The sequence below is a fragment of the Hirundo rustica genome, chromosome 5 (genome assembly GCF_015227805.2).
Source record: "Hirundo rustica isolate bHirRus1 chromosome 5, bHirRus1.pri.v3, whole genome shotgun sequence".
Lineage (NCBI taxonomy): Eukaryota > Metazoa > Chordata > Aves > Passeriformes > Hirundinidae > Hirundo > Hirundo rustica.
In genome coordinates this window covers 25,134,031-25,278,209 of record NC_053454.1, presented here as the reverse complement: position 1 = coordinate 25,278,209, position 144,179 = coordinate 25,134,031, and the positions used below count along the sequence as shown (strand labels likewise).

Below are 144,179 nucleotides of genomic sequence, written 5' to 3'. Positions count from 1 at the left end.
GGCTTCTTCTCGCGAGTGAATAAGCGGAAAATGCTTTCAGTTTGGTGCAGGGTGTAGGAGGCTTCTGCACAGCCCAGTCTCAGCCCCGGGTCACGGCGTGTGCGGATTCAGAGCCTCGGAGATGGGGAGAGAAGGGAGAAGGGCCTCTGGAGCTTTGCCAGAATGAATTTCACAGTGAATGACAATGAGAGTTAAAAGAACTGATACAGAGATCACAATACTTGTAAAGCAATAATTGTTAGACAGTTTGGAAGAGTGACAATCCCTTTGCAGGGCTGTACAAAAGGCAGAGGCCCACGGAGGCTGACCCAGAGAGAGCCAAGAGGAGGGCGCACAGGAGCAGTGACGCTGCGCGGGACTCGGTGACGGGAGCATCTCCCGATGGCATGTGGCCCCGGGGGCTGTGTAAGGTTCACTGACCACGGACAGTCCCCAGGGGGGCTCTGGAAACTGCCGGGGAAGCACAGGACCGGAGTTCTTCAATGCTGGATATTCTTACCAGTGGGTGGGGAAACTGAGTCAAAAGACTCAGAATGCCCGAGTTGTGGAAGTTTGTGTTTTGCTTTTTGTGCGAACACCTTTGTGGTAGTGTTACCCTGGTTCTTCTGAGCCTTTTGATTTTCTTAAATGGAGTCAGATCTTTTTAGTTATTGTACAATATTAAGAGCAGTTTTCTACCTTTTCCCACAGATGTAACATAAACAAATCCTTTGTTTTTCATTCTCTGTCCGTTGTTTGCATATTTCTAACCTGAAAACAATTGTAACTGACAGTTGGTTTAGCCACTTGGCTGAGGGGTGAAAAACCCCAGAAGCCAAACTTCTGCTAGACCCACAAATGTATAAAAGGTAAGAAATAAAACAAAGAGGCTCTCTCTCCGCCCTGTCTCAGCTTTGAGGTGGACGGAGAAACCTCTGCTCTGCAAAAGCTCCTGTCTGCGTGTAGCTGCTTTGTGTGTCTCGGTGACAGTGGTAGTTGGTGTTTAATTCCCTGAATTGATCTCAGTTTTGTTTCCTCATGGCTTTTGTTTCATACAACGACTTTCATACACAGGGAGATTCTGCTTGCAGGAGGTTTTTCCATACATTTTCCCCTACATTTCAGGGAACGGCTACGAGCTGTTTCTCTTATGAGTAGAAGGAATCAAGAGATATTTTATCCTTATTCTCTTTGCTCACAAACACCTACTAAGAGTAAAGTGCCACCAAACTAAATAAGAAGACGTTGTACAGACATTATATGTGAGCTGCTTGCTGTTAACTTACTACTCATAAAAAAATTCTAAAATTAGAAAGATAATATGGAATAGATGAAAGGAAAATCTTTACCTTTAAAAATTAACCCCAAACCAACACACTGAGGTGTACTTGAGCCAAGTGTGGTGTCTTGTCCTACAGAGGTTTTTAATATTTTTTTTCCTGCTGTTTGTGTAATCAAAGATAATTAAAAGATCCTCAGCAACTGCAGTCTACATCTGGAAAGGTAGCATATTAATGCCATTTTCATTTTTTCACAGGTCATAGGGGAAAAGCAGTATTGGATATTGCACAGATTATCTTTGTGTTGGGTTTTCTATCAAAATGGAATGCATGTAGGAAAAAAGGGTCCCTCTCAGATATAACCCAGGCTTTATTTCTAGTAAAATATAAATAATAGATAAGACTAAGAGTATTATTGTCTGTTTATTAGGGTCATTTGATTCCTCAAAGGCTGTGATTTTCCCCTCAGGACACTCGTAACTGCTCCATTGAACCAAGCCGGGTGCTGAAGATAACACTTGGCCAAGACATAGCTGCTGATACTCACGATGCATAGCCTGGTCTGTGTCTGCCTGATCTCACAGGGGACCAGTGTCAGAAACATCGGCCACCACAACAAACACAGCCTCTGAGTCAGTGCTGCTGCTCTCACACAAATGTGTGAGTGCTCCTTGGTAAAGGTGGGAGGGTGCAGTTTGCACGGGCTCAGAGATGGCCAGGCTTTGTGGCCACTCTGCAAAATGCCTCAGATCCTCGTTTGCTGGCTGTCCTCACACTTGCACGCTCCCCATGCCAACTCATTCTCCCCATGACCCATGCTGGGGCCTGGCCCAATCTCCTGTTCCAAGCGTGTTGAGCAGGCATGGTGTGTCCTCTTTACTGGGAAACACCTAGGCTGCCTCTGTCCTGGTGAAATGAGCAAGGTTCTTCTGAGGTATCTACTTTCTTGCTGGCATTCCAAGCCTAGCAGGAATAAATTACTCTTTATGATCTCCCTCTCACTGTCCCCTCCCAGTGTCACCTTTACCATCTGCCTCCCCAGTTTCATAGCTCCTTGTTCAAGTGAATTAACCCACAAAGCATTTCACTTGGGTCCATTTGATTCAAATCAGGGAGAGCAAGCATCTACTCTACAGTAATTAAGAGAAATCAAAATTTTAAAGCTGGTTTTTCATCAGTCTTTTCACTTAAACTCTGCTAAGCTGCTTCCCAAAGGTGAACCTTTGCTGGAAAGCAGGGAGAAAGAATGAAAGAATTAAAAAGAGCATATGTTTTTCAAAAAATATGCTCTAGGGGATGTCAGTGACAATCTTAAGGGCTGGAAACCATTTTGAGGAGAACAACAGAAAGGGAAGGTTGTGCTGAGAGAGACCTATGGAGAGGCTTTGCAAAATAAATATCATAGGGAGAGTGTCAAATTGGTTTTTCCATGATGCATTTTTCTGCTGAGAATCTATACATGAGGTTAAGGAACAATGTCAAGACAGTAATGTTCAATGCTGGAATAGTATGTTCTTGCTAATCTCTGTATTCTATTTTATGTTGATGACATTACTTAAAGAATGTTACATTCAATTCTGAAGTGTATAATTTACAAAAAAAAAAAAAAAAAAAAAAGAAGTATTGAAGAAGATTCAGAAAAGGAAAAAAAAAAAAAAAAAGAGTGGGGGAACAAATAGAAAAGAAACCTTTAAATAGTTCCTAAAGACTTTCAGTCTGTTTAACTTATCAAGAAGAAATTTAACTGCTGAAAAATCTATTTATAACAGTGAGAACAAACTCTGATAAGAGATGTTCAGTATCTGACTTGTGAAAGAAGAAATATTTAAACTTGAAATAAATGAAACTTCTTATTAAAAAGCAAACATTCATTGCAGTGGCTTGTCAGAGTGGAGCAGATTCCTCAGCTCTAGAAAGTTTCTGTTGCTGTTTGGACACTTATGTGTTTGTTTAGTTTGGCTTTTGTTTTTGTTTTTTGCTATTAACATTACCTATCAGCATTTTACTGTCAATCTTAAACATTGAGCAAATTTTATCAAAATGTAGTATTATTTCAAGATATCAGAAGGTGGTACTGCCCTCCTACTATGTGTTCTGTGCTGAATTTTCAGAAACTTCTGACAGCTTTTGGTGGCCCTTGTTTAGTTTTTGTCAGACCAGGCACCATACTGCCTGACCATACAAGCATCATAGATCCACAACATCGGAATCTCGGAGAGCTACAGGATTAGGAATTTTATCTATGAACTAATTGGAGGTGCCTTAGATGAGAGAAGTCACACATTTGACATTCTATGTGTGTATCTGTATTCATGCTTTTCATTTGATCCTCATTAATCGCTACAGTTTCCATGTAGCTCACACTCACACACGGGTTATTTCATCTTCCCCAAATCCCTGAGATATGAAGGGGGTGGTCACTGCTGTGTAACAGGCCATCCCAGATAAGAACTACTTTGTACCAGATGAATTTTATCTGAAGTCAATGCAGAGAGCTAGCAGAGGACAGGTCATAAAAATATATATTCAGTGTCACTAAGGCAGTGGAGGTGTAACTGCTTTCACCTCAGGAGTAGGAAAGCTTTTGGGACATTTTTGAATGTTAATTCTTATACCGTCTTTGTTAGGGATCTATTTTACCTATTTACCAGGGTGAAGAGGTATCTTTATTTTCCTCTCTGCAGTTGCCACAGCATGAAGCAGGAGCAGGCAAACATAATTCAAATTTTTCAGAACAGAATTTTGCAAGAATGAGAGAATAAAATATTTCCTGTATGACAAACTTTTGAAATCTAACCAGAAATACTCCATTTTGATTATTTAACATTTTTAATTCTTCTTCAACTTTTTCAATTACATGTTCTTAAAAAAAATATTTTCAAGTGTGAATGTATCCCAAACTTAGAGATGGCCTTCACTCACTGTATATAATTCCAGTTTTACTTCTGATCTATTTTTTAAAAAAATATACATTTGTCAGACTATCTACTTTTCAAAACATAGATGAGTCTTAAGCAGCCTTTAACTCCAATCAAGAGCAACCTTTCAATAAGTTATGGCTTATTACACCACCATATACAGCATTTTAGCCGCATATAGCCAAAGTTTTGTGCAATTGTATGAAAGCTTGAGGGCTTGTTTTTTAGAGTAAACATATCTACAGGTAAAGTTATAAAATAAGTGAAGTCATTTGATGTTACAGAAACAAGAAAAAATTTCCTATTTTGGTAACACACAAATTACACTATTTTTATCTGTATCACAAGTTTATTTTTGTGGTTAATACTTGCATTTTTTGTCTCCTTTTCAGACAAAAAGATAGATATGAGAAACTTCTATGAGCTTTCAGGTCATACGACATACCACTGTCATCACTTCTGTTTTTGTGGCTGCTGTCTGCTCAGTATACTTCTTTTATACAACATACTTCCTTTATACAACATACTTCCCTTATACATGCAGATCCCCTTCTAAGCACAAGCATGGTGCAATTTTTTGACATGTTATCTCTGTAAGTTGCTGCTGCCTTTACAGGAGTGATGCGATAGCAAGAAGACGCTCTTGTATTGTTTGTGTTTTGACCAAAGAGTTTTAAATTTGTAGCCCTTTCTATAATGGTTAAAATCAAACTTCTACAAAATGTTCCATACTTCATATGATTCATAGTGCTATATTGTATACATTCTGGTGTTTATTTAAAAACCTTGTTTAAAAAAAGCACAGGATGTGAAACAATACGAAATTTACAAAACTTCCTTCTGTCATTACTTGCATTCCTTTAGATTGAGTACACTTGCGTTCAGAGCTCAGAGGATGGCTTTCTTTTGGCTTCTGTTATTAAGAAACAGATTGCATATTGATTTCCTTAACCCATTTAAGTATTTTGTGTCACCAAGAAAGAAATCAAAATATAAACACATAAGATGTTGCTCTTTGAATGTTAAGGGCATGAAATTCACTGGAAAGTTTCTCATGACGGAACACTGGGGCAAAATCAGGATCAAAATAATGGGAATTATATGAACAAAACAATCAGTTTTGGTATCAATGTTGAAGGCTGTTGATTGATACTTCCAGAAAATAAAACTTTTTTTGTTTGATAGTGACTCCTTGATTGCTATTTGTCACCTATACAGAATATGAAAAACGCAATAAATACTGTCACCTATAACAAAGGCAAAAATTTACCTCAGGAAAATACAATGTCCTTATTTAAGCAAGAAATTCTGATTCATGTGTCTTTTTCCTCAGAGTTTTTTCCTATTCTGTGTGTGTGCATGACCCCTGCAGCAAATCAAAAACCATAAGATTAAGAGTGTGGTATGTCTCAGAGAGGCCATCTGAATTATATTATGATTATTATGCATCTGTTCAAAATCCACAGACAATGGAGAAGCTATTCATGAACAGGTTGTAAAATTATGTTTATGATCATAAAAACAGATATACTTTTGATTGCTGGTTTCATTGCTTGTGAATACCTGAAAATTGATTTAAAAGCATTGAAATGTTACCTGAATTATTATTATGCTACTCTGATGTAATTTTAACAGAACTATTAAGTGTGACTTCTGAATCAAGTGGTTTGCCCCCTGGATTTCATTGTTCATAAAATGCACAATTTTTTGCAGTGTTCCCAAAGTTGCTTTCTACTCAGCTTAGAGTTTGGATGTTTTTTGCCTTCTCCAAACACCAATGCTTAGTGTTAAGATCAATATCTTTACATGCCAGGTAAGTATCTCTCCAAAAACAGATGCCTTCCATGGAAAGGCAATGCCAGGAAGATACGGAGGTACTGGAGCCCTGTGGGAGCTATAACCATTAGCTGCAGGCAAATGTGATACATGCACTTGCAGTTACCTGATGAGATTTTAGCAGGCAACAGCGCCAAACAACCTGTTTTCAAGTTGCTATGTCTTCGTAACACTCGTGCCACAAAATGAGGTACTTTGTCACCTACTTTAATCTGAGATGTTTCTCTACGTGGTAATAGTTCTGTTTACTGCATCTGGTGGGCTAATAAAATGTTCATTCCTCAAAAACCACTCTACTATGGAACTGCACAATGCTTATTCTGTAGGAAGAACTGGAAAGCAACCATCCCAGTTGTGCCAGCTTTTACCAATTCACCAGGCAGTAAGGGATGACTTTGGGGTCATTGACTACCAAGGATCACCAAAGAGTCTCCTAGGACAGAAGACTGAATGTATAAAGGGGAGGGAAAAAAGGTTAATTATTTTGGGGAAATAATTGTCATCTATATGTTTATTCTGGGAGGATCAATGAACATATATATAATATGCAGTACGTGAACAGCACCTTTTTCTCTGCTAAGAATGTGTTATTTTTGGAGCAGATACTCCCTTGTGCACCTGGCTGAATAAAGAATGCCTGCTTCTTAATATTACATTGGTGTTAAGGAGTCTTTTTATTTTTGTTCATTTTTGGTAACATTTCCTTTCATTGCTTCAGTTAGAAAATCTAAGTAAGGTAACAGAAGAGATTGAACATGGCAATTTTAAATGGCCAAATAATCCACTACTGGAGTTAATGTGAAAGGTTTTTTCTACCAGTGCAGCTATTTACGCTAACAGATTTCCTTTGGTAGAGTATTATCCTCTTATACACAAGAGTCAGATTTGTCCCAGTGATTTCAAAGCAAGTATGTCTGTCAGACAGTAGCTGCTAAGTGCACCAGAAGTCTGAGAGCAAATTAAGACAAAGATTTTTATATCCTCTCTGATTATAAGGATTAATTGTATGTATCCTTTCCTTTATCTCTAAGAGTCACCTTATCCTGATGAGTGTGATATGGATTAGCAAAACAGCAGAGTGTCAGAGGAGCTGTGCTTTGTTGGTAAGTTTTAAGTGAAAGGCGTACTGTGGTTTTTGCTGTTCTTATGCTTTCTCTCATTTGTGTTGAGGTGAAATTAAGCACCCAAGAGGGCTTAGAATTCTCTGATTGCCTGATGCTGGAACAGGCCACTACTGCTTCATGCCAGGTGACACCAACACTTTTGGATTGTGTGTGTGGGTTTTTTGGTCTGTCTTTGGGAAAAATGGGGAAACCCTAAGTTATGATACTGCATGAAGCTTCCTTACAGAGACTAATCCAAAGCACCAGGAAAACACCACTCTGAGACACTTTTAAACTCCTGGAAAGAGTTGCAGAATGGGATGTTACACTAGGTAATAATCCATTCTACTTAAAGGAGAGGTAATTATTTATATTGCGTAAATGCAATCAAACATATTGTAAATGCTAATCATAGACATGGCTGATGAAATTGTGTAAAGGAATATCTATGACTACTTTGGCTAAAAATCATGCAAACATTCTTCGATGTATCTGGGGAATAAAAGACCTTCATTTAGAGACTCAGCTATTATTAAATGTTGATTATAAATAATAATACAGATGCAAGTGGTTGAAGAGCTAGTCCTGTTCTGAAGCAGAGTAATAGCTCCATCACATAGGGCGTGGTAGATAGGTTGCCAGTTGTAACAAAGGGGATTGTGAGACATTTATCTATGAAAATTAAACATCTCAAATATACATGTTTTGACAGCATATACTTGGACCTTTAAAGGCAGTCAGATTATATTTTTACTCCAAACTATGTTTCTTCACGCATGAACCCATGAGGATATTGAAACAAAACATCTGGGTGATCTTAAAAAAACCCCCACCAAACAAAAACCCATCTCCCTCCCAAACCCAACATTCAATAATACCTGTGACCTGACCAAGAGGAAAGCAAAACATACAATGGCTGAGAATATTATACCAATCTTCACCAGAGGCACCAAACCAGAAAGCATTTCCTGGTCCACTCCTATGTCCATCAAAACCCAGGAGATGAAAGCTGAAGTTGGAAACCTCCAGTTTCAAAGCATCAGGCAGCTTCATAGGAGGGTAATTCAGTATTTCAAAAGAGAGGCACTGGAGATATGACACTTACCAATTTCTGATACCTTAAAATGGAGGCAAAATATTTCCTACAATGGTTTTGTATGTTGTATTTCTCTTTCTCTCTTTCTATTTTAAGGATGCACAACTACAATGTATATTTTACTTAGGATGATTTTAACATTTGCAGTTACATAAAAGAGAGCTGGATATGAGCTGGCAATTGCACACTTGCAGCCTAGAAAAATCAGCCATGACCTGGGCTGCATCAAAAGCAGCGTGGTGAGCAGGTCAAGAAAAGTGATTCTGCCCCTCTGTTCTGCTGTAATGAGACCCCACCTGCAGTGCTGCATCCAGCTCCGGGGTCCTCAGCACCAGAAGGACACAGACCTGCTGGAACAAGCCCAGAGGAGGCCACCAAGATGGTGAGAGGAATTCTTATTTCCTCTCCTATAAGGAAATGTTGAGAGAATTGGGATTGTTCAGTCTGGAGAAGGGAAGGCTTTGGAGTCACCTAATTGCAGCCTTCGAGTACCTGAAAGGAGCCTACAAGAAAGATGGAGGGGGATTTTTAAAAGGGCATGTAGTGACAGGACAAGAGGGAATGGCTTTAAACCAAAATAGAGTAGGTTTATATTAGATATTAGGAAAATATACTTTACCCAGAGCATAGCAAGGGACTCAAAGAGATTTCCTGGGAAAGTTGTGGATGCCACATCCCCAGATGTGTACAGACATCTGGGATGCTACCTTCCCTAGGTTTGGCTGGCAGGGACTTTCTCTTGACACTGAAGGTAGTTGTGGGGCTTCTGCAAAATAGTTTGGATGTTTCATTATTTCCTTGTCTTGGACATTGTTTTTTTGTTTGTTGTCGGTAAAAAATCAGTTTATTTATTCATCTAAGAGGTGTAAAAATTCTGTAAAAATCAACTGATGGGGCTCTGTCTAGGTGTGCCTGCAGGAAATTACAATGATCCATGACAGTGGTTACCCAGTTTTTAAACCCTCATACATCATTGTGAAGCATTAGATTTACTTGTATCCTACATGCAAGTCATAAAGAAATGAAGGATGTGTGCATTTTGTTCTTTAGTAAGCTGTAGATCAGCAGTGATAGGAAGGCCAGACAGATGAATGCAGGTAATACAGTGCCTTTCTCTTTGTTTAAGCTGTGTAAACATGGCATGAAATCAGAGCTTGCTTTCTTTCCTTTGTTTAGTCAATTATATTTTTGTTAGCTGGCTGCTTTCTACCCCCATTTCATTCTTCTTTATTACCCTCCTCACCATTACAAGAGATTGCTTCATAGATAGCTAGATCAAAATTGCTGTTGGTAAGAAAGGGCATTCTTTCAAATACACCTGTTATTAATTTTAGAGAGCAAAGAAAAGTGACTCCTGTAAACAAATTTCTTTTTTACATTTTGTAGAAAAAACCAGTATTGAGTCATCTTTGATCTTAAGGGCTTAGTCTTTAACTTAGCTGTAGTGTGTATAAGGAAAGACATCTGGAAATATTTATTGCCTGAGAGACAAGAAAAAATAGGAAAAGTGGTGATCTAGTCAAGAGTAGAAAACATGAATCATAGTGGTTTGGTTTTTCTTTTTCTCAATCTAGTATGAAAAAAGAGCAACCAGACAGTCTTATTGTTAGTCTTTGGATAAACTACTTCTGAGTGACAGTATTCTAGGTAGTTCTGTAAAGATTACTATGGCTTGAAAAATGTGTGGAAACACTCCATGAGTGTCTGTGCATCTCATTTGACACAGAACAGAAAGTTATCCCGGAATGGCTTCACATTAATTACTGCTATTGTTCCAGTTAAGAAAAGTGCATAAAAATGGGCTTGTCATTGTAACAAAATATTGCCCATTCTTATCACTTTCAATACTTGATGAAGTATGTTGAATTTATGATATCTTTTTGTTGCTGAAGGTAGTATTTGTCATATTAAATTATGGAACTGATCTTTGAGGGGTGTGTTAAAGTGTTTTGTAAAAATAAGTCTGCCAATTGTATACAAGCTACTTTACCTTTCATGCCTGTTCAGATAATTTTAATTTAGGTACGGCTAAAGATAAAAGCTTGAAGACATAAACTTCAACTTATTGATGCATGTATTTATATTCCTGGATCACTGATCAAGGGCAGTTTGTTATGAAACCCAAAAGTCCTCCCTAATTTGAGTCTGAAAATCTAAAACATGTTGTGACTGCAAGTTCTACCCTCTGCTGTGCCTCAGCATGTGGCTGGAGCTGTCAGGTGTACAGACTGTGCAGGGGGCTGGAGACCCTTCATAAAGATGTATACTTTACCTAGGAGACAACAAAAGAAATTTTTCATTAATTTTGGAAGAAACCTAAGAAAGGAGGGAAGGTAGGACTTTTTTGTGAAAGCATACTCGATTCTCCAGTGACTTGAGGAATAAACAGTATTTTGCTTTAACTATTTACTTATCTATTTATTTTTAAATACATAAGTAAATCCTTATGTATACTTAACATATAGGATTAATATATATATTAAGGATATGCTTATGTATTTATTTTTAAGTATTACACATAGTCATCCACCGATATTACTGGTGGTAATTTAACTAGTAGTACAGCTTGTGAGGTTGATGGGAAGGATACCATCAGGATAGGATATAGTACAAGGTCAGAATGATTGACTCAGAAATCTGTATGACTGAAGTCTTGATGCAATGACATTAGTGGTATGAATTTGGTTTTGGTGCTCCTAGACACATGGAGCCCATTCTGAAAAGTGAATATTTTCATGAGGAGACCTCACGTTAGGAAAAATGGTTTCACTCCTGTGAAATTCTGCTGCACTTTGGGGAAAATTGGAGCTTTCCTGTACTGAGCTCCATCAGTAGCCTGTCTGGTTCTTTTCACCAGCACACTTAATTTTAAATAAAATGTCTGTTATAAATGTTTATTCAATTTCTTTTAAATACTAAAAAAGAATCCAGAGAAAAATATGCTAAACTAACATCAGGCATCTGATTAAACTGGGAAAATGCAGAGGTAGGACAAAACAATTATTTTTGTGCTGAGTTATTTTACACTGTTTAGTTTGCAATGTTCCTTTCCTGATGGACTGTAACAGCTGCTAAAGCATAACTTTAATGAGGTAAGGACTAGTTTAGCCTTGAGTAAAAATGGCTCCTACATTATGCTCCCCTGCATTAGCTGTATTCTTGAGACTCATCCTTTCATGTAAAAGAGGTTCAGAGAGTAGAATGAGAGAGAACAGACTATAAAATGAACATGCTAAAAGGAATTTGCATTTTAACCGCTGCTGTTGTGCTGGTATTCTGGTTGATGGAAAGTTACAATTGAGCATACTCACACCAGAAGTATTTTTTCTGACTAAACAGGACTTTTGTATGAAAATAGGTGCTTTCCCCAGGAGGAGAGACTGACCTACAAAGGACAGCTAAAGAATGAAGCACTCAAATTTTCCTGGAAAAGCTACTTCAGTGATTCCAAACTTTGACCAAAATAATTAGATTATTATATTCTCTTTATCCTTGTGTAAAATCCAACATATTGGTTATGGCGACAGGTACACACTGAATTCATAGATTCATGGGAGAGCTTAGGAATGAAATATAAGAATGCATATACATCATCAGAAACTAGGTGGCAATGAATTGAGTCAGAAGGGACTGCTGTGCACAGTATTTTGTACATTACTCAGAGAGGGAGTTGGACGGCAGATCAGACTTGGTAGTGAAAGGCTGGAAATGCTCTGAGTGATGAAGTTATTCATCATGAGGATAAAGTCCTGGGTATGTTGTATCCGTACTGACGTATTAAATGTCTCCATACTATGACATTTGCTTCTGCAGAAGCTTGATTCAGTACAAATGTATAGAGAAGTTAGCTAAACTTTTCCAGCTATCACACGGCTTGTTCATCTTGTTAGATGAGTAAGAAAATTTAGCACTTCCTTGAAGCTGAATGGGCTCTGACCCAGCAAATTATCTTGGATCCAAAAGCCATTTGAGTACTGAATCTGGGCTATGCTTAAATTCATAGTCTTTTTGCCTTATCTGCTTTCTCATCAGAGATTTTTCTGAGAGTTTGTTTTACTGTTCTCAAAGTCAGCCCTGTCCATGGTGCACTCTTTTGCAGGAAAGGCAGCAAAAATTTGTGCGTGTCTTTACAAATAGCAAGAATTTGTCATTGTGAAGAATTGTGGTAATGACTTTAAAGAAAACAAAACTGGAAGCTGGAATTATGCCAAATGTTATTCAGGAATCATGGAACGACACTGTTGATATTGTAAAGATAAGTGAAATTGGCTATTTTCTGTAGTGGCCTGCTTTTGCAATTTAAACTTAATAGGCTATATTTAATCCTTACTGAATATAACAAAAGAATTCAATTTGTTTTAAGAAAAAAAAAAAAATTATCAGGTGAGGTTTGTCATCATATACAACTTAAAACTGACTAGTCACAGAGTAGAGCCTCCTTCTAGTTGACAGTAAGTGGTATTTATGTTCCTCTGAGAGGAGATTAATCTAGATTATTTCCTGGGGTCTCTTTTAGTCCTTCATGTTCACAATTCCTAGATGCTGACAGCAGGGGAACATTCAATCAGTTCAACATGGAGCTAAGTAAAAAATACTTAAGATTTTTTTTGCAATGCATAAACTCTATCATGCACTGCCCCAAGATATCATTGCAGACAGATGGCAAACAGGAACCCAAAAAGTCTTAAAATTTTATATATATTTTCACAGTATTTACAGTTGCACTAGTAGTGGGAATTATAGAAGGGATACAGACATTCATACTTCTGCTGTTTATCAGATGGGAAGATGAAAGAAAATTGGTTTGTGTCAAATGTTCTTATTTTAGAAAATGATACATTGTTGTTTATAAGTCAAATGGTCAAGGTCTACGTGCTAAATTTTGTGCTCTTTAATTGAGTAATGGTTTTTGCCTAGTAAAAGCCTATGGAATTCAGCTCTTCCTATGTGAGTCTTTTTTCATGCAGTGCTATGTGCTGCAAGTTGGGAGGTGTTAATAATGACAGTGCAAGTCCTAAAAAATTCACTGTTTTCATGGGTAGGAAATTATACCTCTTTCCCATCATTAAACAGCAAACAGTGGCACCTGTTCAGTATTCTATTCAACATGAAATAGTTTGACACATCTTTAAGCAGACATTTTAGTGTTTTAGGTTTAAAAGATTCTGTGTTGCTGAACAGAGCTGGCTGACTGGCTGTACTTTGAGCAGTAGTGTAGCTAGAGCACAGCTTTAGTAAAGTAAATAATGAAAAAATACTAACTTTTAAGGTTAGTCTTGTTTGTGATAGAATGAAGAGCTTGTTACCATTAGTTTAGGAAAAGAGATTTGTATTGCTGTGATACTAAAGCAGATCTAGCATTCATAGAAGATCTAATTTTTTTTTTCTGTGATGAATGCTTTGAAAAATCTGTTCAGAATGTTGCTAATTTACACTACTGGAATGAACAAATTTAGAGGTGATTTGTATGTACACTATTCATAGCACATGAGTGCTGCATATGCTGAGCACCAAATTCCACCAAAGACATCAGTGCATTGCTTCTCAGTGAGACTCTGCATTAAGGAAAACACACGCTGCTGAGAGCAGGATTATTGTCGAGAGAGAATGTGCAGACAAACCGGATGGGCAAAGAATAGATTTTCAACCCAGGGCTTCTTGGAAAGAAAAAAAAGTCAGCTCTTTCTTAATCTACTACGTAGTAAAAGAACATACAACCTATATTCTACTGAAACAAATCTATATTTTCTGAAGTGTGTAATAATTTCGATGAATTTAATGTGCTGCTGGTGTTTAAGCTAAGTTAATTGGTATAATCTATTTAAATCCTTTAGAGCTATTCCATCAACTTAGTGACTATTCCAAGAATCACCCAGGGAATGTATGAAAATGCACCGAGGTTTTGAAAGAGAAAACCTCCACTGTAATTTCAGAAATTCTCTTCAGATCTTGGGAACTGTTTCTGACTCTAAACAAAGTATTTTTTTGTTTTTGTTTGTTTGTTTGGTTGGTTGGTTTTGGTTTTGTTTTTTGTTGGTTTGTTTTTTTTTTTTCCAGTATCATATTTTATTTGAATTCATTTTTTTAATTATTATTTTCTTGTAGGTAACCTAAAAGAAGTAGAAATGCAATGAGAGCTGTTGCAAGGATGACATATCCCTCCCTCATTGTGTATGTGATGAATATGACCAAAATCTGGTTGGGAAGAAGAAAAGTGCTCTGGAGTGCTCTAAACAGGTAATAATATAGGTATTTTTAAAGTGGAGAAAAATTAGAAGTTTGTGTTGCTCTTTTAACTTCTGTAGGAGTATTTCAGCTATAGAAAAAAATGACTCATCTTCAGTGGTTATTTGCCCAGAGAGAGCTGTCAGTCACCTTGACTCCCTTGAACAACCCACTGCAGAATCAGTAATAGTAGTTTCCAGTGTACTTGCCTATCAATTGGGGACCCAAATGCCTTTGGTTTGAAATTAATTTATAGAGTTTTGCATTTTTTTTTTTTTTTTCAGAAACATTCTCTTCTTCTGCTTTGAAGTTGGTTGAGAGGAAAGAGGAAAACACTGTGCACATACACATACTGAAGTGCACAGGTCTCCACGAAAGCACGGCCTGTAAAACCTTCTATAGCTTTCTGTCTATGGCATGATCTCTCCTAGATGTACCAACACAGCATGAAATTATCTTTCACAAATGGAGCAACTGGTTACTGTGAGAACTAGTGAAAGCAGAGTGAGACAAACAGCAGAAAAGAAAGGGAAGTTCCAGGATGGTCCGGAAAAGCAAAGTAAGTTGGAGAAATCAAAGTGTACCTTCAGGGCTGGAAAATATTTTAGCTATTCTAGAAAACACTTTGGCTTCCTGCTGCTTGATTTCTCACCAATAAGCAAAATCCCACACTGTCATTGAGTACTGGAGAGTCAACAAGAGCCCATTTTCCTTGGCTTGTTCAGGCACCCACACTTCTGTCCATAGCTCCTGAGCACAGTAGGATTAGACATGCTCCTCTTCCCATATGGGTGCTGAACTTGCGGCTATGGATCCTGCTTTTGAAACCTGCTTAAAGAGAAATGCAACAGAAAGGAGACTTGTTTTAGTAGCTGGCAATACAGAAGGAATGAAGGAATTGTCATTTATTATTAGCTAGCTTAATTATAAAAATTGCCTAAAGCAATCACCAGTTTTCTGGCTAGAATAATCCCTGTGTCATGGGTTTAGTTAATTTCTCTACAAATTCATGCACTAACACAGTGCTGTGCTGTGATCAGCAGTGTCCACAAAGCACTGGGATTCTGGGATGAATGTACCCAGAAAAATAATGTAGGTATTTCTGAAAGAACCAGGCATTTCCTTTTGAAATTGATATGTTCATTGCTTTGAAGTCCCTGGAGAACACAACTAGGAAAATTTTATCATCATTAGGTTGTGAGACACCCTTGATAACTGCAGCAAGGAGCCACACCAAACTTAAACTGAGATTTTCTGAGCGCACATGGCAAAGTTTATGTCTGGTGTAGCCAGGGTCTGTGTTTACATTCAAATACAAATATTTTGGCTTTGTATGTCTTACTTGCTGGTGCTTACTCAAAAAAAATGTGTATCTTTAAAGAACTTGGTCCATCACTTGTTTTTATTGATCATCTCTAGGCAAGTAAGGGTTTTTTTGTAGACATATGAAGTTAAAAATTGTAAGATACACAGCATTGCACAGTACCTGATATCAGAGTTTCATTGTTGGAATTATATGGGTATATTAGTCGTGCTATTAGATCCACTTGCATAAAGAGCCATTAGTAGTAAGGAGTAATAATTAAAGTATTCACCAAGTGAATTTTTTTTTTTTTGGAGAGGAGAAAGAAAATGTATCATTGCTGTAGATGCTAAGAGGTTAGTACTTGTAGTAGGGCAGCTCTGCACAGCTTTCTGAAAAGATATGGAAAAATATTCCCTAGAGGGAACAGGAAAACTCTCTAATAATTCTATTCTTTAAATTTTCTGATGGTTATGCATAGTTAATTAAGTTAAATCAGTAAGAATTTTCTTTCTATTCAGATGAAATAAAGCTCATATTATAATAAGTGCGTGACATAGTGCAGGCTGAAAAATGTCCAAGAAATTTAGAGCCATCTTCCCACATGTAGTAGGATTTAATATCTTGTTCTTAAGCATCTTTTCTAGTTCATTATTTCAGAAATATGCTCTTTTTAACAACAACAAAAAAAATTGTATTTGATCTTAAAATTATAAGGAGTATTTGTTTTGCATAGAGACATAAAGTCAGAAGAGCCATTTTCCATATGGAATTTAATAATTATTCCAGGAATGTAGGAAATTTTACAAAAAAATGCTTACAATTCTTAGTTAATTATATACTCCTGTATTTTATAATATAACTGGCTAACATCCTGATTTTCAGTAACGGCAAGAAAGAGGACCCCAGAAACTACAGGCCTGTCAGTCTCAATTCAGTGCCTGGTAAAACTGTGAAAAAGGTTATTCAGGGAGGTATCGAAAAAATCTCTAGGACAGCGCAGTCATTTGTCACAGCCTACAGTTTCAGCCTAGTGCTTCATGAAGGGAAAGCTCTGCTTGTCCAACTCAATTTCCTCCTATGACAGGGTAATGCACCTAGCTGATCTAGGAGCTCCAGTAGACACAACCTTTTTTGGATTTCAGAAAAGCTTTTGTGTCTCACAGTGCCCCTGTAGACAAAGCATCCAGCTCACAGCAGAATAACTGTGTTAGGCACTGAGTGAGCAGCTGGCTCACGGGTCTGGCACAGACAGTTACAGGGAATGGGGTGACATCAGCCTGGCATCTGGTCACTAGTGGGGTTCCACAGGGTTCCATCCTCAGCCCAGTGCTCCTCAACATCTTCATGAACAACTTGTACATAGGACTCGAAAGAATACTATGTAAGTTTGCTGATGACACTACATTGGGAAGCACTGTTGACTCCCTCGAGGGCAGAGGCCCTGCAGAGAGACCTGGACAAATTAGAGAGATGGGCAATCACCAACCCTGTGAAGTTTAACAAGGTTGGGTGCCAGATTCTGCACCTGGGATGGGGTAACCCTGGTTGTATGTATGTATAGATGGGGGAATGAGATGCTGGAAAGCAGTGACACAGAATGGGACCTGGGGGTCCTGGTCCATGGTGAGTTGAACATGAGTCAGCAGCGCCCTGACAGCCAGGAGGGACAACCCTGTCCTGGGGTGTATCAGGCACAGCATTACCAGCTGGGCAAGGGAGGGGATTGTCCTGATCTGTTCTGCACTGGGGTTGCCTCATATTGAATATTGTGTGCAGTTTTGGGTGCCAAAATGTAAGAAGGACGTTAAGCTATTGGGGGGCAACCAAAGGGGGGCAACAAGGATGGTGAAAGGTCTGGAGAGAAAGCCTTATGAAGAATGGCTGAGGTCACTTGGTTTGTTCAGCCTGAAGAAGAGAAGACTTGAGGAGAGATCTCATTGCAGTTACAACTTCCTTACAAAGGGAAAATGAGGGGCAGGAATTGATCTCTTCACCACTGATAGGTGACAGAACTCAAGGAAATAGCATGAAGCTGAGTCAAGGGAGGTTTAGGTTGAATGTCAGGAAAATGTTCTTCATTCAGAAGGTGGTTGGGCACTAGAACAAACTCTGTCAGGCTTGGTGCTGTGGCCACCCAAAGAAGTGGTCATAACGCCAGAGTTCAAGAACGGTTTGGACAATGCTCTCAGGCACATGGTGTGACTCCTGCGGATGGTTCTATACAGGGCCAGGAGCTGGACTTGATGGTGCTTGTGTGTCCCTTCCAACACAAATTCTGTGATTCTGTGTCCATAAATTATATATCATCTGCTTTTTTCCAGTTTGAAATTCAACAATGTATCTAAGTTGTTATCTATTTTAAATTAAGGCAACTTGTGCTTTCATACTTTCAGAAACCTTGCTAGTTGACTATGTCAAACTATTGAAAGAATTGGCAGAATAAGTGGAGATCATGATCCCTGTAAATGACCTTGAATTGTGAAGCCATAAATGCCAATTTCAAAATATGACATGAAATTTTATTCTCATTATACAGCATGCATGTAACTCCCAGAAGTGATTAAAGCAGAGGTGATACATTCCAGGACTATATTAGCTTTACCATAAGAACAGAATGGGAAGCAAATTATAGTTTCTTCAGTTACAATATCTTAATAAGATACATGTGATAAACTGATTTAGGTGTGGAAAACTCAAAACACTGACTTGTTCCACTTACCACTTTAATTGCCACACTTTATATTTTCACATTTAATGTTTTCACATAAACTGGTAACATTTTCAGTAATCCCTACTGAATCTCTTTAATTGCTTTATGGAACAAAATTAAAAATGTTACTTCAGAAAGAACTGGTGTAGCACTGCACTTTGATTCAAGTTCAAATCTTTCCATTTAGCAACAATGAAATTTATTTAATTACCATGTAATTGGCATTTGTTCTGGTAACAAGAATACCTGTCAGGAAAATGCTGTCAGTATCCTAGTGATGTCTGGTGCACAAGAACATCCCTTCCTGGCTGCTTTTGAAGGCCTGAGAAGAGCTGTAAGGAGTAAATATTTTCTTTCACTTTTTCTGCTAGCTCTATACAACCAGTGAAAATTTCAATATTTCTTTTCTTGCTTGTCCTAAAATGTAAGAAGTAGTGGTGCTGAATTGCTCGGAGCAACTGCACAAAACGTGAAGGGATTGCAACAGAGAGGTACGAGGAAGGCTGCATGTGAATATAACATGAGCAAGAATAGGAGAAAGGGAAATTATAGTTGTTTTCTTTCTGGACAGCAACTGTGGGAAGGCAGGTAATTCAGGTGCAGTCTACAAGAGTAATTTAACAGAAATGAACAAAAAAATGCTGGGTTTTGATTTGTTGGTTCCTCAAAAATTACTGAAAGCTGTGGAAAGAAAGCTATTGCAATTTTATGTGCTTGATTTTTGTGCAGGAATGGCCACAGTTTCTTTAGAAATTTATTTCTTGTATCTTTGCTTGTGTTCAGCAGTACTGGTATAAGTAATTCTCCTTCAAATATATTAACTCAATGGCTTCCTGCTCTAAATATATACAAATAAAAACTCACTGACAATTATAAGTATGAATTGACTCAAATTCTAATATAATTTTAATTTGAAATGTGAGTTTCAGCACCCAGTAACTTGTTTCCTTGCCAACAGTAACTATGATCTCTCCCTTACATATTGTATGTCTGTGTATAGAAATACAGTGTCTTCAGTAACAAAGTAATAAAGAAATCAAAATGGATAGACAGATCAAATTATACTTCACTCTGAACATAGCTGAAGCAATCTGCTCTTATGCAGAAGGCTTTGATTATAACTCTAATTCCTTCTTCACATAGTCTGCCTCCTAGATTAACGTGTCAATTCAAGTACTCTTTACTCTTGTCCTACATTTGATTAAAAAAGAAAAAAAAATCACATCTGGGCTATATAATTTTAGAATAGGCTCCATTAGTAATGGTGACCTTGATTGACCTTATTTTTAGGCTTAGAATGTGCATATCACATAGTCAATTGAGTTAAAGACCCATTTTCTAAGAGAACTTAGAAATGAGAATGTAATGTTAGTGAAGAGAGTGAGCCTGATCTGAAATTAGTGTGTGACATTCAGTCATAGAAGAGGGTTGGAACAACAGGAGGCATGCATAATCCAGAAGATGTGGTTAGTGGCATGCAATATTCAAAAATGTCTCTGCCAGTAGTATGAATACAGCATCCTCACTCCTCGCACTTCCTCTTACCTTGCAGTGTACAGGAAAGAATGTGCAGCTCAGTGTAGTGGTCAGACTGTCTATAGGGGAGAATGTATGCATGGAAATTGTGAGCCAAACCTGCATAACTGTGCTGCTTCAACACAGTGAAAGTTGCACTGGGACATAGTCTGCTATGCCTTTAGACTTCATGATTTAGACACCTGAAACTGTGACCTTCCCATTCCAGGATGCTAATGATCATAAAAGGTTTTTTTGTATACAAATTCAAATAATTGCTTTCATGATCCTCAGCAGATAAATACTATCCACACATGTGAAGGTGGGGAGGCACAACTTCAAAAGCTGTGAAGATTTTGTCTGTGGATGTTTATAGGAGAATGGTTGAGGGATTTGCTTTTGTTTTCCTCCTCTAAAGAGTCTAAACAGACTTAAATGGCTTACAAAAAAAAAGTGCAAACAATTCCAAAACAGATGTCAGGTCCCAGTTTCCCCAAGCATTCAGCTTCTGTTATTCACTGCTGTAGTGTGGGGATTCCTATGGGATTTAGGCCTCCAAAACATGTTTCTTTACTGATTAGCCCTTCATGCTCTGAAAAAGTTCTGTCTTTTTTCGTTTTTGAATAACTTTAACCTTAGCAAGAAATTAGTTCATTAATAAGTGAAGAGGATTGAATTAATTATGAATTGAAAATGGCAAAGATTGAGATTCTCTGCAAAGTTTCTTTGTCGTATGTTCACACGCAAACTAGAAATAAGAAAAGGTCATACAGAAATAATTTCAGGAGAGGACAAGGGAGCAAGTGAGGAAACACTTGAAGAAGTAGTGCCTGGGAGACTTGCTGCTCTGGAGAATTTATGGCACTCTGTTGTGTTCAGGGTGAACTCTTAACCTGTCACTTGCTTGAAAATGGGAGAAAAACAGACCTGTTTGTACGGATTAGTAAATTGGGAGTAGAGAGGAAAGGGATCCAGCCAGCAAGATAATCATGATAGTTTCATACATTTAACTTCTACTTCTAGAAGCGTAACAGAATTGTAGCAATAACCACCTCTAAACATATAAAACAATTTTGAGCAGGAAGTGTTATGATTCTTATTAAAGTTGTTTTTTTATTAGGCATGTTTTGAATTGTTCTTTTGAAAGTACAGTAGAAAATCAGTGGCTGTACATATCGCAGCAGATGAAATTAAATATCTTTAGGTTTAATTTCAGAGTTTTATCTCATTTTATGAAACCAGATGACAAAAACTAATTCGCATTCACTTGAAAAGAGTAATACCACATGTTCCAACAAAAAGAGCCGAAGGAATACGAGATGTATTAAAAATAACAATATGCCAAACAATATAATTATTTAATGACATGTTTTAGGGACTAGCAATTTAATAGCATAAGTAACATATTTATTATGGAAATGATAAAACATATCCATGAGTTGCAAACATTCAAAGTAAATGGTAGGGAAAACATTGATTTAGAGTCAAAAGACTGGATATACAGGCAAAAAAAAAAAAAAAAAAAAAGACAATAGGGAAAGATGTCTGTTAACATGGGTGAAATAATTTTTTACTATAGACGCAGTAAAACGTAACTTATCACTCTCAAGAGTGTCTTTAAAAAGGAAAAAAAAAAAAAATCACAAAAGAATGAAAAAAAACCCTGTCCAGAAACAGCCTTCTCTATTTTGCAATTTTGGCCTTAGGATTTGTATTATTTATTATGTTAATTCCACAGGCTTCTGAGAGTTTTTTTTTCTCAGAAGTGGAATGCCTTGGAAAAATATCTTTGGAGGAAACTGTGAAGTTTCCCTCCTCCGAACCATCTCACTTAAAGATTTCATCATGGAATCTGTCGTTACCTGGTTACAGATGAATCAGGCTTTGCTGGAGAGTGAGTTACCAGAGACATAATCAGTTTAAGGTGAAGGAGAGCAACAGAAATAGATGGAGTGACATATGGGAAAAGATAAAATGGCGTTAAAAAATGCATAGCTTGCCTTGAGAAATGACTTCATCTGTGATGGGCTTTGACGATAGTTTGCAGCTATTGGGAAAAGTGTGAAATAAAAAGAAGTAAAAATAATTGTGTTAAACTTAGAGTATTTTTGTTTACACCAAGATTGAATTCAGCCATATGTTTTCTGTTGAGGTGGCTGTACATTCCTTTCAGCTTATATCCACTAGATTTTTCAACAGTTTGTGCTCTGTGAATAAAGAGGGTATACAGACCTAATATTTCACTAGCTCTTTGCCATCCATATCTCTGCCCAGATCACATTTTTATGGGATGTGGAACATGGTTACTTTCAACAGATAGGAAGGCTTCCAGTGTGACTGCAGGAGGTATTCCAATGCAATCTTGTGCATCACCTGCAAAGCCCAGTGGAAAGCCATGCCAAGACTATGAACCATGGTGGACTGGTAGGACCTGAATTGCCTAAATTGGCTTGTAAAACTTTACACCAGAAGGGCGTGGCATGGCAGGGAACTGAATCTGCTTGACTCCTGACTTCCTATGTTGATGTTACTGCGTTACACTTCCTCCCTCTCTTAAGTTAGACATGCGGTTTTATTTGGGGCTTGGCATGATGGGAAATACTTCTGTGGTATGGAAGCAATCCTATCCTATGAACAGAAATATTACTCAATTCAGCTCTCCTTTACAAACAGGAATAGGTAAGCAGTTAGTCTGAGGTGGTAAGTAATAGTTAGCCCAATGATGACATCTCATTTACTCCAGAAGGAGCACAGAATTTTTTTTGTACCTGTAAATCTGTTCATTTCATTGTGAGTGCTACACTTAACCACACAAAGCTGTGGTCAAAACTGAATAAGTTTCAAATAATGTCTGCAATGTAGCCAAGACCTTCCTGCAGCTTTACCTTCAGGCTTCCCTTCTTCCTGCTTCTTCCTCTAAATTCCTCTTATAATTTTGTTGGTATGCGAAGCTGGTTGTTGTTTTCTTCTCAGTCATGCCAGGTGGTCACCTTTCCGTTGTGGCAGTTTTAGTTAAGAGTTGGCTTCCTGGCAGCTGGATGTCTTTTCCCATTAGTTGGCTGTTACTTGTTAATGATTGAGCTGCTGCTTCATGTTTACCGCTTTCTTGTTTCTCCAGTTGACATGTCAGCAGACTCCCTGACACCATCAAGTATCCCCTTGTGTTACCTCTCCTCCTCTTGATGCTTCTGCTCTTTCCTGTGCCTGGCATTCTGGTTCTTGTTCATCTTGTTTACTGTTTGAAACAAAAGTCTGCATATCCTTGCTGCTTAGATTTCTGAGTTTTTTATTGAGCTGTTTATGTTCTGTTGTATTTCTGGCCTTAAGATCTAGAATTTTACTAAAGATAAGTGGGCTGTTCGGGATTTTTTATTGCATATTTATTGTACATAATGAGGTAATGGATAATTCTGGGTACACCATGGTGATAAAATTACGTATGTTTTATTTGTGCAAATGTTTTGGACATTTTTAGGGTTTCTGTTCCTATCCAGCTGTCTGAATTTTTTTGTTAATGGTGTCAACAAATACTTGAGACGGGACTTTATCATCTATTTCAGAAATGCAATATAAGAAACATAATTAGGCTTCCTGATAAGGAAGCAAGGTCTGTTTTCAATTGAAATATATAGGTTAATTAGCATGGAATGTAGATCAGAGACACTGCACAGCAAGACTTTGGTTTTCAAATTCTGATCTTCAGATGTCAATATGTATTTTTCTATTGACTGTGCCAATAGATGCGTGTTTTACAAAATCAGATTTTAAAGTAGGCTGCTCCTAATGTCAAATCTTTTAGAAAAAGAATTGAAAACAGAGTATTTATCTCAGTAGAGAGCACTACTCATGCATTAATGGGCTCCTCTAAAATTTAGTATCTGTGTCACACAGTTCCATTTTTGTCAAAAAAGGCTCTCTGCCTGCCCTCTGTTTGCAAGGAAAGTGTCCTAAAACTATGACTGCTTCATGTATGCTTATAATTACTTCTGTTCTGAGGAAAAGAATAACTCTTATGTGACTAATTAGCTTGTACCTTTACGTGCATTGACCACGTCTGTGAGATGAAATGGTAGCAGCATGAGAAAAAATCCTGGGATATAGTGATTTTTTTTTTAACTTATTTGAATTTCATTAATATTGTATGTGTGCTTTATTGTATTGCCACTATGTATAGTAATAATATAGCAGCAAGAGCTTATACTAAATTATTACAAAACCCTGGGTTACAAGGGGTCTGCAGTAACACTGTCTCTGTTGCTTTCCTGACCACCAGCACATGACTAAAAGGTTAAAATCATGTGACATCCAAAACTGGTGCAGCTGGTGGGACTAGGATGATAAAGCCATCCTTGATTGTCTGAACCTCAGTTTTGAATTAGGCAGTAAGCCTGATGGAACCTCCTATGCTAGAAGCCAGGGTGTTTTTTATCTTAAGTCGGTGGGTATCAGCCTGTGACTTGGATATTGGATAGTTGTGTCCCTCTTAACTTTTTGTGTTCCTTTTCATGATTCAGACTGTTTGGCTCTTCCCATAGTATGCAGACGAAAATGTCAGCTATTCTTTTGTGCTGTTCCAGAGCTTTACCAAGACTCAGGCACTGTCAGAGCTGTCTGTAGTCATTTGTGTGGGAGGTGTGTGAAGGGACTTACGCATTAACTGTGCTGAAATAATTACTGAATTTGGCTTGACTAATAAGTGGTATTTTTTGCCAAAAAAAAAAAAAAAAAAATTCTGGACAGGGGATAGAGGAGTATTTTACTCATTATATTCCATACTCAGTAATTCCATGAAGAAGAAAATATAAAATGCTTTGATATAAAGAAGCAATTACTTCTAAAAGATGTAGGAAGCACTGTTTATGAAATAGGCACCATTTGTTATTATTTTTTTGTGCAAAGTTTAAACTCAGAATACTGAAGTCTTTGGTGAATAAAATGTTAAGTAATTCTGCAGTCTTATTTTTTTTAGATGCTGCAGTTTCCCTGTGTTGCCATGGTAACATACTTTCTGTATAATTGCCAGGCTGCCTTCCAGTGATGCAAATAAGTAAAGAAGTTGTCACATGGCATGACCTAGGCTTATATTTGAGTGGAGATTTACTGCCCACAGAACAGCAATAACACCAAAGATATCTGTCACCTGTAGGATAAGGAATTACATGTCACTGAAATGCTGCAGAGACAAATGGCAGTGAACATGAAGTGCTGGGACTTGCTGTTACGCAGAAGGACTAGCAGCCCTTCCCCAAGCCTGCTCCTGCTGAGGCTATTTTTTTCTTATCCTTTACATGAGCAGAAGATCAGAACTTTTATGGCTAACACCAGCCCCAAGCATGTTATTTTGGAATTTAATTTGTCTTGGAGATAAAAGAAGTCTGGGGCAAAGAAGGAGTTATAGTTCTTAAGAGCAAAATCTGGCCTCTTCTCTGAGATGCATTAGTCCTGGGATCCAAAGAATTCTTCTCAAAAAGGGATGAAAAAAAGGGAAGAATTTTGGAAGGGGGAGGAGAAAGAGGAAACCAAAAGGGACAAGCAGTCTGAGAGTGCTTATCACCACATTCAGCTCAGGCTAAAAATACGTTTCTTAAAGTACAAATTTTGAAACACAAAAGTCAGAAAAGAAATAAAAATCCCTAAACCAATAAGCCACCACTAAGTGGAGTTCTGCCTCAGTCCTGGCACTGCAAGAATTCCCTAGTTGCTCCAAATTACCCATTGTTAGGACACAGTAACTAGGTCAGATGTTCTGTAAACCATTTGCTCAGAGGTTTTCCTCTCTTATTGGACCTTTTTGTTCTTTTGTTAAAGATGGATTGTGCTAGAGCTCTCTTTTTCACTGCCTCAGCATTTCTGCTAGGATAGGGTTCTGGGGGTAACTCTTTTGTTGGGGGTTTTAGCAGTCCTTTCTGTAAGACATTCTTTTGATCTTTGTTAAAACCATATTCTCCCTAGAGTGAGTTTCTCTCATTGTAAACAGTAAACTTTCTTCTTGTTTTTTTTTATGCATGGCTGTGAACTTACTTCCTCTGCCATGAGGCTGCTTGAACACTAGTAGTAAGAATAATGATTTCTCATCCTTTTCTACAAGGGGTTAGGTTTATTTTCTCTTTTCCTCCAAATTTGCTCCTAATTAATTAGAAATGTAGCAACCTCACACAGATATTTCCACCATGTTCCTTAATTAGGCTTCCTGGCTTCTGGCTCTTTCTTCAAATTATTTTAAGGCCGTAAGAAAACTTCATCTTCCTAGACTAGGAGGAGGATTCATTGTTTATGCACAACAGAGTTTGTGACTTCCATCTCTGCATTAGCTTCTTTCTCAGAGACCATATCTGGTAAAATAGTAAAAATAAAAAATCTGACGTCTTCTGCTTTCTGGCAAAAGGTCATGTCATTGCAATATGTATCATTGTAATTGTGAGGTATTATGGATACATCATGACTGTTTTCTCCCTATGAGAGCAGACGCAGAATAAAAAAATAGAAGTGCAAACTAGGAGAGCTACTATACATAAACAAATAGCATGTACCCTACAGCCTTATGGGAAGCATAATAATATTTTTCTCCTCTTCCTTCACCCCCTCCCTTTTCAAGTTTTTGTCTTTTTTTTTTTTTTTTTTTTTTTTTTTTTTTTTTTTTTTTTTTCTTTGAGGAGAAAGGTATGGTAATTGAAGAGCTGTATTTCAAATCATTAATGGATTTCAAGAGTCACTTTTTGCTTTCATAGTATGCTTGGTCTTTGTCCTTTTTGCAGGAATGGATTATGGATCCAGCTGGAATGGCAGAATGCAAAAAACAACATCTGAGCATATCTGACAGAATATTACCTAAGAAAAACTGTTACATATCCCTCCTGTGCAGGAACTGTGAAAACATCACAATAAACATTCTGGGCATGCAAAATGAAGTCTACAGACTTATCACTGACACTCATGACAGGACAATTCAATTTCAATCATTCAGGACACACAGCTATAGCAATACCAGATTCTTCTTTTTTACTTGTTTTAGAACATGTAAACATCAGAGTTTTAGAACTGTGATGTTTTAAAAAAGTATTAATTGTCAGAATAAAAATGACCATGTCAATATTAATTCTGTCTTAGGCTTGCTTTAAAACCCTGGTTATTCTAAATGTAAGAGTTAAAGGAAGAAAAATCATCTTTGAAGTTTCTGTACATGTCACCATTTAATCAGGAAAATCACTGCAATTCAGAATTGTTCTCATTATAATATTTTACACATTCCATTAAAAAGAACACGTAAGCTGTTTGAAGGAGGAATGATATTGTTGTTGTCTTTATAATGGCAGGTTGGCCTACTACTTGTACCCAATGCTAATAAAGATAATAGTCTATAATTGCTATGTTCAATAAAATTCTTGTAAATGGGAACACATAAAATTGTGTGAACCTCAGTAAGGTAGATGAAGACTTGCTTATATGAGTCTATTGGGGAAAAAAGAAAGTATTTCAATTATAACACAGGAATTTTAAATTGCAGGCTAAGTTTCTTTCCTTCCCTTTCTGATTATATTGTTTTGCTTTTTTTTACAGACTTTCTTTTCCATTGTTCATCCTCTGTTATTCAGATGAGCCACTGATACTTCAAATCTCAAGGGAAAATATGAAATGTTTTTAACTTAAACCAGCTCCTGTTTCATCCTCAAAACACCAAAGAAATACTCTTCTCTCCCTGCTATTTCTGAAATTCAAAAAAACCAAAACCACGCAATTTTTATTTCTTTTTTTTACGATGTTAAATCAGCTTAATTTTTTATTAGTCATGGCACTAAAATAATGAAGGAAAGCGATGGATTTCCACCCTGAAAATTACATCAATTTTTTTTTAGATATCTTTCTATGGGACTTCAGGGTATGAGATTAACTCTTAGGACTAGAGTGCGCAGACACACACACAAAATAATTGTGTGTGTTTATCTCCCACATCACTCCGGTTCTGCCACTTTTATGACAAGAATGCAGGATAGAAACCCAGAACCTCAGGAGTTCTTGCCCTGCTGCTCCTATCAAAGTGCTATTTAGTCCTGGGCATATTACAATGACAGCTTGTTTCCATGCTTGTAACCCCTTCTGCAAGCTGAGCAGGAAACTATTTCTTACAAAGTCGTCCCCCTGGGGTGTCCTAAGGATTAATTCCTGTAAGTGCAGTTCCTGGAACACATAAAGTTCCCTATAAGTATCCATTATTAAATGTTCTATTGCTTCAAGTACTTAACCATATTAGCTTTTCTTACTTAAGTAGCCCCAGTGATATCTGTTTCTATTAATTATTTTTGCTATTTTCCATTTTTCTTAAGCACAAGATAAATAGTTTTTCCTGTGGGAAAGCAAATTCACCAGACAGCTGCTTTCTTCTGTATTTAAAGTATACATACCTCTGTCTTTTTTTTGTTATTTTATTCACTTACATCTATCTTTCTCAATAAACCTAATCCAGTGATTTTCTGACTCTTATTTGTATTAGGGGAAGTAGTTTAAAATATTGCAAGTAGAAGAATTGCACAACCCAGTAGCAGAGAAATTAAGAAGAGAATCAAAAAGCATCACACATGCTTGCAACTTGCAGAGGTTTCTGTATCAGTTTGAAGAATGAGAAAAGAAGATGTGGCAATTAAGATTTCAGGAAGCTATGACTTGAGCTGGCATGCAAAAAAAGGTATGTCTTTTAAACCAATTTCATTAACTTCTAATTAATTTTACACCCAGTTAAAATTTTACTTAGAAAGCGGTTCTTAAAACTCACTCCTTTTTCTGTTCCTTTTATTCATTAGAGCTGCCTCTTCTCTTCATATGTAGTCTTACATATGCAAACAGAAATTTTCTGTCCTGAAGTCCTATTGACAGAGAGATTTTTTTCAATTTCCTATTAGCATTCCTAGTGTATGTACAAAGGTGCCTAAACATAATCAATGCATTTTCCAAAACCAAGTCAACCCATCCTCGTCTCCACTCTTTGCACTAAAAAAGTGCAGTGACTTCCTCCATTAAGTAAACAGAGTTTAAACAACCCATTTGGTTTAATCTGCAAGAGTAGGTATAGTAATGTAATGATCTAAATTAGTACTTCACCAACAACGAAGGTAGTTCATTCTTTCTGCTTATGTGGTTGCATTCCTATTGTCAGGATTTTTTTTGTTCCACTCTCATTAGCCATTTATTTAGTAGTATTAGTAGTGTCAGAATAACTCTGAATTTAGGAGTCATCTCTCTCCTTATTTAAAATAAATAAATACATTGGTAAGTGTCATCATGAAGCTGGTTAATTACTTAGGACATTCATGGCTAGATCAAGATAACCTTGGTTCCTGCTGTATATGAAATGTTCCAGCCAAGATGTACTACATATCTTCCTTGTTTTAAGAAGCATTTACTAGGGCTAGAAACTAATTAAGGTGGACTTCCACATATGTCTAACCATGTTCCTTAGCAGGGGGACACATGCAGTTCTATTGACTCCACATTCTTATCTGTAGCCTTAAATTTGAGTATCTTGCTGAATCAGGACAAATTATGAAGATGCTAAGAGGGAAAAAAAAGTTAATTTCTCTAAATGAAAGAATATAAAGGATACACTTTGATTTTGAGAAATATATGCAGCCCTTTTCCACTCCTCAGAAAAAAAAGCTCAACGTATTGCACTTGCCAAGTACCAAATGGATATTAAGGACTTATCTGCCTTTGATTTGTCTTACTTCAAAGCCTTGGAGCTGTAATAAGTTTCTGAATGACCTTATCTGGCTTCTGATATGTCCTTGGCAAGGACACATATTTGAGGCAAATTAAAATCTAAGACATTCTATAGGAGAACTCTTATCCTGGGATTCTGTAAATAAATATCTTGCTTATGAATCTAAACTAGCCTATATTCATATAGTATAGGTATCTACCTATTCATGTCTCAGAATATGACAAAATATTGAGCACATGAAGCTGCCCAGAAACTGAAATCAGAGGTGTTTGTTACACCAAAGATCACAACATACGTTTTTCTGTAAAAACAGTGATACATTACTATTCAGCCAATGCTCAAGATTCAACAGGAGAACTTCCACACTCCCAAAAAATCATACTAAATAATTAGATGATTTCAGCACTTTTCCGCACCCTCTGGAGGGGAAGCATAACACTGGGGGGTTTTGTGCATTCTCTCATTTTTGTTTTCCATCCAAGAGCATCCTGCATTGTAACAAGGGCAGTCATCATCTGGGCTCCCCACAGTAAAAAATGGAAAGCTGATCAAATCTGGCAAGAATTGACCTGGCTGAAAATAGCCAGTGTCTCATTTACTGTATTCTAGGATGGTTGCAACAGGAAAGTACTAATTACAGGTGTGCAAGAGCAAAACACCTACGTCCCTCAAGCTTCTTGGAAATCTCGTGCTTTGCCTGGATCTGACCATTCTCCTCCCACACCAAGAGTCTTAATTGTTCAGAAAAGAGCCTGAAATTAATATTTCAAATTCATCTGTAATTATTCCTCAGCACCCTAAAAGTTGCATGATATGGATAATTTTACTACTCTCAGATCACCTTCTAAGAGTGTGGATATGGCTTTCTTGTGGCAAGCTAGAGGTTGATTACAAGAGCATGCAATTCACTGTTCTTTGACTAGATGTTAAGGTACAGTTTTAGTGGCAATTCTCAGATCTCTGGCTAAATTTGGTTTTCCAATAGGAACCTCTATGGATACCAAATGTTCATAAATATTAGCAGGAGTTAAATATGTGAGATAAAGATTTTAGCATCACTAATTAGAATTGATACGTTATTTTTGACTTTAGTTTGAGCTTGTGCCCTTATACAAATTTATTAAAGAATATTCCACTGATTTTGAAGGGCACTGTAATAGAGTGATCTGTTTTCTGTATACCCAATGCATCTGGGAGCAGCCAAATCTGTTAAGGACCGGCTCTTTCTAAGAAATCAAATTCTGTGCAGCATCACCATCCTTGGCTGGGATGGTGGAAGAAAGGGAATACAGGTTTCCTAATGTGATTATCTGCCCATTGAAAAGCATGTTTTTATAACAGAAGGAAGTTTAAGATCAGGACAAAATCTGTGATGACTTACCTTATAAGGTACTTTATGCCTAACTTGGGGTCAAGACAATGAATTATTTGTATTCTATCTAATGTAGCTCTTGTTTTTTGAGTATTACAAGTTTTGATGTTAGAAACTTCTTTTCCTCTCATGACTTCCTCATCATAGTTGTTCTCTAAGTGATGACAATTATCTTATATCATCCAGTAGGCACTGAGTCACTCTGGAAATGTGGATTTCCTAACTTCTTCTTGAGAGAGCAATGTATTGAAAAGGCCAAATAGAGAAGATGGGAGAACAGTTTTTAACAGTATATTTCTTAAGATATCAATAGGAGAGAAACTGTGTTTGTGGAACTTAGGTTTGACTTCTCAAAAAGCTCTGTCCTTACAAAATATGAAGTCTATTTCTGAAACTCTCCCTCTGGGGCAGTAATGACTTGCATTAGGAGTTTGAGACACATCTACCAATAGCCTGATAGCCTTAAAAAGCCTAATGCACTCAATTGTTTGCATTAACAATGAAGTGCAGACAGATTACCTGTGATCACACATTAGGCTAAAAATTCTTGAAAGTAAGCAAAAAACCTCCAGGTGGCTGATGTTTTTCAATAAATATTGTAGAAAGATTTTGAACCATAACTGTTGTTATGCTATGGTCCAACTATTTACTAAGTTTAATAGAAATGGATGTCATGACACCTTTTGGGCACACAATTCATTCTGGAAAACATTTTTCTGATCCTTTTGCTCTTGGGTGCACTGGAAGGCATCCTACCCTGGGGCTTTTCTTGTCACAATAGATGAAAAAATATCTTACTCTTCATGGTTTTTAACCCAGTCTGTTGTCTAAAAATAAGTTTGGTGCTTGTATCTTTATATAAAGCTTTCCTCAATCTTGTACTTGCTTCACAAATGTGGGCCAAATACAGCAAATTCAAGATAAACGAAACCAGAAGTGTACACATTTAGATTAAAAATAAATCCTCTTTCTGCAAAGTATAGAGTCCTTTCCTCAAGCTGACAATTAGTTGAGTCAATGGATACATAGAATCACAGAATATTATGAGTTGGAAGAGACCCACAAGGATCATCGAGTCCAACTCTTGCCCCTGCCCGGACCATCCCTGAGTCACACCGTGTGCCTGACAGTGTTGTCCAAGCACTTCTTAGACTCTGTCCAGCTGCTGCTGCCACTGCTTCCCTGGGGAGCCTGTTCCAGGGCCCAACCACTCTTTGAGTGAAAAGGCTTTTCCTGTTATCTAACCTAAACCTCCCCTGACTCAGCTTCATGCTGTTTCCTTGAGTCCTGTCACTAGTCACAAGAAAGAAGAGATGAGTATCTGCCCCTCCTCTTCCCCTCACAAGGAAGGAGACTGCAATGAGGTCCCCCTCAGTCTCCTCCAGGATGAACAGACCAAGTGACCTCAGCTTCCCCTTAGGATCTTCCTGTGTGAGATTCTGTCCTGACACTGGGCTGAAGAGAAAGTTCTCTGTGGCTAGTCAGTGGTTAATGAGAAACAAATTCTTCAAATAAGAAGTAAAAAATATGACCTGATAGGTAAATTCCTTTATACACCGCAGTTTGTAAACACATAATTAAACACTCATTCAACTGTAGGCTTGATTCATGGCAGATCAACTCAGGAATACACAATCAAGTTCTAGTCCAGCCTATTTAATTGATTGATGAGAAAGTAACTTGTAATTTAATAAAACTGAAAGCAACAAACATTTTCCAAAGTATTATTTGAAAGTGTCTTGGGATATGGAATATAAAATATGCAATATGACCCTCATTTCTTTCTGGATTCCGATACCCAGGCTGCTTTTCATGAATGGCTTCTTTTCTTTCACTCCACAGTAAATCTCAGTCTTTCTTTTTCAATAGAGGCTCAACATATTCAGGCTTGAAATCTCATACATTGTGAGCACTCAAAATGCTTTGTTGTCTATTTTCCCCAAGACTACCATCACTTTCTCCCTTTTCCCAGAAAAAAAATATGGCTACTATTATCATCTCCCTTCACTGTATCTGAATATTTTGCTACTATTCTTTCTTGGAATCTCCATATCCACTGCTTCCCATTTCAACACCTAGAGAAAATTTTAAGTTAAATAAATAGCAAGGAGAAAAATCATTACCATTCTTCATTTCTTAAGTTATTTGTAAATATTAACTGCAAGTATTTTATTATATGTGTATGTGAGCTTATAACCATTGAAGAAATTCTTCAGCCAAAAAAAGCCTCAGAGCAGAAACCATATATCTGCTGGTGACACAAAACTTACTCTGTGTGAGCACAGTATGACTAGGGCTTCATTGCAGAATGTTGCTATATAATGTTCAGTTTCGGATAATAAATACGGTATCTAGAAAGAAGTAGCTGAAGGATATACTGTATTTGCAGAGAAAAGTACGGAGTAATATATTGCCACTGTCATTGCCTTTTGAAAGAGATTTGGTGCTGAGACATTATTTTAACTTTGAAAACTTCTTAGAACAAATTTCATAGTTAAAAAGCCATGTTGGTAGAGCACAGCCCTCATGCTGGCTGTTCTCCTAAATCAGAATGGCTGAGTGTACCTCATATGTCTTGATGGTGAGGATACCTTGCACTACTGCCAGAGAAGCTGTGGATTCCCCATCCCTGCAGGTGTTCAAGGCCAGGCTGGATGGAGCTGTGAGAAACCTGGTCTGGAGGAGGGTGTTTCTCCCCATAGGCATAGGGGTTGGAACTAGATGATCTTTTGATCTCCCTTCCAACCCAAGACATTTCTGGGTTGTACTGTATGCTAAAGCTCAGTGAAAAATTAGCAGCGGAAGGATCTCTGGAGGGAGGTGGGAGAAGTGGAAAGGCACGACTAGGAAAATGCAACAATGCAATTTCAAGACAAAGTTAAAAAGCATTTTTAGGGTAAGAGCCAAACAGGCGGGGCAATAAAATATCCAGCATGATGGTGGAAAGTATTAACATTGCTTGGCAGCTATTCATTTTAGTATTCTATAGGAATTAGAGCCGTGTGGCAATCCATGCACAGGAAGTAATTAGTAAATAAAAACAACATAAATCCAAAAAAGGAGGTTGAAATCCAATCTAACTTCAGAAAGCATTCTTTGTTTAACTAGCTAAATTGAATCAGCTATTGATAATGCAGTGATCTTCTGAGAGATTCCACCCATAGAACTGATTTACTCTCGATCAGCTCAGAAAGCAGTATTCTAAAAGGATAAGCAAAAGTTTCAGACTACAGAGGTTTCTTGCTGCTTGTGTAATTACGGCTTCTTCACTGAAAAGGAAGTAGCAGGTATATATTGGGATCTTACTTTTGACATGAAATTCAAGGTAAGACTGATGGACATCACACCCTAAGTAGAAGAAAGTGTTCCAGTTTCAAGTTTACCCATGTATCTAAATCTATTAATTGTATTTTCAGTTCTTAAGGAATAAATCTTTCTCACGTCAAAATGTATGTACAGAATAGTAAATATTGATAGGTCCAAAAAAACCTCTGCTAAATAAAAATCTTGTCTGACTGTACCTTTGCAAGTATAGCTGAGTCTGTCAAAGAGCTGATGGCTGACACGAAGGCCAGTTCTGCTCCTCCTTCTGCCTCCCAGGTAAGCACCTTCCTTTCTGGATTCCAGTGCAGCCTCCCCATGACGGAGTCCTATTCAATGGTTAATTTATTCAGTGACCTGAGCTTACAGAAATTAATTTAGGGTTGTGTAGTTTAGGGTTTGAAACTGGTTCATTGCAAGTGAGACAAATGCTTAAAGAGAATGTTGGGACCATGTGATTGCAGCTGAGGGTTAGTTTCCTTTAGCTGTAATATGAAATTGCCTCTTACTCGCACATAAAAACATATGCACATAGATGCAAATTAACAGATTATGAAGGAACAATAAAAAACCAGCTGTGTCAGTAGAACTGGATGTGAGATAGACAGAGGTTCTCCGCTTTTATATTTACTGACATCTGTTGTCACCTTCTGTTTGCTATTTTCTTCCTCTCGTCCCCTAGGACTGGCACATTTCCAAGGGGTATGGACCAAACATTAGATCTGTGTCCTAAGCCAATCGCCCTCTGGACAGTCTTGGGAAAGAGGGAGCCCTGTGCATTGACAGAAGTGGTGGCTACTGCAGAAAAGCAGATGCTTGAGGATTGTGACTTTTACCATGGTTTGGTGCAGTGGGTTACTGAGCATTCCTATTATGCCTCTATTTTGTTAACAAAAGGCCTAGAAACTGACATCAAATTCTGGTTTCCTGACTATCTGAATTACTGAATGTATAGCTTGCCACCAGTGCCTGTTTTCAACCATACCGTCTCACTTGCTATGCCAGTGTCCTTAAACATGTGGGCACTTGCCTGCCTGGTTTTATTTAGCGATAGAGACATAGTTTGTGTGATAAATAGAAAAGTCTACAGTGGAAAATGCTCTACACATGCCACAGCAGTAATTTGACAGAGGATGTACAACTGACACCAAAGAAGGCTCCAAGCATCAGCTCCTTATTATCTAAATGTCTCTCATACCTTTTCTACATAGCCTCTCATGGGCAGCTCCACACAGCTCTGACTCTTTCTCTCCTGCAGTTCTGGCTAGCTCCTTCCTGTCCCTAGCATGGCCACCTAAGCCTACCTGTCCCTCATACAACATCTTACCCTTTCTGTCCCCCACACAACCTCCAGTCCCTCCCTCCTCACAGCACAGCCAACAACAGCCAACTCACTCTTTATCACATCCATAGCTGTGAGGGCAAAGCTGTTCCCACTCTTTGGTAATTAACACAGCTGCAATATATCAGGGGCAAGATTGCCTTCAGCACTATTTCTATCTGTCCTCCAACAGTAATTTAATCCCAGTCCTTTTAAGCAATATTCATCTTTCATACTCCCTCTAATGAGTCCAGTACTTTAGTGTGCAGGACTAGGGTGAAGGCTGTTTTCCCCATGACTTGTGATTGATATGAGTAGGTCTTGGTTCTGCAGGCATGAGGTCTCAGTTGTCGATCCATGAAGGGGCTGGCCTCTTGGCTGAGGACTTAAGTAAGAGTCAAACCAAATTTATGTATGCAGAGAAAGAAAACGTTGCTCAGCTACTAGTTAATAAACTCAGTACTGGCATTGAAATTACATTTACTATCACATCTGCAAATCTGGCTGAAGTTTTGGATCAGATCATGGAGTGTGTTTCCACACTTATTTTCCTTCCATCAAAGCAGCTATTGAAAGAATATGGAATTTTATCTGAGTCATTGCATGATAAACACCCAGGTCACATGCTGGCACTCTTGCATTCTAGGTACTTCTAGCATCTAAGATCAACCAGGAATCCTACTCCAGTTAAATTAATGAGGATGTGACCTCAGAAAAAACAAAATCATCTGGAGTCTCATGAATATTTGGAAATGCAATTCTCTGAGCTAAAGGCCCCACTAAAAAGTGAAAGTGCTAAAAACTTTGAAAGAGTGTTAAAGTTAGTATATTGTCACTTGTTCTCCTTGTAAACCTCTTGGACAGGTTTTTGTGGAGAAGCTGACTTTGGTTTAATTGAAACACATTAGAAGACAGTGTTCTGGTGTTTTAATTACAACAGAAGGAAAAACAGCAATAGCAAAAAGTACTTGAGTAGTAATTTCAGCAGGTACATGGGCAGTAATAAGAAATCTCATTCTTGCTTGTCATTGCCAACAGGGGGGACATTTTTCCTTCAGCTCTTTCCAGTGAATCACCAGATTATCACAGATCAGTCCCCAAGTGCTATTTCAATAGCACACATTGGAGACGAGCAATTTTCTGATGTACTCTCTATCTGTTCATTTTAAAATCTGTTCATTTAAAATAGCTTTTTTCAGTGGATAATGTGGGACATTAACTTTGTGTCCTCCTGTTGCCACCATAGACACATTATTTCTGGAGAGCAATATCTTCCAGACATACACACTGCAGAGATTTCCACCACTGCATGTCAGCACAAAGACTACAATGCCAGTTGTACTGATTCCTGTGCAATAGTGAATGGGCAGCAAGAAGCTTGAGATCAATCTAGAAGCTTGAAAGGCTTATTAAGTGTCCATGTAAAAACGAAGTTCATTTGGATCGGAGACTAAATTGAGCTAAGACATATGATAGGACAGGATTTCTATTCATTTTCGTTGAGGTGCCCAAGCACTTATCCCTGATGAGAGTGAGCACAGACTGGTCACCATGGTTGAATGTTAAGCAATGGGGGCGTGTTCCAGTTTGGTGAATGTTTTAATTGCAACTAAGCACAAAGACTCAAAATATTTTAAGTGTCTCTTCAGATTCTTTTAAGAGCTGAAATTAAAATTTCAAAGGGAAAAGGTGATCTTCTTTTCCAAGCTCTTAAAGAAAAAAATATATTTTTGCATAAAGAAAAAAAACCCTTTCCTTGTAAAACTTACTGGGTGTACTCCGCCCATACACTTCTGCATAGCAATCCTTATGTCAGAGCTGTCTCAAATATATTTGAAAAAAACAGTTAGAAAGCCAGTGTCTATAGGATATCAAAATGCTGGGTTCCACAGAACTGAAATGTTTGATTAGGAGTTCCTTTCTTCCTTTTTGAGATAAATAATTTTCAAGGAAAAAAAAAAAAAAGATTGCTAATGCCAATAATTTGACATTCCTATGTTCCCATCTCTTTTCTGATGTTGAAGCTGAAATCTCATTTTACAGTCAAAGTAGTGTCTTTTGAGTAGGACAAGGACAGTGAGCATGCTATGGATGTATTTCAGAGATCAGCTAAAAAACTCAATCAATTCAAATAAAGTCCCTTTCCTTCCTCATTCTGGAATCCAAACATTTAATTGACTCAACTATAGCTGTTGTGAAGTGTCATTCTAAAATGTTGAAATGAAATTATTAGAAATGCTTGTTTAAATCTCTTGACTACAAGCAGGCAAAAATAATCCAGGCTGTAATTTTATAGCACAGTGTTAAAATTTGATTATATTTAACTCAGATTCTTTACCCTGTGTAACTCATGTGATCATGTAATGCCTCTGGGATGGAAGCAAATATTGCATATCAGGGCTGAAATGTCCAGTCCATATCACAATAGTTCGCTGACAAAAATACTTATAATATGGAATAACAGTCATGTCTCTTGAAAGCAGAGGGAAAAGATTTCTGTTGACCAAGGTGACTGAATTTGTTAAATGGCTTTTCAGTCTACTTAAATGAAGTAATACTAGAGGGAATTTTATTATGAAAGGTCCTAAATAAACACAATCTACTAATGTAGTTGGTTTCAAATATATCTGGCATATTTATGTGTCCCTGGCTTGATGAAATTTAAGAATTTTTTTTACTCTTCTTTTCTGTTTAAACCTTTATTTGGACTGAAATACTTATTAAATATGCAATTGCACCATAAAAAAAAAAAAACAAAAAAACTAAGAGGGTAATAGCAGAACTATAGCTATGAATTCAGAGGAAGAAAAACACAGCAATGCCTTAGTTTGTCTCTTCCCACACTTATTTTAAATCATGATTACTTAACACTCTAATTTAACCTTATTAGTCATATTGAAACTTTACATAAAATCGTATGCTCAGCATCTTAATATATTGAAACAACAAGGGATACAATCTCTTTGAAATTGCTGGGGAGACATTTGCTTTATATTCTAAAATGAATTTTTATGAAGCTCCTACATGTGAATGAGAAGTTGGGTTAACAGCTCTTTTAAATACTCTTGTGAAATAGCTTTAAAAAACAGTGCTTGCTTTGCAAAAACTTCTACACAGCACAGTTTGCATTTTCATGCAACGCTTTCCTGTCTCCTGTTGCATAAGCCATTGGATTTTAAACTTTTTCTCCAAAAAATGTTTTGTGTGTCTTGTATATCAGACACCTTTGATAACAGGAAGTATACTTCTTTGCAGCACAGGAAATTCAAACACAAATGACTTTATTTTACAGTGTATATTATCTGAAGTAATATATTGACTAAAAGGATTTTCACCAATGGGGAGTGGAGTCTGTCATCTATAGGCAGAAGCTTGGGCATTAAGTTCAAGTAAGGATTTACAGATTTTGGTGTTTCAACTTTGCTAGCTACTTACATACTTTCTTCTCTCCCAAAAGCAGAATGCATGCTGAGATTTTCTGTACAATTGGAGCAAGTGTCCTTGAAAATACAAAATACCCACCCACCACTCTTCATCCAAATTAGACAAATCTGAAGCATATGGGGAAAAGAAAGAATAACTTAACTTTTCTCTCTATTTTATTTTTCCAGGAAAATTCTTCAGAAATCTCAGTGAGACGTGCAGAGTAATAAAACCCTTGTGTGTATGTATAAACTTTATTTAGAACTCTGGGCCCTTCATTGGAAACATAAATGTATTCAAGTTAAAACAGATCACTGTGCCTTCATAGTATTGGGAGAATTAGTGGTCCAGCTTGCACTTGTCGAATGAAACAGAGAATATGCAGAGAGGGCCAAAGGCTTGCCTGGCAGATAAGGGAGGAAGATGAAGGGAAAGGAATGCTGGATACCAGCTGACCAGTACTTCCAGCCTACAAACAAACAGCCTGGATATTACTGAGATTTTGTTGTGTAGTAGTTGCTGTATATTAATTCATGTAAGCCTGGAGAAATGTCTTTTGTCATTTTAAATCTAAATAAACCCCTTCATCCTTTAGGGCACGATGCAACACATTGAGGTGTGTGTGCATTTTTTGCACACACAAAAAGGCTTGGGCAGTTAACTGAATCTCCAGTTCTTCCTTTCAGGAAAGGGAACAAAATCTTGAAATCAGAGAACAAAGTCTAACAAATGCTCTGGAAAGGAGATAAGATCAAAAACAGTGCAATTGAAAAAACACAGAAAATTTGGAAATGGAGAGATTACAACCAAATGTACTGAGATGAAATCGAGGCAGTGAAAATGACCAAAACTTGCCCAAATTATTCCAATTCAAATCCTGAAATGGAGGAAGAAATGTAAATAAAGAGACATATGAAGAATTTGATGAAATATTAAAAAAAAAAAAAAAAAAAAGAGAGGAAAAATTCCAAAAACAAAGTGAAAACATGAAAAGTGAATGGGATGACAAGAGGTATAGGGAAACGGACTGAAGCTTGCCCAATTAATCCTTATTGAAATCGTAAGATTTCATTCAGTGTCCTGAAAGGAAGAGCTTTCACACTGCAGTTTAGTATCGAAAGCAAACCCCCCTACCTGGCAGCAGCGCTGTCCTGGATATGGCTTTCTGGCATAACTACAGCAGTTTCTGCTGGGCATAGCATGACTCAGACATCAGCAGTCCCTCTCCTGGCCAAGTGTGTGAACAACTATTCCTTGAGCTCCAGGAGATTTCCCGCTCCCCCCCCCCCCCCCCGCCGCTTCTTTCCCGCACCACCCCCCCCACCCCTACTTAATTGCTTTTTGCTGCAGAAAGACATATATTCTAACTTCGAGTTTTATGAACGTCCTACTACATTTATCCATGTATTTTCTTCTTTAAAACAGGAGAATTTTCTTTTATGATTTTTGCAAAATCATAAAATAGCATTTTGCAAAAGCTTTTCTGCATTTCTGGTTCATAATTCTGGATAAGGACCTGGAAGTGAGTTGATAAAAGTTGTAAGCTACTCTGTTACTGTATCCCATAGTGATACAGCCAAAAGAAAAACTTTTTTTTCCTTTGTATTTATACTTACCTATTTATCTTCTTTAACTAGTCAAGGTTAAAAACAAGGCTGTAGACTTCACTGGGGAATACACCCCCTTGTGAAACAAGGAAGAGACAGGGGATTCCTGACCGTTGAGACTGTATTTGACAGATGATCACAATGTAGGAAATACACAAATATTCAATCCAGCTTTAATATAGCAGAACAACAGTATCCAATCTAGCTAGTACAGAAGCTTTTTCCATGGACTAAATACTACTGTCCCTCTTCCAACTGTGTAAAAACTTCCACCTGTGTAAAACTGACCTCTCTACCAAAAAGCATTTTTGTTCTATATTTTCTTGTTTCAATGACATAAATTACATGTCTAGGTATCTCCAAATCTCTGGTTTCTACTTTTAGCCTTAGATATCAACATTCCTAATTTAATTAATGAGATAATTTTTTTCCTTATTATGGTCTTCTATTAACCTTTCTCATTTCTCTGAGATTTATTATCTAATCTTTGCTTGCCAGTGGCTGGAATACATTTGCCATTTGCTCCTGAGAGTTCGGAGTACAATAAGGATATGGATTCTAATCACATTCATTCTTAAATGATTTTCCTAACATTTTTCATTAATTTTTTTTACCTTCCATCCCTTTTGGGAGGAAAATGAACAGTGCATATCTGCTTAATCAAAATCAGGCCTAATCAATCACAGTTTTTAGTGTGTAGATATATATACACATATATGTCATGGCTCATTCTCTCTAATAGAGAAAGAATAAATTTGAGGTAGTGACATATCAAATAAATTATGGTGATGCTGTAGGGCCAGTAATTTTTACTATACAGTAAAATGATAATGAAATGGTATATTATTAAAAATATTTTTAATACATACTTTGACAGTTTTGTTAAAAATACTTTCCTGTTCAGCAGAAAATTTCCAAACTCGATCTTCATCCACACATACATTTTCATGAACCTTGAGACACCTCACTTATTTCTGACTTCTGTCAGCATTATCTTACTCTCCTGAGGTATTCAGAATATATGTTGTTATAAAATGTACATCTGTGATGTCACTGAATCCATATTGAGACTTAAGGGGAAAATCCTAACCTTACAGAACAAGGGAAAGAACTGTAGCTCGTTCTCTATGTCTTTTGGAAGAAAGTAGAGTTTGTCTCAACCAGCTAGGAAATCTCAGGGAAAAAAAAAAAAAAAAAAAAAAAAAAAAAAAAAAAAAAGAAAAAGAAAAAAGAAAAAAAAGAGTAATTTTGTGTTTAAAAGTTCTAGAGCAGGCATGATAACATTTTAATACTGTATCTTTTTCATAACCATAATGAGCTGACATAGTGAGATTGCTTGGAAAAGAGCAGGTTTCGTGTGTAAGGAATCTATATACACATATTCGTTCCAAAATACAATTTTCTGCAAGACAGCTCCATCCAAAAACCGGACAGTGGTGGCATTTAAATATCTGCAATAGATGCTACCAGAGTTTCCAAACTAACACTCATCAACAGTGTCTGTAGGAGCTTATGATAAAGTGTGCTCCTCAGCTTTCTACCATATTTACTATAAAATTATTGCTACCATTAATTTGATTTTTTCTTCTACCACCAAGCAATAGTGCTTAAACATTCAAGATGTATAAACGTAAAATAACTCACTCTGTGCCTGCCTATAGCTTTCCCAGTCAACATGGTCTTTCAGTAGAAAATATCACTGAAGATGATAAAAGAGGGGTTTCCAGTATTTTCAAAGTTTAATCAAAGAATGAGAAAAATATCCCAAAACAACAGGCATCCAGAAAAGCAATGCTCAAACAGCTGGTTTGCTCCCTTTTTCTTACTAACCGTTGTGTTGGTACCTCTTTCGTGGGTACATATATTCATGTGTGCATCTCTTTGAGACCTGTGGTTACCACCTCTTTTGTCCTTCAGCAGCAACCTCTCTTTTTTGCTTCGATGTTTCCTAGACACCTTGTCAGAGCTTCCTACATTTTTTGCCCCTCTTTCTTCAGCCTTCACTGTAGTAGGTGCAAGGAAAAACTCTCGACTTTCTTCTGTAATGCAAGTAATCCTGTCATTTCCATGGCCCTTTTGCACAGATGTTCTAAGTTTCAATTCCTTCTTCTGAAACACCCATTTAAAAGCTGATCATTATTTTTCCTGACAGGTTCACATAAGCATCCTATACTGAGGTACTAAAACTTTTTTTCTCCTACAAAAATCTTCCTGGTGTGTCCCAGGATCACACTTGCTTTACAGAGCCACTTTATGTCAGTGATCCAGAACCACCTCTCTTCTCTGTTTCTGACTAATGAACACTGAATTTAGCAACAGTATAAAAGAAGCTACTTGCAGACATGGGACACACCATGTGCTGAAGATGCTGACACAGCTGGAGCATCCACCAGACACATCACCTACGGGGTACCCAGCATATCTGAACCCTTACACATGATCATTTGACAATCTCTCTGCATCTGTGCCCCTGTTCATAGTGCAGTAGCAGTGGTCACTATCTCCTGAGTAGATTTTGAGGATATTGAGGAATCCTTCCCTTCAGTGAACACAATGAAAGTTCTTCCTTTATTTTTCTGTTCTTTTTGTGCACAGATTTATTTCTGTTCCCCTCGCCTTTGATGTTTCATGCCTTCTGGAAAGAATATAGTCATTCGCAAGGTCTTAACTATTCACAGCCATAAACGCTTCATTTTAAACTGTTACCTTTAAAGTCTTTGAACTCCCCCTAGTCCAGCATTAATTTTCCTGGGTTACTTGCCTTGAGTTAATTAGTTCTCAGTGCTCACTGCCCACATCTTTGATTTGTTTTAGAGGTTTCCTGACTTGCTCAGAAAAAGATTTCCTCTTTCTGCATGTGAGTGAAATGTAAAAATGGTCTTCAGTATTCTGCAAGATTATTAATTCAGGAAGATGAAACTCATATTGCCACTCCCTATGATGAAGCCTATTATTATATCACCATTAAGTACTGATTAAATATACATTGTCCTTGTATAAATATATTATGCTAATAGTCCTTCCATTACCTTATAATGCTTCCGGATTATTCCAAAACCAATACATGTTGAAAATTCCATTTTTTAAGTTGATAATGTACTAATTTTCCTCTACATTCTCAGTCCATCAGATCACAGGTACAGAAAGGAGGCTATAGACCATATGCAAAAACCTTAGATCTTAAATATGTTTCATAAATACTGCATGAAAGTAATTCGGTTTTTAGGGGTACTCATCCTGATACATCCAGAATAGAGCAACCTGTAGACAAATCTGGGTTAATAGCAGTAAAGCCATGGAGTTACCTACCCACCATCTCAAAGGTGCAAATATTATCAAGCAACTTTTGTTACTCCTATTGCGAATTCCACACTGTTAACAGAATCTGAGCTGCTCTGAAGCTTCTTCGTATTTCTTTCTCAAAGAATTGCAGTATACAGATGCTCTCACTCAAACACAGGTATCTGGGTGGAATAATGTGCTAGTTCCTGCCATTCTTCTGTGAAATACATCCAAAGGGCTCACCTTCAAATCAGTCTCTGAAGTGAAAACCCTTGAAAAGGATTATGGGTCTGTAGAAGTCATGGGAATTGGTTGGGGTTTTAGCACTACAGCTTGGCTGACCAGGTGACTGGGATGCAGAAATACATAAAAACTTGAGGAAACACAGCAACAATATGCAACTGGTTGCCTATGATTAATGTTTACAAAGTGCATTTTGACAAAGTTGACATACAAAACATAAAATAATGAAAACTGGAAACAACCAGTCTTTGTTTAAATAATATGTTTGAATAGTATTCTATCATAGTGGAGATGGCCATGCACTCAGAGTGCTTCCATTAAAACTTCAGAAGGCTTCAAGCATTGGCACCTTGTTATCCAGAATTCTTTCATACCATTTCTATATATCCTCCCATGGGCAGCTCCACACGGCTCTGCCTCTTTCTCTCCTTCTTCTCTTCTCTTCTGCGGTTCCAGCTCACCGCTTCCTGTCCCTAGCACAGCCTCATAACCCTGTCTGTCCCTTGCCCGACCAGAATTTTAAGTGCCTATAATAGCTAGTAAGAGAAGCCCTAAAGCCTAGTTTAAAGCTGAAGTAACAATGCCCTTTGCAAAGTTAGTTAAATTCTAGTCATAACAAAAATAATGTACCCTTGCTATATAGAACAGATAGAGTTATATATGTAGAATTTGTGTAAGAATTTGCATTTGCCTTCGTACATCAGTTTTGGCTCAAGATAGGTCCAACACTATTGTAAGAAAACTCATGTAAATACCTAATTGGCTAAAAATAGAATAAAAATGCACTACTTTGAGAATACGCACAGCGGACTCCTGAAAACACCGATGCCGCTGTTGTTGCTACTGCATAGACTGCGACTAAAAAGATGCTCACGGGACACAGACTGCTGACGCCTCTTCTGTGGCTGTGGCTGCTGCTTCTGCTTGGGACCTAGAGACTTTATCTTAGAAGGCTTCTGCGTACTGCTACAGACTGTAATAACTTTGCCTTCTTGGGACTAATTTAACAATGCAATAAAGGACTTGCTTTTACAGCTACCCATCACCATAGTCTTCAATTAAGATGTCCCCAAAACTTGACAGACCTCCTGTCCCTTCCTACTCAGAGCACAGCCAGCAGACTCCAACTAACACCCTACCAGCCAACTCACTCTTTATCACACCCATAGCTGTGAGGGCAAGGCTGTTCCCCCTCTTTAGTAATATATCAGCTACCATATATCAGAGGCAAGATTGCTTTCAGCACTATCTCTGTCTGTCCTCCCACAGTATTCAGGATCAACTTAAATTTATTCTTTCATTTTCAGCCAAATAAAATCATATTGTGTCATGTGAGAAGACTTATATGGCTTTACAAGTACTATTTATAATTTTTGAGACTTGTTCTCAATGTGGCTGCTGTATTAGTGAAGCACAAAGGTCTTCACTGCCAAAATATATTTTTCAGTTTAAGGGATGAAATGCCAAAGACTCATTTTACATTTAAAATAATGTTCACAAAATTAAAAGTATTAATAACAATTAGCTTTGAAATAGTAATTTTCCCAGCATTTTGATGATGTAACACAAGAGCAACTTGAAGCCTGTGATATTTTTCTTAAAAATGGAACAGGGCGGTAAAAAATGCGGGAAGCTGAGAAGAAAATCAACCTGAAAAAGAAAGATGATTGGTTAAATAAATGATATTTAAATAAATTTTCAAAAACCTCACCACCTATAGTCTCTTTGAATAGCTTGATCCATTTGATTATTTTTTTTAAATGCAAGATAAGAATTTATTAGAGAAAACACTCTGTTTATAGTGAATTAAAGATAGATCTGCTGCTGTGTAGAAAGAAAAATAAAATTAATATCCCCCATTTCCTGAATGTACTCATGAGGCACTGGATTGAGTCCCTCATGTGTAAAAACCAGACAAGAAAACCTTCCCTGCAATCCAAACTACTCCAATGAAAGGATGTGAAAGCTACAAGTCTGCCAAATAGAGCTGCAGGTACATCTCTAATATAAACAGTGCACAAACACTACCTTGCATGTTCTCTTCAATTTCTTGAATGTAAGCCGTTGGCAGTTTTTGATAGAATGATCTCTTTTTTTTTTTTTAGCTACATATTTTCACGTAGGCTTTAGGTTGAGAGCAATAGAAAGGTCCTCATGGAAACAGAGCCCCCTGCTAGTCCTTTAAAATTTCAAAAACTAAATAGGACTCCATTCAGCTACATTTTTTTTTTCCTTGAAGAGAAACTGATTGGGAATTGTAACAGCCACATACACTTTTATATATTTTTTTTGGTGGAAATAATCCTGTTGGGCAAATATATAATTCAAAAAATACACAGTCAAGGATATGACAATATGAGGTTCCTGGTGAACTGTTGCCTGTGGTAAATGGGAAGCGAAAGAGAGGAGTGGGAATTTTTTAAGGACTGTAAAGCTGGAAGTTTAAGCTGTGTGACTTGGAAAATTAGATTGAAAAATGACTCTTTTCTTCCATGCCTCTTCAATCTCTTGCATCCCAGATCACTGTCCCTCTGCCTCTGGTGTTTGTGACAACAGATTGAGGTGCTCAGGGAGAGTCAGCAGAGTCAGCACTGGGCAGCGTCTTGCCCCAGCTAACAAGCATGTTTGTGACATCTGGCCACGCTCATGCCTTCTTTTCAATACAGTGGCAATTTGGGGTTAGCTAAAAGCTTCCTTCATCAAATGTGGCCCTGCACTCTCCAGCTAGGGTGTGAAAGGAGTTGTCCCTGTGCACCCTCCACATCCCTTAGGGCTTCCCAGGAAAAAGGGGCTTTTTTTGCACCAAATCAATCAAGGGAAACCCAAACAGGGAAGAAGGGCCTGTTGCCATGTTTGCAAAACGTGGCATGCAACTTGTCCACCCACGCCAGGGACTGGCCAGTCCAAGGTGAGATCCTGTCCAGGTTCTTAAAGAGACAACAGAGACCATCAGAATGAGCTCGGAGCACAAAGCCAGGTACCACAGAAACAATTAAAAAGGACACAACAATCTCTCTTCTCAAATAATCTCGGTGATGTTTAATGAACTCTTACCCTGGGCGCCCCTTTTTGTGTGGCAAACTTAACGGCACCACACAGAGCTTTTGGGTAACACAGCTCTTACTTTGTAGGCAGTAGGATTTTATTTTTATTGCAGATGCTTTCTTGTGTCCAGCAGTTGGTACCCAGACTCTCACAAATACAATTCGTTGTCGACTATCTGCCATGTGCAGCTATTTATACATTCTCACTACATCTGTGAGATATGAAGGCAGCTTTTTTTCCTTGAAAAACCCTTGGCATTCACCAGCAGTTTTGACTCAGCTTTGTGGAAACAAATATTAAAATCCAGCCCAGTTTTCTCCCCCTTTGGAGCATGAATGGCTACTGCAGACTCACATATGAAAGAGAAAGCATGTTTTGGATTCCCCTAGTGAGTCATCACTCTTTCACTGGTGATTCACTGCTTGAAAGGAGAGGAAGGTAAATCAGGACTGTTTATATGAACTGTCATCCATTTATCTGGTTATTTTATTTATTTTAGCCTGGGGCATTCTCAAAGTAATGAAATGCAGCTGTACTGACAGCGGCCAAAGGCTGAAGCTTTTTCTCAGGCTCTGGGCTGTAATTGGCATCTGCATGTTTGGAAGTGAGGAGAGATGAGATAGAGAACCTTCATCCACACAAAGATCTCATGTGCTTAAGCAAGAAAGAATGAAGTAAGAGTTCATACTGCCAGCTTAGGTGCATGCTAGGAGAAATCATTGGGTAATTCAACCTCCTCCAGCAGGGCAGGTTGAGAACCCATCTAACCACCTCCTCAGGTCCTGGAGTGGTTCTCATCTGCCCAGCTCGGAATCTTCCTGATCTCTCTATCTATTGTGAAGCAAGGGGCAGTTTAGGAAACAGCAATACTTAGAGCAGGCACTGAAATCCAGCAGTTTGTTTATGCATGTCTATACTATGATTTAATTGTCATCCTGCATAATATGTCATCTGCAGTGTGCTGAAAAGCTAAATTCTTCTTTTAAAAGCATAAAAATACTGTAATGGCAGTTAATTAACCCAGATATATATAGCTCCATGCTTCTGCAAAATGTGAGCAGACTGTTATAAACTACAGCTACACCCCTAAGCAATTATATGGTTTATGTATTTTTCTAAAAAAATGTAGGACATAGCACAACACTGCTCCTCCTAGACTCCATCAATGAAGAAGCTACATTTGCGTTAATTCAAATATGGAGCAATGTGATTTTTTTTTTTGTTGTAGTTGTTCTTCCTGAAGCTAGGCAAGACATTTCATGTTAGAACTGTCTTTGGATTATTTGTTGTTACTGATAGAAGAACACCTTTGTGTGTGTTTTAGCTAACATTTGTCAAAGACAGGAGGAAACTCTTTGAAGTCCTGGGAGGCAGAATCATTTTTAAAATGCAAACTTTTTGCCACCCAGGATAATATAATCTTGGATCAAGCTTTCCTGACTAGGAGCAGTTATTGGACAGACTGCTAACCGAATTCTGGCTTTTTTTTTTTTTTTTAAAAGGAATTTAGAAAAGCATCCATTTTTTAAAATTTTAAAATTTAAATGCACTCTTAGTAGGAATAAACTGCCCATGATTATTTTCTGCTCAAAACCTGGCACTGTCAGAACAGCCATTTTCAGCAATTTTCAGGCAATCTGAAGGTCTGTACTTCTTGTTCTAGAGAGACTTGTGCTTATTTACAACAGACAGCACTTTTTGAAGCAGTTTGTCTGAAAAGTTCATTCTTCCTTAATCCCTTTGTTTGTCATACTATGCTCCATTTAGCCTTCTGCTTATTTTAACTGATCTTTCATGTTACTGAATCCCCAGAAGCAGAATTTAAGTAATTAAATAGTTATTTAAAAGATAGAAATATCACTGCTCAATTGTGTCATCTGCCCACAGCCTGCATTATGGTGCGGGAAAGAGACATACAGAAGCACGTTTTTTAAGTAGTTGTCTGAGGCGCTGAGGCTTAGGCAGATCCTGTGATAATTGATAAATTTGTGTGCATCAAACATTATTTAGGATGGCCAGTATCAGCTAGTGACAAGTGGAGAGGAGGCCTTTGCAGAAATAAAGATAATCACTGACAAATGATTCCTCATATAACCAGGCTACAAAGTCAGAGCATGGCAATTTTTTAGGCCACACAAAGTGGCAGAAGTCTAGTGTCTTTCTTTCTATTCCTGGAAAAAAGGTTGATTTTAACTTGCCCTACATTTGTAAAATTTTCTCTGAATATCAATCTCATTGTAACAATACGAAGGGATTTGGTTTTGAGCTTTAAAATATATTCAAACAAAGTGAAACTCAAACTGGTTCAATGCTGTAACACTAATTTTTAGAAATTAAGTATATTTCTATCCTTCTAATAAGCAAATTCTACTTGCCCCAAACTGGACACCTGAAACACGAAACACCATAAATCTGTGTTGCTTTACCTTAAAAACATCTTTAGACTCCAAGAAAAATTTAAGTGAAGATCTGAAAGATAAACTGTAATTATATAAGTAACACAAAAATAATTATATTTATAGAACAATTTAATATGTATTTTCATTTTCAGCATTCTATCTTGTCTGCTCAAGCAAAGGTCTCATTCTGCTGTAAACTCAGTTTTAGCCATGGCTATAAAGCAGAAAACAGGGATTTGCAGATGAAGAAAAGTGTTGCATCTACAAAAGTGGGTCCCCTTACTCTCAATTCAGACCAAGAGTGATCCAAGAGTGAGTAGCCAGTTTTATTTATCTGAACTTTCCTGTCCCAGCTGGTAAATGTGTTACATTGCCCTCTCTCGCTTGTCTTACATTTCCCCCATCCAAGGAAGATCTACTCTAAAAGGATGATGGAAGTTTCACTACTCGTGATAGACAGCAAAGACTCTCTGCTCACCCTTTCTGTAGATACCTTTGCATTTGGAGGAAATTAAAAATCCTCATGTGGTATTTAAGGTTCAAATCTGGGAGAAGTATAATCTTGGGAAAGAAGAAACATTCATCAATATTTAAGGTGGGAAAGCTCATTTCAATTTCCTGTTCTGCTGAACTTCTCAGTACACATTGGAAAGCAACTTAAAGCTGATTACACACGGCTAAAATAAAGCTGCCACTGGCCCTTTGCTTTTGCTCTTCAGTCAGGAAGACTGTATGATATCTAGAGCTTTGGAACAGGCACAAAAACTCTTCCCAATTTGTAAGTGACACAGTCAAATTGAAAACTCTGTGTTGCTCAGACCCTTATGATGGTGGGTATTGCATAAGATTTTTTGTGCTTCCTTGTCACACTAGCATCTGGTGTTGGATGGTGTGTCTCAAAATTTCAACTCTGAGAAATTTGGGCTGCAATTTTTCATAAGGAGGAGGAGTTTTGGACACCTGAGTCTTCTTACAGAAATCTGATTTCCTTCATCATTTTATGGGGTTCCTGAAAAAATCCAGCTTCTTCCGACTTTTTTACCAGACTAGCAGTCATATACCTTTATGACAAGCTGGCCTAGGGATTGACTAGATCAAAAACTAACTGCTCTCCTCAACATTTTATTTCATCATTATTTACAGAAATAAGATATGTTTAAAATTACATAGAAATTATGTCTTGGATATATATCTCAAAGACTTGAACTTATATTTAACTATTTAATTAATATAAATAGAAATTTTAAAAAGATGAAACAGTCTATCAAAATTAATATCATATTGAAATATGTTTTATGCCTTTTGAGATAAAAATATTTATTAAATGCATAATTTATACAAAAAAAAAAAAAATCCACTTCTTACCACATACAAAAATTTCTGATATATCACTTCAATTTTCACACATATGCATAACTTCATTTACTCCAGTGATTATTGTTTATATCCTTACAGCTCAGAGTGCTCCTAGCCTAGATATAAGGGTAGGGATTATTCTTAAACAGTTTAAAGTAAATGCTGATTACCTCAAACTTTTTCTGGAAATGTATACTGCAGAATGTACCCCAGATCAGAATTATGTATTAAGTTCTGTTTTGTACTACTTGATTATATCCATGACAGAAAATGATTACTGCAACCTCCCTAGTGACTACAAATTGGAGATACTCTTTTTGAGTAATTTTTTTTTGTCTGAAGGACGGTGTTACTCTGTCATATAAATGATTCTTATAAGCAAAATTTTAAAGGAAGCAGTCCATCTAGTCTTTTGCAGTCTGGATAATGACTAGGCCTTGGCTTAACCTCTCCTGTGTTTCTATTACCTCTAAGCTCTAAGAAGTGTTTCTGAAACATCACATACCCACCTTGCTATTCAATTTGTGCTCTCATAGGAAGAAATTCCAATCACACAAAAGAATTCTGAAACATCATTTATCAGCCTGTGCAGAGTTTTGGGATCCTTGGCAAGGGGGATAATAGGCTTGTAAGGACCTTTGTTTATTTTTAAGATTTTTTAAATATCAAACTTCTATTTATATATTGCAGCAAATATAGCACAAAAGAAATAAAACCTTTTAAGTAAAATATTTTATTTATACTTTGAAAGTAACAATTAGTAGTCCTTCTGCCTTTCTATGGACTATTTCAAGTCATATTCAAACCAAGGTCATGGTTCTTCATCTTCCAGGGTGTTGGACTCAGGAGAGTCTCAACAAACCCAGGTTTTGTGTTGAATGCCATGTATCTCTTAGAGCCAACTGAAATTCAATAATGAATGAGAACATTCAGTACAATACCGCAAATAATAATGCAGAAGGGAAGAAGGGTTCCCTGCTGACTGTGCACCTGAGGGAGCTCAAGAACATTTTTCTAGCCACCTAGAGCCAACACATTTGGCGTTTTTGAGCTGTGCTTGCCTTAAACCAACCAAAATATAACGCCCCACAATACCACAGTTTTCTCCCCAAATATTTGCCAGTTCACTGGCAGCACAGGTTGTAAGTATCTGAACCTAGCAGAAGAACCCTTCTCTCTGTTAGTAATTATATTGCCTCTGGTTTTTCACGTTGCACAGTAGTTTTTCCTTGTAGTCAGCTTTCCTGTGATTTGGGATGCCTCACAGGGCCGTCCCCTTGTTTAAAATGAGTATGAGGGGTTATTTTAAAATTTTATATCTGAAGCATGACTTCAGTGCGTGAAGCTATGGTAAATCTCAAAGAACATCACACGTAATAATTGTGTTTAGAGCCTAAAACCCAGCACGTTTTTCTTGGGAAAGTCTATGAGCACAAGCTCATTATAAATACCTACCCCATGTGGCCTTTGAAGAATGACAATATGCTATCACAGCAACAAGGAGCCACTGTGAATGCTTTCCTTAATGCATGTGTTATTCTATTTTTTGATGTAACTTACATACGAAAATTAGATTATAGCTTCAATATTATTATTACTGTAAGTGTGTTTTGAGAAAGAATTCCAATAATACCTGTGGGGAAAAAAAAAAGAAAGTAATTCTGCTTGGATTACATAATGTGTTTCATATAAATCATGAAGACTCTTCATTTTCAGTGGTCCTTTTTTCCCCTCCATTTTGATATCTATGAAGTCACTTTTTTTTAGGACAAGCAGTTAAAACTGGGTTTCTTTACTGTGAAGGTTGATTCTGCATCTAGCATCAGTTGTTAGTTTTTAATATGTGGGATTTACAGGCAGATCCAAAGAAGACTTTAGATCAACCATAGATACCTAACTGACAATGAACAGAGCACATTTTCACATCTGGACAGGGAAAGATGGGGGCCTTGTGTCTTAGACACAGCGAGGGTTAGATAGCTGCTGAAAGAGTGTTTCTCAGATTTCAGTTTTTGCTCCTGTGTCCTTATCTTTGTCATTTTCCACCATTTGGGCTGTCATTTTACTGGTTATTCTAAAATAAAGCCGTTCAGTTTATGCCGCCTCTCTTCTCAGTCTTACTCCAAGTTACAAAATATCTCAAAGTTGGAAGGAACACACTGCCTTGATAGCCCAAATGTTTTCTTCCTTCTTTCGTTTCTCATCCTCTACTGTGGAGTCATTACACCACTAAAGGAGAAGGAAACAAGGACAACTCTAATTGCAAACTGCAACAATTAGGAAGCAAGAACACTCTAATAGGTAACAAGAAATTTGTTCTTTTTTTCCTACTTCTTTCTCCTTCCCTCCTACTTCCCTCCCGTCCCTTCTCCCCCGTCTCCTCCGTCCCTCTCCCGTCCCCTCCCGTCCCCGCCCCTCCCCTCCCCGTCCCCTTCCAGGTCTGTGCATCCGATTTCACATGTTCATTTTGGAACTGGTATTGATTGAGGACCAAACTTCATCAGAATAATTTCAGTTAAACACAATAAGCGGGCCAGTGATATTAAGAGAGGATAACTGAGATGGTGCTTTGGGCAGTTAAGAGATTGAAAGGAAAGGAGACAGGTGAAGATTGGTTTAAAATGAAAAAAAAAAAAAAAAAAAAAAAAGCTGAAATATTGTTGCCAGCGTTATTTAATTATTTCCGAGTTAACGATGCAAAATGAGGGTACACTAAATATAAACCCTTATCTTTAATTATCAAGCCTGTCCTGTTCTACTTGCGCTGGAAAACCTGAAATCAATGGGAATAAATCCCAGCAGTGCTCCAGTTACTACCAGAGAAGGACTGCATAAACGAAAGGAGGGCAACGTGCTTTAAAATACAATACAACAGAAAGTAATGCAATTTGAGGGGGGGGAAAAAAAAAATAAATAAAAGCGAGGTTTGTTTCCTTGTCTGCCTGCACCCTGAGCTCAGTTAAATGGTAGACTTTTCTTCTCTCCGCATTCCAATCAGACTGTGCCAATGGGCAAGCGGGGAAGGGAATGTTAATGAGGCAGCCGGGGAGCGGGCTGGGAGCCGGGGCTGGCGGCTCCCCGCTCCCGCCGCAGTCCGGGGCAGCGCGGCTCGGCTGCTGGGGCTGTGCCCCGATAAACGCACACTCGGCCAGAGGCGATTGCGAGGCTGAGGAGGGAGGGCTACGAAAATGTCTTGTACCGATCCGGGGAGCGCTTTTCGCCCCGTTTCTCGTTCTCCCACCGGCGACGCTGCCGCGCCCGCCCGCTCCGGGCTCCGAGGCCGCGGGATCCGCCCCGGGCCGGGCCGGTGCCGCCGCGGGTGGGAACCCCGCGCCCTCCGTGCCCCGCGCCGGCCGGGGAGCGGGAGCGGCGGGAGCGGCGGGCGCGGCCCCGCGACGGCCCCGGCGCGCCCCGAGGGGCAGCCCCGCTCCGGCACGCGCGGGCACGCGCGCGCGCCCCCGCCGCTCGGGTAGGCGCTCGGTCCCGGCCGCGCTCGGTCCCGGCCGCGCTCGCCGCCGCCGCCGCCCCGCGTTCCCCGCCGCCGCCGGCCCCGTTCGCCGGCGGCACCCGCCTCCCTCCCCTCCTTTCCCTCCCTCCCTCTCCCCCTCCCTCCCCGCCTCGGCCGCCCGCCCGCCCGCTGCTCCCAGGTAGGGTCCCCGGGGGTCCCCAGCTGCCGCGGGCAGCGAGCGGCGGGCGGCGGCGTCCCCCGCGGGAGCGGGCAGCGCCTGCCCGTGTCGGGGCTCCGCTGCGCTCCGCGACTTGTCGCCCCGCGGGGGCTGCCCCCGCCGCCGCCCCGCGCCCCTCTCCGTCTCCGCGGCGGCGGCCACCGGTGCTTTGCCCAGCAGCTGTCAAACGTGCCGGGCGCTCGGCGGCGACGGGGGGCGGCTCGCCCTCGGTCCCCGCACCGAGCCCCGGCGAATGGCATGACTCTGCCTCCCGCCCGCCCCTCCGCCCCCCCGGCTGCGGTGTGCCGTAGTGAGGCGAGGGGTGGTTAAACCCCCATCCTCCCATACATACGCTTTTTATTTTTTTGTTCCTTTTCGTCTCGGGGCTTTCACATCACGGAACAGGAAAGCATCTGATGCGCCGGCTCACATGCCACTTCTGATCATACGTTGCCTCCTTGCACAGAGAGGGATCGTTGGGAAAGATGGAGATACAATAAGTTGCTAGTACTGAAAAGTGCTGCGGAAATCCAGTGGTTTCCTTTCTCCAGTGAAGTGACATATTTTCCTCGGGTTAAGTTGAAAGCACTGCTTGGCGGAGTCTGGCTGTGGCTGAGAGTGGGTTTGTGTTTTTCTTGCACCGTTAGGTTTTGCAAAGAGCAGCGATGAAGAGGAAGCTGGCACTCTCCGAGATGCAGTTGGTTCTTCTCGTTTTATTGGTGTGGCTACCAACAAGGTGAGAGGATGTTTAGTTTTGTCGTTCAGTGCGAGCATGTATGTTACAATCTGTTAAGGGTAAGCTTGTGTCAGAGGTTATAAAAGTATAGTATGTAGTAATGCAATAAAAAAAAAAAAATCTTTCTTAGCTGTTTGAATGCTGTATTACATAGTTTTGAGAGCAAATGTGGTAGAATGTAGTTTAGGGACCATAAAAGCCTGATCTCTTGCTCTTAAACGGTTTGTGAATTGATTCTTTATTTCACCATAAAAATAACAATTTCTTTAAATGCCTTTTTTGGATCTTAAAGATTTGAGTTACTGTATCACTGTGATTCTGTACCATACAAAATGGAGAAACAGACTATCATTAAGTCACACTGAAAATCACTGTCTTTAAAATAATGCTCATATATTTATTAATATGGGCATGCCTTCTTTTTTTTTTTTTCCGTCAAACAGAATTCAAAATGATACATAAGCTTTAAACCTCTAGGTGGAGATAGCATACAACTTCACAATCACATATAATAAAACAATAGCATCATTTATTAATCAACTTTTCTTATGTTGTTTAAAGTTCTCAATTTCTAAAGTGACAGCATAAGAAGTAATTGTTATTACATTATGTTTTTGTGTTGTTGCTCACAGGCCCTAAACACGTAATTAATTGTAGTTTGTAACTTTGATTTACTTGTTTTAGTTCTGGCTGCAGTAGGTCTTGTCCTAATGTGGTAAAGATTGTATGCTATATAATGCAAGCTTCCTATGATTTAACAAGTCTCCAATATTTTTGTTTGTTTCCCAGCGAACAAAATATTTTCTGATACTATGTTTTCTATTTCACTTTATACCTAACTATGGTGCAGTATTAGTTGAGTCACAGTGGGCCAGATCCTGCAAACCCTACTCAAGTGAGTAATCTTACTGACGTCAGAGAGACTATATGCGTTATTAAAGACTTTATGCTTGACCAAAGTTTGAGGATTTGACCCTAATTTGATGTAATTGTATTGATCTAATTTTTTTTTAATGGAATCTTGAGTTCAAAAACTGTTTTATCTCAAAAAGAAGCTTAAAAATGGTAGCGACATACTCTGACAGTCCATGAGTGCAATCATACATTTTACAAACCAAAAAGGAATCATTCAGTAACTACAGCTAAGAAAAAACTGACACATGAGTAAAATCACACATGACATTTTCACAGGTTCTTTATAAGTTATCTGATTTAGATCAGTTCTGTGATTTATATGATGGAAAGCACAGACTGCAATGATTTACATTTAAATACTTCTTTATGTTATTGAACTGGAGACAAACATACAGCTTTGTCTTTAATCATTTGATAGCTTGCTTTAGAGAAAATATCACCCAAACCTACTTTTGGTTTGGAGGAGGAAAACATGCTTGCTATTATGGCATTCAGAATGCCGTCATTTCGAGATGATTAATACTCAAGCACTTAGGGTTAAAAATTTAGGTAGCTGGAAAAGGTGTGAATGGTAATGTGTGTTGCATATGATGCTTTTCTTCCTTGATACTAATATGCTGGTTTTAATTAGATAAGACTGATGAGCTTACGTATTTCACATACATCGTGCTTAAAATTGTTGGCACGGTAACATTTGCATGTGTAAGGCTTTCTTCGTGTCAGGGTTTCCCTGGCACAAACCCTTTTGGTCTGGGTGCCCAGGTTCCAGAGGACTCTGGAGCCACAGCTGGCTGGGCAGCAGGTTCATATTCCAGCCACTAGCGTGTTCCACAGAAATTTGATCAATAAAGGCTGTAATGTCCCTTTCTTTATTGGGGAAGTTTGAAACAATCAGTGATCTACAGCTTCTTCTTGACACTTCATTTATGATTCCTTTTTCCATCCAACTTTCATAAGGTTTGTCTGCGTCTAATGGAATATCAGATGGTGCTTTTTTATTTTTATGACAAAATAGCATTTTAGAAAGATGAAGGCTGTCCACAGCTATCCTGCAGCTTGCTAGTCAGCACTGGTGCTCCCTCCCACCGACTGCTGGCGTCAGAGGACTCCCTGAGCATGATCGCTGGAGTTTTCCCTCATGTTTGTTCTTCTGGTCATGTACATTACATGACCATTGGGTGGAGGCAAATCCACAGGATTTATCCAGAGATAGCGTATACCTAAGTGAGGACTGATAAGACAGAGCTGGAAGGAGATGGGTTTGTGCATGGGATCCTGGGTTATCAGTCGGGGAGTGACATGCCACCAAAGCTTGGGAAGCTCTTCTAGGGTTTTGCACCAGCACAGCCTTCACTAACGGTGTTAGTGGAGCTTGAAGTAGCACTCACAGTAATGCAATGATGCCTATAAGTAAAGACTGCTGGAAAATGGTTCCTGGATATTTTGACTAGTGTGCTGTTGACTCTTATATTGTCTGAATTTGTCGTATATAAATTGTGTATTTGTATACTGTTAAACATACCTTTCCTGTTGGAATACAGCAAGTAAAGACCAGCCTGAAAAAAATGCATGATGAGTGTATGTTAAAACATACTTAGCACCTTCTAAAATGTAAAATATCCATTTAGATCAGTGCTGGCTGACTCCCTGGAAGACGAAGCTAAGAATAACATCACCATCTTTACAAGAATTCTAGACAGACTTCTGGATGGTTATGATAATCGCCTCAGACCTGGATTAGGAGGTAATAAAACCAATTCAAGATTGATTTTAAAAAATCAATTTTAATGTTCAGATTTTATGTAGTGATATTCTTCCTTCGGGGTTTTTTTTCCCCCTAACAACTGGTATGTATCTTGATAAATTATTTATAACTACATTCACCCAGATGAATCATTTGAAGTTTGAGGAAGATAACATCTATGAATGGAAAGAAGGCACTTTCACACATTTATCTTAAGTAAAAAGAAAAAAAGATCTCATGTTTTAACATAGTAAAACAGAATGTGAACAAAAATAACATCTAAAGCTGTTATTCCAGTCAGGAAATTTTGGTTGAACAAGGAATGCAGGCTTAATTCCCTGCAATGCGATAGGTGTATGTTTTCAGAAATCTACACAAGTGCTTTGTGTGACAAGTATAAATTCCACATTTTAGATACATTTCTTGGCCCAGTAAATTCAGTGAAAATGTTGTGGGTTTGACTTCTGTAAAATTAGGGTGTCACTGGTAATATGCATTTCCTTTCTGGGTACCTTACACTTATTTGGGCATTTGGAAAAAAAATTACAGAAAAAGAGAATATTAGAGGGCAGAGGTCACTGCACTCTTGTGCCATGACTGTATGTTATTTTTCAAAATGTCAGTTCACGTTTCAACTTTGAAGCTGTATGCCATCTTATGTCAGTATGTGTGATATAGGCAAGAAATTTAAATAATTTTATGGTGTTGAAAATACTACTGTGTACAGAAACATCTTTATGACATAGGGAGGGGCTGAATATCTTAGTTTTGACAATATTTTATCTGTTTTTGTTGTTTATCTGTATTTATTCTATCTAACATTGACATGTATTATTCAAAGTTACACTTCTGCTGTTATCATTATTTGTAACAGCTTTGGTAATTGTAATTTTCAACCTGGAGACCGTTTCAGCTTGGTGAAACTAATTCTAGTGCAAAGTCCTTGGGAGTCATTCCTGCTCCTGTTGATTTCAGGAAGATCAGGCCCAAAGCTAGAGACGTGCTCCAGCTTCCATGGAAATTACCATAACAACTCTGATCAAATTAGGCATTAGTTAAAGCTCAGAGTTTTTATCCAATACTTTTTTTATTCCACCCCAACCTGTAGATCTGTTTCTGTACTGGTCCTGGAGAATTGTGCCTTGCATCTGACACAGCAGAAAGTGGGAGCTGACACTGACTAAAACAGCTTTCTCATTATGCATTACTTTTAACGTAGGATGTATTTTCATTTCCATTTCTGGCCTCTGTACAGTGGAGGCTTGTGAAACATTTTATATTCAGAGACTTTTTAATTTGGATGATACATGGAACCTATAGCACTGTTGATGTGAGAATTTATATAGTCATGCTTTTTTTACAAGGAGTTTTGATTTCTTTGCAAAACACTCAAATTTAAGAATTTAGGCATAGTATAAACATACAATGACTTGCAGAAACATTTCATATCACCAAGCTGATGTTGAATCAGCAGGGCTTTTAAAATCATGCATTTTATTAGAAAAAATATTCAAAGTTTTCTTGCTTGCAAGGAATAAGCCATTTAATGAGAACAGTCTGCAGTTTCTTTGCATATCAAGGGTTTTTTTAATATTGAAATTATATTGCTGAGAACATGAAGTAAAGAAAAAATCTAATGGATTTTTCTTTTATATTTTTCATTACATTTGCTTCAAAATAACCTCCCTCTTTTTATTTATGAAGCCTCATAGATAATTAAAACATACTCTGAGAGCAAAAAAATTAAAGAATTAACATCTGTTTGATATTGGTATACATGGCAATCAACCCATGCAGAATATGTGTGAAATGAAAGTGTGTCATGCATATTAAACCGTGATGATTCATGACACATTAATCTTAATCTTCAAGAATACTTCAGTTGTGGATGGATTCTTACAGCTTAAAAGTACACTTGTAAATGGCAGTTGTGATAATTCATAATACGAAACATACCAAACAAGGCTTTTGTACATAATGCTTAGTAATTATGTAGTTTCATATTTCAGGAATTTTCTAGCAGTTTATTCCTTTTTCTGTATTGACCTGTAGTCTGAAAGGTGTGGAAATAATTAACCTTTTTTTTTTTAATATTATGTACCTAGTAATCCCTGGGAATTTCTAAAAGTGTTTTTGCAAGAGATTACTGCTTTCAGACCATGCCACATATAATTAATTTAAGATGCCTAGGCTCAGTTATATTTTGTTTCCATTTATATAAAACTGAAATAGCTCATTTGAAACCAGTAGAATGTTTACTTTGGCGTAGCAGTTTGCATTATTGCACACATATCACTACTATAACTGGGCTCACAATCTGGCCTAACGTGCTACAACAGAAATCTTCCCGGGTTTGAGATGAGTTCTTCTAAAGTAATCTGAAAGCAAGAGCTATTCAGCAGCCCACTTTCACTTGCTGTGAAAGACATTTTCAGAGATGTCTTACAGCAAAAATTTAACACATTGTAAAAAATTACTCCTTTAGTAATGAAAGGTTTTGGGTTAATACTGGCATTTTATCTAGTTATTGACAAACAAAAGGGAAATGTATAGGCTTCTAGAAAGACTGTATCTTAAATTCCGCTAAGTAAATGTCTGGTTGAGAGGCAGTTCTTGAATTAAGGAAGAGATTTGTAATTTGTTTACTGGGAGACTTGGTGTGAGTACTGACAGTATGTAACTTGATGCTTTACTGATGCACTTCAAAACTGAGTACTGTTTTCTAGAGACTGTTGAGGAAGGTTTAACTTTTACTGGTAGTACACTGCTGTCAGATAAACATGTTTTGGCTGTTGGCTATTGGCTACCCTACCAGCTGGGGTCCTTGAGTGATGTATGAACTCTACAATGATGAAATAACCTGCGAAATGGGTGTTGGCAGGGAGAAGATGACACTGCACCATCCCTTGAAGCCAGAAGACATCTCATATAACTTCGATATATACCACAACCTACTGTATTGATATGGATAAGCATGGGTTTTTTCAAGGGGAGATAATGTTTTCTCTGTACTCATTTTATGCTAAGCACGGGATTGCAGCTGGAACTCTTGACTGCACTTTCAGCTCTGAAATGAACTATTTTGCCCAAACATCCTATGCCATTTCTGTTTAGTCATCAAAATAAATTACCAGTTTGACTTCAAAACAAATTTCCTGTATCATTAGCATTAATTTGTATATAGCCATGCAAATGGCAAGTCATGCAGACCTTAATTGGTTATGACTCTCTACAAATCTTGAAGGTATTTTCTTCTTTTTATTTTTCTGTACTCTTTGCAAGATACTTAGAGTAACATTTTTTCATAAATCCTTTGCTTTTTATTAGCATGTAGAAAAGGAAATCCACACATTAATGGGCACTAAAACAAAGCAAGGAACCAAAATATCTGGAAGTGATTGAATTATCTGTCCACTCTCCTCTGCCCCATGAACAGACATGATCATGCTGGATACTTCAGTATTCTGACTATCTTCATAAGTTATTCAGCCTTCTTTACTCACATCTGAAATTGGCCTTTCCAACATCTATGGAACTTCTGTCTTTTCTACACTCCAAAAACTTATAAAACATAATTGAACAGAAAACTTAGATGTTGGAAAAAAAAAAAAAAAAAAAAAAAAAAAAAAAGGAAGTTACAAGGACAGAGGACTGGATTTCATAACCTAAAGTCTTGAGTGCCATATTGACATTGAAAACATCTATGGAAATGTCAGGATCCTTCTGCAAACTGTGGTCAGTCTCACCAGCTTCAGGAATGGCGTTCTTATTGTAACCAAAGAGTTGAATGCTTGTCGTTAAAAAAAAGAGAAAAATAAGACATTAGGTCAGTGAAAATTAAATGCACTGTGATTCTATTTTGAAAGAACCATCTCTGCTTTCGAATGTTTTGATTGCTTTAAGCAAGCATCTGCATTGCATTTGCCATACAGACAAACCGAATCCCCCTTTTTCCCAATATTTTGGAAATCAATTGAGCAGGAAAACTGAAGAGAATGGAGGGGAATTTTTGCTGAGTGTTGCTATCAGAGAGATGGTCAGCAATGAGCACTTGCAAGTGTGATCTTTCATCTTTGGAGCATTGGAAATTTCATTGCATAGAATCAGTGTAATGGTATAGAATTATCAGACTTGGTGAATAAAAGTTGTGTGATGTGCTCACCAATATGAGCACATGGGAAACCCATTTTTTCACAGATTACCTTTTCCTCCTGCCCAGATCAGGAGAACTGTATGCATATACATATGTGTGTGTGTGTGTGTGTGTTTATCAAATAGTTGACGGTTTTCAGTTGCCAGGAAACAGGGCCATGGTCATATGCTGATAATCTGAAATATCTTGAATTTAGGGCGCTGTATTTATACATCACTATGATTCAGAGTTCTTAATGAGCTTGAGAAGAGTTTGTACCTATAGCAGTCCCTAGCTGGGGGACCCTAGCTTGGCTAGTCCCCTAGCCAAACCTAGCAGTGTTTGTCAGCCCCAAACATGCTTAATGCAGATTCAGAGTATCATAAAGGAAAATTCTTTGACTTTTTTTCTACGGAACATTGCTAGAAAGCTTTCACCAGTGTTTTTAAAGGGAGAACATGCAGTTCCCCATCTCAGTTCTGTTTGCTTCATTAGCCTTTCTTTGCTCCAGGTTTATCTTTTGGAAATGGTAATATCTCTCTGCCAGTGCTAGTGCAGAGCAATTCAGAGCAGCAGTTGCATCTTCTAAAGCCTCCCTGTCTTTGTAGCTATGCTGGGACACAAAGGAGTAAACTACTGTATGCTCTTCTTTTGGGCACACCTGTAAGGACCACCTGGAATCTGGCCATAATAGTGCTTTCAGAAGAGTCAGCGAGAAACTCAGGTTAATTTATGGTACGGCTGTGGATAATGTATATTGGCAAAAAGCATTCATTGTAAAAAATGGAAAAGCAATAGAGAAGAGGATATGAAAATCTCATTAATAACTTATCCAGGGCATGCAGACAGTGCTAAAATCCAGGAACAGAACTATCTCTGTAGCTATAAGCATTCCAGGGAATGTTTCATTAGGAAAGTGGAATGATAAAAAACCCCCAGGAACCTCTTTGATACTAAAGAACGTACCAGAAAAATTGTCTAGTATAGGATAGGGGCTGAGTAACTAGACAGAGGCTATTTTGTTATTTATTTATGGAAAGTCTGTGAATAAATCAACAGTGAAGACAAAAAAAAAAGTAAAATGAATGCCACAACTGTGGAGAGTAATGCAATTGGAGAAAGTGTTGCACAATGCAAAGCAAAAAAATCCCAGAATCACAAAAGAAGCTGAGTTGGAAGGCACCCACAAGGATCATCGAGCTCAGTTCTCAGGCCTGCACAGCACCATCCCAAAGAGTCAAATGCTCCACCTCCAATGAGTTAACAGAAGTGTAGGTACTTTACAGCAGTTATATATGCCTATAGAGGAGCTAGTCTGGGAGGCTCTCTCAGTTCACTGAACATGTGTATTTAGTACTTTTTGTTTTCCTCTCCTGGCAAAGCATCAGCTTTTGCTTCTAATGCTAGAATTACTGCTGACGGCACCAAGGCTGAATTAGAGCAATGCTCACTTTTGTCTCATCTGCAAGGAAGCTGTGAAAGCAGATACTGCAGATTTCTGTTGGTGCTCGTTGTAAATCAGACTGATGGGGTGGTTACATTTTTCAGCCAGATTTGATGGACAAAGACATCCAAACCATCACCTTTTCTCTGTGATGCAGTTATTCTGAGTTATTTAGGAAATGATTGAGAAGCAGCGGTCTTGCTGATATCCAAGGTGTTCTGTTGTTGACTGCTTTCCACTAAGGCCTTTTATTATGCTAAATCTTGCAATGATTTTTTTTCTATCTGAAATATACAACTGCTTCTCATTCAGGCTGACTAGTTTAAATAGCTAACTACCAAATGAATGCAATATCATAGTTCCAAAGTTTTCATTACCTTTGTGTAATGATACAATTTGCATAAAGCCACCTGAATTGGAAATATTATTTAAATAATCTAACTCTAAAACATTTTCAGAAATATTTAAGTGCATTAGAAATCCATCTAGGATAACTTTGGGGATTTTAATGGATTTCATGGGTTTTTACTAGTGGATTTTAACCAAGCAAAATGTGACTTTAAAATGTGGTAATTAGTGTATATGTTGCTTGCAATGAAAAAAATTATTAGTCAATATGTAAAAATGAAGGGATTTTGTAATACAAAATTAATAGTACTCTGGGATACACTAAAAAGTGTCCTTATAAAGAATGTCAGGGAAATCCTTTAATGTTTACTGCTGTGATGCATCCGTGGAGTACTCAGTTTTATATATTCTTATTATAGAGCACACACAGAAAATTACTTTTCAAATATTTTCTTAAATAAGATATACCAAGAAAAGAGTGCTAATTAAGAATGTAAGAAGGAAGCTATAGAGATCTCTTATTCAGTTATATAATCACCTAAAGATATTGTGAATATGTTGGTGAAGAGCTATTAAACCAGTTTATTATAAAGCATTGATGGTCTTTGACATTTTGGGTTTAGGTGTATAGGATGTAGACAATATTTGGAATACACTGCCCTTCACAAAGGTGAAAAAATGGACCTTAAGAATACGTTTGATTTAAGGAAAAATGGCAATTATATCATACTATGATATGACTAGCATCACTATTTAATGATATTGATTTCTGCTTGTGTGACAACAACCAATGTTTAAGCAAATAGTCATGCATAATCTTTGAGACAATTGATTGGCAAGTTTTGACATTTTAATTTCAATGAAAACTAAAAACTTGGGATTAAATGGACATGGATAACTCCTTCAGCTTCTTTGTGTAGAAAAGGCTGGGGTTTTTGTAACCTTTTTTCTTGAGCCTTCTAATGGCAAATATGCATTTAAATATATTTTCTGTATTTTAGCACCATAAAAAAAAACACCCTGCCACAAGACATTCATTCTGCATAGCACAACAGGCTTCTGCTACATTCAAGGCCTGATTTTGGCAAAACAGTGTAACGATACTGTCTTTATGAGACATAATCTAAAAGGATCAAAAAAATGAAGGAGAATTATTTCCTTCCCCTCCTTAGCTTTTCTAGGCAAACTAATATGCTGATGATTTTCAACAGTTGCAGAGATAATGGCTGCTCAGAGTTGTGGTGGAGTTTCCATCTTTGTGGAGATCCTCATAATTTGACAGCATATGACCCAGGCAACTTGCTGTATCTTCAGAGATAGTTCTGCTTTGGACCTTCCAAAGGTTCTTTTTATAGTCAGTTATTCTAAGATTCTTTAACTGACCGCCAGCAAGACATTGAAATAATGGCTGCAGCTTTCCATCTTACTTGGAAAAAATTAGTATGTTAGATCTTGAAGATATAAGTGAAAGAAAAGTCTGTGTAAATGAAAGGTTTGAACTGCTTCAGAACAGCAGGATGCACAGTGTTGTACAACTCTTGAATTTATTTATTATTCATTAAGACCCTATTGAAAATGATAAGATTTTGAGTAGACAGGATCTGCAAAAATGAAGAGGAAATATCCTTGTTTATGGTCTTTGCCACATTTTTCCTATTATCACCTTATGCTGAGGCCCTGAAAAGAATTAAATATGTGAAAAGAGAGTATTTTAAAGGACAGGCACTGTATTTCATTGAATCCTTCTCAGTTTACTTCGGCAGTGTACGGGGAACTGAAAAACTGCACAACACTGTGCATCCTAGGGGTGAACACCTCCTCAGGAAGCACCCAGGAACCTCTAATCTCTACCCTTCTGCAGTGCCCTGAGACGCCTTCCAAAGTTCCTCCTGTTTTATTCTTCTGTTTTTATATCGCCCTTTTCTAAAGACCTATTTTGTCCATAATTAGAAAAAATGCCCAACTGTCTTTTTTGACCAAAATCTGATGAATTTATTTAATTCCATGTAAGTATAGTGTTACCCAAGTCCAGGTGAGATGTGCCCTGTAGATGCAGCTGTGTACTTGTTTTCTGTGGCTGGAAACCCAGCCTTGCCTTCCCCTTCTCCCAGGCACAGCTGCTGACATCCAGCTGCCTGAAAGATTTCTTATCCAGTGAAACTGGATGAAGGGGGTTGAAATGATGTGAAGGCAGACTCCAAGGCGGGTAGAAAACTAAGATTATCCTTTACCCAGAGACTGCATGGCCTTCCTTTTGTGCCAGCACAGTTCTCTGCTGGTGTTGCCTGGGCTGAGACAGATCTGTTGCTTCTGGCAGTACTCCTGACTGCTAATTCCTGTTTCTGTTTTCTTGCAGTGCTACCATTTTGTGGCTGTCTTTAAGAATAACCTTTTCAATGCGCAATCTAGTGCATCCAATTTTTAGAATTAATAGTGTGGAGAGAGAGAGAGAGAGAGAGAGGGAGAGAGAGGTATTTCCTCAGAAGGGATCATGCAGAGGAACATTGTAATTGACTGTATATTAAAACTGCACTTTTTTTTTTTTTTTTTTTTTACAGTATTTTGGTCTGTTTTAATTGTCAGTATTAGTGGCTACAATTAATATCTAACAGTAGCTTCTAAATACCCCAAATAACACATATGAAGTAGAAAAAAAAGGCGTTTTTAACAACCTAGCATTAGGGTAATACAAGCCAAGGTGAAAAACCACTATGAGCAAGAAGCATGGGAAAGGGAGGGAGGGCAGAACAAAAGAGATGACAAGTGAAGGAGGGAGATAAAATTGCCATATTAACCATTGACCACTTCTAAAAAACTGGCAGATTTGAACAGCTGTATGAAAGTTTTTTCAAATATCCTTTAGAAACCTGAAAGTAGAATAGATAAGAAGTTTTATCGTTATGGTATATGCATGCATTTAAATTTCTGATATTAGTATTGTTCAACAATGGGTCATCTATCTCAAGAAACAGCAATAGAGGATGTGTTGCTGTACTATTCACCAAACCCCTAAATTAAAGTATCAGCAGAAGATTTTGAATTAATACTGTCAAAAGTCTAATACATTTTAATTATAAGAATCAAAGGGCTTTAAAATGCCAGGATTAATCTTTAAACACATTTTTATATCTGTTTTTTTCCATGTTAATGCTCTAATGAAACTAATCACAAGCTAAAGGAAATTTTGTTTACCACTGCTACCCTATTAATAGTTTGCTCTATCATGCAGGGTATTTCACCACTAGTTTGTGGAAACTGTGTGTAAATCAGGAAAGTGTGATTCTGCTAACCTTCCAGAAGTAGTGTTGCTATTTGGGAACCATTTATGTGATTACTGTGTAGCATATTGCTCCTGATTTGCATTCCTTAATTCCTTGCCATATGTCTATTTAATAATTAGAGCATTTAATGCTGTGAAAGCAATGTAACTCAATTCCCCTCTTACCTGGGATTATTGTGCACATTAGAGGACATTAAACACTTTAGGGAAGTTGTGCAGCTGCAGAGATTGGATCTAATCTGACCAAATTGAATCCATTTTTTTTAATGTATATGCTTACATATTCGGTCCTCCCCATGCATTTTTTTGTTGAACCAGTAGAGATCACATGCCCTTATCTGCAATTTGTTTAGGAAAACTGGGGTGTCCCATGTTTCATCTGCTTAATCTGTGTTTTTTTACAGACTTTAAATATTTTATAATCTTGTAGTGTTATGACTAATATAGTTAACTGAAGATAAAATTCAGTGCTATGGACCACTGACCTTCACATATGGTCCAATAGAAATCTGTTAAAAACTGGTGCATGCTGCAAAATTTTATAGACTGCTTGCATTTATGATCTTTGATGTGAAAGTAGTTTCCTGGAGTCACCTATCTTCATTTATCACCTTCTGCTGTTTTAATTTTAAAAATTGCATACTCTCCATCTCTTAAATACTTAGATGACATGAAAGCAATGTATCTTCTGACTGAATGATTGCCCTGAATGTTGCTAGTTTTTGTTGTTCTCAATTGCTTGGTGCTGATTCTCTCATCCAAGAGAGGAAACTGTCTTCCAACACATTCCCTCCTTTTTCTTTCTTGTATCCATTCTCAGTTGTTCTAAGACAATAGGTTACTCAAATCACTTCTATCAGGAACTTGGGAAGTATTATAGCTTATTATTATTATTTCCTTTCTTTCAAGAGGGTAAGCCTCTCAGCACAACACCAGAGAGCAGAAAAGGAATGGAAAAGGTGAGAAAGTCTGTGTTTGTATTCAAGAATTTAGAAGTGGGTTTAAAGGACAATTCCTACACTTAATTCAGCAGCATAATGTTCTAGATATTTCATTGTGAGTGACAATGTACAGGCTACTGCAGATGCCTGTTTATTCTCACTATTTTAAATGATAATTTAAAGGCTCACTGGATGAGAAGCAGCTGAAGAGAGAGCTGTATTGTGGTGTATATAATTGAGAACACCAAAGGTTGTAGTTTTAGATACAGTACTGTGTTTATATAGCCCCTCTGCCATCCTAAGGCATTCCATAGCATTTCATGGGCTTGTTTGTGTCAGTAGTTTTAACTGAGCATCAAACAGTGAAATTCTTTTTATCAGATTTTAAATGTGAGTTTGGTGCTGCATCGTCTCGTGCAGTTTCTGAAAGGAAAAATGTGGAAGATACATCCACCTGGGAAAATAAACAAATAAGTAAACATGAGAAGGGAGAAGTATAAATGCCTGTTGTTTGAGAAAAGGAAATGGTCGCATTTTTAATAATCTCTTTCCATCTGCTGGGTGCTAGATGTCAGAGTATTTTTTATGTTTTTACTAGATGTTTTGTCTTTAATGACAATTAAAAGAAAAAAAAAAAAAAAAAAAAAAAAAAACAGGTAATCTGGTTTTGCTACTGCATGATATGCTATTTTTAAAATAATTGTTTTAAAATAATATCAGATATTACCTGCATTTTAACAAAGCCATAGTTTCTGCTTGGAAGAATATGCACTTTACTAAACTGGTTTCTGATTAAACTCATATTAGGCATTGTTTAAAAAGCAAAAAACAAAAAACCAAAACAACAACATAAAAAACCAACCAAACCAAAACAAAAAAAACCAACCCCCCCCAAACAAAACAAAACAAAACCCCCAAACAAAACAAAAAACAAAACAAACAAAAAAACCCTCACACCAAACCTCACCCTTTTTTTGTTTTTAATGTATGCCCATAAAAAGCCCAACCTGTTATTTAAATATTAAAAGCAGATTCCAGTCCCAAATACATAGTCTTTCCACATATAGAAGCCTCGTGGATTCTCAAAGTTCCATGGACAGCCGGAGGCAAATTCTCTTGTCACAGGCAAAAATAAAAGACAAATTTGAGGCTGCTTAATCCAAGCTCTCAGTGTATCCTGGGAGTATGTTTTAGAGGAGATTCTGGGAAACACTGTTATCTGTAAAGTAGCTTGGAGACTTTCAAGTGACTCAGCTGTGGGACTTTGAGTGCTGCACTGCACTTCTTGTAGACACTCGGCACAGCCTTAGACTAAGACCTTTTTTAGTATTAACTGAATATCAGAAGAATAACTGACAACTCTGTAGCATGTTAAAATGGGACTTAAAATTGCTTCAGTGCTGTCCATACTAGTATTTTTTGCTTATTTGGGAGATGCTTGTTTAAGTATTAAAATGATTCTCTGTTGGATCAAGCCATGAACCTGTTGTTTGTCAGGACTCCTGTTTAGCAGGAAGTTTATTAGTCATGACCATCCCTGGAGTTGTCCTGCCAAGCAAAAATTGTTAAGAATAAAAAATAAAAGACAGCTTGGCAGCCAGTCTGATTTGTGCTGTGTCTTGAAACTATAATTCTACTTCTTCCTTCCCTGCATTTCAGCAACTGTGAGGCTCGGGAACTTGAGAGGAAAGTGTGTGTCTAAATGTTCTTAAGCATGCTAGGTATTTAGGGTGTTAACATGCCCACAACCTCTGGCTGATTTTAGTAATTCCTCTGACTAGCTTTTTTGAGAATATAGAGGAGTCTGGATAAACATTAATTTCCTGTACTTCATAATTACTTTACCTGGCTTGAAATAGGAACTGCTGCCCGGTTGATAGAAGGATTAGAATGCTGTCTTCATTTTTTGTTTTTTAATAGTGTGTCACAATCTTCTGAAATAGTATTATAGAATTTCATGCGGTGTTACATATTAAAAATATATTTGAGGATCCTGCTGAAAAAAATGCATTAAAAACGCCCACTAATATGCAGCTCTATTAAATAAAGGCACTACCTCTTCCTACCATTGGTTCCTGTCATGCTTGAATGCAAAGTACAAGGCTAGCAAAAGATAAAAGAACTGCAGCTCAATTTTTAATGACTATACAATCCAGGCCTATAATACCCAGACAGTAAGCACAGACATTAAAATTAATCTGTCTGAAAGGACAATTTCAATGCTTGCTTATGTCTGTTGCTCTCTAGAGGACCTCCATCAGCTTTTGGGACTTTGGAGCACGTGAGTGTCATACTTTGTTCTGATAGCAGCAAGCCTTGGGAAGATGCCAGCTTCTGGTGACATGAGTGCTTGCCACAGAATAAGCAAGACAGTCCTTCCCAGAGCTTCATCACAGTTTCTGTCAGCTCCAGGGTGGCAACCACAGAGACAGAAACAATCCAAAGGCTTCTGCTGAAGCTGGTAATCACTAGGGGAAGACTTCACTTCAGTGGGCTCTGGTATGCTACCCAGATTCCTCATTAAATAATTAACAAGGCTAATAAGGACTGTGAAGTGTCTGTTTCAGCTTAGAAAAAGTTGTGTGTAGCCAAAGAATGAATGCTCTTTGTATATATATATATATAATCACAGTTTCTTGGCCATCCCACTGAGACCTGTGGCCATTTTACAGGTGCTTGATGCAGACGACTTCTGATGTTCTTCCAGGAAGTTGTGAGAATTTAGGTTTTTTTTTTTTTTTTTTTTTTTTTTTTTTTTTTGTTTAGAATGTGGGAAGGTACTGAAGGACAGCATCCTTTCATAACTTGTACTTTCACTGACAAATTCACGTTATGTATTTAATGTACATATGAACCAAAGTGGCTTCTGAAATCTAACTTGGATAAAAACTTGGATGAGTGATCTTGGTTAGAAAAGCAGCTGGACCTATGTAAGTGATGGGCAAGCAAATAAGCTAGCAACAAAAATGAAATTTTTTGAAGAGTCAATACCCACTATACAATAAAAGCACTTCTTGAGAAACCCAGACTTGGCTGTGTTATGACTTCAAAGAGAAGCTGGAAGCTTCTGCTTGTAAAAATGATACTGCTGTTAGGGGTAGATGCAGTTCGAAATGCAGGAGGGACTGTCAGAGTGAGTGTATCAAATGGGATGATTTATAAATGCTATGACTTGGAATAAAGCACAGAGATTAAACCTGAAATTATCCTAGAAGTGTAATGCAGCAGAATTTGCCCAGGTGTTCCATGACTCTAAGTACTGAGGTCATAAAATTCAAGCATTTTTAAAAAGTAAGAGAGATAAAGACTTCTGAGTATAAGTTTCTACAATCTGAAATAAATTTGGGAATTTTTCTGCCTTACCTACATGTTATGATTTTCCTGCTAATAGCACAAACCTCTAAGCAGAGTAGGCAGAAATACAGTCTAATGCGAATGATGGCTTTGTCCTCCCTACTTCTGTGATGACATCGATTCAGGTCAGTTCAAATAATTACTGCTCTACTTTATTAAAGTCTGCTCCCCTCCAGACTTGAGTGCTTTTCTTGTCTTTCTCTGTCCCATTCTTTCGAGTGTTGGGGCAGTCTGGTTTATTTTAGCTCTGTCATGCTCATCCAGTTGATCTAAACAGTGCAGTAGTCATATTTATTAGTCAGCCTGGCAATTATTAACACTCATCCTGATGGAAGCTGTAGTGTCTAAAGGGACAAGGTTTAGTGCTGATGTTTTATTTTTCATTTGTGTGGCGTATGTTTTTGGCTTGCTGCCAAATGTATCGTGTTAGCTAAGTTCCTTTTACTTCAAGGTTTAAATAACCCATTCCAGCAAGATCACATTTCTTTCAGCCAAACTCAACTATGTTTTCAATTTCATTTTTCTATTGAACATTTTATGCAACTTTAACTGAAATAAACTGGTAGTTTATTTTAAAGCTGAATGCTTTTAAATTATTATTTTTTTCTTTTTTTCTTTTTTTCTTTGTGGTGTCTGAGTGTGTAATAAAAAGGGAAGAAAGGAATATTTGGTGGATTTCATGGTAGTCTTACGGGAACAAGTTTCATATTGCCCATGTGTTTAGATTGTCCTTCCTAATGATTTAATTTACTTGTTTTAAACATTTTGTCTCTCCCTTTTTTAATTGTACCATGGTCAACACTACTGTTTATAATTACCTAGTTATTACAGGTATTTATACAACCAAAGCATCCATATTGTATTAATACCTTTGCAATGAAAGTAAATTAGAGGAATACTCTATTTAAATGATAGGGAAAAAATCCAAAAAGCTGTCTAGATAGTTAATTGCTTTTTTAATCACTTGGAAGTCAATACCTCTGAGGTTGTCAAAATGTTGCCGGAGGTGACAAAAGTCTATGAAGTCCAACAGTAATGAGTGAGAGTATCTAAATATCTTCTTTTCCCAGTGCAAAGAACCAATTAAGTTTTGCACTTTTGGGCTGCTTGAAATTTCTTTCATGTTGAAGTACTGGTAGGATTCAGGCTAGACACTGGTTGATTGATGGGCCCAATGTGATATGAGCTGCACCAGACAGTACAGTAGCCTTTTTATCAGGGATAAAGTACATTCCAGCTTAAACATCTTAGTTACTCCCTGCCTGATTTGAATCCATGTTCCCCACTTTCCAAACCTTTCCACAGGGCTTTTGATCATTCTGAGAAAGGGGCTTCTTCCACTCGAGATGTTTTATTTATTGGTATAAAATAGCTACATATGTGTCAGACCATGGACTGAGATCTCTTTTTACCTGCTGGCCTGTAGAGGCAATCATGGTTTTTGGCCAGTTGGCCTCACAAGATGAGAGGACTTAGGTTTGTCATTTCCCACATCTCCTGGACCCCACAAACAGTGGATTACTTCCAATGGCTGGGCACCCTGTGTGGAACATGGGTAGAACTGAGCACATTGGCACAGCTCAGAGATGGTGTGGGCATAACTGTCTACAAATGTGGTTCTTAAAGTTGATAAGCTGAGTAGGAATCTGTCAAGCTAAGTAATTAAAAATGCTGAAGAGGGGCATGCAGCTGAAGCCTTTCTTCACCAGCACACGTGAAATAACCAAGGCTGGGTATGAAAACATTACCAGTCTCCTTTTCATCTGTTTACAAGAGCCATGGGAGAAGCTGACAGTCAGGTTTAATGGAAACTTTTAAAACAGAGAGCAGCTCTTGTCAAGTGCATTCTCTAATTTAAAGCAGAAACGTGAACTCAGTTACTGTGTGTCATGTTTTCTCTTGACCACAAAGTTGAATTTTCTAAGATACAACATGTTTCCTCAGTCTTTGGAAGGAATTGTTCTACTTTGTGTAAATAATTAGATCTTGAGCAGAGGCTTCAATTTAAGTCTGCTCTATCCCATGAGTACTGCTAGGCTGTGGAATTAGTCTCTAACTTGTTTTCTTGCTTTCTCTCTCAAAATCTTTCTGGCTCAGTAAATTTGTAATTATTTATAGTTTGAGGAATTCATTGGAACTTGGTTGAGAGCCAGGTCTTTAGGCTGTTTGGCAGCATTGGGATATTTTTGCTTTAAGGTGAAAATATAAGCAGCCAGGGAATTTTAGGTACTGACAATGTTAGCAGTTTGGGAATAAAGGGGATTTAGACAAATATAAATGCAAAATTTAGTCATTATTATCTGGACCACAGAGACATTCAGATTGATTTTGATTGATTTAAATGGAAACTTGGAGCTTAAATAACTTTGTGGAGCTTACCCAATGTACGTTAATAGGTAATTTGGCACCAAAATCAGCCTTTAGTTCTATCCTTGAGTAACATTTTTAAATTTGTGGAGAAAGCATATAGTAGAGTTAAAACTGCGCCTCAAATGTCACTTGTATCAAAGGTTCTTCATTCATAGGACCTTTTGGAAATGTGTTTAAATCTGTGACTTGAAGTAATAAGGTTTGCAAATTAAAGGTCTCTTGGGAGAGAGAGAGAAGAAAATGTAGTAAATAAAATGTTTGTGTGATCTGCACTCTTCTTTTTGACTGAGAATTAAACCTCAGTGTGATTCTGTGTGCATTTTGTGGGTAACCTACACCTAAAAAAAGCTGTTAGTTTAGCTAAAAACATATCTGAGAATGTTTTCACAAGTCATATTTTTTTGCTAAGGTAGAGAAGGTTGTTGACAGTAAAGCTAAATTATTTTTCCAGGTCGGTGTGTATTTTTGATGGCAAAAAGTCTCACTCATTTCTAAAGAAACACTAATGTTTAACTGGATTATTGTATTATAGCAAATTCCTGTTATTTTGAACCGTTTTAATTATTTTAAAATAATGAATACTACTTTGCTGGAATAAAAGAATGGGCTTATATGCAGCTAAAATATTCTGTTGGTGTAAATGACATAATAGTATTTATGGTGCTGCTTTACAGGGCTGCTGAATTTCATGAGTTCTGATTAGCCCTTTGGAGCGCCCCTGGTAGACTTTACATAGGGCTGTCAATTTATTAAGTGATTTAATGTGTTAATAGATATCAGCTCTTCAGAGGTAAGTCAGTTGGGGTCTCTTAGCCTACTGGCTTTCAATTCCTTTCTCTTCCTCCAGACATTTTCTCAAGAATATATTCTTGTTCCAGTCAACACCACGAGAAATTAAGTACAGTGTCTGATTCTGGTCTTACTTACACCTATGTGAATCAAGAGTGCAACTTTTAATATAATACTTAGAGGTATTACTAGCTCTTATGGGTAAGCTTACTCTACATATATTTTGTTAAAGATGGAGATTTGAAAGAGAGTCATGGCCCATATGAAGAAATTTTCTTGCTGATAATTCATGGATAAAGTGAGTCCATTGGAAGTCAAGTGCTGATGTCAAGAGGAGAAATGATTTTTTTTCTTCTCACAGATGACCTCAATTTACAAATTGCAAGTGGTTTTATGTAGGGCATATGTGGCTTTGAGACTGTTGTAATTTAATGAATGATAATGAATGAAGATGCTGAAGTTGGATAACTAAAATTGTTGCATAAACCACCTAAACCAAAAATAAAGAACTGGCAGAACAAGATTTTGAAATACCACAGACTTTGCTGCTGTTACAGCTCTGTGTTGCATGACCTCCTCTGACCCCCATTCCCTGCCAGCCAGTCAGTGTCTTGAGCTGTCAACAGACACACTAAGGAGCTTGTCAGATAAGGGCAGCATGTTGAGTTGGAACATTGTTTGATGGATTAAGACCCTGGCTGTTTCACCTGTGCAATTTCTGGGTTGTATTATGAATGACATTTTCAAGGCCTTTGGGCAACATTGCCAAGCATGCCCCTGGATACCATATTACAATGTCAGAACAATGTCAATTCCAGTTAAATATTTTTTATAGAAAAGTAATTAAATTAATATCAAGCTTTTGACAACATTTCCACAAAAAACTCAGAAATACTCAGTTAAGTTTCCCATAGCACTGCAACTTGACCTCCTTTTTTGTTGCTATTATAATTTAAGAGCAGCATTTTATTATTGCTTCACTCTCGTGGTTTTTTGTTTGTTTGTTTGTTTGTTTGTTTTGTTTTTGTTGTTTGGTTGTTTGTTTGTTTTGCATTCTTTATCAGCCTTTCAGTTACAGCCTTGCAGTGTTCCCTCAGGTACTGTTAATTCTATATTTAAAATAATTATCTGAAATTTTTATAGTATACATTAGAACTGCATATGTATACTTTAAAAGTTCTGTCCCACCAAGAACACTTTTAGTGGTTTTTAATTACCTCAAAGAGATTGTCTTCTATTTTAGGTGCCCAAAACCTGTATTTACAGCTTTATTGACTAAAAATTGAAATTAAAAAGAAAAAAAAAAGTCCAACCCAATATACTAGGCTTGTTTTCTTGTGAAAATAGGAAAATAGCCTTGATACAATAACCAATAATTTAACCAGTTTCATGCAAGCCAACATCTGGAACCTTTCTGAAGATTTAGCAGTGATCACACTCCTTCCTTCTTTTAAACATACATAGAATGAGCCATGTTTTGCCTCTACTTTCTGTGAAGAAGGGATGCTGGATTATTTTGGTGAGAAGGAAAATGAGGAATACTCAAGTCATTCTCAAATATGAGAAATACTCTGAAAATTTATTTCAATAGAGATAATGCTTTCTCAGCATTCCCCAGGAAAGGGAGACCTCTCAGGATGCAGAACGCTGCACGTCTAGCTACTTCAGGTCACAGACACTGGAACTCTGTGTATCCTGTCAGGGATGCAGCCAGGTGAGAAGGGACACATGAAAGAACTCAAAATAATTTTTGAAAACTGCTGTCAGACAGCATACCATAGGAACTCATTGAAAATTTAGATTTTTACTATTTTGACAAACTGGTAAATGCTCATGAGGAACCTTTTCATCTGACTTTTCTGATCATCTCCATTACTCAGCCTGGATTGGTTTAGACTTCAGCCACTGCAAATTCTCTGCCAAGCAGCCTACTTCAGCCAAGCCAGCTCTTCTACTGAGAAACAAGTTAGCAGTATTTCAAACCCTCAGAAAGGGTATCCCAACAGGAGAGTTGGCATAAAGGAATTGGCAGTGCCACTGATACCAACTCTAGCTGAGCTCTGAACCACTTTTCTAATTTTTTGACAAGTCAGTGATGTTGACATTTTCCAGTGTGGTTACCTAGAGCTGGACAGCTGTAACCAGACTTGGCAAACACCTGTACTTCACATTATTTACACGTAACTTAATCCTTCTGCCACAGCTTCCCAAGTATGGAGAACTGAGGATAATAAAATTATTATCTTCATAGAGGAGTTGTTATAATTAACATTTTTTTTAAATCCCAGACGTAATTAAAATACACAGCAAACATTCCAGCTAAGGACAGATAAGGATGAATAAATCTTCTGCAGTCTGGTATATGTAGTGCTTTTTCTTAGGTTCTGTTTTTTTATTTTTTCCAGTAATGATACCATGTCAGTTCAAGGAAGGAAAGGGAATCAGAAGAAATCAGTGCTTGAGAAACATGTGGAATATGATCTTAATAATTAATACTTTTTTTATACTTCCACGGGATGTGTAACTTTATTGACTATATTTTGTCAGTTTACCTTTGGCTTCCATCATCTGAGAAAATGGTCTGATCTGAGTCAGATAGAGCTTCTTTTTTAACATTTATGACCAAAGCAAGTTAGAAATGGTGCTGTAATAGCCTTTGCAGAATTTTAGAGTACTTCATGTGATAGTGGCAGCTACATGTTATATCCTTTACCTGAGATTTTTTTCCCTAAAAGAAGCTGTTCCTATTTCTTTGTATAATCTTCAAAAGCACTGATCCAGAATAACTTAAGAGCCTAAAAGTATAAATGAATCCAACACCCTTGCTCACAAGAGAGGTTTATTTAAAATCTAGACTGTTTTTCAATATGGGCCTCCATTGATCCAAGCATTTTTAAAATCAGGCCTTTTAGTTACGTGCTTACATGTCACTTGAGGAAACAGATTTTCTCTCCCAGTAGAGAAAGCTTGTCCTTAACTTTTCTCAAAAAAACAAACTAGACTTGTATGCAAACACATGTTGCATTGAACATCTTTTAGCTGACTATATTCCTTGGCTTTTCCACAAGAACTGAATCCAGAACTGTTTGAATCTCTGGTGGGCTAAGTATGATGACTTGTGCTTTTCTTGCCAGAATACGAATTATAAAAAGCCTGTATCTCTGACGACTGCTGGATGAATTTTGATTAGAGAGTCCATTTGAAACTCTGCTTTGTGCTTCTGAATTCTTTGTTTGACAAGCACATACTCCTTCAAAGCAACAGCTACAATCAAGCAATGTTTGTTGTAAAAAAAGGAGGACGTATTTTTTCCTTTTGTAGACATTGATTTTGAGCCCTCAAGTTCATATTTTTTAATTCAGAGGATCCTTTATTGTAACACTATGCAAAGTAACAAGGAAGAAACAAGCACAAAACTCAGGCTGCTAACACAAATGGATGGTAGCAGGAGTAATTCAAGATTTATTATATTTCAGCTTCTTTTGTCTTTAAGTATTTGTTTTCTTGAAGATAGGGTATGAACAGAAACTTAACTATGCAGAATTTGGGAAATAGGCAAAAAATAAAATCTGCCATTTACTCCTTAATGTACTTTTCTCTTAACACTAACCAATAGGGGGAATCTACAGACTGTTCTAATAGTTTAAGTTGTGATCAATGTTTGTTCTCCTCTCTGTCTTCTCTGTTCATTTCTGATGGAAGAGTAGATCCAGGAGAGTTTATCAATTATATAATAGAATATATATATATATATTTTTAATTAAAACTAGGAATGCAGAGCAAGCTCGAAGATCCCATATCCTGTAGCTTATTATATGCAAACATTAAAATAATTCCTCTGTGTCAAATAATAAATCAGATACAAATAACTGATAGCAATAGAGTGAGGTTACAAGAAGACCATGTTTCCAAGCATTTGGGGGATGGGGACTATGGAGGTAAAGATTTGCCAAGTGACTTTGTTGCCTATACTAGTGTTTCTTCAACTTATAAAAGTATATTTGAAATTAGCCTTGGCACTCTGCTGTTGGAATACTTGATTGTCAGTCATATTTTTGTAACACCAGTGCTTTTCATGGAATTATAATTAATGTATTGTATTGTCATCACAGTACAGGCCAAATTTCACAATTAGTCCCTGCAGCACCCCTTTACCTCCTCAACAGTAGATCTCTTGTCACACTCACATTTCGTTCCAGTCTGTGCCAGGTAACCATTTGGAGGTAATCTGTTTTTCTGGAGAGTCTCCCATGGGCAGCATGAAATCTCTAGTCCTCTGAAATGTACTTGTGCCTTCTGTAGGATACTTCAGCCAGGCCTGTACTTTAGCCTTGTTGAATACCAAGAACACTGAAGACTCACCACCTTTTCTGTCCACTGACTTAAAATTTGTTTGTAAGGTATTTGGAGTAGAAATCAACTTAGCTTGTGTAATGAAGCTTCATAAGGGATTCCAGAAGTCTCTGTCATGCAAATAAACATATCTCAGGACATGCAGAAGAATTTTAGGAGTCAGCCTTTATTTATTTGCTTAAAAAGCAGACACGATCCTGGGAAAAAAGATTCTCTTTGGTAGGAAGGGCTTTATGAAGTCCTGTATTCTAGCACTGGTTGAAGAAGGAATTTTCCTTATGTATGAGAATGGGTGCATATTCCTTGCCCGTGCTCCAGAAGTTGTCTGAAATCACTGTATCTTTGCAGCTACATCCCTTTGAAAATGCGCTGCTGGTCCATGCAGCTGCTCATGGATCAGTCCTGGCCTTTTCTCCCAGTAAAGAGCGGGGATTGTACTGTTAGCCTCAATATAATTAGAAGCAAAGTTTGCTCATATCATGTATTTGTTAAAAGGCAGCTTTTAGGAAAACAGAAACTATTAACTACCCACATTTAATAATGATTAAATATGGAAATATTATAATTACATGACAGCAGGATCACTTACACAACAGGCACTTGCATTATTTTTGGGAATGGGAAATTCTGCAATAAGTCAAATTGCACCTAGAAAAGAAAAATTCAAATTTTTCTTTTCCAATCAGCAGCTGGCTTTAAGGCAGAGAGTTCCTTGTGTTGACTGTCTAGAATGCAGACTCTAGTCAGCAACTGCTGTAAGAAATTTCCTGTGCATACTAAAGCTCTTAGTGAATATCATTCTATTTTGAGCCTAATTGAAAACTGAAGATAGAAAACGAAGCAATTATTTTTCCCTGCAGTACAATATCTAATATTCTGATTTCATGGCTGTCTGACTGCAATGATTAGGAAGGACGTTTTCTCAAAGTGTCCACAGTACCACAGCAAAGTATCAGGAGCATTGTGTATCAAGGAAAGGAACTGTTAGGTTAAAATATGTGCCACTTGAAAACACAACCAACTGAAAAGTAGGGTGCTGTTCTGTTATATTTGGTGCAGTCAGTAATTGCCTTTTCTTGTCTTTTTCTTTGAAAAAGCTATTAAGGATGTAGAAAACAGCCTTCAACTAGAAAGGCTTTAATAGGAGAGATCTGCAATAGCAGAGGTAACCCATCTGCAACAGAGGCATTTTGTGTTTAGAAGTGTCCTTCCATGTTAAGTCCAAGATGCTGTGGTATTTTGCTGGTAGAGAAATGGGATGTATGTTTGTAGTTGCTGATGATTGTATAGTTGAACAAACTGAAAAAAACTACTCTGTGGGACAAACGCTTCATTAACCTCTGTGTTAAGTGGGAGAGAACCCCCAATATATACAACAGGATACAGGTGATGGGTAGTAAACAAGGAGAGAAACCTGTTCAAAATGTCCCATAATCTTGCACAGAGAGTTAAAAAAATATTATCAATTTAAAATGTTTGCTTGTTTGTGTTTTTTTTTTTTTCTTTTTTCTTTTTATATCAGATAGTATTACTGAAGTCTTCACTAACATCTATGTGACCAGTTTTGGACCTGTGTCAGATACTGATATGGTGAGTTCCTGAATCTTTTGCATATATGGGTAAATGGTGTAAGATATATATAAACATCCTTTAAACTTGTATTCTTTTACTTATTGCAGATGAATTTGACAAAATTTCAATAAAATCAGAAAGTGCCAAACCCCACATAGTTCAAGATTTGGAAATTGGTTTGTAGAATTTACATGATAAGTGTGTTTTTGTTAGCTGTTTAGTTTAGAACAGTAAATCTTGTGATTGTCCCACTGACTGTACTTTGGTTTATATTCTGGGGTAATCTTGATCTGGATGAACTGGATTCCTCTCGGGTGAGAACCTGGAGTGAAAGGAGTGCTTTTAATATTGGCAATAGACTGAGGGACTTGATAGGAGTCAAATCTAAATTAAACTTCTTGAAAGACATAGCTTGGAAACTGGGTCATCAACATGATTGTGGTGTTTTACAGATCTGTCCTTGATAAATCACATTGTTTAGTAAGCATTTAAGGAAGTAATTTACATTAAAAAAGAAAGAAACTTTCAGAATATTGCTCTGGGTTATATGGAATTGTTTGTAGGCTCATGGCAAATAATACAGAGACTGGGGAGAATGTTTCACACTGGGTAGAAAGATTTGATGGGTATAGCTTCTCTAAAAGGGAAGGGAAAGACAATCTCAAACTTACCTAAACTACCTGTTATGCTGCTGTCCACTTGCCTGGTTTAGGGGAAGGTTGTTTAATTGACTCTGGGCAATGTGTAGGAGAGAACAAAATTCTCAGCAGATTCAACAACAAACTTTCACTTGCAAAATTTAGGATATTAAGATAGAATAAGGTACTTGACGAATTTTAAAATTACATCCAGGCAAAGTAAGTACTTCACAAACTTTAATTTAGCAAACTTAAATTTAGCCAACCTTAACAAATCCAGACACAAGGCACTTATTAAGGCTTTGACAGTAATTTTTTAGTCTGGCTTACAATGTATTTTGAGAAGAAGGGGAGAAAGAAAGATAAAGAAAGGATAAGAGTAGAATCCATGGAATTTGTAACAAGACTTGGTTGTTGAAATTCTGATGTCCTTTGGTCTGAGTGGTACCATGATCCATCAGGAGTGGGGAAACCCAGAAAACACAAATTCCAGAGGGTTTATATATGCTTAGCTTTAGGTGGAATGCCCAGGCACCTTCCCTGGGTTGGAGAGTTTTACGCTGTCTTTTGGAGCACCTTGGATCTATTGCAACACTGAATCCTGCACAGTCGTCTGGTAGAAGGCCCAGAAATTACTCTGGGGGGATTTTGGGGGTCTTTGAAGGTTTATGACACTTTCTAAGACATGACAGCTGCGTCTCAGTCAGTGCAGTTGAGCCCATTACTCCCCATCAAAAGGGATGAACACCTTCAGGCCTATGCTTGCATGTCCCAGTATGTCCCCCAGATCAGGGAGAGGTTTTACAACTGATCCACTTGTGTAAGGAGGGACATCAGCATGATAAAAAGTATTAATCCCCCTCAGAGGATCTGCTTCTTTTTGGCCTCTTCCCTTATCTGCCTCAAACCCTCTCGGTTTTAGTTCCAAGATTCAGGTGGTTTTAGAGTCTTTTTGCCTTTTGCAAAGCTCTGAGCCAGATGCAAGAAAAAGACGGAGTCTTCAGGTTCTGATTTTTCAAGGTTGCATGCTTTGTTTATCGTTTCTTATTTTACAATTTTCTCAGTGCCCAACAAAGGTCTGTGCAGCTGCTCGGGCATCTGGCGACTCCTCCCAGACTGGGCTGTTGCTATCTTTTATACTAATTGTTATGTGTTCTTTATTTATCATTATTTGCCAATACCTATCACTTACACTAAAAAGGTCGTCCCTACTTTGACCCAATCTCTTTGAACTACTTTGTGCCACTGTCACTGCAGAAAATGGAGTGAGGAAAGAAGAAAGAAGAAGCAGGAGACAACGCCCAAAATCCTCCATCTTGCCCCCATTCAGTTCAATGCTAAAAACCCAAATCTACTGTTTTTTCACCCTGTGATAAGCTAAACTACTATCTTTTCACACTCTTGTGGCTTGCAATCCTTCCCACAGTGCAGGAAGCCTTTCCCATGGACTGGGATCAAAGCCGATGTCCCTCTGGGCTCTGGGCCGGGGTCCCAGACCCCCCTGTCCAGGTCTCTGACCCTCCAGGGCAGCCGAAGGAATGCCCTGGACTCCAACAAAACCCAACTTGCTGCAACAAAGGTTGCTTTGTCCTGGTCATCCCCTGCTGCTCACGCCCATTGCACCTGGGCTGTTACTGTGCTTATTCTCAGCAAAGCACCTGCTGCTTTTGCAAGCGGCTGATTGCGCCAGTAACCATTAACATCTCAATCTCTCACACTACCCTTGCTAGTCCCGCAAGAAATTAATTTTGAAGTGTTTTAAACATTCATTATTAGGTATGAGACATATAAAATACTACCTAGGTGTACTGGTAGATATTAAAAGTGAATCTTTTTAAAATCAGACAACATTTCTTCTTCTATGAAAAAAATCAGGTTATGCATCATACAAAACAGGGAACATTATGATGTTATGAACACGTTTATGAAGATAATTTTTTCATGGCATGTTGTCCCTTTTAAAAGTTATTTGCTTACTGACTACCAGGTAATCATAGCTTTGGAGAATATATTCTGACAGGGTTTTGTGTTTGTTCTTTGTGTGGGATCATTTCAGTTTTCAAGCTCTGTTTTGATAGTTTTGAATACACTAATAAGGCTTCACATGAAAGGCTATTTCATAGGAGAAATGGACTTTTGTTTTTATTCTTGTACATGTTGCTGATTCTGTGGAGGTGTTTTTCCCTAATGATTTTAGGTTTATGAACTTGTTCTTATTTTTAAAATAATTTTATAAAAAAGGTATGTACAAAGCTATGTACAAAGATAATATGAACATCTTGACCTAGTATCTCATTACTTTAAAGTGGTAAAGTCTTGCATTTATGGTAGTCCTGTGTAACAGGGAGATGATATTAATCCAGTTTTAAAGGTGAGTACTGAGGCACAAGGAGACTTAGCCAATGCTGTGCAAATCATCTGTGCTTCAGTAGAAATATGATGAAAAGCTCCCTGAGCCTTCCCTCACTCCCAACACACTTTTGACATCAGTGGATAAATGTGTGGAGAACCCTGGATGTCTATTTGCATAGACATATAGACAGTGCAGTAAGAGGTCAGGTCCTTTCATGCTACACCTCTAACAGATCTATGCAGAGGTGTTAATCAAAGCAGAGTGCAGGGCATCAGAATGGCAGCTGTTACTCCAATGGGTAGGTTTATTTGCAGATAAGTAGATAGATAAGTAAGAGCAGTTTAATTCTTATTACTACAAGCTTCAGGGTTAATTTAGCTTGTTCTGTTGATAATTATAAAATAATTTTGAAATGTATGAGCAGTCAATTAGAAAATTCCAACATGTGAGTCCTGAAATAATAGCTTCCAAACCATCACGGTAGTCTGTCGAACATGAAGGTGACATCAGAGTTTTAACCGTGAGTACTTTTTCATTTTGGAGCTGCATGAGTGAATCAATAATGTAAACTACTATACAGAGGATTCATTGATATTTTATTCTGTAAATGTTGGAAACTCTGGGATATTATATTTTTAAAAAAATTCTTCCTTAAACAGCTTCATTAGAAGAATAAGTTTGACTCTTGCCCATGTCCTTCAGAATTTTCAGAGGATCCCAAACTCAGATCTTTTCAGGAAGGTTGGTTCCCAGCCCCTGAGGTCCTCTGCTGTCACAATGTGAATAGTTAGGCCCTCAGTCACATGAGGTATTTAAGCTGAACACCGTTGTTGCTCAAAACTCTCATGATTATTGCTATCCCTAGGATTCCTTCCACTGGGGTTTCTTATAGTAATAAAATCATCAGGTGTGTGACTGCACCCCTTTGCACGATCTATTTTCCAGTTTGTTTTTTCCTCCTTGATTAGTATCTTGTGATGAATAATGCTACTTAGAAGAAGAGAGCTGCTTTTGAAAATAGGAGAGAGACTCACTGACATGGGAGATCTTTAATATGCGTTTAGAATATGGAAGAAGGAAGTGGCACACAGGCAGTGATGGGTGGATTGGAGCTAAGGACGCAGTGTTGATTCACAAAGTTGATAAAATGTAATTCTAACTTTTGTTGTTGAATTGCTATGTATTTGTGAGGTTTCTGTTTTCCTCACAAGCAGTTCCCATTGATGGTAAGATAGTATGGTGTATGATCTGTGACTCGGTATTATTGCAAGAATGTGGGGTTTTATTCACATTCGCTGTATTTTTCCAGTATCACAACTTTGCCAAAAAATAATTATGTCCTGGGGAACCTGATATATGACTGATTTTAAGCTAGCTGAAGGTGCCATTGATAAATTCAGGAAGTAGCAGCTGAGGCTGAGATTTTTCTCCAAATGTATTAAGAGTCAAAAATATTTGGTCCTTGTAGTGGATTAACATTTTGCTTAAGTTCAAAAGAACTCTCTGTTCTGACCAAAATAGTCAGCTTCCAAATCTGTTCACTCTTGGTCAGGAGTCTGTTGCAAACTGTGCTTCAAATGAACAAAGGTATTTGGGTATCTGTATAATTTGTGTCAAAGGAAAGCATTGTATGTCAGCCCACTCTATTCAAATATTGCAGTGCCAACACATAAGAATTTTCAACTTCCTTTTGCAAACTAGTGAGAATCAAGGATAACAAGCAAACACACAGGTTTTTTTTTAAACAGATTTTACCTTCACTCTTCTGCCTTTTTGAGCTGTTATTTCTCAGAAATATTCAAGTTCAGTATTGTGATGCTATGCCTTATAGGCTTCCAACCCAATCAGTGATACAAATTTATTTTGACATTAGCCCGAGAGGAAGAAAAGCTGCATTGTTTAGAAAAATGAAGAAATGAAAAATTCTACAGAGCAACTGAAAAAAAAAGGTTCTCTTACTTTTCTGAAGAGTTATAGGACTAAATTAGTATTACAGAGTCTAATTAAAGCATTTATTATGAAAATTAAAATGTTTAATATTTGAAAATTCAGAGGTAAAAGATGAAACTTGGTTGGATTATAATTTGGTAGGATAAAAAGGATTGAACATTAAACCTGATTATTTTTCTGTTTTTATTTGAAACAAAAATAAATAAAATAAGAAAATATTTTAAAATAAAATGATAAAATAAAATTTTATTTTTATTTGAAATCTGGTAGACTGTGCTACCATTGTACATCTACATACTGCTATCTTGAATTTCATCACTGAAAGCAATGTATTTTACCTCTTTTTCTCAGACTTGGTGTCTTTCCAGGCTCTCCTGACACTTTGGCTCCTAAAATTTCCCACATAGCCATAGACATAGTAAGTGCTGATTTCCACAATTGAAAAAAAAAAAAAAAAAAGTATAATAAATGAGACCTATTTACTCATCAAGCATAGTTTGTATGTAAGACAGATTATGTAGTCACTGAGACCCTTATATAAGGTCTGCTGTGAAAAAGGGTTTGCCAAGGTTAGCAAATTTTGTCTCAGAACAGTCCTGATTGTCACTGGGAACAATCTTTTCTGCATTCCTACAACCACACAGTAGTAGTAGTAGCAGGACTGAATCAGTTTAGCTTCAATATTAAAACTAAGAATCTTTCTGGAAACTTTTGTATTTCAACTTGCAGTCTTATATTTTCATTGTTATTGGGGAGTTTTTTTTTACTGTGGTTACACCTTTGTCCCCAAGTTGTTTGCAAACAACAATTTTTCCCAGTTTCTTGATGATAGACTTCTCATTTTTCACTTTGAAGTCAAGGAACAGGAACATTTCACTGTAGAGATTGTCATACACAGCTAATTCATCACTCCACACACTTCCATCTCATCAGTTTTCAACTGAGATGTCAATAAGTGTTTCTGATTTTTCAAATAACAGCCAGAATAGAAATTTTTAGTGAAGACTGAAAGTCAAATACAGAAATAATCAGAGGGGTTGTTCAAGCATTCCTCACTACAACTGAGGATGGTTCTTTAGAGATAGTGACTGAACTTGGAACCCTGTTTCTTTTTCTCTGTTTGTTCTTCAGATTTCCTCATTTCAGTTTTTATTTCAGATTTTTTTATTTTTTTTTTCCCTATGAAACTTATTTTTAGCTCTGTTTCAGGGTCCAATTATTAGCTAGAATTCCTTAACTTAAGAGACACTTGACAGAGCTGGTATGATTTGTGAGTCTGGACAGAATAAGGGAATGCATCAGGATGATTTTTTTTTTAAAGATTAAAAAAAAGTACTTCAATCAGTTTTATGTAATTGTTATTTGAACTTTGAAATTTGAAATTTAAAGAGTAAAAGAAATGATTAATACACTTAGACTTTTTGGGTTTTGGGGAACATCTAGATTGTGGTTTTATAATATGTTTCTGAAAAGTCAATTAACTTGTTGCTTTATTCCCTTTTATTATTGGCTCAGGTAATTGCCTTTGCAAGTTAAATCCATAAACTGAAATTTTGATGAGAATACCTCACATAATCTCTTTCAGAGTATCTGTCCTTTCATTATTTTGGGAAGGCTTTTTCCTCTGAGCAACATCCTGCCAAGTGGATCAATATTAGAGATTGATTTGTCAGAGTCTGTGTCCAAGCCTGTCACTGCTGTTAGCTCTCTCTGTACCTTTGTTTGGATTCCTGTTCCTGGCACCAGGCATCCACTGTGTTTCAGGGTTGCTCTTTCTCCATGTCTGAATAAAAAAGTGATAATGACAAGAGTTTTTATTTTCAGTGACAGCGCTGGGAAAAATGTCCTATAGTCTCTTTTCTAAGTAATCCCTATTCATATCTTTTACAGGACTCTCTTATCCCCACTTGGTGCTTCTTTTAGACTCAGAGTTCACTCTGCATCAGGTATATGGAAAAAAGAGAGAAAATTATTCAGAAAAGGTCCTTTTCATAAATGAATATGAATAGAAAGACATTCTCTTCCCTAGATGATATCATTCAAACTGGTTAAACACATTTTTTTTCACTTTTTTTTTTTTTAATACTTCATGTTTAGATTAAATGCTTAGAAAAAATGACTGAAGTTGACAGATTAGGCAGAAATAAAAGACTTGAAATGAGTTCTTCAAATAGAGAAAAAATTGTGCTGCAATTCCCTAGAAATATTCCAGATATTTTTGATAGTATTAAAGGTCATATGTATCTGGCAGATATTACTTATGTATTTAAAAATGAATACATGTTCCTTTGAAATGCAGCGATGGGATTGAGATTCAGTTTTCAACAGGGCTTTGAAGCATATAAAAAATAACCCACAGTGCAGTTTCAAACCACAGTCCTCCTTCATCAGAATATTTTAAGGATTCTGTCCACACTCCAAAAGACCTGAAGGAATTTCTGACTGTCTGCTATTTCCTTCTATGTTCTGTGTTGTGTACAGATCAGGAGGTAGGTTCTGGAGAAGAGGAAATGGACTCAGTTTATTTATCTGTGCAATGAGGTTTGATGTTGATACACAAGTGCTTGTACAGAGCCTGGGTAGTCAGTGTTTATGATTGAGGGGGTTCGGAGGAGAGCTCTTTCAATCCTCTTATTGTATGACAATTGCTTGTTTTTAGAGAGGAAAAAAGTAGAAAGTGAGATGGATTGTTTGTCCAAGCTGGTAGGTGGGCATAGGTAAAGCCAGGCAGCACAATGATGAAGTAGCTTATGCAGACTGTTGCGACGTTAGTCCTTCTGTGTGCCATCTGCACACTGCATAGATCTGCCCACAGAGACAACCACCAAGACAACCAGCTAATGATGTGATCCTCCTACTGTAAAGCTAATTTCAGCACTCACTGAAAATGTCTAGTGGGCAAGTTTGATAAATTGAATTGCAGAGGTTGCATCACAAACTTGCACCTATCACACTGACGAATATCAGGTTATGGTAAGTGTACATATACTGGGCAGATTATTTTTCTTTGACTAATTACATTTTTTTGAATCTTCTGTCTAAACTCCTTCTTGGTTACCTTGAAAGTAATTTTGATGCTTAGATGCATACCAATCATGTTAATATTCTACAGCACCAGTTGCATACTAAGATTGCTAATGTTTTTAAACAAATCCAGAAGAAAACTTATGTGTTTCCTTAAGGCAGATATGAAAACAAGAATACAGTTTAAGAATTAAAATTAAGACATTATACTGATGTAAAAATAAATATTAATATGGAGTTTCTATATTAGCTAGGCAAGAATTAGGTCCATTAATGCGGACTATTTCATCAGTGTATCAAACACAGTATTTCTAACTGTTCCAAGGATGAAAAGCTATATGTGCCATTTGCCCTTTGCTTGCTCTTATTTTTTTAATTGCCTTTTAAAAGTTCTATATTTTACAGTATTTAAGATTTGTTTTTGTGGTTATATGTGTCCGTTAATGACTTTAAGAGTGGTGAGGAAAAAGACTAATATAATTTAGATAAATGACTAAGAAAATCTGATAAGTAGGAAATTAAGAACTCTGGCTTGAACTATTCATTAAACAAAATGCTGTGTTCCAGAAGGTAATTAATAAAATGTTCCGTCTGCTTCAGGACAATACTGCTTGCTAATGGGACACTTACAATTTGGAGATATTTGGAACACCTCCATCTTTTACTCCAGATGCTAAAGCTGCCAGAATCTGCCAACCATTATTAGAAAGGATGAGAGTACATTTTTTGTTGTTTGAACTTTTCCCATACATAGTGGGGAGGCTTTGCTTATACTCAGGTCGGTTAAAGCTTCTGCCAGGGGTACTAATATCTTTTTTATTGTGTATAGTGTAATGCACAACAACTACATATTAAAAGAGGAATGAAATTTCCTCACCGTTTTATTCTTCTGACCATTGAACTGGCAGAGGATCAAGTGCTTCTTAAAACTGTAGCAAGAATCTCACTGCCTGTACCTAAAATTTCATGTAAGGTAGTATAATACTTATTTGAAAGGTTATGTTTAATCATACTGCATTAGAGTCTGGCTACATAAGAACCATTTTAGACACAATGCAGTAGGAAGCACTTTCTTGTCTAGAAATTATCACAGGAGTCCTCTGAAGACCTGGAAGTATGCTCCTGTGATTTTGTGGAGATATTGCACTATATACCGGAGAGTGGTTGGGTCATGTCCAAAGAGAGCAGGTTTTTTTACATAGGAGAATATCTGTAGAATGAATTAAATTAATATTAGGTATTAATCTGATTATTTTTTTCTAGAGTCCAGATTTGCCTTTGCCACTGAATGTCAGTCTTGACTGAAAAGTAAACATTACACAGCATTTACCACAAAGTGGTATATATCAAATACATTGAATAGAAATCAGCCTGAAAATCTTTATGTAGCCTCTTTTTGTAGCTGGCTTTTTATCATATTTATTGTATTCAAAAGTACTTCAATATCTTCCTATTTTTTCATTTTTTAATATGGTAAACATCAGTAGGGATATTCATGATCGTAAGTAGAATAGATTTGGCACAGAAGGGAGAATAGAGCACTGGGATGCAAAGGCAGGGTTTGCATTTTGCTTTAAATAATAATTTTAAATGGACAATGAAAAAAATGAGATCCCAATACTTCCATTAAAAAAATGTAAAGAAGTCTGTAGAAAGATAAGTTATTTAAGAACTATGTGAGATTTTACTACTATTGTGGTAAATGAAAACAGAAGGAGTTTGTCATCGTTCACACCAAACCTTGGTTTATTCCCTATTTCCATCTTCTAAATGAGATGTTCTGAAATAAAGATCTTCAGGACAGACTGGATGGTGTTACAAATCACCCTAAACATAGGGGTAACTCAAGTTCTTATTAGTTGATCCCTGGGAGCAGATTAGGGTGAAATAACACCGAATGATCAGTGTTTATAAATACATACATACACACATATATATATATACACACATGTATATATGAGTTAATTTTGGAAAATTTTGGTTGCAAAGGAAAAGAGGCATGTAGCCATTTTTGTTATTATTATCAATAGAAATATAGCAATTCAAAAGCATAAAAATAATGCTAAAGAACATTTATACAGAAATTAAAGAAAGAGAAAGAAAGGAGAAAAATAGATAGATATCACCACACATGGATTCAACAAGACTTGATGTCATTTCAGTGTTTGTTAGTCAAAGTGATGGTCACAGTTTTGATCTGCCAGGGTGGGGGAAGCCTATGAAACATTGAGTTCAATGGTTTAATATATGTTCAGGTTTACGTGGGAATGCCCAGACACCTCTCCTGGGGTGGGGAGTTTTACATCGTCTTTTGCAGCACCATGGATCTGTTGCAGCTGTGGATCATGTGCAGTCCTCTGGTGGAAGACCCCAGAAATTATTCTGGCAGCTGCAGTCTCCCCGTGCCAGACCCAGCCAGGGCTTATTTTCAGCACATCTGCTGAGTTGGCTTTTCTTGCGGATACATTCCTCTCAGCCTTGTTTACTTCTCCTTAGGTCTGAGATAATGGGACAATAGTAGCACCTTTATCTTATCTCAAGTTCCCATCAGGACACTTAATTTACTGTCCAAATTTCCAGGAATTCACAGAGGCATATTGGGGAGTGGGAGACTGGGGAGTTCTGTGGTCTCAGATGAGCAGTTACTTCTTCATACAGTTCGCCATAGTGGGCAAAGTCCTTTGGTGATTACCTTCACAGTGTTTCAGCCATTAACCATTACCTGTGGATCAGTCAGGGATTTCTCAGTAGGGTCTCTCAAGGCTGCAGCTCATTCTACTGCTCATTCTTTCCTGCTCATTCTACTTCCTTAGCTGTTGCCATGCAGCAGACGCGGGTTTTTGTGAAATATTGCTTTTTTGATTTAGCGGCATTTCATATCTGCTTTTTTTTTTTTTTTCTATTTTATTTGTCTTGTAATTCTTTTTATGTATGTTGGAAGACAGTAAAATCGCAGGATCTTTGAAGTTTTTTATTTATGGAAACATTGCAAAAAAGTTCAGATTTATATTCTTATCATTTATGTGCAGGGATGTTTGTCAAAAGAACCTGTAGGACATCACTCACCTGTTGAATTTCAGTGGAATTTCAAATTCTTAATCCCTTCAGGCTCTTCTTCCCAGTTCTTTATACCTCAAACATCAGTCTACCATAAAAATGGTTATTGGTGAAGCCCCTCAGATGAAAACCATGAGCAGGCTGTTAGGGCAATTGTCTTCCTTGAATTACCTGGTACTTCGATCAAGATTTCATATACTCTCCTGTTGTTCCTGATCCTCCATGATATTATGCATTTTGTCACTTTCCCTGGTCTGCTGATAGGTAACTTGTTATTTGTAAATGGGATTTGAAGTCACGTGATAATTAACAAATAACACAACATCTAGATCAGCAAATAAAAGACAATTAAATGTGGTCTATCATAGAGAAGCGAGCAAATCTCGTGTTATGAGGCAGTGTCTCTAGGAGTGATGAGGTATTGAACAAAATCAAGTATAATATCAAAGAAATACATGTTTTAGAGGTTCATAATTTTGTATTAAACAGATATATTGACTAAAAAAATTATTAGAGGTAATAAAAATGGGATTAAAGAAAATTAGAGCAAATTAATTTTCAGTGTACTGTCATGTTTTATTTAATATTATTTTAAATATTTAAAATTTCAGTTAGAAAAATGACAAAATTTTATTGCTTTAATGTATGGCCTCTTGGTATAGCTAAAAAACTGAGCTGCTGGTTTTTATCAGGTTAGTTTATAAGTATCCATAATTTTCAAAATATCTCTTTGCATTTGTTGCCATTCATAAAGAGAACTGCTTTCTCTCCTGCCCCTGTCATGCTCCTTCATGAAACAAAATTCTCTTTTCTTTGTTCCTCATGCTCTCCTTGGCCTCTGGCCCTGACCTGAAAAGGTCCTCACAGTTCTTTGGCTCACAGACCAAAGGAATTGAAGAGAGCCGTCTCTTGTCGCTGTCTAGTCAGAACTCTTTTTGTATCGCTGTGTGATTGATGGAGAAGAACCTTAAGTCTTGTTAATCAGCATGCAAGGGAGCCAGCAGAAAATTATAAGGGCTGATAAGTTCCTTGAAGTCACTTTTTTATTGAAATCTCTTGAAAAATTTATATTGGTTAAATTTTATCAGGCCTTGTCCATTCAAAGTAGTTTACTTGGAAATGGTTTATGCAGAGCAAATGCAGTAGTACAGACTGTTGCAGCATACTAATATTTTGAAGTCATGAGACCACATTTTGTACCTGTCCAACAAAACAAAATTGCACCAAGGTAGCATTTGCCAATATGCCGAATACAGTTTGCTTCCAACATAGTTTTTAAGTTCTCCTATATCCAATTTATATGCTGTGCTGACAGAAGCAAAATACTAAATCCATTTACAGTTCCATTTTGAAGACTGCTGATGAATTTACATTTTCAATGTTTAATCAGTTTTTCGTTTGTTTGTGGTGTGGTTTAACCCCAGCCAGCAACCAACTAAACAGCAACAAAACCTACCAGATTGTATGCCAAGCACTGGTTGACACAGGCACCTGGTCTAGGTCATCAGTCTGGTTTTGCTTGCATCCTTTTTTTCCCAACTGTACTGCCTTCCCAAGACTAGGCATCAGAATAAGCTTCACCAGTCAGTGGTGTCCCCTGTTAATCATCAGCTGTTGTTTCTACCTATGTACTCTTGTTCATAAAATCCACAAGGCTACAGAGCCTTACATTCCTCTTTGGAAAAATCTTGTATTTCTGCTTGTATATTGTACCCCTTCTGAGTTGCCTTGTTTCATTACTTCCAGGCTCAGCCATTCTCCATACTCTTGAAATTCTGAGTTACAGCATTTCACGCTACACTCTACAGCAGAAGATGCTGAAAGAACTATTTAAATGTCTTCCTGTGTATTTTTTCATTACTTTCCTTCCTTACTGTGTTTACTGAAATTACCCATGTCACAGATACTTTTATATCAGATACAGAAATCTAAGTACTGAAAGAGTCCAATATAAAACAACAGCTAGCAATCAGAAAGAAGAATGTCATACTCTTAATATATTGATTTCCTGTTTATTATTCTCAGTACTAAACATTTTTTTGGTGATGATTGTTCTCCTTGACAATTTTACCAAGGGGATTTTGCAAACAAAGCTTTCTATTTTTGTTCTCAGAAAGCAGATTAGTGTTTCATGATGTCAAAAAAAGCATGTTTCTTCCATTACAGGAGTACACGATAGAGTTTTCTTCCGTCAGAGATGGAAGGATGAGAGATTAAAGTTTAAAGGCCCAATGAACATTCTTAGGCTGAACAACCTAATGGCCAGCAAAATCTGGACCCCAGATACATTTTTTCACAATGGGAAGAAGTCAGTGGCTCATAACATGACAATGCCAAACAAGCTTCTCCGAATCCAGGACGATGGGACACTCTTGTACACCATGAGGTATGTCTGTTCATCTTTTCTACTCAAGCTCATTCTTGATCTGATTTTTTAATTTGAACAATTAAATCTGTTTCAGGAGGACTTTCCTTTGTTTTATTTCTCTCTAAGCAGAAAGAAAGCTAGAAAAATGTATGTTTTGTTTCCATTTCTGTTAAAAGTGTCTTGGCTGATAATGAGTTAGATCTGTTTTCCTATGTGTGCCTCAGTTTCATATTTTTGTAATGTACTGAAGATACTGAAAACCTGAATAAGTTATTGACTTTCAGGTAGAGTTCACCAACTCTGTCTTAGAATGATTAAAATAGTGTAGGAGTTTAGCTGTACTGCAGCATTGTACTGAAGAACTGAACTCCTAAGCAATTTTTTAAAGATCAGGGGAAATAAAAAACCAGAGCAAGAATAAAGAGGTAAGAAGGTCCAAATTCTTTCCAGCAAGAGTTAAAGGGAAACTGTTTACTCCATAATACTGTTTTTTATATCTGACTAAAATATTTAACTTAGAATTTTAATTTTCCATCTTGTGCATCATTTGTAGACTAAGGATAAATATTTAGCTAGTAAAATGTAATAAATTTGCTTAGAAAATAGAATACAGAATATGAAACATGTATACACAGATATTATTTTTATAAGACTTTCTTATTTGGTACTCTTTTGGCAATAATATTGCTTATGTGAATATTTTTGAAAATTTTACCAAATTTCCAGAAGCCATTACTTGGTTTTTGTGGTTTTTTTTTTGTTTGTTGTTTTTCATTGTATTGGTGGTTTTTTTTTTTTTTTTTGGTGTTATTTTTCTGGGTTTTTTTTTCTTTGTTTTTTTTGTTTTTTTTGTGTTTTGTTGTGTTTTGTTTTGTTTTCTTTTTTTTTTTCTTTCTTTTTGTTTTTTGCGAACTACTTAATAAATTGAAGTTGTCATGAATGTGACTTAAATCTCCAGCCAAAGTAGGACAGAGCCTCAAGTTAATGTTACTCTGGTACTTTTTCCATGCCAGTCTCCCTGAAACCCAGTTTTACTACAGAGTTCTGAAGTCACAGTAGGAGTGTTGATGGGTAGACTGCTAATGATATTGGATGATGTAGTGGTTGAGAGATTCAGAAAAGTTTGCTTGAAGTAAACTGAGCCCCCCTGGTGGTATTTTTGCTTCAGCTCAAATCAATATTTGAGAATTATCTGTATAAGGTGACTGAAATTCTCTTCTTCCGCAGGGAATAATAATAATATACTATAAAAATAGGAAATACTGTTTGAAACCATTATGAGCTATAAGCTGGGTCAGGTAATTTAATTAACCAAGCATTTTTGTTACTTGTAAGTATGGGTTCTCAGGGTATGAGATTAATGTGTACACTGATCTGTTTTGCCTAGATTTTAAACAGATATTTTTATTGTGTCTACATAAATTATTTACATCAGAAGCTCATGCTAGTTCTTTCCTTTGCCTTCAGCTGTTTGCTGATTCTTATCTCTTGGTGCCCCTTGAATTCAGATAAACATTCCTGGGGAGTGGAGGAATAGCAATATGAAATATATGAAAATTTTTAGTGGAAGGCTGAGAGAAAATAGCAGAGAATGCAATGACTAGGAACCACTGGAAGTACAGAAGGATGCAACTGATGTTTGGGGCTTGATGAAGAGGAAGAAAAGGCATACAGAAAAAGTCTTTACCCAGAGAAGACTTACAGGATAGGAAGGAGAAACAAAAGTTTTTTTCCTTGGCTTTTTTTTTTTTTTAAATTAAAAATAATGGGGAAGTCCATGAAAAGCTTTCTTCAAATTGTTTTAAAGTATTTTTTATTGTACGAATCCCCATATATGATACTGGGATATTTTCTGGGTTTTTTACATAAAATGAGAAAAAGTAGATGCTTTGTTAACATACTGCCACACTTCACATAAAGAATAATCACTAGTAACATGGAGAATGAGCAGCAGTAATCTTTTGAAAGAACACAAATATTTTTTCTCTGTATCTTCCATTCAAACTTTAAAAAAAAAAAAAAATCCAAAGACTGGAGTAGGATTCTTTGGCAAGTTAATTGTATTTTAGATGCTTTTTTAAATGAGCCTTTAAGAGCTGTATTGGCACACATGTACCTCAGAATATTATGAGAAGATAATTACTGTTCTTAATAACCTGGCATTACTTAATTTGTATTTTTCTTTATATGACCTTTGTTCATAATTTTGAGGTCAGCTTTTACAGGTTCTTGATGTGATAAGTAAATGTCTTTCAAAGGAACACATAAAACGGAAGAAGTAAAAGCTGATTTAAATTCTTGTTAGTTCAATATAGAATTTCAATTCAGTCTACTAAATTGGCATGAACTCTGTTCATTACTGTGGAACTGATTTTCTTGTCCTGCTAATGACTTAAATGCATAGAGGTCTTTTGCCTTTCAGGCTTACAGTCCAAGCTGAATGTCCAATGCACTTGGAGGACTTCCCTATGGATGCTCACTCATGCCCACTGAAATTTGGCAGCTGTAAGTATGTAATGTGAAGTACAGCCTTTGATTGGTGAATATCTAACATTTCTCAGCATAATTTTGTTTCAGTAACTTGATACATGAGAAATGTACACCACAAGATGGGACTTTAAAAAAAAAATAATTGTAACCTGACACATCAAAATCTTTTTCCTCTATTCAGGTGTTGTGTCTTCTAGTGTATTTTAAAGATTTTATTACTCCAGTTAACAATAATCACCCTGCACCTGATCATCACTGCACTAGTCTACTTTCATTGCAGTGTGCAAATCATACTGATGAGCACAGAACTGGATGCACGTAGCCTGCGTAGTATTAACAAAGAGCAGATCAAAGACTTCAGTGAGTGGGTTTTTAAATTTATCACCATAACTTAGTTTATCTTTGTTGTTAATGATATTTTTAATGTCCTTATTCAATGAGGGCAATAACCAATGGCTTTATGTGATAAAAAAATTTCATTCTTTAGTGCATCTGAGTGTTGCAGACAGGTGAATTTGGTATTATTTTTGACAGCAGCATTGTTTCACTTTCGTAGATTGCAGCCATTCTTCTTCATTATATATTTCCTGGATTTTTTACACTAAAAACTTTTTTTTTTTTTTTTTAATTTGGCTTTAGTCTGCATTCCCTGCTGAGCACAGGAAAGGAAATCGGGTTTTTTTGAGGAAACAAGATATAACCTATAAATTCTGGCTGACTTTACAATAATTGTAGCAACCACAGAATACAAAACGGGATATGCTGCCACTAAGAACATCATTAACCCCATGATGCTTGTCATAGCACTGTGCCACTGTGCACACTCTCGCCATCATAATCCAATATCCCTTTTCCATGGAGTTTGTAGCAAATTAAACGAAGCCTGCGCTTCTGAGGATGTTTCCACACTTGAAGGAAATCTTAGCTATGGAAATAAAAGATGATTAGAATGAATACTGTTTCATCATGGAGCTTTTCCCTGCCTCAATATTATATTTGTAATACATAATGCAGCCTAAATAACTACCACCGGAGAAGTTATCCAAAATCAGCTCCTGAATCAGCTCCTGACTAGTAATATTTACATATAAGTGCCCAGCAAGGCATGTTGGATTTATAAGGTGTTGCAGGAAAAAATGACTCATATGTAACCTCAAAACAACTTGAAAACTCCTGTAATAATGAAACTCATACTCAGGCCAAAAGGTTACTTTCTTCATGAGCAGTTTTAGGTTGGAAACGCTTATGACTAGGTATATTAGACTTTTTGTGAACTACTTCCTTTTTTGTCTTTTTTTTTTTTTTTTTTTTTTTTTGTCTTGATTGTTTTTTTACCAGTGTGCTCTTTTTTCTCTGCCTAAGATTTTCTAATAATCAGAGAAATACTAAATGTGAGCAATGTGATTTAAAAAGAAGTGTCTTTCATTTCTCTCAAAGTCACCTGTGCTCCAGCTTGTTGGCACATTCAGGGGACTCTGATTTCTGTTCATTTTGAATGGCTTCACACATTTTATTTCTTTATCTAGGACTCATTTCTAGAGAATTGTGCATTTTTCATCTTTTATTCTGGGATAGAATCTGAATAATGAATAGTGGTGAAAATAAGCATGAATCCTGAGGATTTTGGTTTAACTAAGGCAAGCTTGCCAGTGGTATATATTTGTCACAGCCCTTCATATACGTTGCTAGGAGGATCATCAGAATGTATGAATGCCTCTTTTTATACATAAGAGAAAAGCCAAACAATGTATGGGAGAAGCTGAAGCTTAATAGATTGCTTTTCTTTATTCTTTTCAAAAAGTGTAGCTGACAGTGAAGAGAATGGAGACAAATCAACAATTTTCCATACTGCTGGATGGCATTAAAGGAGAGATATTTTTGTGGAAAGCTGAAAGGATAGACGGGAAGTGTTAAAAATCTCTACTTGCTACCCACCTGCTAGATTTTGTTAGTCATGCAATTTATGGCTTTCTGCATGAAGAAGCTACTTTCTGAGCCTCTAGAGATTTCTCAAGTGCAACTGTTTGCAGACCAACAGTAATGATGCTTTACTTTTTAATTGCACTGCAATTATGGTGTAAGATTTAAAATGTACTTGTCTCAGTCAATCAAAATGAGCGCACAACTTCTTCCATCAGTGGTTTACCCTTTTCCTTTCATATTCCATTTGTTAATAGAATATTAGACTGGAAAAACTTTCAGGATGTACTTTTTTTTCCCCTTACTAACTAGAGAGGCACTAGTGCTGTTTAAAATATAGTGTTGATTTGCTTTCATACTAGTTTCATACTAGTCTTTTGAGAGGTTATACTAAATGTATGTTTGATCATGAATGTACTGAGAGAGCAGCCTGTTTAATGTTGGTGTGTCCCCCAAAATAATGGCAACTAGTGAGATTTAAGAGGGTGAGCAGGACAAGGAACCAGAGTGTTGTCACTGCTGATTTCCAATATTTTAGTCTGGATTTCAACTAATAATAAAAATTCTTGTGAAACATCCCCAAAGTTGAGAGTGGAGATAATGGAAGGTCAAAAATATACAGGAATGAATTTTTAAAAATATTGTGCGTCCTAAATCTTGCAATTTGTCCTTCTTTTCATCTGCCTTATCACAATTATAGAATACATATAATATCTAATCTCTGGCAAGTTCTTTAACAGTGTAGATACAAAGTTGTTTGTAGTTTAATAGAAATAAATTGTGGTTAATATGATCACGAGTGAGTGCCCTGTTCCCATGCTGCAATAGGCATTTACAGTAAAGCTATTTTATAGCCAAAGATACTTTTTAATACATAATTTAAAATTCTTTGGGGTGAGTTTTTATTTGAAAAATAAGTAGCTCTTGTAATTCTGTGAGTTTTGATGGATGCTGTTTAATTTAAATTGCTGATGAAATATTTTACCTTGTTTCTCACAGATGCATACACAACTTCAGAAGTGACATACATTTGGACTTATAATGCTTCAGATTCAGTGCAAGTGGCACCAGATGGATCAAGACTGAATCAGTATGATCTTTTAGGCCAAACAATTGGAAAAGAGACAGTTAAGTCAAGTACAGGTCAGTAAAAAAATATTTTGGAGAAAAAGGCAGTTACTGGCTGTGAAAACTATATTCCAAGTGGTGTTAAAGGCTTCTGAAAAAGAATGTTGCAAAATGTGTTCCATTAGGCATGTACTGTACCAGTAACACAAAACAGCACTTGACTGATTCCTTCAAATGATAGTTAACTGGTGATAGCAGAGGTGAACGTGCCCTCTCTAACTGTTTTTTTAAAATGCTACCTGGAGCTCCATGTTAAATCCTAAGATTTGTAACCCAGGGTTGGGATATTTTTTAAATTTCATATTGTAAATGACATAGATTTTGTCTATTAAATGGTAAAAATACCTTGGTACAATATAACCCTAGAACATTTGTTTCATATGAATATAGCAGACTTTCTCTTATCAAAGAAATGGACACTATTAAGATGGTAACCTTTTGTTTCATTGCATTTTGTTTGTTTGTGGCACCTAGGTGAATATACAGTAATGACGGCTCATTTTCACTTGAAGAGAAAAATTGGTTATTTTGTCATTCAGACTTACCTCCCCTGTATCATGACTGTCATTCTGTCTCAAGTGTCATTCTGGCTGAACAGAGAGTCTGTACCTGCCAGGACAGTCTTTGGTGAGTATACTGAGTAGCATTAGCTCTGTTTGCAATAGCTGAAGATGCTAGAAAGTACTTCTGAAGTAAATGGCTTTTTCATTCAAGTTAAAGTGTTTGTAGAATATGATATGATTTCTAGTCCAAACAGCTTTCAACTGCATCTTACACATCTCCTGAGAATCCCAAAGATTTTGGAAATTAGTGCATGCAAGCAAACTCTACCACGTTGACTCTTTTAAGAGGAAAAAATAAATCACAGAATAGAAAATATGATGCTTCTATTTAAAAAGTAAGTTCAGTAAACTTGGATGATTTTCTGAAATATCTTACCTTGGTATTACTCAAGTATTCTGGTACTTGGTAGATAAGCAAATTTCTAATTTTATTTGTAAATTAGGCAAATTAAATTTGAATTTGTTGAGTTATTTGTGTCAAAATTTCAAGCTGAAGTTCTTTTAAAGAAACCCTGTTCTGGGGTTTTGGGCAACACTTTTTCACTAATTAAAGTTGGAGACTACTGTGAGGCAGCAGACAGGTTCAGCAGAACAATAAAATGGTGTTTCTCAAAGTAACAAATGTCTTTCTTATTTGCAAAGCAAAGTTAATTTAGTTTGTTTGCTTTTAAATAAAAAGATATTAGCAAAATAAAGTTAATGTCTGTGTGGAATCAGCCATCAAAAATGCTGCATAAAATTGTGTGATTAGTCATCAGTAAACACCATGTACTCTTCAAAAAATAGGCCAGACTCAAATGCATATTAAGTATGATGCACAACAAAGCATTTACTGTCGCTCCTGGTAGAGAACATGCCACACAAAGCATGGAAATTGCAGGTTTGAATATGAGCCTTAGTCAGAAGTCAGATGAAATAGGTCAGTGGTTTCAGTGGGACCAGAATTCTACCATGGTTTTCTAGGCAGCTATCAGGCAGGGTTTTTTTTGTCTTCCTTCAAAATCTTCTGTGAATTTATCCATTTTTGATTATGACAATGTACACTCCTGTTTTCCAGCCTTGCAAGTACACTGTCAAATCCTTCTATATCTCTGTCTTTGCCCTTTTCTGTATCCACTCCAATACATTTAGGACAGTGTGACTGTTTCTCCACAAAAATCTTGCATCTGCTCTTCCTAAAATGCACTTTCTGTTACTGTGTCACTGTTTACAAGGCCCTGGGATAATTTTCCTGAAATGGGTCCCTTCCTGCACATCTCTTTCTTGTTCTTGATTTATTTTCTGTTTAATTTATATATTTTTTAGAATAAGTAGTATCTGCATGGCTGCCTGCTGCTTTGCTCTCCTGGGGCTTAGTATAACATCGATAATGAAGTGTCCTGCTCCAGGATGTCTTGAGGGGAGTGCACAGGAGGGCTGCAAGAACAGAATCACACCACTCAGTGACACAGGACCTGAAATCTGCTTAGTGAGAATGATAGGTTTATTGCAGACATAGCAGTTTTATGCTAGTATTTTATTCCTGCCACACAAACATGAAACCTATGCTCCACTCAGGGCACTCTCCCCTCCAGGCCAGCGTAGACTGGCACCCTGAACCCAGGGAAACAAGACTCATCCAGGCTCTGCCTGTTGTAGAAACCTTAGCCCTAGCATGCAGCATTTGCTGCTCAGGCTTAGCCTTTTTCATTGGGTTGGTTTGGATTTTCACTGAGGAGCTATTTCCTTACATTCTTTTATTCTCTAGATGAGGTTGTCTGCATAAGCTGTCAATGGGCTCCCTATATACACAGCCTCAAGTGGATCTCCCAGTCTTTCTCCATACCTACTGGCAGCAGTTGTCACTGGGATTTCTGATACTCTTTGGTCTCTTGCCTGAATGTGTTACAAAAATATGCAGTTAGTTAGAATTTCATAGGAAAGTTTGTCTATTGCTCTTTAGTGGTTTTTGACTGTACTGAAATATTGTCAGTTAGAGCTGGGCTGGTACACTCAAGGTTTCATCTGGGTGATGCTTTGAAGTATACTTCATCCAATGACAAGAGAAGCCCATACTACAGTTATGTTAATGAAACAAGCTACATTCAGCAGGGAATATAAAAACTGTAGGGGGCATTCATTTACACTTTTATTGATCATACTTAATTTTTGGTTTTTATATGGAGTAGTCACTTGATAGATACCCATCTTTGCATTGTATAGCAAATATATTAATATTAAAATAAAATTAAACAGAAGTTATTGCTTTTGACAAAGTGTTTTTGAAAATCATTGAAAATCAATGAGAAATTTATTTCAATGACCTTCTTGAGAGCTAAGGACGAACTACTGGAATACTGTTCCTTTCAAAGGAACATAACTTCTAGCTATTCAAAGCAACACTTAACATGTATTATTTAATGAGTGAAAGAAGTTGCTTTTCCCTTTGTATTCTCTTGCAATGCAGTTTCAAGTCCTAGGTTAACATTAAGGGTTGGTATTATGAGGTTTACTTTAAAGCTGAGCTCTTTAATCCCTTTTCTTTATGGCATCTATTTAATATTGTTGACCTGCACTATCCCAAATGAATTATGGCCTAATGCTATATTGCTTCAACTTTGCTTTAAGTTATTGGAAGAAGAAACTTTTGTCATCATTGATTAAATACATCTTGAATGTGTTTTTTCTAGCAGATAAATCTGATTGCATTCTTAATGAAGGAGAATAAGACTGGTTCATAATGCCTTCATTTAGTGCAAGATTACAATCTGTTTAATTTAGTAATGCATTTATTGTTATGCATTTAGTGTCAACAATATTAGAAAAGCTAATCTTGTGCAGGTTATTGGATTCTTGCTTCATTTTTAATGGGTCATAGCATTTAGAAGCACCACATGTATTTGAATAGCAGCATTAGATGCCAGTGACAGAAAATCAGAAATTAGTTTTCTTAGTGCTACAGTTATCTTTGAACTAATATGGAGTATCAATGATAGCGATAAAATAAATGTAGTTAGGTATATATTCTTTGTTAACTGAAGCAGGAAAGAACAAAAATTAGTCTTAATATTTATTATATTCTCCAAGATGAAGAATTTTAAATCCACATAGCTATGTTCTTTTGTCAGTTCACTGTGATAATTTTATTATTACTCTGTGTTCCTGTGTTTGTTTTTACTTCTTCTTGATGTGGGTCCTTTCCATGAGGTGCAGTCCTTCAGGAACAGACTGCTCCAGCATGGGTCCCCTATGGAGCTGCAGGTCCTGCTGGAAGACTGCTCCGGCACAGGTTTTCCATAGTGTCAAAGCCTCCTCCAGGCCTTCCCTCCTCTTTCATGGGGTCCTCTGTGGGCTGGAGATCAGTCTTTGCTCCACCATGGACCTCTCTGTGGGCTGCAAGGGTACAGCTGCTTGACCATGGTTTTTACCACAGGCTGCAGGGGGATCTTTTCTCTGGTGCCTAGAGCACCTCCCCCCTCTCCCTCTCCACTGACCTGGGTGTCTGCAGAGCTTTTCTGTCGTGTCTGCAGAGCTGTTTCTGTCATATATTCTCACTTGTCTTCTATGACTGCCGTTGCTTCTGCTCATATAATTTTTCTCTGTCTTAAATGTGTCATCTCAGAGGCACTGTCAGTGCTGCCCTTGGGCTTGGCCTTGGCCAGCAGTGGTGGGTCCCTCTTGAGGCTGGCTGGCTTTGGATCTCTCAGGCATGGGGGAAGCTCCTGGCAGCTTCTCACAGAAGCCACCGCTGTAGCCCCCCACTACCAAAACCTTGCCAATGCAAACCCAAAGCAACTTTTTATTTGTGACACTACAGAAAGAGGAACCCAAGAAAAGTTCAGATTTTTTCTCTGGCTATTTTCACCTGGGAATTGAATAATAGAGACCTGTTCTTTTGAACAATTCTATAGATGCTAAGTACATTTTCACATTTCATTGAAAATTCTCAATTGTCTTTATTCTCTCCTTTCATATGCTGCAGACTATATTTTGTGCCTTTAGATGTACCACCACCACTCACACATTTCTGTTTATAATTTTTTACTTGGGAATTTCTGCTAAATTTAGATATAATAATATAGTGATAGACAGTGGGTAGTGGAAAACTAGCCCCGAGTAAGAGGCTGAGCTGGCTGCAAACAAACTAATGTCTCCTCTACTCAGTGATGTATGAAGACACTAGTTCATATCCCATGGCATAAATGCATGCAAGTTTTGCCAGAGCTGTGGTGGATAACACTTTGGGAATAAGCTTGTCTTGTTGCTCGATGGGGAATTGTGTTCCACTGCTTAGTATTGATACAGTGAAACAGCATGGTGCTGTCACCGAGACACGCAAAGCAATCACACGTAGACGAGAAAATTTCGCAGGGCATAGAGGTTCCTCCGTGCCAGCTCAGGCTGAGTCAGGACGGGAGAGACCTCCTTGTTTAATTTCTTACTTCTTATACATTTGTGGGTCTGGCTAAAGATTGGCTTCTGGGGTTAAACACCCCTCAGCCTCAGTGGATAGACCAACTGTCAGTTACAATTGTTTTCAGTTAGAATATGCAAACAAAGGACAGAGAATGAAAAACAAAGGATTTGTTTATGTTCATATGTGGGAAAAAGGTAGAAACTGCTCATAATATTGTACAGTAACTAAAGATGTGACTCCATTTTATGAAAATTCAAAAGGTTATAAAAAACTCAGAAAAACCAGGGTAACATGGTGCCTACTTCACCATATGGATACATAGCTTACCCAACTTGAATCCAACTGATTGAATCCAGTTTTTCTGGAAATAAATTTTGTTATGGTTCTTGCCCCTCAAGCTATTTTAAAAGGCTGGTTTGTGTTGTTCTTTTAGTAAAAAGGGTAGACAGTGTCTGAGCTATCTTCTGTAATCTTTCGCTCAGTGGTTATTCAGACTTACCTACTGGTGTTTGAGCAAAATCATGGTACACTCCTTTTGTATTGCATTCTCCAGTAACACATATATGTTGAGTAAATAAAAGCAAACAGAGTGCGTAGCCAAATGTTATGGTGTAGGACTTTAATATGCTACATACAGAATTTTTGAGCTTTTGTGTACACTTCTAACTATTTGGTCTTGGAGTGACAAAATAAAGTAGTAATCTGTATCTCTGAAATGGTCAACAATCTTTCTACTGTTTTTTGTTTTTATGACTCTGTTTGGGTTTTGGACCAGGTTGGGATATTTAATTACCAAAACACATTGGCAATTGCTGTTAAAAAAATAGAAGAATTAAATTATTTTCCTGAATTAAAAAAAAAAAAAAAGTGATTTATCAATCCTTTTGTGATATGTTCTTCAATCATTATGTGCAACTTTGCAAACTTCTGTGATGAAAAGATAAAATAGTGGGAGGAGTAGCCTGAAATTATAGGAAATAGAGCACATTTAAAACATTTTGTACAAAGTATTTGCAAAGCTACAGTACCTCTTTATTACAGATCTGTCCTTTGGTAACATTAATTAGGCCTTTCCCTTTCAAAGGGAGTGTCCACATTCTAGCACAAAAGGCTAGGATACGTTTAGTTGACTAAAGTCTGTTCAGATTAGAAGAATTAGCTAATACACAAGAGGTGAAATAAGGGTCCAAAAATTTGTCCCTTTCAAGGAGTACCCTGACTTTTGCACACAAATGTGTGCACAGATTTTAACTTTAATATATATGTGTTATCTCCTCCAATTTCCACTCTGTTTATAGTTAAAGATTTCTAGTTTTTCAAGTTACCTCCTTCCACTGTTATAAGCATAACAGAGCTGGTATTTTCCAGAGACCTAAGTCTAGTGCCGGTGAAAAGTGTTGAATTTGCAGCTCTGGAAATGGATTTTCTCTCTCCAGCAAGCAAATGCCATTTCAAAAGCAGCACCATTAAAAAAACCCAAAACCATCCCAGGCAATCAAATAGCTCCAGTTTTGTCTGAAATGGATAAACCTGTAGCAATTGAAGATATTTAGCTTTATAGGCATGCACTGCTGAGAACAAACCTTGTAAAGATGTTTTCTGTTAAGTAAAAAATGCTTTTCTGTTAAGTTAAAAATGCTTGGTCTTCATTGGAGAAAAGAAATGTCAATGGTTTATTTTTTGGATCTTTTTCAAAGACAAACTTATCACTGCTCATGGTCCCTTACGAATAATACATGACATTTCTTCTGGCATCATTTCAGTTGCCACATCTGCTGGGTGCTGGACTACAGAAGATAGCTTTTGATGTGTATGTAAACTCTGTTTTTTCTACATCATAGTGAGATATCATGCAGTCTTTACATAGCCTTTTTAATATTTTTTGGCTACTTCATTGTAGGGGCTACAATCTACTCACTGTTTTTTATACCAATTTTAGTTCACCAGTGTTATGAATTAGGTAAGCAATGAGGAACAGTTTTGTTCTGATCAGTGTATCTGATCAGGGTTTTATGGGGTTTTAAGTTAAATCTTTGTGAAATAAATGAGTTTTGCTTTACAAGTTGACCATGTCCTTCCACATTAATAACTTTTCAATCCTCTCAGGTTTAGCAGTGGCAAGGAAGCGGGTCGTTTCCATTCAGTCCTTTTTCATAAAAAAGACTTGATAAAACTGATTTTTCAAATTAACTATAATGTGCAAGATCATACACCTTTGCTCAGAAGTATAATAGTAATATAAAAGGACTAGAGAATCCTATGGTGACAGATGTTACAGATTAAATTTTCTATCCAGTTTTTTCCCATTAAATTCAGGTTAAATAATTGTGGTAGCTTGAACATCACTGAATTTACAGAATGAGGGAATAAATGAAAGTATGTTGGCAGTGATCTGACAGCGTGCTGCTTGATTAACATTTGGGTCACAGAGTGGTGTAACTTGCTGAACTTTTTAGAGAAATTGTCAAGTGGTAGCATGGGGTAACAAGATTTAAATTCACAATGTTTTAACTGAGATTAGAAAAGGTCAGTAGTAAATCTTAAATCAGATTTCTGAGGAAGTCAATGTGGTTTCCAGAAGATTAATTTATTTTATAAAGTGGGATTTAAACTGAGCAGTACCTTAGCAACTGTATGTATTTACATGTGGATAAGGTCACCTTATATCTGAGAAACGTTCACTTTACTGATACTTCTGTATAATTAAAATTATTTATTTGCAGATCAAGTCCAGTGTTAAAATTTACGTATGATAATTTTAAATATAAGATAGGCTGTCTTTTCCCTGAGGTGCTGAAAATAATTAAGCCATATGTTCTGTAAGTGTTAGGAGAGATGAAATTATTTACAAAATATATTTTGTCTACAGATTTTCATACTGTACTGTATGATAGCTGCTTCCTTTTCACCCTATAAGCTAGTAATGCCAAGGCTGTAATGGCTAATTCCACACCAAATCCACTTCTTTAATTTATGAAGGCTGAAAAACAGCAATTTGAGATTTATGTTTGCTAAGGTCTCCATACTGTGTGACTCAGCAGGATGCTTCTGTGCATTGTTTTCCCTGCTGCACAGACCTTTGAAAACGCTGAGGCTGAGTGCACTAGCTTTGCTCTGTCACCCTTTGTAGCACCTCCAGAGATGGATATTCTTTACTGGAGGGATGAAAATTGTGAAGTATGAGGAGGTCCCAGTTGATCCCAATTGCTGCCTCTTTTCCCTTTCCCACAGTGGGTAAAATTGCTTCTCTAGCAGAAGGAAAATCAGAGCTGTGTTGATCCCCCAGAACCCAGGTGACAGATTGCTGACAGCAGAAGATCTGGCTTAGGGAGAGTGACTTTACTTTCTTTTGGGAAGCCTCCTACAACACTTTGATGAGTGTGTATTTGTTGAAGCTGTGATGTGCTGTTGCTAATATTTCTGTCATGGCATCTCCTTTGCCTGTCATAGTGAAGTGCAGGTTTGCTGATCTGTGCTAAGTATATCACTTTGTGTTGCTTTTAATTCTGGAGACGTACTTAATGTTGTGCCACAAAGGGAATAGTTTTGTTTGTCTTAGTGTGATTCAGCCTGAGGTGGGAGAACTGATTTACTTAAGGAATGGAGACTGTATTTATGGCTGTGGATTTCTGCTTGCTAAATCTGATGCAGAAAAAAGGTCTTCTCTTCCTTTCCTCCCATGTTTCTTCTTCCTGATTTCTTCTTCCTGATTCTTTTGGGAGGGATTTTTTTTTTTTTTTTTTTTTTAACCGAGTCCTCATTATGTAAAAAGTATTGCAAAGTTTTTTTAGAAACTGCCACAGTGAATGAACAGTCTTCCTGTATCACCAACTCTTATTTGCTGACACATAATACAGTTATAATAATCTGTCATTTCAAATCAATGCTGTTCTAGAAAACAATCTGTGTTACCTGAATGAGAACTAACCCTGTTTATGTCTTTGAGTATGTCACTGAATGGTTAGCAAGACAGCTGCTGTAAATAAAAATCTCATAACAAGACTGTATTTGTGTGGTAATTTTGGTAAATATGGGTGCCAGAACTACAGCCATTGCAGAGAAGCCAGCTACCAAACATTAACCTATCAATCGTTATTGCTCTAATGTTGCTAAATATTACGAATCTGTGAAGAAATCATTAATTTTCTTCCTTACAATAACCTATCCTTCCCTGACAGATTAAAAATTTATTTTTTCTGTAAGTAAAATCATCAGCTCATTAAAAAAAAAAGGGATGTTAAATAAGAAATTGAACTAAAATTACTTCACAAGAAAATCCAGATAAAGCATTTAATATAATATTAGCAATGTTTGTCACCAACTTAGAAAAAAAAATTGCATCGTGTTTCAAAAACATACCATAATATTTTTTGGTTGGTTTTTGCTAACATTCAAAATCCAAGTGAAATTGTTGATGTTCTGTTTTTCTGTCCCCTTGCAGGAGTAACAACCGTGTTGACAATGACAACACTAAGCATCAGTGCTCGAAATTCACTCCCCAAAGTAGCATATGCAACAGCTATGGATTGGTTTATTGCTGTTTGTTATGCATTTGTGTTCTCTGCATTAATTGAATTTGCAACTGTAAATTATTTCACAAAACGAGGATGGGCCTGGGATGGAAAAAGTGTTGTGAATGATAAGGTAAGTCCTAAGGAAATAGTCCTATTTCCAGTCCATTACCTAAATCAGCTCTAATAAATTGTTTTAATATTTATATATATATATATATATATTAAAAAATAAAAGCTTTAATTCAAAAGAATGTAGATGTATTTTCTGTCCCAAACAGAAATCTATCTGCCCTTATGTAATTAATCTCATTCATTTGGTCTCACTAATCTGGATTTAGTTATCAAGAACGTTATTTTTTTTTATTTTGGGAACTGTCTGTCTTGTTTTTTGACTCCTCAGATACAACTGTTTATCTGGTTAGTCATAAAATTTAATCCAGATTATATTGGTTGATCACTTTTTTTTTTTAATTCAAATGAGTTGGAAATAAGAAAAATATACAGAAATATATAATGTATAGTAATTTTGAGGGTATGTAAGGTTTAGAAAAACAAATTAATATCATATCTGTAAGTACTGTGAATAATAAAATCTAGAACTTCTGAACATTTTCAGTATTCTGAAACTTATCCCTAATGATAGTGACATTAATTTTAAAAACACTTTCAGATAGCAGATGTACAAAATTCTTCACCTGTGATGTATTGATGCTTTGAGTACACAGAAACACAGTCATACCTTAATTTTCTAGTCTTTATAATGGTGTAGCCATGATGGAGTGAAGTTTTATCCTGATAGAATTTCTCATTTCACTAACAGAATGAGCTGGTGACACACCTAAATTTGTGTATTTGCAGTTTAGAATTATAATACTGAATAATTATTAAAGTTCACTTGTTTTGATTGACCTAATATATTTTATCCTTTTTTTCCCATCTCAATCCTTGATTTTACTAGTTAAAATAAATGTCTTCTGAGGAATACACAGATTTCTGTGATTCTTCCTGAAATAGGATAGAATTTTATTTGCTTCCTAAATGATTGTAGCAAATGAGAAACAGGTTTCATTAACTGATTTCTCATAGTTTTGAGTGCATAAAGAAGCAAAATGTTCAGTTAATAATAAAGGAGGATTAGAAGAAATGTTCATTCCTCATAATTCCTTGTGACTTCTGGAAGGGCATGAACTAGCCATAACTTCAGGATCTGTTACCTCCTGCTAGAGGTAAATCAGGACAAGTTTATCAGCATGTCGTGAGTGAAGCTTTTCAGACTGGCACATTCCCCTGGCATTGTAATAATGTAGGGAGCCCTTGCAAACTCTCTGATCATCCTTTGGTTATTCCTTTAAAGTACGACAGTGTTGTCTCATGATCTTAGGAGTGGCAACTGTTTAACAGCTAGGCAGTTTTCCTTCTCTAGGAGTGACAATCATATCCATTGCATTCTAAGATTTATATACCATCCACATGTCCCGTTCTCTACCTTCTTCAAACTGACTTAACAAAAGGAGAAACGTTTAACATAGTCATAGTTTCTCATACAAAAAATATGGTTCAGCTTTATTATCCAGGTCTCATTAATGGTGTTACAGGTACTTTTTAGAAACACACTAATTGTGTCTGAAAGGAAAGACTTAGAGATGAATTAAAGGGGCCCTCTCATAATTTGATTTGGTAATTTGCTCTTTTTTTTAGCTGAATGCATCTGTACACCTAAAGCCAGACTTACTCTTCACCAATTAAAATGAAATATGTTTCCTCAGTGACAGTTGTCTGTGTTCACATTATATGGAAATTCTTGTTTAAGTGCTGTTGACATGGAAGTGGCCTCACAGGAAAGCAGGTGCAGGAAAAAACCCTACATATTTGATCGACTATTTTTCACACTTCAGCCAATAAGGAACAATGCTGAATTCCCAACTGATTCCCAGGTTCTCTTTTTATGTGACACCACCTTCTAAGACAAGGTATTTTGGGCACAACATCTAACCATGAAGATCTTAGCAAGATTTTTAGATGGCTCAGACAAATATCAAATTGGATTCAATTTAAAACCAAAATTGGAAATGGAATAGATGCCTCCCAGTGGAAGTAAAAAATTGAAATGCAACTATATGAGAAATGTCACAAGAATTCCCTTACTTGTGTTCCTTACATCAGATTAAAAATCAAAACAAACCGATTCAACAATTGATGATTTCATATATGATCCAGAAGTTAACTATTTCTTCATCTGCTTAGTTCTGCATTTTGTGGAATATATGGACTAAATCTAATATTTATTTGCTTGTCCCTAATTTATGTACATATATTTTAAATTACATTATATTATTGTATTATGTTTTATATATAAATTATATATATTATATTTTTATATATATATTTATGTAAATATTATTGTTTCCTGAGAAACTGCCTTCCATTCTTTCCTGTAGGTTATTAGAAATTCCTTAATCTGGAGTTGCTGCAAAACACTGGATCAATTTACACATTTACAATCTTATTGCAGAACTAGTCTGTGACCCTATGTATTGCTCTGAAACCCCAAGCTTGTATTCATTCCCTATACATCCCTGTGCCCATGTGTGCACGTGGACTCTTCATTGAAGTGCCCCTGGCTGAACTTTAGCTCTTTGAAAACATACACAACCCCATGACAACACAGAATTGGTGAAGCTGGAATCGACCTCTGGAGATCATTAAATTTGTCTCTCCTGGTGCAAGCAGGGTCAGCTAGGTATGGTTGTTCAGGGTCATTGTCCAGATATTTTTTTAATATCTTCGAAGATGAAGATTCCACAACCTCTCTAGGTAACCTGTGCAAGTGCTAGGTCATGCCCATAGTAAGAATTGGAGGTTTTTAAATACTTAAGAGGAATATTCTGTATTTCATTTTGTGCTCATTGCCTCTTGTCCTTCCGCTGGATTTCACTGGGAAAAGTGTAATATTCTTTATTCTCAGATATTTACCTACATTGATAAGACTCCCCCTGAGCTTTCTCTTTCCCAGGCTGAACAGCCACAGCTCTCTTGGTGTTTTATGTTTCAGATGCTTCAGGCTTTAAATCATCTCCGTGGTCCTTCGCTAGACTAGTTTCATTATGTCCACGTCTCTCTTGAACTGGGCAGCACAGAACTAGATCCAGCACTCCAGATGTGCGTCACCAGAGCTGAGTCGAGGGGAATGATCACTTCCCTTGGCTGGCTGGCAAATCTCTGTAATGCAGCCCAGGAGGCTGTTGGCCTTTGAGGGCTCACTGCTGGTTTGTGTTCAACTTGGTGACCACTTGGACTCCCTGGGCTTTTCTACAAAGCTGCTTTCTAGCCCATTAACCTCAAACTGCACTGGTGCATATCTTATTTCTCCCCAGGTGCAGGGCTTGCCCTTTTCTGAGCTTCATTACATTAATTCCATCCCGCTCTCCTCTTATCTTCTGCTGGTTCTTAACTTCTTAGTCCTGTTTTAATCATTGTTATGCATTTTTTAAAACAATAATTGACAAAACCAAATAGTTCTAGGGTTAAATCTCAGCTCAGTTCTAAAACTATTCGTTGGGATTCCTTCTTTCATTTAATTGCAATCTCTTCCTGACCTCTCTATATGTGTGTCTGTGTATATATATATATGTGTAAACACAAGTCTCCAGAGTATCTAAAAAATGTATATCCTTAACTGAAATTCATTTCTTTATTAGTGGCATGTTATGACATGCCCAAATAATAGTCATGCTAGTTTTACATGAGAAAGGTGGCCTAATTTTAATTTTACTACAATGACACGCAATCTTTGCAGAAAACGTTGTAAAGAACTTGCAATTCTGTCATAACGACACAGATGCAAAGCCGCTACAAAAAGGCCAACTCTTTTCCAGTTATGCTTACCATCACAGTAACAGAGACTTCCTCACGTAACTTCAGTAGGGTATTTGATGGTGCAAGAGCAATCTTATGTCACCCCAACCTTCTTTTTGGGTAGGGTGGAAATGTTTTTCTTTATATCTGAATTTATCAGCCTGATATATTTTTTTAATGTGCTTACTTGTTTCTCTTACTTTTGAAATTATGTTTTATTAAGTCTATTCTGGCAAATACACATGAAATATTTAACTTCCTGCTGTTTTCCAATAGAAAAAAGAAAAAGCATCTGTCATTAAGAAAAACAATGCCTATGCAGTGGCTGTTGCCAACTATGCTCCAAATATTACCAAGGACTCAGTGCTACCAACCATCTCCAAGAGTGCTACAACTGCAGAACCCAACAAGGCAAAACCAGAAGCGAAACCACAAGAAGCAAAGAAGACATTCAACAGCGTTAGCAAAATTGACAGAATGTCTAGAATAGTGTTTCCCGTCTTATTTGGTACTTTTAATTTAGTGTATTGGGCCACATATTTAAACAGAGAGCCTGTCTTACTTGGTTTTGCTCCATCAACCTAAAAGCTGACTTGCACTGAGGACTTCAAGCATCATTCTAATCAGATAGGTTGTTCACCATGTACAGTCCGACTAATAACTGCTAATCTGTGAACCATTATGTACAGTGTGTATATAAATGTCTTGTCTGTGTGTCTCCAAAGGAGGGACACAGTGTTAATTCATGGGTCTGTAAACAGAGAGCACCCATGGCAAATACAGCCAGCTCTTTAAAAGTTAAACCCAGGGGACTTCTGTTAAACTAGGATTCAAATATACAGAATTATATTCTCTCCGTACAATGAGATAAAGATGTGATCCTACATAATTATTTAGGAGCAGTATTTTTTTAATTTAAAGTTAAAATATTTTTCTATAAAGTGACTAATTCTACTTTAGTGAAAAAACCTGTCATTTAAAAAAGTGATTTTTTTAAAAAGGTGTAATTTTTTCATACAATAGCAGTACCCATGTACATAACCATGTACGGAGGTCGTACAGTTCTGCTCTTCACAAACATTCTGGATACAAGTTAGATTGAAGAGGTAGTAAACACAACTATATGGCAAAAGCCACAAGTTTCTTACCTCTTTCCCCTTGGAAGTTGTTAATAAATTAATCTAATTGATTTCAGGGAAAAGGGTTAATCAAATTCAGCATCAACCAACTTCTGCTAGTGAGATACTTATTTTTTCACTGTTTTACTTACTTGATATTACTAAGGTGGATTGTGTGGTTCAGCAAAGCTGGATTTTTAAATTAATATTATTATTACTTTTGATTTTGTTCTTAATTAAATTATTTCAGATTTATAGAATCATGCAGAAATTTTTCAGGTTTAAATTTATCAGTAATATACTATTTTTTCTTTCCTTAATGCTTTCCTAAAGCCTGCCATTAAAATATTTACCTGTATTTGTCCCAGGAAGCACTGTTTTCAAGGGAAACAAGAACCATGATTTAAGTTCAGGAATATGTCCATATAATAAAATTTACTGCTGCTTTTGTAAATTGCAACTTTGCATTTCGCTGACATAACTTTACAACAACTTTGTATACTAGAAATGATTTTGCTAAGATTTGAATGTTATTTTTTTAATAAAAGGTCATGCATCATCAGTAGGCATCAATGGTATTTCATATACACAAATATAACAAAATTGGATCTGCCATTGGCAATTTTATAAGAGCATTTAATACTTTCAGTAAAATTGTTTTTCTTCTGAGCCTTTGCAAAGATTCTTTATGCCCCTAAAGGCCTGGTAAATCATAGCATAGATAATAATTGTGTACTGTATTTAGATTTTAGTAGACTTGGCCAATCAAAAATATTTTGATTCACACATACATTAGCAGTTATTAGTTGACCTTTAAAAAAGATACACCTTTATGATGATGTCTTCTAGTAGAGACATATGTAGTCGTATAGTGTCATTTATTGCAGTTTTGTACAGTAACTTGAGTATAGTGCATAAAATAGATATGTTCAGAGTTTAAAAAAAAGTTGTACAAATATTTCTAAAATCAAATAAAAGAGTATCTTAAGACATGGAAGTGTGCTAAAAACAACAAAGAGAAACACTGCTTTCTTTTGCTGTTTTATTTTCTTGCTTTTTCTTTGCTTTTGATGTGATTCTGTTTTGTACTTTGTGTGACAGTATAGATGCCAAGGTCACAAATGCATATTATAAATAGAATTAATAGTTAAGACAGGGTTGACATCAGTAGAATAAAGACATTTAGTAGGTGTAAAAGAAAGGGAGAAGCATGGGCAAGGTGTGTATCCCTTGAATTCCCTCTAATTAAACTGTCAGACTAAAACTTTCTCATCAACAGTAGCTTAAAAATGAGCACTTTACTCAGAACATTAAAATAAAAATATCCTTATTTTCATATATATTTATATGTAAATGTAGATCTTCCATGTAACATGGAGATGTGTGCAATAGTGTGATTATGAACAAAAGGCTAGAAGGCAAGCAATAAAAAAAGGGGTTTTTTCATGGTATAACCACACATTTTTAAAATGTTTCATTTGTAAATTATAAATTTTCCCTTCAACATCACATTGTCCACTTATGCATAAATATATAAATATGTACATATGTACAAAAAATTGTAAATATTAGGACTGTAGAAAAATCCCTTCACTTTTAGCTCTGTTTTTGGCAAAGGGCTCTGACTGTATAGCTTAATGGAGGCCCCTGCTAAAATGCTCTTGAACTTGAATAGCTTGATTATGTTTTCTGTGGCTGAGGTCTCCTTCCTGTGACCTTGTGAGAGTTCTTACCTTCTGTTCATATTGGCAAGATCTAGGGACTCTCCAAACCTCACTGGACTGAGGTATGAGAAACAAAGGTTTGTGTTTCACCCTTGGCTACATCCCAGGTACTCAAACCCTTCACAGTGTTGAAACTGTTGTGTATTTCTCCATGCACAGCACTGTATAGTCAGAACTCTCCCCATGCCAAATATGAGTCTGCTCAGTCATGTTGAATTACCTGATAAGGAAGGATTTTGCATCCTTATTCCAAGAATGGGACATCCTCAAGGGTTTTTAATGGTAAAGTCTTCTCCAAAAAGACTTCCCTGGAAAATAACATCTGGGTAACTCAAGAGCTGCATGCAAAAAAGCGTATCTTCAGTTTGCACAAGATGCCCGATGCTGTCTCATGTTAGTCAGCCCTGCTGCTACTGCTTTTATTGGGTACAACTACTTTTTCATTCACTGACCTTTTTCTCTACACTTGCTTGAGTCGGTAGAAAAAACAGGCATTTATCACCTGGTAAAGTTCCATCTATTGCCCACTTATATACAGAAGTAGGCCTACTATATAAACTCAGTGAAAAAAAATACCAAACCCAAACACTTTAAATATTTACATGCAATTATTTTGGGCATTAGCAAAGCTTTTAAATGGACATGCTCCAGAAAATTTAGTTAGTTGGTCTACATTAAAGCAATCTCCTTCTATGGGAAGAAGAAGTATGCTTTACTATTTCCTGCTGAAACATTTACCGTGGCCCAACTGGGTACACATAAGTTGCAAATTTTTAAGACTACCAACTGGATAAATGAATATAAATGTGAAAATTTAAGGGAATGGGAGCATTGTGCAAGGAATACCAGAATACAAGAGTTAGGCCTTATTTTCATTTAGAAGGAATCTGTGTCATTTCATTTAGTATGGAATCTGTGTCTGGGATTTTAAAGCTAATGTCACAAATCTATATGCAAAATATGTAGAGCTTTCCTATTATTTGAGTAAATCTTGCAGGTTTTAAATACTTAAAGTGGGGAGTATGAGGGAGAAAATACAAGTCACTTCTCTGTCAAGGACTTGCACATGGAATCTGCCAGTGAATTTTTTGGTTGACATATTAATCTAATTTACTTCTCCCATTATTCTTGGATCAGTGTGTCATATTTTATGACTTTGGAAATTAATAAAATAAATACAAAGATAAAACACTGTGGTAAAGCTAGATTTGAATTACAATAATTCTAAATGAGATTTATGAAATAGGTTTCCAGTGTAGTACTGGGGCGCATACTTCTGGATGCATGTGTCAGTTAATTTAACAGTAATTTATAAATCAGCATGAAAAGTAGAAATCAGCACAGTTTGTAAGCCAAAGTTGTCTGCTGGAGACTTCATGACAGAAGAGTAGCTTTGAAACTTCTCAATTATGCTGTGGCCAAGTAAATTACTTCCGCCTGTCATATGTGAGCTAATTCAACTTGTAACTGCTGCATTGTTGAGCATCTTTGAAAAGAAAAAAGTTATGGTAGGTGTTCTGAGATATGAGCTTTAGTTTGGGAGACTACTCATACCATTGAACATTATTCTTAAATAAGGAGCCAATTTGCCTGTGTTGGGAAAGAGCATCTAGAGCCCGAACAGGAGCCTTACTGAATGACCTTCCCTTCCCAGTGGTTACAGATAATGTACAGGGTGATGAGACTTTTCAAAAGTGACCAAAACCTGTCTGCATGAAATCGACCAGAAGCAGCAGGGAGAAGGTAGGGATGTATGGGAGAAGAAAGGAGAAAAGAGAGCACACAAATGGCTTTATTACCATGAGAGTGGAATATGGAAGAAGTCATTGAGGAAGAAGTCACTGAGGGAGGTAATGTGTATTTTTGTTTCAGCTTCAGTTCTGAGCCTTCATAGCCACATGTGAGTTGTGTGACAGTAAATTCTAGAGCACATAAAGTGGGAATACTTGTATAATTCTACTGAACTTGAGGGACATGAGTTGTGCCTTTGAAAGTGAGAGGTCTCTGCTGAGTGCTTTGTGAAAACAGACCATGCAATGCTGCATGTCTCCTGCTGCTTGAAACATCTTGGGTGTAAGGAGGAAAGTAGTTCAGAAGTTAAGTAGAATTTTGTTAATTCTACACTTTGTTTTCTTAAAACACATGGCTTTCACTTAAGCACAGAGTCAGCACTCATCCTCCATACCTCTCATTCCTGTTGTGAAAGCTTAGTAGTGCACAGGTTTTGCCTTGACCTTCACAAAACAGATGAAGTCTATGCTGCTGAACGTTACCACTCCTAACAAATTTGCATGAAAGATTATTTCAGTGTGGATATGAAGCTATCATCATCTATGCCCAGTTGTGTGCAGACACATAATGCTAAAAGCTATAAAGCCATGCAATGAGTTTTAAAGTAGAGGAAGAAAACATTTTAAAATAAACCCAGGACGTTAAATAGCTTCATTTAAAAACCACAGTTTGATAACTGTACAAATGTCTAAACATACCCAAATAGGCTCTCTGAGTGTGGTATAATTTCATACCACATAAAAAGTTTTTATCTTACACACATTTAAATGCTAAAATAATTATGTGAATTTATGTAAAAGTCAGATCACCCTTCAGCCTTGAGTAAAGTGAATGGTTCTTTATAAAGTAGTGTTAGGATTCCTTCCATCTCATCCCAGCCATGATGAACCTCCTGCTAGAATGCTCTTAGAGTGCAATATAAATTCAATTTACACCCCTTTAATAGCTTTTTTTTTTTTCCTTTTTCATCAAGGAAACCTCCACCTCATTTCTGTAGATGACCCAAATTCCCTAACAAATAGAACTTTTAATTATTTTCAAAATCCAGGTATTAATTACAACAATCTGAGAACCAGTGAGGGTGTTTAAGTCTTCTTTAGTAGAAGTTGAAATCTCAAAACTTTGTTACAATATATGGCATATATTAATCACATAAAATGTGGTGGTGGTGTTGTTTTTGGTTTTTTTTTTCCCCCTCCTCTCTACTTCAAACCACCTAATTTTCTAGATTCAGATCTTTCTAGGTGAATCTTCTAACTCGTGTTTTTGGAGTCTGTGATTATATCTTACTGGAAGAGGATACATTTCGAGGGCTTGACATCTCTGATGGAGATCAGGGCAAAATTTGCACTGAATTTAAAATAAAACTGATTTACATCGTCATCATATTTGTCTTTATCAAAGAAGTCAGTAAGGACTTTTACAGAAGAGGAGTACACCTAACCTGGGTTCTCATTGGATATGGGTTGTCAGTTCTTTAAGCCCTTAAAAGAAGTGTCAACCAAACTGAATTACAGGACTTCATGTCTGTTTCTTTCTTGATATTTATTAATGCCTTTTAATATTGTGAAAGTGCTATAAGTTAGGATGAGGTGATAACACTAACAGAAAGGAATTTGGAGGATACTTTAAAATATGCAAGATGATGTATACTCTTCCTCTAGTGTTAGAGTCTACATAAATATATATGATTATATTTTTATTGTTGGATAATTTAAAAGTTCTATTTTGCTTTCAAATTCTTTACATAATGTTGTGAATACTTCACTTGATAAGGTGTTCTGGAGTGTGTCCTTATGCCTATATTCAAGTTTTTTAATGATTGAAATGAGTGCTTTCATTCATCTGATATTAAAATGGGTGAGCTTCAATAGGTTGAAGTGTTTTATTTGTTTTCCAATGCTTTATCCATCAAACTATGCCATTGAGGATGGATGGAAATATTGAATGGAAAGATATTAACTTGGATCAACTGTTTTTTATATTCTTTATTTGAGGTTCATTTTGGCTGAATTTATCAGTTTATAGGCTACTGTAGCTTAGCAATAGCACGGAATGCAATGTAGTACTTTACATCTATTAGAATACATATGCACCGTATCTATAAACTGTTAAAAAATCTGTTCCTGAACTGCACCCCTTCACCCTCTCCCCTCCAAATAGTCACTTTGTTAGGAAACATTTGAAGGCACTTTAATTTTAATGGAAGGCATTACATTAAATGTTGTTACCCTTGATTAAAAAAGGTAATAAAAATAATGTGGTCTCTGATTCATATATGGTTTGCAATTTCTCAGCTGCGCTGGAGTCAGAAAACATTTATGCATTGTATGACAAATCTACTTTAGTGAGTCACTTAGGTGTGAAAATGTATAGGACTTGGAAAATAGGCACTCCCAGTATATTAAATAGAAATAAGGGAATGGGAAGGATGAAACCAATAATTTTGAAATTAAACACCAATCAAATATGCACAGTAAAAAACTGCATGATAAATGTAAGTATACTTAACCTTGAACATCAATGTCATATAAAATCTTCTGGGTGACAGTTTACTTATTTAGTAGGTTTCATAGTTATAAATAATTAAAGAAGATTATAATATTCTGTAATTTGTGACCTTGTTTTAACTGGGAAAATTGTTACTTTTCTAAAATGTAAAAGAAATAACTGGATTTATGTTTGAATGTGTCACTGCTTGCTGTTGAAGAATATTTATTAACCACATGCAAAATATTGCTTAACATTATCTTTTTGTACTTCTTATTAAAGTTAATTTAAATATAGCACATTTTGTATTTTTGTTTTTAATGTTTTGACAACAAAAATATTTAATTCCCTTCATGTCTTTTCTCTTAGGACTTCTGTATGGATTATTAATTTTCTTGTTTTTAAACAACCCATTACAGCCTCTATGAAGGTGCTTTTTTATTAAAGACAGTATTTCCCAAAGGAAACAAACAATACATTGGAAAGAAAATATTCCTCAGCTTGGTGAGAGTTTAAAAGATTTCCTATTTATACAATGAGAATACTCTCATGTATTCATGTTACAAATTGCAATGTTTCATATTTTCTGGAGGTTAAAAAACATGTTGCTGCCGTGTATACACTAACAACCAGATGATGTAGAGAATAAAAAACCTCCCATCAGACAGCTTAACTTGTCAGTGGGAGTATATTGGGTAACAAAGTTTACTTAGAAACAAACAAAATACTATACTGTTAGTAAGGTGTGGGTTTGGTTTTTAATTTTAAAATGAGTGTTCTGATTCCAAGTCTTTCAGTGGAAAAGCTATAGGTTTTTTCAGGGATGATCCTTTCTTTTCTCGTAAAGTTGCATTAAGATCTAAAAAGAAACTCATAAATGTTCTTCATGGTTGATGAAGAAGATGACATCCTTCTGTCCAAATTGGAGAGACATGGATTTGGGATGTGGACTATATGATGGGTAAGGAATTGGCTGGATTGACAGAGAGTTGTGGTAAATGGCTCAATGTCCAAGTGGAGGCTGGTAACAAGAGGTGTCCCTGAGGGCTCTGTTTTGGGATTGATGCTCTTCAATGCCTTTACCAAGGACACAGACAAAGAGATCCATGCACCTTCAGTAAATTTAACAATGACACAAAGCTGAGCAGTGCAGGTGACACAATAGAAGAAAGGGATGCCATTCAGGGTGACCTGGACATGCTTGGGAAGTGGGCCCATGGGAACCTCATGAGGTTCAGCAAATCCAGGTGCAATGTGCTGCCCCTGCAGCGCATTGGGGCAGTCCCAGACATGGGCCCAGACTGAGAGAAGATGTCATTGAGAGCTGGGCTGGCAGTGCCCTGCAGAGAAGGGCTTGTGGGCTCTCAGGGATGAAAACATGTCCGTGACCATCGGTGTGCACTCACAGCCCAGATGGCCAATGGCATCCTGGGGTGCATCAAAAGCAGCTCGAGGGAGGTGATTCTCCCCCTCTGCTCTGCCTTGGTGAGACCCCACCTGAAGTACTGTGTCCAGGTCTGGGGCCTTCAGCATAGGAAAGACACAGACATATGAGAGCAGGTCCAGAGGAGGCTATAAAGATGCTCAGAGGGCTGGGATACCTCCTGTGAAGACAGGCTGAGAGAGCTGGGTTGTTCAGCCTGGAGAAGGGAAGCCTATGGGGAGATCTCATTGTGGCCTTTCAGCACTTAAAGGAAGCTTATTAAAAAGAGGAGGAGGGACTTTTCACATGGGCAGATAATGATAGGAGAAGGTGCAATGGTTTAAAATAAAAGGCAAGAGATTTAAATTATATATGAGGAAGAAATTTTTTACTCTGGGGGGTGAGGAACTGGAACAAGTTGCCCATGCTGGACATGAGTGACAAATAAAAAGAATGTGACGGTTTTATGAAGATTGTTTTTTTGTTTTTTTAGAGCAACATATTTAACTGCTGCACTCCTCTCCCTCCACCACCGCCCAAGTCAATTGTTAATATTGTAGGTAGTAAGAACCAGCAGTAAAAATTGCCCTCAAGTTGTGGCTTGACATAGTGCTCTTAAACTTTTCTGATGGAACACATTTTCCCTCAAAACACCTTTCTGTTGTTCATTTCTACCACTGCCACCTGACACTAAACAGGTTACTCATATATGACATATATACTCATATATACAGGCTCTCATATATGACAGTGGTGGGAGTTTACTTGAAGCAGCCATACTTCAAGTTTCATTGCAGGTAGAGTTCATCTGTTTTTACTCTAGGTTGTATACAATGGTCAGTGTTTCTATTTTTAAAAAAAGAATTCTGACAGCATTAATACACTAGAACAAATGCCCAGTAATGAGCCAGTGATCAGGTGATACTGGGAATATCAAAGGCTAGATCCATCTGGCAGCTCTGCCATTTACCAATCGTGAGAGCAACTTCACACCTCACACGAAGACACAGTATTAAAAAAAAACAAAAACAAAAACAAAAAAAGCAAACCAAACCAAAACCAAACACAAACAAACAAAAAAACAATAGTTGAAAAAAACCCAGGGAAATATAGGAGGCTTCTGAAGTACATTGATGACAACTTCCTGGCTGAGGTGATGGAGGAATCAAGGAGCCCATGCAGTTCTGGCTGCAGCTCAAACTTACAAAAGGAAAGGACAGTGATGTGCAAGCCTTGGGTGACCTTGAGATGGAGGTGTTCAGGATCCTTAGAGGAAGGAACAAAGCAAAAACTGGATACCAGCCCTGGACTGCAAGAGAGCAGACTGGCCCTGATCTCTGCACAGTGCTAATTCCATTCACAGCCCCAGACAGCTGAGGGGTAGGCTTTGGTAGATGGTTTTGGAGAGAAAAGAGTTCCAAAACATCTGGTTGGCTTTCAAACATATTCTTCTCTGACCTCAAGCAAAGTCCAACTCGGCAAGAAACAAGTCATGCTAAGGTGGCAGGAAGCCTGTATAGATAAGTTGGGCCTGACTAAACTCAAATATAAAAAGGCAGAAGAAAGGCTGGATGACCTGGAAGGAATATAGTGACAATATCTGAGTTTTTAGAGTCATAGGAAACTAAAAGTCTGAGGACGGGAAGAGAGCAAATATTACTCCGACCTTCAAAGAGGGATAGAAGGAGGGTCTGGTGATCTATAGGTCATCTTTACCTCGGTTCTAGATTGGTGTCTTTATAATGAAACAAATACTCCTGGAAAATATTTTTGAACATCTTAAAGACAGCAGACCTATTGAACTTCATGTGAACTTCATTTTATGTGAAAGTCTGGCATCAAGGACTGTATCTTTACCAGCAGTACTGGTAGTATAACATTACTGCTAGGGTGCTTGGATTTCTTCTGATTCTGCAGATGCCTTGTTCCTACATTGAGGAGTTTAGGAAAAATTAGCTATATCTCTTGCATTTCCACAACAGTCAACATAGGCGGCAACCCTTCACCATTGCCCCCTTTCTTACCTTGTATGCTCATGTCTCATTTTACCTTAGAACAACAGTTTCTACTCCTTGCAGCTGCAAAGAAAGCCTCTGACATGTACACTCAACATCAAAAGATACAACACTCCCTGAATCTGCAGACAATCTGACTCAATAGATCACTTCTGAGAAGTGCCATTTTAGTGTGTTGTCGAAAAATCAGTTAATCATTTAATTGGTACTCCAATTAAGACAATTTGAGTAATTTTAGCATGGAAGAGGGTTTGTTTCCTCTGCTAGGTTACAAATACATATTTTTAACTTTAGTGCTTGGGAGATGGGAAAGAGGAAATCATAAAATAAGAACCCACTGAGATTTATGCCCTGCTACACTATTATGAATCCAAAAGAACTGAGTTTTGAAGGTTGTAAGGCACAAGGAAGGACATATTTAAAAATACCTTCTAAAGTTATAATGCTATAATTCATATTAACAGTAAAAGTGCCTGCCCTTTAATAAGGATCTTTTCCCATGGTAGAACACATGCTAGAATTGCAGACCCATTTTGCTGTTGGTAAGGAGAACTCTTTTGCCCATCACAGAAAACCAGTGTGTGAGAAGGCTTTTCATGTGTTTCATGACTTCAGTAATTTCTTCTGTATTGAAAAAGTTTTTCACTGAAAGAGTGATAAAGTACTGGAATGGCTTGCCTGGGGAGGTGGTGGAGTCACATCCCTAGAAGTGTTTAGAAAAAGACAGGATGTGGCACTTGGTGTCATGGTCTAGTTGAGGTATTAGAGATGGGTTGGACTCGATGATCTTGAAGGTCTCTTCCAACCTAAAAATTCTGTGATTCTGTGATTCTGTGAATTACTAGATCTCTTATTACAATTACAATATCTTATGTTTATGATTCTAAAAGTGCATTAAATAGTCCTTTTAATGCTAAGATACTGCAACTAAATCAACATTTTTCCTGATATTCATTCTCTATTTTCACAATGAAAATTTTGAAATTGTCCATTCACTTCTGTAGACAATTCATGGCAGCAAGACTATTTCTATTTATCATGAACTAATCACAATATTATAAAGAGATGACTACTTGAAATTATTGCCTTTCTCACTATTCACACATCACACTTGTTGCTGAAGCCTAAGTATTTATGTCTGAAGTGTAATTGCTTTGTTGAAAAATTAAAATAATGTCATAACTTTCAAGATTTTTGAGCATAATGCACGTATCAATATTGTTGTAATTATTTCACTGTCAATGAAATAGTGATCATCAATGATAAATTAATAACCACAATGAAATGAGACTCTGCTATGAATAATATTTTGCTAATTTTAGCAGTGTATTTGAGTTATGACAAGAAATATGTCTCAACTTGACTTCCCTCATTAACTCCCATTGCAGATCTTATTCTTTTCCACTCAGGTTTTCTACCTGGTTTTATTGACTGGATTTGTTTAAAATAAGGGTGATTAAACTATTCCCTTTCCACACAGAAGTATTACTCCTGACTTTTTTTTTTTTTTAATGTATGTCATCATTTCATTTCTAACTGCAGTAAATATTCCTGAATTCCTTAAACCTGCTCAAGCACCAATTACTATATCCTTGCATCCAATTCCATTTTTCAGTAACAATTTTTTTCATTGTGTTAGGTGTTGCAATCACAGATTAATACTGCTTTTCAGAAATTTGTATGTGTCCTTCATCAGAATTTATTTCGATCCATGATGAAGGAATCTTACAAGTTTCAGATCTCTGGTTAATAGCTGATACATATATTATTCACAATGATTAATGGTTTAATTTGCAAGTTCATTTATTGATTACAATTTCTAAAATGTAGACAATATATAAAATCTGGAAAAAAAAAAAAGCCTGTCTGCCTAAAGATATCTTCAGTGATTTAGTGTGTCATTGCATATCATAATTATGTATCTGTATTAGAAGAAATTACCTCTGAGATGATAAATCTATCTAAGTTTGCTTCCTGTCTATTCCTTGAGGAAAACCATAACATTTGAGTATGGAATTAAGTGCAGCATTCTAGTGTAAACATCAAGAAGGCTGGAGTGTCACAGGGAAGTAAGAATTTCTGACCTGGTGAGCACCTGACCTTTATGATATATGCGATGTTCCCATTTTTTAATAGTCTACATGTTAAATTTCATTTAGAGAAAAGATCAAATCAAGCATTATTAAGTTCCAGTCCTTTGCCTTGTGTCTCTTTAGCTCAGACCTCTGCTGGAATTGCAGAGCAAGCCCTCCCAGGTTGAAGGGGTCTAGTGTAGGTGGTATTCCCACCTTACCGAACTTCAGAGGCTCCCTGTCATGGAACAGCTGTGCCCAGAATACTGTCCAGGGGAAGGCCCTAGGTAACCCACATTTGTTAAAGGTGGAGTGACCCGAATGCAGAATGGAATTCTGTTGAAAAAACCCCCCTTTGGTACTCATGTCATGTCTGATTTTCCCTCTTGCCCACATGGTGGTGACTTTCTTCAGGTAATCCTGAAGACCTCTCCCCAAAGCACTTTCCTGCCTTGGTGGGCTGTGAGGGCAAGTCTGCTCTACAGCACCTTGGTTTTCTCCTCCAGGCTCTCTGGTTCCCTTCTACACCAACAGGCATTTCATGGTACCACTGTAGGAGAGTAAGGCTTAACACCCCTCTGTCCTACATCCTGTGGTGTTCTGGGGACCTGTGACAGTTTATTTGGTTTCGTACAAAGTAAATTAGCCACCAAAAGTTGCCTGAGGAAGGAAAGAGCCATGATGATCACCCTCTCATGGTGCAGGTGCACCAATGGAAGGTCCACAGTTGTCTGCTATCTGACCAGCTCATTCATAATTGCTTAATTGCAGTCCCAAAGGACGCATGATGGAATGCAGGGAGGATGAGGTCAGTGCTCTGTCCTCCCATCGTAGTGGTCCATAGTGGGGTCTTGCTGCAGCAAAGAGAATGACTTTCCACAGGTGGTGTACCAAGAATTGTTTTCAAGCAACCTAATCCAGGATCAATGCTAGCAGTTAAGCGTAAAAGCATTATCTAGCCTTCAAGGACCATTATTTTTATAGTTTGCCATTTTGCAAAAAAGGTTTTAAAATATAAAGAAATGTTGAGGCCATAAAATAACCTGGGTATCTGTTTAGCAGCCCTTTGACATGGTATCTCAGTGAATTTGCCCACCCCATGCACCGTTCTTCTCCCCCCAAAATGGTTAAATTTAAAGAGCAAAAAGCTATAACACATCTGTTATGTGGTACAGTACCATAGGGAACAAAAGAAAATGAAATATGCAAAGCATCTAAGAAAATAATTACTTTAAATGAGAAATAAGTGGAAGGAGAGAAATTGTTCAAGTAGAATACTTCAGAATAATGACTCACTATTTTCATAGCAAATTACAGAAAAAAAATCTTGGCAATTTGGCATATTATTTTTATGTTTGAATATTTTAAATGGATTTTAAAAATAAAATCTTGGAAAATGTTAGTGTTTCTAATCCAAACTGCCTCCTGGTCTGACTTACCTTTAAAGAATTGCTGCTTTTCATTTTCTTTTGCACTTCAGAAAATCTGACTACATAAAGGAACATGATTTATTGACACATCTGTTTTAAAAAACAGTTCAGCAAATAGCACAACAGATATTTTTCTTGCCAAGCCAGAAATATGGTCATTTCAGTAAAGTCTAAGATTAGGGTTAAAAATGTAGATTGCACAAAGCACATTGTATACACAAACATGAAAACTAAGTTTCCCATTCACAGGGAGCACCTATAATAAAAAAAGTGAGATAAGTCTTCCATGAGAGAGATCACTGATTCTTTAAGGACCACTTTGGAAGTAATCTTCCTTGATATTTAGAAAACAATAAGAAAATCTGTATAAGTTTTCCATCTCACCTGCTCATGCAACTGTGTAATACCGTTTATAGCATAAAAAATATTTAACAGGCGCCTGGATTTCAATAAATGTTTTGTGGGATAAAAGTATGTATTTTCATTTCATGGTCTATTTCCCTCATTGTGAGTCAGAAACACAGTCTAGGTAATTGTCATTAGTTAGATAATTAGGGAGTAACTCGAAGTTATCTAACATAGAAAGCATCAGAATGTGAATATCTATTTGTGAATAATTTAAAATTAGTATGCAAGTGTTTAGGAAAAGTTATTGCTATTTTCAATAGGCAATATTCTGAGGCAACTCACATCCTAATGCAATCTCTGAATAAACAGACCCCTGACTTAATATCATGCCCCATGAAGACGATGGTGCAGATGTGCAGCTCCAACCTGGGCATGTTTCCCACTGATAGAGGCATGCATAAGAAGGAAGTGTAGATTCTTTAAAATTAATGAAAAAACTTTTTTTTTTTTTTTTTTTTTTTTGTGAGTTTTTCTTCTATACTGTTTTCTTCCCCAAAACATTAGGACTTAGATGCACATTTTTATTTGGAATCTTTCCCACAGAGTTTTTGGAAGAAGGGGCTGTGGCTGGTTTGGCTTCATACTTAACAGGGAGCTCGTGTTGCAGTTGAGTTTTAGAAAATCTTCCTCTACTTAAAGTGTCTCCCTTTTGTTCTTGCAGTCTTCTATCAGATTACAAGAGGCTATATAACAAAGGAGAGATTATGTAATAATGTACCACTTCAACTAAAATGTATTTCATATTCATTCTTCAGTACTTCAGTATTCCTTTCATATTTCAATAGTCATATTTCATAGTCACCATAAATAAAATCAGGGTTAGATTGTACCTCTCAAGGTTACTTGTTCAGGATAAAGGCAGTTGTTATTGTGTTTCAGCTCTTTGTAATACATGTACAAGTCAAGGAGGGTTTTATCAAAAGAAAAATATTTTAGTTTTATTTTTTTTTCTCAGAGCAGAAAGTAGACAAACAGAGAGCTCTTGAACTTGTACTTTCTCAAAGAAAACTTGCTGAACAATTGAGGAAGAATACCTTTTTACAATACTAGTTTGTTCAGATTCCATTTGGTTAAGGGGTTTTTGTTTGTTTTTGTTTTTTCCTAACACAATTCATCCCACTGAATTTTTCCTTAGTTTAGTTGAAAATAACTTTTCTTTAGGATCAGGCTTTTCCAGTACTTTTCCAATTTTTTTACACCTTCAAACTTTTCAGAAAGTAACTGTTGGAGTCCAGGGCATTCCTTTGGCTGCCCTGGAGGGTCAGAGACCTGGACAAGGGGATCTGAGACCCTGGCCCAGAGCCCAGAGGGACATAAGCTGCGATCTCAGTCCATGGGAAAGGCTTCCTGCACTGTAGGAAGGATTGCAAGCCACAAAAGTGTGAAAGATAGTAGTTTAGCTTATCACAGGGTGAGAAAACAGTAGGTTTGGGTTTTTAGTATTGAAGTGAATGGGGGCAAGACAGAGGATTTGGGGCATTGTCTCCTGCTTCTTCTTTCTTCTTCCCTCACTCCATTTTCTACAGTGACGGTGGCACAAAGTAGTTTAAAGAGATTGGGTCAAAGCAGAGATGACTTTTTTTAGTATAAGTGATAGGTATTGGCAAATAATGATAAATAAAGAATACGTAGCAATTAGTATAAAAGATAACGACAGCCTTGTTCGGGAGGAGTCGAGGAGTCACCAGATGCCCGAGCAGCTGCACAATCTTTGTTGGGCACTGAGAAATTTGTAAGATAAGAAATAATAAACGAAGCATGGAACCTTGAAAAATCAGGACCTGAAGACTCCATCTTTTTCTTGCGTTTGGCTCAGAGCTTTGCAGAGGGCAAAAGACTCTAAAACCACCTGAATCTCGGAGAAAAAAACTGAGAAGTAACTTGTTTAAATTCCATTCATTTTGGGTTTTGGGGGTTGTTTTCTGTTAGATTTTGGTGTCTGCTGTTTTCCTGACATATTTCATTCTAGCGAATTCCTTCTTAGCTTAGTGAAATGAATTTTTCCTTGGATTCAATACATAACATCATATTTCTTTCTATAAAAGGATGAAAGCTTACAAGAGCATTTCTGAGTCCCCTATCTCCCCTCAAGCCCAAGGAAGATTAGATTCAATGCACCTCTTATTCCTGAGGCACAGAGATCTGGGGAAGAAAAATTTTTGTTTACAGAAACTTCTTTCTGCATGAGTCAGAGAAAAGTCAGCAAAATAACAGGCAAACCTCAACTACATAATACCCTTTGCAGATGGTTTGAAGGTATGAAGGTGTAAGCATTTATAATATATGTAAAGCCATAATCCTTTCCTTTCAGCTTTTCTGAATCATCTGAGAAATTATGCCTGGCTCCTGTAGGCCGGCTCAGGGATACTCAGAGGTTTTTGGAGCTGCAGATGTGTGCAAACAGCACAGTGAACCTCCTGCTCCTGCAGGACAGCAAAGGCAGGGAGGGAACCACCAGCTCCCTGGGTGTTTGCTGTCTCCTTTTTTCCCTTGCAAACTGACTCAAAACTGCGCAGGACAGGAAGCAGGAGAGTGTGACCCATCCTTTTGCAGCAGATGAAGTAACAGCAATGAAAGTTATCTCAAAAAGCTGTGGTGAAGAATTACAGTGAGTTTGCTGGAGACAGTGGGAGGACTTATCAAGACATCAAAGGAAACATGCAGTGAAGTCGAGCAGAGGATCCATATCATTAGATGTTTTTTTCTACAGAAACCAGAATTTGCTCAGAAAGGGCCTAGAGACAATTCAAATCCTTATTAATTCCCAGAAAGTCCCATGTTTATACTCTGTAATAAAAATGATGGAGTACATTTGTTGTGTTAACAAGATAGCCGGGTGCCTTAGAAACACATTTGGGAATAAAATTCTCTCTAGATGCATCAGATGTAAGCAATCACTTTACCTGCTGTATTTTCCCAAAGCAGCTTGCTGTATTTTTCCATTGAGAAGTAATTGAGATATCGGAATAATGTGGGAGAAAATTAAAATTGTAGCAAGTGTTAAATAGCTGTAAAGGAGCTTCTTGGCTCCATAAACTCACAGTATTTTTATAAGGGATATTTAACTTAAATTAATTTAAGATATTTTCTACCTCTTCCAACTTACATTGTGTCTCTAGTTATTACTGAAATGTTGTGTGGGAGCATATATTAGTTCTTGCATATTGGACTGATCTCCAGGGAATTCTCTTAAATCAGATCACATTGTAACTCTTGATAAAATACAACTCAGTTTTGCAATTTCTTTTCCTTCAGTATTTCCATTCCCAGTTCAGTTAGTATTAATTGCATGAAAAATAATTTTATCTTGTTTGCCCTTTACTTTTCCTCACAAGAATTCTTCCCACTCATTTTGCATGCACAAAGAACACCGTATTTTCTTGTCTGAGCAGGAAGAGGGAAATGGTCCCATCACTTCCTTCTCCAGAAATAATAGCAAAGAAAGGTCGACCTCAAAGTCTCGTTTCCTCAGATATCTTTTCTTAAGTTTGATTTTGAGGTTTATGAGGCTTTTGCTAACCCAAGAGGCTATTCACTCCAACATGATAAACCTCCTTGGTGCCTGCAGAGCCCTGCTGCTCATACTGCAGCCATGGAAGAGTAATTTCAGGGGTATTGTGTCACAAATATATTTCCTCAGTTCTGTTACACTTTTGTATTACTGGTAAATTGACCTACACTACTTGCTTGAATTTTGGTTGTGTTTTCATTGGCATGAACATTTTATGTTTATTGGCAAAAGAATGTTTCTAATTTATTATCTATAAACAGTTAATTGTTTTGTTGAAATGTTAGGGCTGCTGCACAATATCCAGTCACCACAACATCTTCAAGATGGTCCAGCTGGCGACTTTGCAATTAATTTTAAGTGAGAATGGTTTGTTTTCCGTTAGAGAGGCCTTTACACAGCAACAGATAGAGCTGGGAGATAACTAAGCATTAGCTAAGCTCAGTGCTGCATACTGTAAACAATAAGGGAGCATAAGCAGCCTTTTTCATCCAAGACATTTTCATTTAGTGTATGAAAAAAGGCTTGAGACATATATTAATATCCAGGTAATAACTTTGCTCTGCAAGAGCTGTCTTTAAAAATACATGTTTGTCTGCTATAGTATCCAAGAGTCATTTTTTTTTCCTAAAAGGACTTCTCACATTTAGATGTCATTTCAGTCTTGAAGAACTACTACTTTAATCTGCTGAATGCTGGATCATCCCTAAGGGATTTCAGGGCACCACTTAAAGTCAGCTTTTATAGGTCTTTGATGCTTTATGACTAAGACAGTATTTTGAAGTGGAAAGAATGTCTACAAAGTAGATACAGGGGGAAAAAAAATAAAAATTATGCTTAGGCAATTCAGAATGGGGAAACTAACAAGAAAACACATTAATAATTTGCAACATTTAATCACAAGCTACTGTGGGACTCCTTTTAAAAGAAAATTTCCTGAAGATATTGTCCTTTAAAATTATTGATTTATGTTAGGATGAAGATTATTTAAGAACTCTGTAAAGGAATCAGCCACATCAGGGAGGTAAAAAGACATGGATTCTCTGGGAAGGACTTTTGCAAGCATTATGTATTCAAGGGGGGCTGCTATATTTTATTTTAAAAAGTGCTGTGGTATACAAAGTAGTTTGCCGTATTTCAGTAACTCTGTCTTGATCTGACTGGCCATGATTTTTATAAGGGCTTCCAGAAGTTCACTTCACAAGCATTTATCACTAATTTATAAATACTGGTTATATGTCATATGCCTCTACTTGTGAAAAATTATACTCAAACTAATATCAAAGATATAAGAAACATTTTTTCAGTGTGATTTCCGCACAGAAAAATCTTGGAAATGTTTTAATTTTGGATAAAAGTTTTCTAGAGACGGGAGGAAGTAGGACTTTCTGTGCAAAGGGAAGAGTTTGATCTCAGGTGCTTTACAGGAACATTGGAAGAGGAACTGTGAGTGGAAAAGACAAACCCTCCAGCCAGACTTGCGTCAAGATGGGATTACATATTCTTCTGCATTTGCAGCAACTAGAGCATGCAGGCATTCCAGAGATGGACAGAAAGTCTAAAAGTGTCTGCATGAGTGAACTGAGGGCGGTTACAGTGTGTTAATTTGGTTTATATTGCATTTCATTAGGTTTGTAATGTTTTCCCCTGTTCCCCTTGGAAACTGTATCACGTGGTTTGTCCCTGCTCGGCAGTGCCCATCCTCCCACACTGGAATGTAACCCAGCTCTGTTCCACTCCCACCTTATCCCTGACAGGGCAGTGGCTTGTCCCTGCCTCTAGCCCCTGCTCCTGGGGGAAACGCCCCTCCCTCTCCCGGGAGGGGGTCTCTTTTGCCTGGAAATGGGGCGAGGGAGGACCTAGCTAGTGGCTCCGGGCTTGCTAAGGGGCTGGAACCCAAATAAAGCCTTGATTCTCCCCCAGAAAGAGCGGACTGTCTTTCCTTTTGCCATCGATGGTCCTCTGGGTCTCTCAAAAGAACTCCCACAAAGGGTACAGGTAATTTCTTTGTGTGTGACACAGGGCTCCTTACTCATGTGATTTAGAAAGTAACACTCAGCGCTGGCAGCTAGCTGGTGCTGTAAAGGCTTGTGCTCCTCACTTGCTGTAGCTTGTGCCATTACCCTGTGCTGTCCCTGCTTGTTTCCAGAGCATCGGGGTGTTAGGACAGCCTGTGGCAGAATTCCCACTATTCTCATTTTGATTGTCGTGGCGTCAAAAGTGATGAAATATACTAGGTCTTCATGTATGCACAGCCGTTTGTTAAAAGAAAAGCTGTCCTATTAATTTGTCTATCATAACAATGGATGAATATGCAAAGAAGAATAAATAATACTTGAGATATGCTGCATAACTTGAAAGAGAAGTGCATTCAAATTACAATTAAGGGTAAGGTAGCAGACCAAATTCTTGGTGTAGTGCGTCTGGGCTAATGAAACACACACCTCATGCAAACTCAGGAATTTATTGTTAGTCCAATTGAAGTATGAGAAATCTAATCAAAATTTTATGACTAATGTAACTACAATGATGCTGGCACATACAGTTGAAATTAGCCAATTATAACAATTTCTCATTTAAAATACAATTGTTGAACACAGATTTCCTAGTCTCTTTTACACACACTTCTATTATTCTGGCTCATTAGATAGATGGAGTTATTGTTAAGCAGAATATAGTAAGGGAATGTAGCTGTACTGTGAATCCAGCATCTGAGGTGCTTCACTGACAGGAAAATGGTGGTTCTAGTAGGACTTGTTCCTCATAATTTCTGGTTTCACCTGGTGTTATATCTATGTGTTTGCTCTTTCTTCGGTGGTCTGCAAATTCCATGTTATCGTTGGGTTTTAGTATATATAGTATGTTTTCCATGTCTCCGATACTTGACTTTTGCTGCCTTTGTTATCTCTACATTCAATACTAAGAGTTCTGATGCCATTTTGCTCTTTCACTTTTAAGGCCCATTCTGCACCTTGTGCTTGAATATTTGGAGACTACCGTTTTTGGTGTTTGTTTTTTTTTCCAAAAGCCTGGAGTTGTTCTTTCCCAGAAATGTAGCATAATATTATCACAATCCAATCAAGCACGCAGTCTCATTCAAGGGTAACTCAAGATTCATGCTGCAAAGAGGCATGCTCTGTGGGCAAATCTATTTGTATACTGATATGTATTGGTAACTTCTTGTTATTAATATCTGTCAGCTATGGCAGTATCACTGTTAGGGAAATCGCTTTACCAGAGGAGGGATTTCAGTCACTAGAAATGGAGTAGCAATTTAAAAAAAGTTATCAGTGTGTTACTTTTGGTGTTTATAACTTGTCAATTTGAGTTAGTAGCTTCTAGAGCTAAGGGCAGATTTGAACAGTTGAACTCAAATTCTTAGTGCACTTTGCACATTGTCAGAACTGTGTAGGATTAACTGTGGAGTAATTCTGTGTGAGTGCATTGCATGTGAAAAAATCATTGGTAGGTAGGACTGGGATGCTCTTTCTAACTCATTGATTCCAGCTTATTTTCATCATAACCATGACTTAATTCTGGTCACAACCATAACAGCTGTTTCAATACATTTATATTTTGCATAGGTATTTGCATCGATGTTACCCTGTTTTTTCTGAGTTTTTTATTAGCCTTTTGATTTTCATAAATGGAGTCAGATCTTTTAGTTACTGTAGAATATTAGAGCAGTTCTTCTACCTTTCCCACAGAAGTAATATAAACAAATCCTTTGTTTTTCATTCTTTGTCCTTTGTTTGCATATTTCTAACCTGAAAACAATTGTAACTGACAATTCGTCTGGCCACTGAGGCTGAGGGGTGGAAACCCCAAAAAGCCAATCTTCTGCTAGACCCACAAATGTATAAAAGTAAAAGAATAAACAAAGGGGTCCTCTTCTCTCCGCTCTTTCAGCTGGGAGCTGGATCAGAGGAACCTCTGCGAAAATCTCTTGTCTGCGTGTGATTGCTTTGTGTGTCTCGGTGACACATCACTTTAAGCATGTTGACAGTAAGAACGAGGGCAGACCAATATGTTGATTACCAAGCCCTCTCCCATTCGAGATGACAGTTTGACAGTTACAGATTTAAAATATTATTTGGAATTCCTGCATGAAATCTGTGGACTGGCTACATTAGAAGAAAGAGCTATAAAAATCAAATTCTGGAAAGGAGCCAATCTTGTTGCAGAAAAGAAAGAGAACTGGGGAAATAAAAAAACAAAACACTTCTAGAAGCTATATTAGTGGAAGATCTTCAAGGTGGTGGAGTTTGAACTGATTTTTCAAATGGGTATTTGAATAAATCTGGCAAGGAGTTGAAAAAGATTTAATGAAAGATTTAAAGGCATTAAAAGGTACTAAGAACGAAGACATAGTAATTGATGGAAGAATAGTGTCACCAAGACCTGGCAAGAACTCTCCCCTGCTATTCTGAGAAATCAGCTCGAAAAAGTCAACCCATCTTTAGACCTTCAGGCACCAATCATCAGTTCTCTTAGTCAAGCAACCAAATATTCAGGGAGCTATTCAAACATAAAATTCTAATTGAGAACCACATTGTAAATTGGTCATTAAACCAACATACCTCATCTCCTACCTCCTGTAGCTCTTTATTGAACAAGTGCTAAGTGCTCTTTGCTTTCAACTTGTCTGTTTGACAAATGCAACCATGGTAAATCCAAAGCAACTGCACTTAATCTCTGTTTTGCTTCGAATTTTTCACAATTTTTTCAGACTTGGTGAAGACATCGTGTACTTTCAAGCTTGTATGCTTTCTCCAGCTATTTCAGCTCCTCTAATAGACTATCTTACATTTGTTTCCTTCAAAAAAGACATAAATTGATACAACAGATGTGTTTCTGCTATCCTGGGTGTCAGAGTTATATGGGGATAAGGATGAAGAATCTGCATGCAGCATAAAATTCCAGGCCTGCAAGCCTGAGCAATAGTTTGGGATCCCACACAAAAGCAGAAATGTGACGCTTAAAACAAGACTAGAAGTTATTGTAAAGTCACCATTATTTAGAGATATGAGGGCCATAAATTCTTCTGTAGCCAAGGATAAAGGACTAAAATGCAAAACTCGCATGACTGGAGTGCTGCAATGGATGGCTACATGCTCTTCAGAAGGGACAGGCAAGGAAGGAGAGCTGGTGGGGTACCTTGTATGTTAGGAAGTGTTTTATATGGGAAAGAATTGGGGGAAAACTAACAAGGCAGGTGTCCTAGTGAGAGTCTGTTATAAACTACCAGGGTGAAGAAAGAGGTGGAGGAAGTATTCCATGAGTGGCTGGCTGATGTTTCATGATTGCTAGCCCTTGTTCTTGTGGGAGACTTTAATGTGCAGGATGTCTTCTGGAAACTCAGCACAGCGGAGAGGAGGCAGACTAGGAGGTTCCTGGAGCATGTGGAAGGAAATTTCCTGACACAGCTGGTGTGCAAGCCTGAGGCAGAACCCCATTAGACCCGCTCTTTACAAGCAGAGAAGGGCTGGTGGGAGATGTAGTGGTTGGAGGCTGTATTGGACACAGTGACAATGAAATGAGAGAGTTCTCAATTCTTGGTGAAGTAAGAAAAGTGGTCAGCAAAACCACTACATTGGACTTCCACAGGGTGGTCACTGGCCTCTTCAGGACTCTGGCTCGGAGGGTCTCTCGGGAAACAAATGTTAACAACAAAGAGATCCAGGAAGGTGGGAAATACTTTCAAAAGGAAATCTTAAAGGTGCAGGAGCAGGCTGTCCCTATGTGCTGAAACACAAACCATCCTGGAAGAAGACTGGCCTGTTTGAACAGGGGGCTTTTACTGGAACTCAAGGGAGAAAAAGGGAATTTATGAACTTTGGAAGAAGGTGCAGGCAACCCAGGAAGAGTACAAGGAAGTTGCTAGGTCACGTAGAGAGAAATTTAGAAAGACAAAAGCTCAGCTAGAAGTCAATCTGGCTACTGCTGTGAAAGATAATAAAAAATGGTTTTATAAATATATTAACAACAAAAGAAAGGAAAATTAGTATCTACATATTTTATTGGATATGGAGGGCAACATTGTCAGCAAGGTTGAGGAAAAGGCATGATGTACTTAGGTATTCCATACTTGTCACCAAGGGTGAGGTAATTAATGCCTTCTATACCTCAGTCTTTAACAGAAAGGCTAGTTATCCTCAGGACAACCAACCTCCTCAGCTGGTAGACTGGGACAAAGACCCCCTGCAACCCAGGAAGAAGTAGTTAGTGACCTGTTGCTCTACTCAGACACAAATCTATGGAGCTGCATAGAATTCACCTGTGGGTATTGAGGGTGCTGGAAACATGATTTTCTTTTACTTTATAGGAAAATTACTGTTAAAAGACACCACCACAATTTACAATGCAAGAGTAATATTTATTTGTATAGTATTTACTTTACTTTTTCTGGCTCATTCATTCCAGAAACACTCCAGCACTGCAGTCATGACTGTACTTAGAGCTGAGAGAACAGGACCACTCAACAGCATGCTAAGGCATATATGTTAATAAAGAAATGTGGTAGCTTGAAAAATTCAGGATAATACGTCCATTTAATTTTAGATTAGCACTTGGTTACTGAAACAAGTTAGCTTGTTCTCAGGAGCATCTTTCAATTTGTGGACATTGATATTACTGAGGTCAAGTTGTGCCGGCATGAAGATAATCAATAACTTGGACTTAAGCACTTTGCTTTCCAAACACGCATACCAGTAAACCATACAGATGACTTTTAAAAACTTTTTTTTTTTTTTTTCCCTGGCTATAGATTGAAAAAACAAGATTGTTTCAGTATAGTGATTTTTTTTTTTTTTAACCATACTGATTCTCCAAGGAAAATTTGACATTATTTCAGGGAGCATTCTTACAGGATAAAAGCTTATTGTGCTATCTTGAAATACCTCTAAAGAAAAACAACAACAACAATATAATAGCAGATGTAAGGTAAGCTTACAATAGGTACATCTAATATCACATCCTGCCGTTTTATGTTATCCAAAGTCTATTTAGATGCAGTTTAATCTTTGGATTTATTTTCAATACATTCTTAATCATCAATGGCTTGAGCAGGTTTATTAACTCATCTGTCCTCAACACATGCAGTGTTTTAGGTCACAAGCTGTCACAAGTCTTGAAGAGTTGTATTCATGTGAATAGGCAGCTTATTTTGTGTCCAAACAAGAAATAAATGCCTCTAGCTAACACATTCACATAAGGTTCCAGCCAGAATACTTGCTGCTAGCAAAAGTCTCCATCATCCTGCAAATGCAAGTTGCTTTCCTTCTTAAAGAAAATTAGTGTTTACTAACCATGACAAAATTTTTCTGTGATACCAAATTTGACTGGGGACTACATCACTGCTATTCAAAAGTATTTTGCATTAGCAGTGGGCTCTGGCAATCCCTGTTTTTTTGTACAGCTATAATTCACTTTATCTGGGCTTACACATGGACTACTGCTTGACACAATGTGACTGTGACCCAAAGCCAAGAGGCAGCAGGAATGTGTCTTTTCCATTGGTGAGACATTCATGTCGTGGTTCTGGCCAAGATGGGGTTGATTTTTTGCAGTAGCTGGGAGGGGGTATGGCCAGGGCATCATCACCTTGTTGCCTCAGGGGAAAGGGACTCACTCTTCCCAGGAGAAGGGGATCCTCCCATTTGAGTGGATTGAGTGGTCTGGTATTTGTTTATTGTTAGGAGTTTTCCACGAAAATTATTAATTTTTTCTATACTTTTTGTTATTGTTTCTGTTACTGTTTGCTTTCTTGTCTCATTGCTGTTTCCAGTAAATTGTTCTTATTTTATAACCCATGAGGGCAGTGGGAAGGGAAGCATTATGTGGATTTAGTGAGAGCGCTGAATTGGAGAATACCATTCCTAAGCAACAATAATTTATCACAAGGGGCAGATTCTATTTTGTTATAAACCCAGAGTGTGGAGCTACAACAAAGATGAGCAAAAGTCTCCCATTCTTCTCATGATTTCCCAAGAGAGCACAGCTGGGCTTCAGGTTATACTCACAACCAGGCTATAAATGTCAAAACCTGGAGGCAGGACTTTATCAGATGACAACATAACAATCTACTGGAAGCAATCTGTGGAATGAGCAAAGCCAAGCAAGGTTCATGATGCAACCAGGCTCTGCAGAATGACAACACTAAAAAGAGTAACTGTCTTTTTATCTTCCCTTCTTTTTTTTGTCTTTTCATAAGATTTTCCATTCAAACCCTGCACTTTTGACTAAGTGGACTTTGTGCAACTAGGTCAGAAATTTAATGAGGTAGTATAAGAAATTATACAAAGTCTGATACTGCAGTGGCTACTTTGAAAAATATCTGGGGTGAAAAAGATTCAAGTTGGAAAAATGGAACTAGGGGTATAATCCTCTGAAAAGAATCTTTTCATAGCAGAAACAGTGTGATGCAGGAAGAGCTGCAAATTCTGCTGCAAATAGTCATCCAGATCCTGGTATTGATCTGGAAGGAAGCAGGAACTATCACAGAATACTATGATTTTGGAAGAGACCAACAAGGATCATCAAGTCCAACTCCTGGCCCTGAAGAGGGCATTCCCAAAAGTCACACCATGTGCTTGAGAGCATTGTCCAAACACTTTTTGAACTCTGTCAGGCTTGGTGCCGTGACCACTTCCCTAGCGAGCCTTTTCCAGTGCCCAACCACCCTCTGGGTGAAGAACATTTTCCTGTTATCTAAGCTAATTCTCCCCTGATGCAGCTTCAGGCCATTCCCTTGCGTCCTGTCACTGGTCACCGGAGAGAAGAGATCAGCGCCTGCCCCTCCTCTTCCCCTTGTGAGGAAGCTGTAACTGCAATCAGGTTTTCTCTCAGTCTCCTCTCCCCCACGCTGAACAGACCAAGTGACCTCAGCCACTCCTCATACAGCTTCCCCTCCAGACTCTTCAGCATCCTCATGGCCATATTTTGATGCTCTCTAATGGCTTTATGTCTTTTTAATATTGTGGTGCCCAAAACTGCATGCTATGATAAAGATACATAGAAGATAGATCATGGAAATTCCTCAGCTCTGGGACGCTGTCAAACTCTGCACAAATGGCAGCTTCTGCTTGACTGTCATAAGCCTTTGGCACACTGAGACTGGCAGCTATTAACATACTGCTACCTTTGCAATACTTCCTAAAAAAGTAGTGGTGAGTCTCTGGGTGGGCAAGGTTTTTCCAGGAGCTAATGAGAATTTAAAGGAAAAAGAAAAAGATTAGTAGTTTAGAAGAAATATTTTAAAGTAAAAGAGATATAAAACAAAATAGATGAGAAAATTAAATGACATTTTATTTTACTAAATCAGACTAAATTATAATGATTTTTATGAGACTAAATAAAGCTGTTTTACATGGCTAATACAGTGTGATCACTGAGGTGAAGCTTCACAGAAACATGCAATGCTTTTAACAGCTATTAGGGAAATCAAAGACTGATACGCAGAGTATCATTTGCAACACAGCTGAAGTAGAAAATAAGTATTTCCAGTCTCGCCAGTGGTATTATTTTAGGAGATACTTTCAAGAGAAATGTTGGTTTACTTCAGAGAAGGATCCTTCTTGACAATAGTCATCAATGATGTAAACCAAAGCAGCTGTTTCATCAGTCTCCAATCAAAAATGGGAATTTGTATTGATAATCATAACTGATAATGGCCTTCCTGAAAGCATATGATAAACCATAGGATAATTTGTCCACTTTCAAAAATAGTTGAATTCTCTGTTATTCACTAGAATTATCTCTGCACAGCAACATTTTTTTGTCTTGCTAGAAAGATGAATTTTCATCATATGCATATGCTAGAATATGCAAGTTGGTGATTAAAGACAACCAGAGAAAAAAGAGTTTGTCTAGCAGCAGCAGACGTAAGACTAAGGGTCTTCTAGTCCTATTTTCTGGTACTGTTTGAAAAGGAAAATTATCCTTCTCTAGGACATGCTTAAAAATATAAAAATCAAAGCACTTTCATACTGAGGATGCAATGACGTAGATTTGAAAACTGAAATATGGATTTAAAATATTGGCAGACTTCTGCATTATGAGAGAGTGGAATATCCGTATATATTTTAACTTCCATGGTATCCCAATGCTGTTAAATTTTTATATGTTTGATACTATCCATAAATGATTTTTGATAATCAACAGTATTTACCTTACACAATCTAGTGAGGACATGTCATAATATACTACTTTTCTCTCAATAATTTAACTAGGGAGCAATTCTGGTTTTACATGATATATTCTGACCCACTCCTACTAATGTAAATAAATCTATTGACCTGACAGCTGAGTTTACACCAAGGTATATTGTAGGACAATGTCTGATTATGTAGTCAATATTCAAGAACAGTTAAAATAATTTGAAGCTTAGCCAGATCTCTGCTTATTTCTCTAGTAAGCACAGGAGACACTTATGACTGTGATGTATTCAATTGGGTTATTAAACATTTGTTTCATAATGTGTAGCATAGTAATAATAATTGACCAATTATATAGCAATAATTGGAAGATGGAAAAGGAATCTTAAGAAAAATGGAGGTGCAAAAGGATAAATTTTGTGCAACTTTAGAGAATGTAAAAGGAAGCAAAATACAATCAAATATACCAAAAAGCAACCTCTAAATATCTGAGACTTTTGTTACAATTGAGAGACCTAGAGGTTGATTAGTAGCAATTGTAGAAGTTCAGCAAGTGACATAATATATTGCAGAGTGAGTGTAATGTTCTGGACAGAATTGTTTCACCCTTCCTTTAGATTTGCTAAGGGATACTATTACCAAGAGTTTAAATTGTCATTCTGGGGAAAATGTTTTCCAATTATCAGACAGACCAGCCTTATGAAGAGACCTTTTTTTCTCTTGTGCTTTGCAGATTAAAAAACTTATACTCTAAGGAGGATTGCTCAGGATAGAGTATACTGAAAAACCACTTTCAACTTTCAACAAAGGCTGAACCAAGTATCAACCGAATCTTTTTGAAACTGGAAAAAGTACAGACCACAGTCTTTGCCTGCCCCATTATTTTTCATTTTCACATGTCTTTGTCCTCTTGATCTGGCTGGAACAGTAAGTGCTCACAGTAGTCAGGTAGAACAGCTGCCCTGTTAGCCTCTAACAAAATAAGACTAGACAGATAATCAAATAGTATTCTCTCGAGAGCATCCTGTAAGGCATGAAATTATTCTTATTCTTAACCATTTGAAGGAATTATCATCCTAGCTGGAGACAAGAGGAATCAGCAAACAGAAAAGATTTCTTTGCTATGGGATTTCAATGTATGTTTGAACATACATCAAACATACATTGGCACGCATGGTTTTGCCATGATTCATTCCAGGGTCCTAATAATTCACTGTGGCTTTGGCTACATTTACAAATACTGGAGCGAAATAGAAGCAGATCTTGAGAGACAGTCCTTTGGTACTGAGAAGCCAGCACCCACAGTAAGTGTGGTTTGGAGGGGATTTACTTTAGCCTAGCACCAATCTAGTTCCACAGATAGAAGACCCATTAGTGCTGGAGCACAGTATAGTCCAGCAGTTCTGCTAAGCACATCCAGAAAGATGCTGCAATCATCTTCATGTACCTCATGGCCCACTTTCCAACTGAACATTCCTCATTTGCATTGAAGTGCCACTGTAAATCTCCTTGTACATTTGTGCCACTGGGGTCCACCGGGTTGAACTGTGTCTCTTCCTTGACAGGGAAAATAAAGCATAGACTGGAGAATAGTTTGAACAGTGGTCACTTCCTGCTCATGATTTTGGGGTTATCCAAGATGGATTTAACTTTGTAAATGAACTAGAGTTCACCTTGGTGTGCAAGTCCCCTGTAAGACCCCTTGCCTTGTCTGCAGAATACCAGTACCTCACACTTGGAAGTACCCCTCTTCTCACTGGTCACCATGTTCCCTATCAAATTTGGCTGCCTCCGAGGATGTGTCCTGACAGACGGTAAAACCAGGCTCCTGAGAAATCCAGGGTCCTCGTCTTGGTTTACTGGGAAATTGTCTGATAGGTGAGGGAGAAGCAAAGTTAAAATTGTGCTCTTAGGGTGAAGAAGGCTTAGGGACTGTGGACTTATACCTTGTAAAGCAGGAAAGATCAAAATGTATTTATTTGCTGTTTGCTGGCTTGTGTTGAAAATACTTGAAAGTCTAGTGAAAGTCAATGACAATAGTAAGAGACCAAGGGAATGTTTGTGGTGTGAAGTCACCTTTCTGTACCTAAGCACTCCAGCCTAGTTTCCGTAGATCTGTCTACACTTCAATTTGTTTATAATTTCATCCTAACTTAAATGGAGAGGAAGTGTAACATGCTAAATGTAAAGGAATATCATGGTATATGCTGTAACACTTCCCCTGGATGCAAAGATAGGTGCAGTCTTCTTTCTTCATTAGTTTTTCTCTACTTCAGATGATTTACCTTGCTTAATTTTTAAGTGCAGCTGAAGATGTGTTTGTGTGTTAGTAATCATTTTAATGAGTAATGTGAGTGAGCAGTTAAATCAATGTATTGGAGATGAAATTCTAATTAAAATACTATTTAGTTATGAAAAATGATAATTTTATAATTTATTTTCTATTGAGATGTTGACTGTTTCACTGAAAGCAATTATTTTGTGATTTAATTCACAATATAAAAGCTGCACTGAAGTCACATTTCTGCATCTTTCTGTTCTCCTCCTATGGATATCCACCATCCTCGAGTTTAAAGGCCCCCTTTTAAAAAGCCAGTACCAAAATGTTTTCTTTATTTTTGAGATTTTTTTACATTTCTTTTAACACTAGGCTAGTATGCTCTTTAAGATTGCTTTTTAAATTTGTATTAAACACTCAGGTAGGATTGACCATGATGATGTGGTTAAAACCACATTTTCTGAACTTCCCTAAGAAGAACGGAACTGTTTTCATTTGGGTTGCAGGTTTTAAATACCATGCATGTGACTCTGTTCTTAGGTTTGTGCTTACTCAAATGCAAGCTCACAAATGACGTGTGTACTTTTTGAAATTGCCTCTGCCCGTAACAGGGAGATTGGACTAGATTACCTTTAAGGGTGTCTTCCAACCTAAAGTATTCTCTGATTCTATAAATCTAAGATGCAGGGTGCACACAAGAAAGTGTTTTGTGAATACATAATTAAGGTCTACATATGCAATTTCATCAAAATATTGTTATGTAAACCTACCCTTTTGAAGACATGACTGCAGTGGTCCTTGAGCTCTTGCTGTTCTATAT

General features: G+C 37.2%; 1 protein-coding gene across 1 annotated transcript; it reads left to right on the top strand.

Annotated features, from left to right (window-relative positions):
• Positions 1 to 54,921: 54,921 nt before the first annotated feature.
• Positions 54,922 to 120,367, top strand: GABRA2 (gamma-aminobutyric acid type A receptor subunit alpha2). The gene is made up of 10 exons (XM_040063992.2): positions 54,922 to 55,450; positions 57,994 to 58,109; positions 80,643 to 80,714; positions 84,898 to 84,909; positions 93,896 to 94,100; positions 96,505 to 96,587; positions 99,492 to 99,635; positions 100,095 to 100,247; positions 109,021 to 109,223; positions 113,225 to 120,367. Exons 1-10 carry the CDS (start codon positions 55,380 to 55,382, stop codon positions 113,531 to 113,533), a joined length of 1,368 nt encoding a protein of 455 aa, XP_039919926.1. The 5' UTR covers positions 54,922 to 55,379; the 3' UTR covers positions 113,534 to 120,367.
• Positions 120,368 to 144,179: the final 23,812 nt, after the last annotated feature.

Coding starts and splice junctions, on each gene's coding strand:
- GABRA2 (XM_040063992.2), top strand. CDS start 55,380: ATGAAGAGGAAGCTGGCACTCTCCGAGATGCAGTTGGTTCTTCTCGTT. Junction 94,101..96,504: donor ACACTCTTGTACACCATGAG/GTATGTCTGTTC, acceptor TTTGCCTTTCAG/GCTTACAGTCCAAGCTGAAT. Junction 99,636..100,094: donor GACAGTTAAGTCAAGTACAG/GTCAGTAAAAAA, acceptor TGTGGCACCTAG/GTGAATATACAGTAATGACG.